General features: G+C 41.8%; 1 protein-coding gene and 2 long non-coding RNA genes across 4 annotated transcripts; 2 read left to right on the forward strand and 1 right to left on the reverse strand.

The window, feature by feature from the left end:
- Positions 1 to 1,897: 1,897 nt before the first annotated feature.
- Positions 1,898 to 67,163, reverse strand: Cpeb4 (cytoplasmic polyadenylation element binding protein 4). Of its 2 annotated transcripts, XM_027425169.2 has the most exons (9): positions 64,629 to 65,753; positions 45,352 to 45,433; positions 30,167 to 30,217; positions 17,119 to 17,292; positions 12,573 to 12,662; positions 11,892 to 12,010; positions 9,737 to 9,851; positions 7,437 to 7,618; positions 1,898 to 6,228 (listed from the first exon to the last, which is right to left on the reverse strand). In XM_027425169.2, the coding sequence occupies exons 1-9, from the start codon at positions 65,751 to 65,753 to the stop codon at positions 6,001 to 6,003; spliced, it is 2,166 nt and encodes a 721-aa protein (XP_027280970.1). In that variant the 3' UTR covers positions 1,898 to 6,000. The 2 variants fall into 2 exon arrangements, with proteins under 2 accessions (XP_027280970.1, XP_027280971.1); XM_027425170.2 differs by lacking the exon at positions 30,167 to 30,217 and having other exon boundaries at positions 64,629 to 67,163.
- A 200-nt stretch (positions 67,164 to 67,363) lies between these two features.
- Positions 67,364 to 94,682, forward strand: LOC113836651. Its single transcript, XR_003487050.2, has 3 exons — positions 67,364 to 67,611; positions 73,616 to 73,682; positions 93,111 to 94,682. It is a non-coding gene; the product is annotated as an uncharacterized LOC113836651 (long non-coding RNA).
- A 29,218-nt stretch (positions 94,683 to 123,900) lies between these two features.
- LOC113836652 lies at positions 123,901 to 127,965 on the forward strand. The gene is made up of 2 exons (XR_003487051.1): positions 123,901 to 125,577; positions 127,544 to 127,965. It is a non-coding gene; the product is annotated as an uncharacterized LOC113836652 (long non-coding RNA).
- The last annotated feature ends 16,214 nt before the right edge of the window (positions 127,966 to 144,179 follow it).

Raw genomic sequence — 144,179 nt, forward strand, 5'->3', positions numbered from 1 at the left:
GTTCTACCTAAAATCATGAAAATCATGTATGCCGCTTTACATACTTAAATGACTGGTCTTCCCCACCCCACACTTCCTGGCTACTTTTATAGGTAACTTGTTTCAGAACAAGTTCACATTCCTTGTTGCCTTTGGTGGATTCTGGGGAACCATTTCTAGGTTTTCCTGGTTCTTTTTTTCTTCTCTGTTTGGTGTCACAAAGGTGTGGGAGAAGAGCTGAAAATAATCTCTTTTAAAATGGTGACATTTGCTTGATCATACAGATATCTGTATGGCATCAAAGCTCTACTTCCTGAAATAGAAGGCAAAGGCTAAAGCAAGCTCGAGCTTAGATTCCAGCATCTGTGTTCCCCAATTCACCACCCTTGGGCTCCAATGCCTCCAGCCATTTCCTACTGACACCTAATTAGAGGCTGTGCACACAAAACATGGATGTTTTGCCTTGGCTGCATCCTGGACTTGATGCTGATGCTCATTTTTAACTTTGTTTAGACAATTTGTACTTTTCCAATTCTGTCACTGTGTGCAACCACAGTAAGACATGTTCTCAGATGGCCAGTGGTGACACCCAATTGGACTAGAGAAAGATTAGAACTTAAAAAATAACCAGAGAAGACTCCAGGCATGTCAAAACAGAATGTTCTCTAGTAAGAGAGACCAGAATGGCAAGATAAATGCTCAATTCTTGGTTTTTCAAATCCAGTGGTTTCTATCCTCAGAATATGAGGGAGGGGGGACTACTGAGGGAAATTCTCAAATAATAATTTTTAAGGAGGCAATATGATCCGAAAGACAGACAGCATATCCAGGATGGCCGCATCAAAGCTGGTGCCTTATGTGGAGATATGTTTGTGTCTGTGGCAACTGTGGTAAATGCTGGTCCAAGTCAATGGAAGCATAATCCAAACAGCTACAGAGTAGTTTCTCACTTCTAGTCCTCTAGAGTAGGGACTGAGGGTGGGATTAAGGAGACTGACAGGGCATGGGGCGGGGCTTGAAGCAAACCTGGAACCCTGTAAAGTACTGATGGACAATGGAAACAGCTGTGTGACTAACAAGGAGTATGAGCTTCCGAGGGGAGCTTCAACATACTGTGCAGGTAAGTCTTGGAAACTGCCAGTTAAGAGAAAGCAGAACCCATGTCGCCGAAGCTCCTGGAATCTAGAACTCCTGGGCATAGTATACTGTTTGGCCCACCTCCCCACGATTTCCAGAGGCTGAAAGAGTTCCATGTTGGGAAAGATAATTAAGAAGTAAAATATTTCACAGTGCATTTGCCTCCAGTAATACCTGCCTTCCTACTCTTGAGAACAGGATCAAAGTACAGATACCTTACTGCATAAACAGGGCATCCTTGGGTATATTTTGTTGTAATATATATTATTGAAAGTTTAAATGTATCTTAAAATACAAATTTGACACATTACAATACTTGGTAGTCTACAGGAGACCTCGACCAAATAAAAGACAGCACATACAGTTCCAGAGGCCATAACCTGCTACCAGTCTCCAAAAGAACTGAGAGTTCAAAGAAAAAGGAGACTAATTTTGAGACTAGAGATGATGCTCAGTAGTGGAGCATGTGCTTAGCACACAGGAGGGAGAGAAAAGGGAGAGAAAGAACACTTAGACTGTAGGCTGATGCCCCCACCCCCAGACACACACACACCCTACAGGGCAGCACAAGAACTAACAGCAAAGCCAAAGACACTGCAGCTGCAAGCTCTTACAGCTTACATAAGCCAGGAACACCACCCGAGTGCTCAGATGACTAAACACTGTCTCATACTGGTTTGTTTGGCTGGGGCCCAACAGGACATTCCTAGTATTTTTCAAATGTTATATCCCAACCAGGGAACCTACTTATGTTAAAAAGAAATCAGTAGAGTAAAAGAAATCTGAGTTAAAAGTTTTATTCATTCAACATCTCACATTACAAATATTTAAAAATTATATGCATACTGGTATAAATAGTCATTTGCAAACTATTTAATAACATTAATTTTCCACTAGCACTTCAACAAATGAACTCTTTTAAAAAAGGAACTGTGTTATATAACTTAAGAGTAGAACATACAAAAATAGGAACTTAACGTGAAAATGACTTTAATAAAAAAATGAATTACCCTTATTTAAAATGCTAGAATAAATACTACAACCTCCCCATACACAGTAAAAACTATATGGAAATTCAGCCAAGTAGTACAATTAACTGACGCACTTAAATAACGCTTCCTTCTGATAATATGAGCAATCACTGGGAAATCAGGGATTAGTAAAAACTAGACACCCACTTGCTAAAAGTTTCACTTCCAAAAAAATATAACAAAAATCTGATGAAATTATAAAAACTAATTATACTTTAAATTTTAAAAATATAAAAAATAAAACAGTTGAATACAATATTGTCCCAATTCTTACAATGCTATCAATCACAGTAGCTTTAAAATAAGATAATAAAATAAAGCAAATGACCAAAACCTCTTTTATTCCATTTTTAAAAATAATCTCAAATTTACATTAGTAGAAAGATTGATTTCTGATTCTTTTCTTTAGAAACACCAGCAAGAAAGAGGATTACTCTTAACAGTAGAAAATGACATTTTTAAATGTCTGCAATTAAAAACAAAGAATTACACTGCAAAGATCTTCCAAAGTGTGAGATAAGTATTGCACATAACTGGAGTGAGCTTGCCACAATTCATCACATTCAAGTTTTAAATCACCTTTTAACAGAAGATTCAACTCTTCAAAACAAAAGGGGTGAATTATCAAGTCTTTCCAACAGCACTCTCATAAAATGCTAAGTTCATTCACTGCAAGTTTTATTTTGCATTCTGCAGAGGTCTGTGTATGGAGAAGTATATATATTATACCAAAGCCAAGGGACGGGGGGTGGGGGTGGGGGGGGGAGGGCAGGGAGGGGTTCCTTTACATAGAAAATAATCAGAAACACTTTATTTTACATTGCAAAAATAACCATGTAATTACTCTGTAACTACATTGTAAATACATGGCTGGTGCCATGCTAGTGCGCTAGAACTACATGCTTGGTAAATTGAAGTGATACCCTAAAACCTGTAAACTAATTACATGTTAATTATGTTTGAGTTACATGGTAACTCCCAACTACAATCCCATGTAATCTGAAGGACATGTAATCATAAAGTTCAGAGTAATAGATAATCATTGTTTATGCCCTGGAAAGAAGTGGAACCAAATCATCTGTAAACACGCTTGTCACACAATCACAAGTAAATATTAGCAGAATAACAATTTCTTACATTAGTCATGCATACTAACATTACAAACCTGTCCTGTGGCAGGAGATTTTGTTTTATTATATAGAATTTAAAAGAGCAGACATCTCTGAATCAAACACATAACATCAATTAATTAAGATTAAAAATGGTTAAACATTCACCCAAAATGTCTGCATTTTATGAATAATTTTAAAAACTTAGTAAGAAGCTGTAGACAATTTTGTTATTTTAAATTTCTACCCTATGCTTATGCATTTAATTTTTTTTTTAGGAACTACAGTGTTATCTTGTCATTTTCATGCGAATTTTTTTCATTAATTTGTGACTTTACATAGACTATTTCTTAAATTATAGGTACACCAATAGCTGGTGCTGGGGAAGGCTGTTTAAGCAACATGCTTTCTCTTCTCTGCAGACTCTAAAATAGCATTGCCAGTGCACAACATTCATAATTTAAAATGTATGCAGAGCACTGAAATGTATAAAAAGCAGAATATAAGAAAATAAAATTTATTAAAATTATTTATATTAAAAAATGAAGTATATGAAGATCTCTCAGTAATAAAAGTACAAAAAGCTACTCTTTGCAATATGAAAAATTGAGGTATTGCATAAAGAGATATCCCGTCAGTGAAAAGTGTGCCTAAAAATGTTCACTGTTGGAAAAACAAGATATACAAAAGTAGTGCATAACAAATATACATCATGTGCATGACAAAATAAGTTAGCTACAAAACACTGTACCGAAATTCAGCAGGTCATGTACAAAGGGAAAATTATTCAAAGCTAGTTCTCAAGCAGTGTTATTTCTTAACTCATCACGCCTGTTTACTGGGTAGGAACAGCACAACAGCACACCCCAAGCCACCTACAAGCAGTAAAGAAAGAGAAAGAGGCAAATGAACATTCCAATTAGAATCATGTAGTTCAGGAGAAAAGAAAATCCGTCCCTGACCAGCTACACGAGAGCACCCTCCATTTGCACAACTGCTTTGCTGTTTTGTTAGCAGGGGAGTCTTGGACAGCGGCTCCCTCTTCCTGTTGGACTCTAGACAGCAAGTGCCTCCATTTTGACCTTTGGAACTTAACAGGTGTAGTTCATTAAAGCCTGTGTTAAAAATAAAGGGCTGCTTTTCCTACAGACATCAGAGGGGTCACCAGCCAGGCGGTGACCCAGCACTGCGGGGCAAGTCTTTGGTTCTGAAGGATCCAAGATGGTACTGTTAGGCAGCACAGCTAGCAAGCCCGCACTGAGGCTGCTGCTGTTAATGCTTTGCACACTGATAGTAATCCTTTGAACTACGGTAGGGCATTTAATAAGAGAAAGTCAATTAAATGAAAAGTTACTTCCATGACCAGGGCTTCAAGAGACTAGTTTAAATTTACCTCTGAAGCATACTGTTCAAAACATAAGAACACCTTTCAAAGCTAGGGTGTATTTATAATAAAGCATGCATTACTTGATGAAGTTGGCACTTCAAACACTATGTCCCATGCTAAGTTCGGAAAGTGTATGTTATTGTACTTTATAGGAAGAGTAAGATAAACATACGGACTTTTGCACAGATTTACACAATTACTTAGTTCAACAGTGCAAAACACTTTGCAACTACTTGACTTTTTTTTTAAACCTTCCCCCCCACCCACATTTTCTATGTTACAACTAAATTACAGGATTCCAAAGTAACTTCAAATGGAAAACAAAGCCAATGGGCAGCCAATTTGTATGCTTTTTTTTTCTTCCAGTTTTGACTACAAGTGTAGTGTAACACAAAGTCAAAAACAATATCCTTGAGGTATGTCTAGATATGTTGTTTTTCAATGTCAAAATGGAGAGCAAAGGCTGACAGCTGATGACTTAGTAAATTAGGATATACAGTTTCTATATAACAACAAAAATAAAATTTATGCATTTGTTCTTCTGTTTCCCACCAGATATCATTAATTCTAGCTTTGGTAGGTTTCCTGGGGCTGTGACTGGGAAGTCAGTTAAGTAAATAAATGCACTCCCCTCAGTAGTAAAGCCACCCAATTCTTACATTCGGAATTTTAAGAATTATTCCAAAGAAAACAAACTCAGCTCTGCCTGCTTATTTATTTCTGATGTATGGTGCATTTGAGGCATGATCAAACCACACTCAGCCTCAAAGCCCTTCTGGTTACTCTGCTCACTCTTGCTCATCATTTGCTCGTTCTGACATACTCTTTCCTGTTAGTAACTGTTAGCTTCCTCCATTGCTGTTAAAGAATGAAAAGGGACAGAAAAGATAAGGAATCAAAGAAAAGAAAGGAAACGGCAAGAGCACTTCCCTGGGGGAGACTGTGTCAGAACAGACAATAGTGTTACTGTTGGTGGTTATTTCAATAGAGTATCTTATATGTTATATCATTACCAGAAATTAAAAACCCAAAATATTATCTCATTTCTCTGTTAATATTTCTCTCCTTTAAGAAAATGCTACAGCAAGTTTGGATCCTCTTGGCCTCCAGCAAAACAAGAGAATTAAAACTTACATGCAACATGATGGCGATATGAAAAAGGAGTTTAAACATACTGTTTGTAGTGACACGAGAGTCTACAAAATACCTATGTTGTAGGTTGTTCTTTTCATTCTACTACTGTTAGTTACACACTGCTACACAGGACATGCCAGCGTGAAGAGGCTGAGGAAGGGTTGGAATTAACAGAAGAGGGCACTTCTGAGGCCTGCAAATGAGCTCCGGAGTCATTCGTCCTTCAGTTCCAGCGGAATGAAATATGCCGAGGGCGGTCACCACCTTCCTTCACCAGGGGCTTGTGGAATTCCCTGCCAGCACGAGAGTGAATAGCAGCCCAGCAATATTCACAGTAATACTGCAGACAGGTAACATTAGCACAGAAAAATGGAGCAAATTTCCCCCCGCAACGGGCCCCCTGACATTCATCACACAGCTGGTCATCCAGGACATATGGCTTAACCTCCACCTGCAATGGAGAGATAAAAAGGGAGTTGTCACATTTCAGAACCATGTGCAAGTGTGCTTTTATCCTGTGCCTCAACCTACTTGTGCCAAGGTGTCACAAGGGAAGGGGCAGTGATGCACTTACTGAAATGAAGATCATCCATTTTATCATAAGATGTTTATATCTATCTTCTTACATACTTGTCATATTAAAATAAACTTTCAAACACAAAATCAAAAGAAGAATTTTATCAGAAATCATAAAGTAAAACCAACTGTATAGAGTATTATGAGATTAAACTCTCAGGAGGTTTTCCTCAGAAACCCTTGTTTTAATTAGTGGATCTAGTTTTGTTTTTGTTTTTTTTAATCACTACTGGAATTACAATTTAAACAAAACCATCTAAGCATACTGTAAGGGTTAGTGGGCAAGAAGATGGCTGTTTTCTGCTTCATGAACTTCTGAGAGGTAGCTAAGCCTGGCTGGTGGTTTAAGTGTCCATAGCTGGTACTCTGGTAAAACATGATGTGGCTGTGTTCCTCACAGCCTGAAGCCTCACTTTGTTCTTTGTCAGTGAGAGTGGTTTACCTGAATCTAAAAGTGAGAGGTGACTTTATAGAACTGGGCTGTTCTAACATGCAGTAGGCCCACCATCATCTGGGCCTCTCAAGCATTAGAATAACCTGTTGTTAAATAACCAGCTACAACAAGATTGGTTATGGCAATAACCAATGGCAGACTCTTGGATAAAACTCCCTAGCAGCACTTGTAGAAGATGGGGAAGGGCATCTTTAAGCCCCAGACTCGAGAGGGACTGAACACTGACCCAGGGATTTCACTACAGAGGACCAAACCTAAGCATCTGTAATGATACACCCCAACTCTGAAACCCACATTGACAGGAAGTGTGAATGAAGAGCAAGCAGGCATGTGACATGTGACAGCAAATCCTACCCCTGTCCTGTAGCGACAGCCCAAGCTTTCTCTTTATTTATACTAGTGAACGACCACTGACATAGAATATACATGGTCTAAAACAGTAAGCACAACCCACCACTGACTTGCTTTTATAGATCATAATAAGAATAGCACAATAAAATAACCAATGAAGACTTCAAATTATAACATCACAGAGTGCTGGATTCTAGTGTCAGCCCCAAGGGAAGTGTCTGTGTATCAAACACAGGTGCACCACTTGTAGAACTTTCCAAACACAGTCCAGGACTTACCCGTTTATCTATCTCTCCATGCTGTAGCTGAACAAAGCGGGCACTGATAGCAGCTATGTAACTCTGTTGATTAGAAAATGCGACCCGTCCAGCTCCTTTTGGGTATTTGAGCTCAGGGTCAGTATCGATCCCAGCATAGCAGACGCCTCCATACAGCCGATCCATTATCATCGCAAGCTCCACTAAAAAGAAAGGAGCAGAGACACTTATAATCAGAAAGACTTATCTGGCTCACACCTCAACAAAACAAAGTTCATGTGACCTCTGAGTTTGCATCATCATTAATATCAAAATTATAACAATAACTTTTTTGCTTGAAAAGGGTGAGTGTTTATTCAGCCAGCAGGCTGGTTGGTTTACAATGCTTCCTCTTAATTTTCACAACCTATGAAATAGGTGTAATTTTCTGAAAAACTGAGGCCCAAGATGATTGGTGTGTCACAGGTGACAGGCCCAGGCCTGGCACCCACATTTGTCTGCTCTGGGCTGCACTGCTGTCATATCTATACTGGTATTAGTTACTATTAATTGAACATTAGAAAAGTAACTGGTGGATTCTTTGGGAGCCCTTCTGACCCCCCTTACCATCTGGTACCTTTGCTTATATCTAATTATTCACTAGCACATCTTGCATTGGCTGCTTTTTTCAGAGGACCCATGTTTGATTCCCAGCACCCACATGGCAACTCACAACCGTCCGTATAACTCAAGTTAAAGGGGATCCAATGCCCTCTTCTTGCCTCTGGGGGCATTGTACACACATGGTGCACAGACATACATATAGGCAAAACACCCATGCACAGTAAGATAAAAATAAATAAAATTAAAAAAAGAGTTTGAACATAGGGTGGACAATGCTTCTGCCAGAAGACAGTGACTAGGGAATGAAAATCTCAGTGCAGGCTTGTCAAACCTCCTGTGTGTTACTGATCAGTGACATCCAGAGGTCCACTAAACAACACAGACTGTTGTCACTGCTCTAGGGTTGCCCACCATAACTAGATTGTGGAATAGACAACATACTGGCTAGTTTTTATAGTGCCAGAAGGTGCTATGAAGGCCAATGGGAGAAAAAGCCATCAATAGTATCACACAGCAATGAGCTCTAGATGCTACTATACTGTAACCTGACAGGTACTATGTGCTCACTGGTGCTCAGTAGTAGCACAAGGGTAAGGGGGTAACAAACTGATTTTTGATTGGATTTGAGGCCTTTTCCACAGGAGGGAATTCATGCCTGGTAGTGTAAACCTGGGGAAAAGACACTGTTGTCTTGCTAAGTGTTGTCAAATGTCTCTCAAAGTTTACTTATACACATGGATTAGTGTGGCCCTCAACCAGAGAAACCTGGCTCTTAGGTGGGCAGCAGTCAATGCAGAGACTTGTAACTGATCAAAGTGAGGAGAATAAGTGACTGTTGAGTGCTCAGTCCTAAACGAGACATCTAACCAACTGTCCCCACAAGGCTCAGAGAACATCACTGAAGAGGAGGTAGAAAGAATATAACAACAGGAGGAGGGGAAGATCACTATGCAGTGCTATCTCCTGACAGGACATGGCCACTGCACTTGTGAACTCATTGCAGTTGTGGTCACCTTCACAAGATCACCCCAAGAGCAGCCAGCCCCAAGTAGACTCTGGGTTACAAAATAAACGAGAGAGAGAGAGACAGAGAGAGAGAGAGAGAGAGAGAGAGAGAGAGAGAGAGAGAGAGGAAAGGACATGGAGGGAGGAGGGGAATTCAGTGGAGGTGCCTGGGGAAAGCTGGGGTAAATATGATCAAGATACATTGTTCACATATGTGAAACTGTAGAGAATAAATAAAAGATATTCTATTTAAAAAATCTGAGATAGTGATAGTCTAAAAACATGCTGGACTGAAGTTGTATTTAGGAGCTCAGTAAACAGCTGCTGAGAAACTGAGGACATGGGAAATAAACACTGTACATCTCAACATACAAAGGGCTTTAGATTTCAAAATAAATGACAAACAATGATTAGCATCTTACAGTACTACACCTAAGCACTATGCGTCAGTTATTTCACTTAGTCCTCAACTCTATAAAGTATATGCACTTTTGATTTCATTTTATAGATGGGAAAATTGATTAGGAAATTTACATAATTTGTCCAAGGTTGTTCATCTATTAGTAGGAAACAGAACACATTCATTCTAACCCAAAAACTTGGATTCTAGTACTCTCTCTTGCACATTAACTCAAACCTCATGGAATATTTCAGCTGAAGATCTTTATATTTCATATGCTAATGATACAGGGATTTTGTCTGTTTAACTATACCAGCTCGTAATGGTCGAGGAACACCACCAACAAATATTGTTTTTCGTGGGTCAAGCGGCTGTGAACCATCCATCACAAAGTCACTGTCACTGAGATTCCAGGGTCGAATTTGCACCTAAGGAATGTGTAAACCAAAATGCTCATATCAAAAAAGTTCAAAATTATTACAGAGTATTTTACAATAACCCATTTCATCACAAATCAATAAAGCTGTAAAACTAAAAGGCTTAAAAACTGCCTTCTCTACCCTGCATTTCAGAGTAAGAGCATTCCATGAATTTTTTATTTACTATAAGCCAAATCCCTTAATACACCCATACATCCTTAATTACCCACAAGTTAACTATCTGCTTTTCAGTTTACTGGGACCTCTGTTTTGCCCATCCTTATAAGATCTACATAATTTGAATTTAAATAAAATAGGACTGAGCATATTTCCAGTAAATGCAAGCTTACCATTGATACTAATGAATCTGTTATATTGTTTCAAAAATTATTTCAAAGTAAAAATATTGCTAATATTTGCAATTTTTTTTAAAAAGATGTATTTATTTTTATTTATTTGGGTGCTGGGAACTGAACCCAGGTCCTCTGCAAAGCTAGCAAGTGCTTTTAAACACTGACTAGTTTGATAAACACTTTAGTGCCCATTAGCCCAATCAAGAATAATGTACCTAAGCCAGGCCTGTTTGTGCAGTCTTGTACATCCTATGTACCAGTTTGATTTCTCCATGTCATGTGAGTGTGTGACATCTTTAGCCATTAAGGTTTTACCATCAAGTTTTTGTGGTAGCCAAGAGCAATGGCAGTAGTCTAGGATATATCCTAAACCTGGCATTGAGCTTTTTGTCTGATGACCCAAGGCTTTAGGTGGTATCACTTTCCCTCTGTATAATGTAACTCTAATTCCCTCCTTCTCAATGTCTCTCTATGTATGTATGTATGTATGTATGTATATATGTATGTATGTATTTATATGTATACATACACACACAACACACTCAAGCTTACAAAACAGTAGGATTCCATGTGGTTTTTCATATACCTGCAATGTCAGTTAGCCCTCCCCAACTCCTCCTCTGCCCTACTCTCTAATCCTCTTCCTTACTTAAACCTTCCCATTTACAGCCTAAAAGGTGCTTTGTAGGCTGCTGGGGAAGAAAAGTCATCAATAGCTGTGAACTCTGTGTGGCGAATTTGCCCATTGGTGTAATAGCGGCATGAATGTTATGGGAGTAACCAACAGCTTTCTATTGGACATAATTATGACCTACTTCAGAAGATACAATTCATGTATGATACCATTAGCTGGGCAAGAAACTGTGGTTGGGTAGGTCATTGGTTCTAGAGGGGAACCTACTATTACTTTGCTAAAGGGACATAGTATCAAACTGCCTTCTAAATTTTTATCCTTCTACCCATAGACTAAGCATATTTCACTGCTCATCAGAGAGTTTCTTCATGCAGTGGATGACGGTTAATACAGAGATTCACAACTGGTCAAAGTACAGAGAACATGTGACTGTGGAATGTTCACTTAAATGGGATATCTATCTCATACTCCCTTATCCAAAAGGCTCAGGAACATTGAGGAAGAGGGAATGGAAAGATTGTAAGAGCTGAGGTTGGGGAGGATGCTGAAAAATAGTGTCTTCATAAACTCACAGCACCTGTGGTTACCTGCACAAGATCAAGCCAGTCACAACTCCAATATTGGTAGGGATCCCATAGGGTCCCAATGCTTTTGGCAAGTGGTGGCTGCTAGGGGAGGGACAGTCAGTTTTCTTCAGTACTTTGACCCATAGTTGGTTGACCATGCTCTAGAGGATGGCCCTACACCCATGCACCTATATATATGGAGAGCACTAGTTGGACTCAGTAAGTTATTAGAAGGAGGATGAAGGGGGGATGGAGGGAAGAGGAGGAAGAGATGTAGTCAGAAGAAGGATGTAGTGGAGGGATGTTTTCTAAAAGCTAGAGGGGGGATGGTAGGGGATCTAAGTACATTGTATTCATTTATGAAATTACCAAAGAATACACAATAAAACCTGTTATATTCTGTTTTCAAACATATAAATTTAAGTAGAAAACATTTAATTTAAGCAGGTGAGTGGAAACATAAACCAAAGGAAATTTTATGCTAAACTAAACTTACTGGTTTATCCTTGATGGTTGGACTTGATACACACAGGTAGAGTTTTCCATCTTCTTCAATGCATGCATCTATGAGAGCCTGGACAGAACTTTCATCTTGAAACAGCAGGAATGCATAGCCTATGGCAGGAGGAACAACAGAAAGTAAGACTTACAGGCTTTCCTGTCGTTGTCATACATGAGATACAAAAGCTTAGAAGTAAAATTAAGGGAAAATAATAGAAAAAATGAAAAATTAAAACAATATTCCTACTAAAAGTTTGAGTTCATTTTAGAAGTATCTTCTTTAACTCTCTCTCTCTCTCTCTCTCTCTCTCTCTCTCTCTCTCTCTCTCTGTGTGTGTGTGTGTGTGTAGATCATGCATGAAGGTCAAAGGTCAACTTGCAGGTGCTGGTTTTCCTAATTCATCTGTCCAGAGGAACAGAACTCTGGTTGTCAAGTGTGGCATAAGTACTGAGACTTCTCACCAGCTCCATTTGGTAGTGTCTAGAAACATCTTTGCAATGTGTAATTAAAAATTGAATTAAAAGTATATTAGGTAGAAAATTTTAAAACACATTTAGAAAAATATAAATTTAACAATAAAAACTTTTGCAGTGAAAGTAAATATTTATGAAAATGCTCAATATTAGACAATCTGAGAATAAAATGTACTTTAATGATTAGAACCTCAAGAATTACCTTTTGGTGGAAAATAAGATTTGCTCTCTGCCTTATGAGGCCAATCCACAATCAAAGGGCCAAAGCGACGGAAACTAGCTGTGATCTCATCTAATGAAAAATGACAAAAGTAGATTTAAATGTATCAGTTTTAGTAGTTTTTTAAAAATTACTTTATTGCAATGAAGTCACAAGTAAAACCTCTCCAAAGCCACTCAAACAAATAAGTGCCCACTTCTAAAGTCTACATATCTCAGTGAACTTCTAAACAGTCAGAATACACACATTGAAGCTGTGAAGCTTCACTCGGGGTTTCAAATTTTCACTATCTGGCTGGAGATATGGCTCGGCTGTTAAAGAATAGGCTCACAATCAAAATTTCAGTATCAATTATATTTTTATGTACTTAGCCAGCACATAAGGAAAAAAAAGAAAAAAGGAAGAAAATATGACAGGTAAAACTAGAAAACAATTAGCTATCTTCTTTCAAGACTCATGTGTCCTTTACCTACATCCTATGTTTCCTCATCTCCTGATATCACCCTTTCTTACTCTCCCTTTAAATAAAAATCTATCTCCAACAACAGTGTGAAGAGCTCCTGTGTGACTTCATGTACTCAGCACATTCAGGACTCAGCACATCTGCCTCGAATTTCTTCTTTTCCTCTTTCTCTCTCTAGTTAGATACATATATGAATCAATTTATCTATCTATCATCTTTTACTGACATTATGCTTTATGATTCCAAAACATTATCATTGGTCTCAGCTCAAAGCAAGGTTGCTTTCTTTTATATCTCTACCTGTAGCTTCCACAGTCAGAAAATCAATACTGATACAATTACTCTCCAATGCTCAGAATCCATTCAATAACCCAACAAGGTCTTTTCCTTTATTTTTGATCAAGAATCCCATCCAGAGCACATGCTCGTTAATTGTCACATCCCTAAAGCATTAGACTTTTTCAGTTCTTCACAGTCTTTCTACATCAGTGGTTCTCAACCTGTGGGTCAAGACCCCTGGGTCAGATAACCCTTTCACAGGTGTCACTTAAGACCATCTGCAGATCAAATGTTTACATTATTATTCATAGCAGTAGCAAACTACAGTTGGGAAGTAGCAACAAAAATAATTTTATGGTTGGGGTCACCACAATATGAGAAACTGTATTAAGGGATTGCAGAATTAAGGTTGAGAACCACTGTTCTATAGTATGCTAATATGGAAATAAATGTTTGTGCATTCCATCTTGCAAATCTCTATGCTGAAATAAAATCCCCAGTGTGAAAAGAACTTAGAGGAGGAACCTTAGGTAGGTGACTGGGTTATGGGGTAGAAGCCTCAACAATAGTATCAGTTTAATACTTTCATTCATGTAAGAGGGCTCAGAGAGGTCCTTTGTCACCTCTATCATGTGGGCTAACAATGATGGTTATTATCAGAAGGCTTATTGGGAAGCAGGCACTTGCACAGGCAAGGAACCTCCTATTGCTTTGACCTTGAGCTTTCTAACCTCCAGAATGATGAGAAGTTCCTCGTGTTGATGAGCAACGTGGTCTATGGTATTTCAGTCTAGCATTGACTGTGTTTGGGTTTGTATTCTGCTTCCTCGTGACTAGTTTCATGCTGTATATCCCAGACACAACTACCACCAAATGATACTGTGTCACTTCATCTTTTAATTAGACACAATTGATCTTGGTCACTTGGTTTTTCTATCAAGGAGAAGCCATTTTCCTCTCTTTGCAAGGAATACTGTGTTATCTATTAGCATTCTGCTGCATTTGTTGTGCTTTCTATAAGAAGGCACCCACTGGTACATATGTAACCACCATGGTAGCTGCCAAATGTTGGTGATCTGTTTCCACTGTTCCATCTACATTTGCTCATCAGTGTTACACAGTATGGAAGAGCTCTGCTTTTTCTTCTAGTTATTTATTATATCCACACACACCTACTTCACTCAACAGGTTGTAATATTCTAGTTCTCTATTTTGATTATCTATCTATCTATCTATCTATCTATCTATCTATCTATCTATCTATCTACCCACCCACCTACCTTCTCTCCTTCCTTCCTTTCCCTGAGAGGGCCAGTGGGAGCCCCCAGGACCTTCTGACCTTTCCCTGTCATTTTAAAATCACTTCCAGGCTCAGGAAGATATTCTATCATATCTTTTTTCCCTGCCTTATCTCTATATCATGTCAACATATGAAATGCTTTTTTATAAAGCAGTCTTGGTTCCTTTTAGTAGCAAAAAGAAAACCCCATATGCTCATAGAGATATTCATTATTTCCAAGTCTTTTTCAGTAGACAAAGGTAGGAAATAAATACACATGTAAACAAACATGTTTATAACTTTTTATGTATTACAAAAACCAACACACAAATTTTTATATTTTCAATGCAACTCCAACATCTCTTGAGTTATCCTATCCTTGTTCCTTCCCTTGTCTTAAGCTTCCTCCAGCTGTACAACAGTACAGTCTGTTCTGCTATGCCTGTTTCTGTACTATTTAGCTCAATGAGACTGATTTACAGGAGACTGCTGCTAGGCTAACTTGTAAGTTGTATGGTTCATAAGATTTTTTCCTGAGCAAGGTAAGCTAGATGGTAAGAACAGAACTAACCCTAACCCTCACTGTGAAAGGAAAAGCCTTGGCTTGAGTGATGCAAAGTGGGAACCCTCTCAGCTCCAGCTTAAGAAAATCAAATCCAAATGTAACAAGCAAGGATCTCTTGCCAGAGAGGAGGACCCCAGCCTCGAGGGTTCCTGGCACCCTCTCAACTGCTCAGTGGTCCATCTTTATTTACCACATTTCCATGACTACAAGCTAGCATTTCAACTTTGTTGTTTTAGGGGCATTGCCACAGGACAGTGGGACTGTCCAAGTTATGTCCCAGTATTAATTCTGATTTTGTTTCTGTTTCAGGTACAAAGCTTATTCAATTTCAAATGATATGCCTCTCATTCCATGTCCCATAGAAACTCTGTAATTTTTACTGCACAATTCTCCAGCTCTGTATTCTGAGGGTGATAGGGAGAATGGGTGTGAATGGAATTGAAATTTCAGCAGTTTTATCAAGAGACTTATCAAGTGTGTTTGTTATAATCTTCAACCTTTTAGAAGCTTGATAAACTTGATCTCAGTCTAAATGACAAATGAATAAATATTAGATCGTACAGACTTTTACAGAAATCTATTATATTCTCTAGAATATGAATTAGTCTATTTCAACTTCCATTCAGAAAAATCAAGACAAAAGAAACAAAGTATCCAAGGCTGTATGATTGCTGGATGGTCTGCCACTATGATTTTTATTAGAGTCACTGAAATAAGGAAATGAACTCAATTATTACTGGGTAACTAATCCCTAAAGGTCCTTCTATGGCTCAACACTGATTCAAGTCTTAGCTCAAATATTGCTTCCTTAAAATGGGTTTCCTTAGCTACCCAATCTAAAAAGACTGTTTGCATGCTAGACCCCATAACACTGTTTGCATTCTAACACTGCTCACTGATACTTCCTCTTATGCTTACATAATTTTCATGCACCTTCCCCCATTAAAATGTAGATTCTGTTTGAAATTTGCAGGAAAATGGATGGAACTAGAAGAAACCATTCTGATCGAGGTAACCCAATCACAAAAAGACAAACCTGATACGTAGTCACTCATATGTGGATTTTAGACATAGAGTAAAGGATTACCAGCCTACAATCGATACTGCCAGAGAAGCTAGTAAACAAGGAGAACTCTAAGAGAGACATACATGGTCCCCTGGAGATGGGGAAAGGGTCAAGATCTCCTGAGCAAATTGAGAGCACGGGAAGGGGGGGGGTAGCTACGAGAATGAGAAGGGAAGAAGAGGAAGGATGCAGAGGTCATGAGGGAGCAGAGAGGTTGAGTCAGGGAAAGAATAAAAAAAAAGGATACGTGATAGGTAGGTTTTTAGTTGGGGGGTGGTGGTAGGAGAGGACAGGAGGGAGAAGGGAACTGGGATTGTCATGTAAAACAATCTTGTTTCTAATTCAAATAAAAAATGATTAAAAAAAAGAATGTAGATTCTGTAAATGGACCTTCTGTAAACAAGCCCAAGAACAGTACAGCTGTTTAGAGGACATTTAAATGCTTGCTGAATGAAAAAAAAATATGTCTTATAGTACAAGTATAGACTATATTTTTTAAAAGTTCATGCTTAATCTAAAATTTGAGAACAATGAAAGGTAGCAAAGGGAAAAAAAACCCAAACTCAATAAAACTGGACAAAACGGAATAGGGCACTTAAGTCTAGGCTGTCCACAATAGACTCCTTGGGAAATCTGCTCTGGGGTCTTCCCTTGTTCCACTGAATTTGGTCATTGCTTCAGCTTATCCCACAATCCTGCTTCTCTTCCTTTCACAACTAATCTTATGGTATGATAGGATGACAGGACAAGAGAACAAGGTGAACAAGACTGGAGTCAGAGCCAGGTAAGACAGGGATTATAATAGCAAACACTCAGTACAACTTCCCCTTGACCACCATGTGGCATGCTGCTTCAAACAGTACTTCCTGAATATACCTTCATCAATGTCAGGAGGCAATCCACCCACGAACACCTTGCGGGAATATCGTTCCACTCTCTCCCCATTCTGGTGAGTAAAGCAGTGAGGTGAACCCAGGCCACTATGAAGAGGTTGATCCCCACGGCCATCATCCAGGAATCCATCTTCCATCGGAAACAGTGAAGACTGACCTGAAACAGAAAGCAGAATAGAAAGCTAATAGAAAGGGCTCCTTGTCACCAATTACCATACACACCAAGGAAAAACATGAGTTGATAAAACTGCTGCTTTTATTTGCTCACTACAGGATGACTTATGCTCTGGAACTGTTACCACCTTAAAGTCTACTGAATCAGAGAGACTGTATTTGGTTAATAGAGGGCTACTCAAGTATCCCACAGAAATCCAGAAGCTCCAGCACGTGAAATGGAAGCACAATAGAGGGGAACACTCTTTTTGAAAGCTGTTGGCAACAGACTGCACTGCCTTGGCAGTGCCCCATGGCAACCTACACAAGGACAGAGATCATTAAATTTGGCTATAAAATGCTGGTCACATAAATTTCTTTAATAGACCAAATTGTATAGCCTCTGCATACTTTTCTAAAAATGTACTTAAAATGAGCAAGTCAATTTTAAGTGTGTACTCATTACTTATTACATTAACTAATATGATATATCAAAGCTGACTTAATGTTGGTACCCAATTCAGTTTCTAGTCTTACAGCATTTAAAGATCTGGAGAAATGCTAAAGACATATTAGCTGAGTGATTATCAGCTTACCAAGTATGTCATCTGTTTTAGAAAACTTCTAAAAACTCAAACTCCTGTCCTCTGGAATACATAGGAAAGGAGAAAAGACTAGAAATACCAATGTGCATAAGTCTTCCCATACTTACCTGGCAGGGAAACACAAACATCTAGAATATAAGCAAAGCATAGAGGTGCAGAGAACTGCAGTTTCTCAGGCTTTCCCCTGCTCAGGCTGCTATTTGCTTCTAGGTGCATTCTGAGTAACTGTCAATTGTACTCTAGAAATGATCTCTTCTCTTCCTTTATTGGAACTCTCAATGCCCTTTGGTTGCCACAGTTACTGTAACTCTCACTCTTGAGCATAGACAACAGTGTCTTTGTCACAAATTCATTCTATATGCTATTAGTAAATTATGATCCAAAATGATTCTACAATTAGAGATTATTTTCTGAAAGATATTTTATCACATTTTAAATCTAAATGATTTGATGATTTTATTTTATTATAAAATAGCAAAGTGTTACTGATAAGAAAACTAAGTTTAGTTAGGAACTTCTAGAAAATGAGTCTCTAAAATTCCCTATTATTTCTAGAACACTTGTAGAATTACTCATTTATTCAGTTCAATATATTTTAAACTAAATAAATACATCATGTTTACTTAGTAAGAGAGGCTGATGTAAGTTCCTTGAGTATAAATGACTCTTCAGTTAATGAGTTTTTTTTTTTATACAAGTCTATCTTTAAGGAATCAAATTTTTAAAAAAATTCTTAAATTCTTCTAAGGAGTTAAAAAAAAAAGATAAAGTCAGCTAAATAATACAGATAATTCAAGTCCCACCATTCTGGTAATTTGTCCAGCTCTTTTAGTCTACTCCAACTACAACACAGAGTTCAGAAAGGTCAAACCCATCCACTACCCTTCACTCCTTCCCCAAAGAGATTATAAACTAGGTAAACCCGAGTCCTCTCCATATAGAACTGATACATTCAAAAGTGAGAAACATTGATGTTACCTCTCCTTCGCCCATAAGTCCTTGCTGCATGTCAAATGAGAAGAAAAAACAAAAAAACAAACAAAAACAACCTTTCAAACATTGTCAAAGAATCCACTGAGATTTCATCTATGAGCTTTTGAAATGGAAAAAGAAGGCCACATTCCTCATTTCCTGGTCTATGCATCAAAAATCAAGGATATGGACAGTTGTGATCAGTTTCATGCATTTTAAAAAAGAACTTCAAAGATACCATAAATCTTTACTGAACTTCACTTGTTTTACAGGAAACCTTTGGCTGTAGTTATCATCCAAGGGCCAAGACATTATGAAGCTAAGGCTGTGTGCAACATGATCTACACCAATTACCACTGTGTTAATTATATTTCCAAGCTAACAATTTAATAAACATATCAATATTGAATTCATGACTTTTCATCATTACAGAATACTTATTTTATAGTAATTTTCTGTTCATTTAAAATAGAAGATAATCATAACAAATGAAAATTTTAGGCAATTTATTTATTGGCTCTAGTCAACAGTTTTGTATTCTCAAACAAACAACAATCTACCACCAACAAAAAAACCCTTCTACCCAGTTCCAAATATTCAAAACTGAAGGTTTAACATTTTGTTACCAAATCATTTTAACATTTCCTGACCGCACAGTCTTGTTAAGCATAGTGGATAAAACAACCTGAGGCTTTGACCTCGGGGAACCTGTGTTCATATAGGCCACAGGGTCACATAGCTATTTGTAATGATAATGAGCCATGCCTATGGCTATAGTGACCTCTCTTTACCTCTGTTTCCATGATTTCAGTTACCAATGGTACATTTCAATTTGAAAATATCAAATGGAAAATTCCAGAAATACAATTTGTAACTTCTGAGTAGCATTATAGAACCTGGTACCTCCCTTTTCTATCATGTCCAAGATGCGGATCATCTCTCTGTCCAATGTGTTCATGTTGCATATGCTAACTGCCTATAGTCACTTCTGAGCTATTTTGAGAAAGACTATATTCATATAACTTTTATTACAGTTTAATTTAATTTGATTAAAATCAACAAAATTAAATTATTGTTGTCAATTTCTTACATACCTTATGTATAATTAAACTATTATAGGTATGTATGTATAGGAGAAAACATATAACACCATCATCAGTCTTGGGTGTCTTTGGGGAACACAGTTTTTGTGGTTATATAGCACATGCAACAGGGACAGAGGGGAATACCCTGTATGTAAGGGGGTGGTGAGAATGAAATATAGGTAAGATCTTAAAGGAAAAACAGGAGGAGTATTAGGATTGCCATGTCACAGAGGGCTGCAATGTTCAGGCAAAGAATGTAGCACAAGTAGGGTTTGGCTAGGGACTGGGTTTAAACAGGACATTAAGGTAGGCTCTTGCGTTAGATACCACTCTAAACACTGCCATGACTTTCACTCTCGTCTTCTAGACACAGCACAAATCAGTTTAACTCAGAACTAACAGGTGAGTATTTTGCAAAATAAAATTAGTTTTCATACCAAAATACATTTCTACCATTACTACATAGCTTTGGATTCCACTGAACTGCTGGAGTAAACGGACTAAAACAGTGCTAAGACTTTCCTTGAGGAAAGCCTGGTAGGTCTTCATTCCAGTGAGTTCAGTGTTAGCAGGTAAAGAGCTACTTTCCAACTTACCAGACAGAGGTTAGAAAGACAAATGACATCACAAAAGTGGGTGTCTGCTTTTATAAATAGAACATTCTATTTAGACAACCACTTCAAAGACAAAGGAGTTTGGGGAAAAGAAGGACTTTGAGGGGGCTGGAGAGATGGCTCAGTGGTTAAGAATACTAGTTGGACTTCCAGAGGTCCTGAGTTCAATTCCCAACAACCACATGGTAGTTCACTACCATCTGTAATGAGATCTTATGCCCTCTTCTGGCTCGCAGGGATAAATGCAAATAGAACACTGTATACATAATAAATAAATAAATCTAAAAAAAAAATTAAAAAGAATGACTTGGAGATCTAAGTTCTATCTTAATAAGTAGATTGATGCTACTTCAACTTCTGAGAAAGGAGATATTTGAAAGAGTAGCTTTTAAAAGCTACAAAGCCAAATGAAAACTCTCACATGGCTTCCATTAAAAAATAAATTAACAAAGCCCCAAAGCCTTCCAGAACAGCAAGAGCTATAGATAGATAGCTAAAATAAAGTATCTGCAAAAACTTCAAATGTGAATTTTCAGTTTTTATTTGTGCACCACAAAATTAATGTACAGATATTTATGGTTAAATTCCAGGATTAATGTCTGCAAACTAATCAGATACCTTTTCCCATATTAAGGGAAAATTGGCTGCAGTTGCATAGTGCTTACAACTATTAAAAACTTTAAGAATCAAACAGAAAAATCGGTGTAAACTAGTACTGAAAAATAATGGTTTGTGGAACTTAAAAATGACAATGTATTTTTTATTTTCACTTAATATTTTGTACATGTGTGTATGTGAATTTTGACATGTGACATATATGGAAAAGTAAAACTGTAGCTTTGATGAACATGCAAATACAAACAGAATCTATGTAGTAATTAAATGCTAAATGCTGCCTCCCTATATTATATAAAGATATACTAATACCCTTTCCCCACTGACTCCAAGTTATATTTGGAATACACATTGTGATGAAATACTTGCAACACAGACTTTCCAGGGGAAAATGTCACACAGATTTCTAATTTCTTGAGTAGAAAGTATAGTTTGTCATTTTGTGTTTTGGGAACACTAAGGGAGTGACAAGGGGCAAAATTCACATAGACATACATGTTTTGGAAAAGTTCTAGTTAAGTCAGCTGAAGTACACTATGTTAAGAATTCCCCAAAGTGACTAAAGTGTCTGCTGTTATGATTTATTAGATACATGCTTGTTTTGTTAAGTTAAAGCCTCCCCAGTCTCCATTAGAGTTAAAATGAATACTATTTGTATGGCCCTACCTTTATTTTTATTGCTCACTTGGGCTTACAGAGTCTCCAATGATTTAATGTTCAGAACTACTAACAAGAGTCAAGAATAGTAAAAGTATGCTTGAAACATTGTGGTCACAGATGTCTATAACTTCTGGATCCATGTTATCAGTTCTATTAATAAGTGCTTCATTTCTAAAACACCTCTACAGGACTGCCTACAAATGTTTTTCTTATCAGCCTTATATTCACAGTCAAATTCCCGCTAGTAAAATATCTCATTAGTTTGTGGGCTAGAATGCCAAAGAAGGTACAGAAAAATTGTTCTCTCTCTCTTTGAACATATTTCATTATAAAGGTGAGTTTCTATTTGTTTCTTAAAAAGCATCCTTTTTTTTCATTTCAAAATATCCACATCAGGATATATTCATAAAGAGAAAACAACTATTATATGGCCCTTTTTAATGTGTGCAAATATTATTATATTATGTAGCAGCATACAGAGAGAGAGAGAGAGAGAGAGAGAGAGAGAGAGAGAGAGAGAGAGATGAGAGAGAGAGGTAAAATTCAAAGACCTAAAGCTTAGAGTTGTTAATCTTTGAACAAGAGTGTGCATCCCAAAGCTGACAGGATGCCTACATCCTAGATCAAGCCATACAGTCCAACAAAGATGCAAATAATAATTATAGGTAATTTTATAATCAACCTCTAATAAATTCACTGTGAAAATTAATTTACACACACAGACTGGTAATTAAAATTTCCTATGTCGCATCAGTTTTCTGGTACAGCAGAATTCAAAGAAAGTGACTATAGCCAATATTTTTCATAGGTAAATTACACTCTCCTTTTTGACAGATTTCTGTGCACATCCAAGCAAACAATATCCCTCCTTCATTCTAAAACCTGTAATTAAGAGACAGTGTCTTTGATAGCCTTTAAAAGATAGGTCTCAACCACTCCTTCTCTGGAACAAGAAAACACTTGATGCTTTTAAATGAACAGACATCATCAGAAGAAAAGAGCTACATGAATGGGTCCAAACACTAACATTCTGTTATTGTTCTAGGATCTTTCTAGTGCCCAAAGCTTATCTTTGAAACAGTTAATTCTAAGGGCTAAAATAGTAGAGAATGGAGAATAAAAAATAAAAATTAAAGAAAAAATAATAGAAAAAGTACAGACATCTCTTTTTAATAGAGATGGTAGTGACTGTTGGATTCCTTAGCTAAAATTAAGCATCAACATAGGGATAAATACAATTAATTAATCTTCTTGTCAACACCTAACTTAGCGCTTAACTCAGTCACACCAGAAAAAAACTTAAAAGGTAAGTCTAGCTTGTATTTAGCACTTTTACTTAACTAAGAAACTAAGTTTCAAGCTTATATTTCAGAACCATAAAACATACATGCTTATTACATAAAATTTACTAGTAAAAGACATTCATTATGGGTTGATTTTCCCCCACAACCCAAAATTTATATGCTGAAGTTTTACCTTTAAGGGCTTCAGAATATGATGGCTTTTAGAGATATAGTCTATAAAGAGGTAAAGTTAAATGAGGAACTTTGGTGGATCCTAATCCCACAGGACCTGTCTTTCTAAGAAGAAGTTAGGATGTAGATGTATAAAGAGGGAAGACTAAGTAAGGAGAAGCCATCTTTGTAACAAAAAGAAGCCTCAGAGCAATCACCCCTGGGCATGCCTTGATCTTGGACTTCTAGGCTCACAGTGAATTCTAGGCCCTACAAAGAACTTGTAGCCTTCACAAAGTAACTACTAGGCCCCACAGAGTGATTCTAGGCCTCACAAAGTGACTTCTAGCCTCACAATGTGACTTCCAGGCCCCACAAAGGGACTTCTACCCTTCACAAAGTGACTTCAAGGCCTCACAAAGTGACTTCCAGGCCTCACAAAGGGACTTCTAGGCCCCACAAAGTGACTTCCGGGCCCCACAAAGTGACTTCTAGACATTCACAAAGTGACGTCTAAGCACCACAAAGTAACTTCCCGGCACCACGAAGTGACTTCTAGCCTTCACAAAGTGACATCTAGCCATCACAAAGTGACTTCTGGACCCCACAAAGTGATTTCAAGGCCCCACAAAGTGACTTCTAGGCCCCACAAAGTGACTTCTAGGCCTCACAAAGTGACTTCTAGCCTTCACAAAGTGACATCTAGCCATCACAAAGTGACTTCTGGACCCCACAAAGTTATTTCAAGGCCCCACATAGTGACTTCTAGGCCCCACAAAGTGACCTCTATGCCTCACAAAGTGACTTCTATGCCTCACAAAGGGACTCACTCCTAGGCCTTCAGAAAGTGACTTCCAGGCCTCCTAATGTGACTTGTAGTCTCCACAAAATGACTTCTAGGCATCACAAAGTGACTTCTAGGCCTCACTAAGGGACTGCTAGGCCCCACAAAGTGACTTCTAGGCCTCACAAGTGACTTCTAGGATTAACAAAGTGACTTCCAAGCCTCAGAAAGTTACTCCTACACCTTCACAAAGTGACTTCCAGGCCTCACTATGTGATTGCTAGTCTCCAAAGTGACTTCCAGGCTTCAAAAAGGGACTTCTAGGCCTCTCAAAGTGACTTCTAGGCCTCACAAAGTGACTTCTAGGCCTCACAAAGGGACTGCTGCGCCCCATAAAGTGACTTCTAGGCCTCTCAAAGTGACATCTAAGCTTCACAAAGTGACTTCTAGGCCCCACAAAGTGACTTCTAGGCCACACAAAGTGACTTCTAGGCCCCACAAAGTGACTTCTAGGCCCCCCAAAGTGACTTCTAGGCCTCACAAAGTGACTTCTAGGCCCCACAAAGTGACTTCTAGGCCTCTCAAAGTGACTTCTAGGACTCTCAAAGTGACTTCTAGGCCTCACAAAGGGACTGCTGGGCCCCATAAAGTGACTTCTAGGCCCCCCAAAGTGAATTCTAGGCCCCACAAAGTGACTTCTAGGCCCCACCCAGGGACTTCTAGGGCTTACAAAGTAACTTCTAGGCCTCACAAAGGGACTTCTAGGACTCACATAAGGACTTCTAGGCCTTCAAAAAGTGACTTCTAGGCCCCAGAAAGGGACTTCTAGGCCCCCAAAGTGACTTCTAGGCCCCACAAAGTGATTTCTAGGCCTCACAAAGGGACTTCCAGGCCTCACAAAGTGACTTCTTGTCTCCACAAAGTGACTTCCAGGCCTCACAAAGTGACTCCTAGGCCTTCACATAGTGACTTCCAGGCCTCACAATGAGACAAGTATTCTCCACAAAGTGACTTCTAGGCCTCACAATGTGACTTCTAGTCTCCACAAAGTGACTTCTAGGCCTCACAAAGGGACTTCCAGGCCCTACAAAGTGACTTCCAGACCCCACATAGTGACTTCTAGCTTTCACAAAGTGACTTCTAGTCTCCACAAAGTGACATCTAGGCCTCACAAAGTGACTTCTAGGCCCCACAAAGCGAATTCTAGGCCCTACTAAGTGACTTATAGCCTTCACAAAGTGACTTCTAGTCTCCACTAAGTGACTTCCAGTCCTCACAATGTGACTTGCAGTCTCCCCAAAGTGACTTCCAGGCCTCACAGTGTGACTTCTAGTCTCCACAAAGTGACATCAGGCCTCACAAAGTGACTTCTAGGCCCCACAAAGCGAATTCTAGGCCTCACAAAGTGACTTCTAGTCTCCACTAAGTGACTTCCAGGCCTCACAATGTGACTTCTAGTCTCCACAAAGTGACTTCTAGGCCTCACATGGGCCTCCTAGGCCTTCACAAAGTGACTTCCAGTCCTCACAATGTGACTTCTAGGCCCCACAAAGTGACCTCCAGGCCTCACAAAGGGACTTCTAGGCCCCACACAGGGACTTCTAGGCCTCACAAAGTAACTTTAGGCCTCACAAAGGGACTTCTAGGCCCCACATAGGGAATTCTAGGCCTCTCAAAGTGACTTCTAGGCCTCACAAAGTGACTTCTAGGCCCTACAATGTGACTTCTAGGCCTCACAAAGGGCCTTCTAGAGCTCACATAGGGACTTCTAGGCCTCACAAAATGACTTCCAGGCCTTCTCAAAGTGACTTCTAGGCCTCACAAGGTGACTTCTAGAGCTCACATAGGGCCTTCTAGGCCTCACAACATGACTCCTAGGCTTTCACAAAGTGACTTCCAGTCCTCACAAAGTGACTTCTAGGCCCCACACAGTGACTTCTAGGCCCCACAAAGGGACTTCTAGGCCTCACATAGGGACTTCCAGTCTTTATAGAGGGACTTATAGGACCCACAAAATGACTGCTAGCCCCACAAAGTGATTTCTAGGTCTCCACGACTGTGTTGGAATAACCTATTTAAGTCATAGTCTGTGCGCTTACTAGTGCTCCCTCAGCAAACTAATACATTAATATGGCATCCAATAAGTAGCCAGAAAGTTTAGAGTTTTAAATACATTTAAGCCCAAGAATCCTTTCCAAAAAAAAAATAAAAACAAAACCTCTATAACTAACACAGATGAGGTGTGTTATTCCCTAGAAGGAACACTACAGCAGTACTGCAAAGATTTGAAAAGTCACTCGTCCATGAAGGTTACTGGATAGTACGAAAGTGCTTGACTAAAACATGGCAAAACAAGAAGTCATTTGATCTGTGGACGAGTAAGCATTTATATCATTGTGCAAGTAAATTCCAATCTTATTCCAATATAAACTACCCCAAACTGGGAAAGGATTCTGCCCCTTTTTATTAGTTAGGATTTAAACCCAATTTCCTCACCCAAAGTTCTGAGATTGCTTAAAATCTCAAAACAAGTTACATAATAAAAACCATCAAAATTCAAATTTTTGCATTAAAATGTTCAAAAGGAGGGGTAAGTAGCTCTTATTTTTAATCCAAAGTGGGAGGGAAAGGTTCTGACTGTTAACACTAGTGAGGTAAAGCTCTAGAAGATATAGAAACACACTGCTTCATAGGCAGAATCACTTCCCATGGCTTTATAAATCTGAATAAATCATGATGACCAGGAAGAACAGCTCCCTGCAGCCCTTCCAGTCTTGGTGGAAAAGTGACATGGTATCAAGCTTTTATTATCCATTTTCTAAAACAGCGAAAAGTTGAGGGAGCTACACTTAAAAGTGGTGATTTGGGTTACTTAATCTCAGCAACAAAGAAAAAACTTGTTTACCCCAGACAACTTTTAGATTCATATTAATAATCCCTTGTTGTTATTGCTCCTTTTTGTAAATCCTTGGTGTGCATATTCTTAACAACAACAACAAAATGGTTTTAGTTTGACTTACTATGTGTTTGTGTGATGATAAATGATTTAGCTATATTTAATCTTCAACTCTGCAAGATGGGAGGTTTCAGTAATTCTTGAGCTTGTCTTCACTAAGCACATTTACCTCTGTATATTAGACTTCCATGATAAATACATGCAAAATCTGATCTAACAAAAGAGCAAAGCTACTAAGAATTAGTGAAATAAGGTCAATTTATTATAGAAGTGGTCCATTTGTAAGGATGTTTTATCCAAATGGCTGAAGGAATAGCCAACACTCAAGCCTAAATCAAGATGCTGAAGGTCTCACTGTACTCCTTTCCTAACCAACTCTGATTTCATGACTTTTAAGAAATTTTTAAAAATTATTTTACTTCATATTTTAATTATGTGTGTTGGTTCTGTGCACATGAGTGCATGTGCCTGAGGATGCCAAAGGTGTCAGATCTCCCTGGAGATGAAATAACAAGTAGTTCAGAGCCTTGGGACATCTGTAAGGGCAATCTGCTCTTAACCACTAAACCATCTCTCCTGCTCCCACTTAAACAATCTTCTAGTGTATTTGCCTTTAATACTGGAGAATAAATGAGTCAGTTCTGGCATCTGGTCTACCCATAAGTTTCATTCTTCGGTACAAATAAATAAATTGGCATCTGGTTCTACTGGTTTCCTACTAAAAACTAACACTAGGTCACATCTGAGAAAAACCTAGTTTGGGCCCTGTGAAACTGAATATTAAACCTGAGACCATGGCAATCATGACTTCACAGTCTTGGGTCTGCCTTAAGAAGTCAGAGTTTCTCCTTTTTAAATATCTTTTTAGTTTTCTTTATCATCACATTTTTCAGTTTGAGATGTATTAATTCCAGTCATTATATTTTCATAATAAATAAAACTTCTATATAAGCAGCAGTAGAAATGAAGCATTTGGTTTCCCTCTATAGTTTATGGACCAACTAAACTTCAAAACATAAATACTTGGGAAGAAAGGTCATCTTTATTATTTTTCCTTTGCCAAATACTAGTCACTGAAAATAAACAATGAATAAAAATAAATATTAATGGCAGAAAAATGAAAGACATAACAAAAGAATCTTAAAAATTTAAATGTGTTGATATTTAAGGAAAGTTTTTCTCACTTCACAAAGATGAGTCTCACAGGCAATTGATCCAACTGAATAACTTCATGAGGAAATTAACACAGATAAAGTCAACCACTTTGCCTGGGATCATTCAGTCACATCCCAAATCTTGGCTCACTGTAATTTCCAGTCCCTGCACCTGAGCCTGGATCTAGTTTACAGAAAAAAGTAAACCTTGCTCCATGGAAGGGATGTCCTCCTTACCCTAATGCCATCATCATCAGGTGGTAGGTTTTAGCTTGGATACTTTTGTGCTACTATATTTTATTATGAGCATATTATAATGGTTTCTTCTAGAATAGTATAGTGGCATTATTTTACAGATGTTGTTTTATGATTATTATTTCTGGCACTGCAGCATGAAGAGACCAGAGTGTGATCAAAGAGTGAGGTTTTGGTGTACTATAAAGCTTCCGGAAGAGCTGGGGGTCTAGCACCTCTCATACATCTACTCTCTTGTTGCCTTTGGGGGAGGGGGACTAACAAACCTATATTCCATAGGACACTATTTTCAAGTACTAACTAAACGCCCCCCCACACACACACACAATGGGCATGGTCACAGGTGTGGACTTGACCGGTTAAAAGGATTGAATTGTGCCTCGAAACCCCTTCGGGTCTCGGAGAGCATCCAGGTGGCAGGGTCTGCATGCTTGGAGTGGGAGCCCATAACCATTATTCGTTTCCTGTGTAAGTTATTTTCTCCTAATAAATTCCACTTCATCATACTGGTCAAGCATCCTGATTTCCACGTCTAATAACCATTTTCAATTCCTCATTTACTATTTGCCACAGGCAAGACAGTTCTGTTTGTTTTTGTTGCCTAAGGAATGATGAGAATGAAGCAGAATAATTCTTGAAAAATAGAAGATCTTAAGAGAAATTTGAAATTAACAGAAATCTGGAAAAAAAATATCAGGAACTGGAGAGATGGCTTAGCCCCTAAGGGCAGTTCCTGCTCTTCCAGAGGACCCAAGTTCAGTTCCCAGTACCCACATAGCAGCTCACAGCCTGTAACTTCAGCTCCAGGGGCTCCAATGCCCTTTTCTGGCCTCCACAGGAACTGGCACACATGTGACATATTCACACAGACACATACACATAAAATAAGATAAAAATAAATCACACACATACACCAGCAAATAAAAAGAAAAAAATACTTTTTATTCCACCTATTTATTTTAAACTGTGATTTTATATATATATATATATATATATATATATATATATACTATTTTAAACTGTGATTATATATATATAAACTGTGATTATATGATTATATGTATTATATTATATAATATATATAATATGATTATATATAATATATATATTTTATATATATAATATATATATATATTAAAGCTCTTTAATTCTGTGAGTAGATGCCTTTGCCTTTCCTGTGACCTTTGACTTACTTCTGGCATGCACACATAAAAGGAGGATTTGTGGGCACAATAGTGCTTGGGCCAGGTAAGGAGGCTCTATGAAAGGAACTGTAAAGGCCAATATATCTTCATTCTTCATGCTCTCATTGATGGTAAATAATGAATAACGTTCTCTTTGGAATGTAAAGCACTTCAGTCTCGGACTGCCTCTTCCTGGTTCTAAGTCTCTGGTTATCCTCTTTTTGACCTACAGAAACTAACTAGCATTTGTTGAAGGTGGTCTGTGTCATTATGGGATTCACATTCACTCTCCTCATTAATTTCAGAATGGAAAATCAAGTGGTCTAAGTGTTTTTTAGAGAAAAGGTTCTGTCACAATTTTGAGGGACAAGAATTATTGTTAAGAATTATTGTTAAGTGATTAATAGCAATCTACAACTGTCATTGTAGAACAAATAAGTGTTAACTTCTGTACTTGTTGAAGCACAAATACTCTATTTTCTCACCTAACACTAACTTCAGTTTTGTGCACTTCACTAGGGTAAATCAATTATCACTTACCATTAATAAGCAGAGAACTATCGGATCCTGGATATGAATAGTTTAGACGACCTGAAGGTAAAAGAAGGCCGTTACTAATTTTTTTTTTCATAGAGGGTTTAAACTTATTCAATAACAGAGCTGAGTTGATGGCTTCTAATATGCAAAATATGCATTTTTTTGGGACACAGGTTTGTTGTTCTAAGGAACATAATGAATCAGAGGATGTATTAGGCATTGATGCACCAAAGAGGAAAGTCTGAAGGTGACAGTCTCCCTCTTATTTAACTATTCATAACATATTAACTATTTAACTATTAAGTCATTCTCATTTCCAAGTCACCACCCAACATACTTTTCTTTATATCACTGTGTTCTGACAATCTATAATAACAATCTTGAAATCTTTTGTCCCACAAATATGAAATATTTTTATTTGTGTTGGTTGTTGCTTTTTGAAAGGATGCAATTAATCTCAGTATTTTCTTCTTTTTGTTTTTCTAGACAAGGTTTCTCTGTGTAGTTTTGGCTGAGACGAACTTGCTTTGTAGACAAGGTTGGCCTCAAACTCACAGAGATCTGCCTGCCTCTGCCTCTTGTGAGTGCTGGGATTAAAGGCGTGCACCACCACTGCCCAGCCACAGTATTTTCTCAATGTGATTTTTTTTCTAAGAAAAAAAGCCAGACTTTTGAAGAACAAGGCATGATGGCAGGCTTTGGGTGGTGCACAGTGAAGGTAGAGAAGCAAGCCTGTTTGGCTTTTACGTTCTAGAAAGAGCTCAAAGCCCTGACACAGACACAAGCACACCAAGCCTCAATAAATGCACGTCACTTGGCTTCCAAGTTTGAAATGGATCATAAATTTTGAAGCTAGCCACACAGATATAGTAAGGCTTATGTAATCATTTCAGCTACTGTATAATTCTCTTATCTTTTTATATAATAAATGCCCTTTGGAACTAAAACTTTTTAATTTAAGCCTATGTAAGTTTTCTGTTTAGACATCAGAAAACACTCAATAAATTTATTCTACTGAACTTAAAAACACCAGTACTTCACAAATAAATGAAGGATAAATAGAAATAATTGAGATATGTATATATATATATATGTATATATATATATATATATATATATATGCATGTGGGTTTTTTGGGTTGGTTTTTTGATAATTCATCTATAAACATATTTTGGTACATTTATAATTTAGTTCCTAAAAGAAAAAGGATGGCATTAGGATTTCAGGAAAGTGAACCTATTTGATGGCTAAAATTCAATCCTTGAAGGCTTTTGCTATTGACTGTATTATAAATATAAAAAACACTACCTGATCAGCAATCCTAAGGGATACCATCACCAGAAATTCTATGTGCCTCTGGAGGCAGCTATGGCATTTGGAGCCAGAGCCTAGCCCATATAATACAGAAGGTAGAGGCTATATTTGTAGACACTATTCAACCTAGCCAAATATAGGCAACCAATAAAGTGTGACTCTAGGGAACCACACTGCCAAATTATACAGCTAGAAAAGGTCCATGTACCAGCTTGACAGGTCCATGTGGGACCTCTATGAGTTGGACAGAACCACTAGTTAGCAAACAATGGAGTTAGAGTTAATAAAGAGATTGTTCTAATGAACAGTGTGTACTACCATGCTTTTTTAGGACTAAACAAGCTTGTCAAGGAGATAAAAATGCAATGCTCTATTAGTAATAAATGTACAGGTTACTTTCATAATTAGAACTTATTTTCCAAGGAAAAACCCAAATATTATTGCTACAGATAATTCAGCAGGAAATGATACAATAAAAGCACCTACTTCAAACACAAGCAATGAATGAAATGCTCTACAGTAATGTTGGATATCATGCTATGACCTTCTCCAGAGTCAAGCTAGCATCATTTGTAACATGGTACAAGCAAAGTCACATAAGAAATAATGGCTTTGCTGTCTAGATCATAGCCAATGTGGTCCTATAAAATTCCAAATAGCATAAAATTCTAAGTTATTATTTTAAGCTAGTTCAAGCTAGAATAACATAGATACTCCAAAAGAAAAGTTTTCAGTGACCCTCATTAAATATTCTAACTTATATACATATATACATATGCATATACATTTGTATATGAACACATACATATAGCTGTTGCTTGATTAAGAACACTCCTCATAACTTTTAGAGTGATAATTTTACTTAGTTCATGTCTAACTCAAAGCTATTCTGTCAAAATACTTATTAAAGGTAACACCTGGATGGCCTTTACATACTTTTTGTTTTTAATCAATACTGCCAGATACTTGTAGCAAGATGTTGCTGTGGACACCAGCAAAGGCTAAAGGCCCATTACAAATTCTGATTATGATACCAACTTTGTATTTACATAAATGTAGAACCAATGTCAGTATGACCTAATGTAATGTACTCACTATGCTCTGTGCTTTATGATAAAATGACTGTTTAACAATTAAAGTCCATAACCTTACTTGGTCTCCTGATCCATCTGCCCTGTAACCAACTGTTCATTTTCTATGTAAAATCACAAAGGAAGAACTGGCACTGACGCCAGCTGCAGACTCTTGCTCTTTTCTGAAGACCCATTTAAAACCCATTATATACACACAGAGTCCAGGCTCTATGGGATGAATGTGGCTGTCAGAGTGAAAGCCAGAAAAAAATCCTTACACTTGTGCTCTTTCCTATCTGTTCACAAAGCCATTTCACTACTCTTACTAGATCCACCAGGCATTCAGACCTGCTAACTCATAACCTCTACTTCTGGGTTACCTTCTCTGTGGAATGCCCACTGCCCCCCAGCCCCTAATTTCTCACCACTCAAGTTTTACTTTCATTCCCTCTACCTTCCCTGCCCTGCTATAAGCAGTTCCCTACTGGCCCTATTTCCTATGGAAGTCTTCCCACTTTCATGCCACCCATACTCTGGTTCAGATAACCCTGTGCAGTCCATAGCACCTCTCATACCATGTTACTGAGTTTCATTTCCTGATGCTGTGATAAACTTCAGACATGGACTCAGGGAAGAAAGGTTTTTATCTTAACTTTAATTCTAGGTTACAATCCATCATTGTGGAGAAATCAAGGTAGCAGGAAGTTGAAGTACATCCACAGTCAAGAGCAGCCAGAAAATGAAAGCACACATACTTCCCAGTGCTCAGCTAGCTCTCTCCTAGTCACTCAGTCTAAGGCCCAGCCCATTAAAATGGTATCACCCACATTCTTCCCACTTCTGTTAACTCAAGTTAACACATTCCCTCACAGGCCAAACTGGGTAATTCCTCTCTGGGCCTCCCTTCATAGGTGATTCTGGATGTGTCAAGCTGACAATTAAAATTAATCATCACACTCCCTTTCAGGCTATCTCTTCCTGTATGGAAGCAAACTCTTGGAAAACAGACTTTGAGTCTTGTATTCAAGAGCCTGAGCAAAGAAAAGTCCTCAATAATTAACTGCTGGATGAATGAAAGAAACAAAGCCAGCAAGTGGTGATATCTCTGCCTTGGAGGATACATGAAAAAGGGTAAAATCACAGTCTCACATTGAAATTTGCTTCATATTGCTTCATATTAGGGACACAGAAGTCCTTATTTCCATATATAGGCATTACAGGCTAGTCCTAAAATAACCTTTGTAGAGTGCTAAGACCCCTCTGCCCCTAAGGTGTAATAGTAGTTAAGCAATTAACAGCAATTCCTTTCCCCTCTCCAATAATGGCCAAAGATAAGCAGCCATTTCCACCTGTAAAATAAAGGGAGCAGGGCAGTTTCTGCTGGCTAACAAGTACTAAACTGGAATTTTGGAGAAGGCAGTAGTAATTCAGGGAATTTTTTGGCTTCAAAGAAATGGAAGTTTGCTATATCTTTGGCTATAAACAAAGAAGTAATATTTTCTGAGAGAAGACAAAACTGAAATGCCTGACTTTAATTATAATCAGTACAGTAGCAGAAGGATTCTAGGAGAGGGAAACATCAAAATGTGCCTTAAGTTCCCAGTATTAATGAAAACAAGGGACACTTTTTTTTGTACCAAAACCTCAAATTTGAAATTCTGATAGGAGGATGGAAAACAGATTGTAAAAGCTAAAGGAATACATTTCTACAGAATGAAAGATTACCTGACTGTAATTCAAGGCAGCTGTAAAGTTGCAAGGTCTAAAAGCAACAAGAGTTCCAGGCAGAAGGGAATGTCTGCAGAGAAGCTACCAAGGAGTGACCTAATTAAGGAATTCAAAAGATTTCCGACTGCCAGGAAAGCTAACAACAAACCAGCAAGCAGGAAGGCTATTTTTACACTCACCAGAAGCCTTTTGCTCTGGCTGCTGCAATGAGAGGACATAGCAACAGGATAACTTGCCTTAAGAGGATGTTATGATATCAGTGATTAATGACAAAAATTTAAGTAAAAAGGGGGGGCATGGTTTTTATACAAATTAAACCAACTGGTTAAAAAGGAGGGGAAGGGGTAATCTAATGGGCTGAAAAGTAGAAAAACAGACCAACAAGTGGGTGGGAAGGGAAAGCAATGGGCCTGAGTCACCTGGGGAACAGGCTGCATAAGCCCCAGGACAACCTGAGCAATCAGTCATGGGTCAGCAGACAGAACACCAGTCTCCATTCTGTAACAGGAAGTCATATAGTGGGAGGACAACATGCCTTCTATAGAAATTTATCATGAATCATGATAAAATACAAATTTTAAATTGAATTCCTAAACTGAAGCTAAGAAATGTTAATGTCTACCCCATGAATGCAAAGCCACAACTGCTTACTTCTTATGTTTTCTTCCTTCTTTGTGGCTACACAACAAATTCCTGATCCACTGAATACGAGGCAAGAGGCTTCCATGTTTCCTATGTTGACCCTCTCTCCCTTACTGGGAAGTGGAGTAACTTTACAGAAGTTGTTTAATTTCCCTGGGCTTTACCTATTTTTGACTATAAAATAGAGATCACAAAATTCAAAGAAAAAGTTACTGTAAGGATTTAGGTTGGAGCCAATTTTCCAAAGAGCAGAGAATGAAAAAGAACTGCCAGTAGTGACTTTTCGCTTGGATGTGCACGTCAACACTGCTGTCCACAGAGATGTCCAGCTTACTTCAAAGAAGAAACATGCAGTGAAAGGGACCTTACAGAATATGAGCATGCACAATCTTTGGGGAGCTAGAATAGAGACAGGAGCCAAATGCAAAGTACCTCCCAAACCATAATGCAATGTCTCATCATGCCAGGGTGTCCCTATTCTCCCAGTCCTGTCTCAAATGACAAATAGCTTCAAGTATAGAAATCAAGCTCCAAAATACTATTTGCTGGAGATGACAATATAAGGTCAGTGCCCTATACTTTTCCATTCCCCATAGCTCTTCCTCTAGTAATTCTTCTTTTATGGAACTATGGAACTATGTTCTTTTGGATACTGGGGAACATCCTAACAGCAGGAGCATAGAGAACAATTAGAGAAGTTCTCTAGAACTATCTCATATCCTATTTCTAGTAGCTTCACTACATGATAACAGACTCCTAGCTCTACTTCAACCCAGAAAATACAAACAAAATAACAACTAAAACCTTAGTAACAGTAAGAACTCAGCAACACCTTTAAATGTAATTTAAATGCATTACATCAGCATTCACATACATTTGGAAAACAATCATGCATATGCAAGTGTGGTGTCTTGAATGAGAACATCCACATTGGAATGTTTGGTTTCAAGTTGGTACAGCTGTTTAGGGAGGCTGAGAAGGTGTGTCAGTCACTGGGAATGGGCTTCAGCATTTAACAGCCTTGTGCCATTCCCAGTGTGCTTCCTGTTTCCTGCTTGTGGGTTTGAGATTTAAGATCGTGGCTGTTCCTGCTACCATCATGGACTCTAACCCTCTGGAAGCAAAAGTCCAAATTAAGCCTTCCTTCTAGCTCAGTGGTTCTCAACCTTCCTAATGCTACAAGCCTTTAATAGTTCCTCATGTTGTGGTGATTTTCGTTGCTGCTTCCTAGCTGTAATTTTGCTACTGAGAGGTGTCCCAGTTTCTAAGACCATCAAAACATATGTTCTTTGATGGTTATGATCTGCAGATTGAGAACCACTGTCCTACCAGTTGCTTGGGTCATGGTGTTTTATTACAACTATATTTATCATCTAACTAGTATTCTTGGTTGCTAATGAATTCAGACTCCATCAAATGGCTGAAGAGATCCAAAGTATGTAAGTGCCAAACAGAAACCTTTCATGAGATCACATTTAAACAAATGCTAAAGATAAAACCTTCACATAATTGATTTAACCTTGACTAGTTTCTGATTATATTCTTCCTGCAAGCTACTCAATATTAAACACTGTAAAATCTTCTAACTTAATGTGTAAAACTGCTGATAACAATTTAAACATTGTTAAGTTCCACCCTTTCACTTAAAGGTGAGGAGATTATAGTCTAAAGGAAAGCTACCAACCAACCCAAGGTCATACGACTAGTAATCAGAGAGCCATGTCTGAACACAATCTCAAATATGTTTATCATTTTCTTAATATTTCAGGAAGTCTATTGTAGGCTAACAGCTTCGGATCGTTGGGGTGGGTTCAGTTGACTTAAACACTTACTCAATCATGCCAGATATTTATTATTTGGAATTCTACAGTCAGTAGAAACTGTTAGATTTGTTTCAAGTTAAACTTCTATTAGTCATGACTGTTCTTCAGAACAAAGATTTGCACTATGCTGATAGTTTCTCAGGTACCAAATAGGGGTCTTCTAATGGGCTGACTCCTCCTCTTTTCTGATGGATAGCAACTGGCATCCACTCATCTGGGCTCTAGGAGATTCCCTTCAGAGTCTGACTAATGTTCTTAATGGGCTATAACTCAGGTATAACTCAGAATAAAACAAGTCCTGCTTTTAGAATCGGGCACACTACTGTGGGACTGAATCCAGAACCAGCCAATTAGAATAATGACGCTCAAGAGGCAGCATTGCTATCCCAATGTATTTTACTTTTTCAGAGTAGTAACCAATTTAAAACTAGTTAAGTTTATTCAAATTGTACTGCTGAAAAACAACAAATTCACTGGTTTTTGTTGTTGTTTGTTTGCTTTCCTTCTAAATTTTGATACTGCGTACATGGGCACCATGAAATAAAAAGGAAACATAAACCAGGCATAGACAGCTGATAAATAATTAGCTGTAAACAATCAGGTAAATACTCCATGCAGATCAGGAATTTTTAAAAAATTTCATGCATGCATATGAGTGCATCGTGTGCATGTCAGTGTGGTATGATTGCAGGTGGTGCTTACGTACAAGCCAGAGGAAGACATCAGGTGTCCTGTTCACTCATTCTCTTTCCTTATTCCTCTGAGACAAGTGTCTTGCTGAACCTAAAGCTAAATGGATGGCCAAGCAGACCCAGAAATCCCTATCTCCACACTCTGAAATGCTTGGGTTAACAGGTGGGCATGGGGAGGGGGAGGGAGAAGGGATTGACATGTGAAGCAAGCTTGTTCCAAATTTGAACTAAAAAGAAAAAATAGGTGGCCATGTGACCACTTTTGGCTTTTTACAGGGGTACAGATATGAATCCAGGAAGCCATTTCTTCACATACTGGACTGTTCTTTCCTTGCTGTGACTAAGTTAACTGCAGAAGGAATCTGGATTTTTTTATGACAGGTATGAACCAGGCAACCTTGTTCCCTTTGACAAAGTCCTCCAATAACATAGGCCAGGACTACATAATATGATCAAGGCCTGAGGGCCGTTAAAGATGACAAAGCATTTATTAAATAAGTAAGTTGTAAATATATGCTTCTCTTATTGGTTGATGACTAAATGTGTATTTGCCAGTAGCCAGGCAGGAAGTATAAGTGGGGCTACCAGACTAGGAGAATTCTAGGAAGAGGAAAGGCAGAGAGCAGTTGCCAGAGAGAGATGCCATGTAGCTGTCTAAGAAGTAACATGCGGAGCATTACACGTAAGCCACGGCCTCATGGCAATACATAGTTTAATACGAATGGGTTAGCAATTAAGAAAGAGATAGCCAGCCGGGTGTTGGTGGCGCACACCTTTAATCTCAGCACTCGGGAGGCAGAAGCAGGTGGATCTCTGTGAGTTTGAGGTCAGCCTTGTTTCCAGAGTGAGTGCCAGGACAGGCTCCAAAGCTACACAGAGAAACCCTGTCTCAAAAAAAAAAAAAAAAAAAAGAAAGAAAGAAAGAAAGAAAGAAAGGAAGGAATAAAGAAAGGAAGAAAGAAAGAAAGAGATAGCCAATGAGAAGCCTGAGCCATCAGTAAAACAGTTTATAATTAATATAAGCCTCTGTGTGTGTCGGTTCATTTGGGACTGAAGCTGTGGGACCAGACTGGAAAGAAACTCTTTCTTCATGTGATTATTTTAGAAGCTGTCAGGAAATGAGCTAGCAAGAATACCTCTATGATGGGGGAAGTCCTTCTGTGTATGTTTATCTTATTGGTTATTAAATAAAACACTGTTGGCCAATAGGGAAACAAGATAGGTGGGACTAGGAGTCAAGGAGGATTCTGGGAAATGTAGTAAAGAGAAGTCTTGTGCTCCAGGCAGGAAGTAACATAGTAGGCAGAATCAGAATATAAGCAGGGACAAGCAAGAAATCACTCTCTTCCTCCTCCTCTCTTCCCTGAGAAGTCACCATGTAATCCCAGGAAGAGGACAAATTCTGCTGGCTTCCACGATAAGTCTTTATAAAATATACAGATTAATAGTTATGGCTGATAATTAAGGCTGAGCTAGCATATAAGAAATCCTAGTCATTAGTCAGCAGCATTGTAAATAATATAAGACTATGTTACTTGGGGTCCTAGAGTGGCAGTGGGGCTCGGGCAGCTGGAGAAAGAGTTATCATTACACTTCTATATGAAAGTTTCATAGAAACGTCTGAGAAGGAAAAAATAGAAAATAAGTGATGCATCAAACGATGTACAACATACATATTAACATAGATAGGAAGTGATAGCAGCATGGAGCTCTGTAATTCTGGACTCTCTTTCTCTTTTACACTGACAAACTGCTGGCAATATCTGAAAATTTCAAAATGTCACTCAGCTTTCACTTATAAATGGAGAATATTACTAATTTTGACAACCAACTGGTATAATCCATGCTTATTTAAGCTGTACTTAAGGTGACAGTGTAAAACAATAAAGGAAATTATTTGCCAGTGTTACCTTACTAGTGCTTGTTATCCTGAAAGTATTTGGCAAATTTGGTTTATGCCTTTAGCAATCCTTCTCTCTCCACTGCCCCACTGTATGTCTAACAAAATTAAGTCACAGCAGCCACAGGATATATGGGAGCCCTCATGAAACTGAAAAGAATAATATTATGAGGTAAAGGAATCTTTTTGAAAATGCTTAGGATCATTAACCTTCTAATAACATAAAAGGGTTAGTATTACTTCCCTGCCCCAAGACCTCTTTAACCTCACCTGCCACCCTGGCAGAATCAGAGTTGTGGCAATATTTTAAGGTGATTGTGACCACTCACTTTTCACAGACTCAAAATAGGATTCTCTGTGCTCAATGTTCAACAAGAAAATAATGGGACTCCTCAAGCAATTATGCCTTCACATATGGGACATACGATAAATTCTTGCTTTGTGACATCTGCTTATCTAATTTTCAGAATAAAAATAAGTGTCAAAATATTCTATCACAGATGTATGGGGCAGAGGAGAGATCACTGCTCTCGGTCTATGTATGTAACCAGGCCACAAGTGGATCTGAGGGGTGAACAGAATGTGTGTGCTCTGTGCAACTGTGGTTCAGTTCAGAGGCACAGTGGCCATGATGTCAATCCAATTCTAACAGAAAAATCAACTTTCAACATCACATTTTCCTCTCCCCTAGGCAATTTCCGATTCTCTCCTCCCCTTACTTTTTTTCTTAAAGACAGAAACAACAGTAGCAACCCCCAAATCTGAAAAATTGTATCAGCATGTTCAAAGTCTACCTCTGCTGACACAGGGCTTGAGGTATCCAATAAATCCTGATCAGAAGTAACCCTGAAAACAAGCAGCTGCTCAGAGTTCAGCAGGACTTCCCCAGCAGTGATCCAAGGAAACCCACCCACCTCCTCTTCCTCATGGTGATGTTGCCCCTGACACAGCTGAAGCCCTGTCCTTAGGCACCACAAGCCAAGGAGAAGGCTATTCAGGATGTTCCACGTCCCCAGTTAGGAAAGGGAGAGTGCAGGAGAGGAAACACCCTTCATTTCAAAACAGCCACACACAAAGTTAATTGTAGTCCAGTTGAAATTATACTCTTTACTATGTCTCTCACTCCATTACTCAAGAGACTTTTAAAAGTCAGGCAACTTTCTACTTTGGAAACCTCAACCACTCCCCTGCTCAGCTGCTTTGAGTTACTTGGTATCTCAAAGAGGACAAGTAGAAACCAGTGTTCTCAGGAAGGCTGGCTCCCATAAACAGGGAAGCTGCTTGGCTGAGTCTGAATTCTAAATCTATGCTCTATTTAAGATTCCCCCAATTTTCCAGAAGACACTTGATAGCATACATAGTAATTTAATTGGGAGGAGAAATCTTGTTATGAATCCAAGATAAATTAGTTTTAGTTGTGTTTTGTACTGTTCTTTTTGGTTCTTCATGCTTGTATCTTGTCTGTTATATGCTCCTTAAGGCAAGTATCTAACCCTTTAAATGGCTGGTAGGGTACAGCAACACATCTTCATATAGACAGAGACCAACATATTTAAATAGAAAATACCACGCACCCACGCACGCACGCGCACACACACACATTTCTAACTGGAAATTAAGCATTAAAATGTTACAGCCACAGCCTGTTTTCAAGGAAACTTGAATTTTTGAAACTTTTGTTTATGGCCAAATTATTTCAGGTCATTAACATATCACACAAATAAATGACCAACTGTAGTCATCATTCAATAGCTCTCAGGTAGTCTACAGTTCTCAAGGCTGCAGAGTCAGTATCTACATGAAATCAAGTCTAAGGCTTCAGCATATCAGTATAGCATCTGTTCTCTAAAACAGAGGACTAAGTGGCTACAATTTGGATTATAAGAATATTAAGAGAACTGTATATAAAATGATTTGCCAGCCATTATTTAATCTTTCCCCAAATAGCGCTAAATTAATTTTCTCCCAATGACAAAGAATTTGCACAATTCTCCTAACCATCACTTTCATAAAGACATTAAAAAACTCATGAAGTTAAAGAAACAAGCTTTGTGCACTAAATTCCAAATGAATTTCATGATTGTCTCTCAAAGAGCTTATTATAAATTCTTTTGCTCAGCAACAAAGAGGCACGGATGGAATCACCACTTGCCCACACATTTAAGTTTTTTTTTTTGTTTTTTTTTTTTTTTTTTTTTTTTTTTTTTTTTTTTTTTTTAGGTGCAGTGATGAAAACAGTAGGGGAAAGACCCTGAAATTTAATATATAAAGGAGAAAAACATCAAGCACGTTTAAAGTAGAAGGTCACAGCACCTTTGGCAATCAGGAATTAAATGTAGATGATTCTTGTATTAAATCTACAGTTCTTAAGATAAATCCTTATGAGATGAATGTATGAATCAAGTGAGGCAGAAATATGCTTACCAGTGTATGAGACCATCACATACATATCCAACAGGCTCCTTATTCATGAAGGGATATGTAAACAGGCACTACAAATAATGATTACTGCTTACATGAGGATTTAGCATTTCATGCCTGATACACACAGGAATTGTTGCTGATAAGTATGTCGAGTACCATTCCTTCCAAAAATTGAAAGCAAGATTATTCTAAAACAATGCAAATAACTCCATTACATTTAAAGGAAAAATATGATATTGACTCATAGTTTAGTTACTATTTGAAGAACACCTGCAGTGTTGCAATGACTTAGGGACTGCATTTGTTCTTGTAGTAACCTTGCTGTCTAATTTGAATTTGTAGTGAAATGAAGCATATTGGATATTAAATTGCTTTTATATGTCAGTTTTAAAATATTCAACCACTAACATGAAGTGGAATTGTCTTACACATTTTAAGTACTAATTTTGTATCTTTAGCCAACACATTTGACTTCATTCCATAAACTACTTTCTACTTTATTCCTTGCACATGCTGAGGGGGGGGGAAGCTCCATGATTGTCAGAGGTCTTTCCTACTATATACATCTGAGAAGACATTTCATGACTACTTCATGTGTCCAACTATGCTTCAGAAGGCTGAAAACATCTGTGCTCAGATTTGGCTTCAATCTGCTGTTCCATTTTTAAATAATAAGTGCCAATGTCACAGGTAAGAAAAAAAAAAAAAAAAAGGACGTGAACATCAGTATTCCCCAAACAATCACCTGAACATCTAAATAGGTGAGCATTGCTCAGTTCTGATAATCTAACAGCATTACAGCCATGTGCAAGGTGCCACGTGGGGAGAGCAAAACTCAGATGCAGGCTCTTGGCATGTGAGTCTGGGCGTGGAGCAAAGAAAACAAAGTTGGCCTCTGGGGACAAGCTTCTGTGGATTGTCACAGGCACTGGTTATGGAGAAGGCAATACACAGTTTCAGGATAAAAATAACATCAGGACTTGCCAGCTGACCTTAGTGATGACACAAAGATAAAGCACAGGGAGGACCCTTTTTTTCCTCCCAACAGCTGAGCCTCTGCCATGGAGCAAGTGACAGTAACTTAAAAATTCTTTTAAAACAGTATTTAAAAAATTATTTTGAAAACCACAAAAGCCCTGATACTCATAATCAAATGAAAGCTAAGTCCTTCTCCTGAACATCTATTAAAAGTTTTGAAGAAACTAGCTAGAATCAACAATACATTCATAAGAAAATTCAAAAACTATCTTTGAAGGCCCCTAGACATATCAAGTATCTTATTTGTTGATGGCAAAATAAAAAGTTTAAGCCCCTGTATGGAGGAAATATTTTTCCAAATGGAAAATGCAAATTCTCTTTTATAACTTTTTTTCTCACTTAAACTAATATATGCTTCAATAACGACTCACGTTGTTGTTCCTGAGTTAATTTTAGGCTTTATGATTTAAACACAGACATATCTATGATAAACTACAGGTAAAAGATAAATGATGTCATTCATGTTTTATGAAATTATTTCAATACAAAATTATCCCAAATACAAAAATTTGTCTTTGTATGATTAAATCTTTAGTACTAATCTCAAGTTAAAATTTACATTTTCTAAGGGGTCTGATGCTCTCACAGAACAAATGGTGATTTTCTGCTCTGTTTCTGAAGAAGGAGCACTAGGACAATCACTTACTGTACATGTGGGCAGGACTTAATGTCTGATTTAGAGGACAGTGAATTGTTTTCAAGGTATTAAAAGGTAATGATCACTTGTAAACAATATCTGAAGATAGACTCACTATTCAAATCAAGAACAGCAGTGTGAAACTCTCTGGCTCAGAGAAAGTTCATAGGAAATGAAGTATTGCCCTGAACAGAGCTGCCATTCTGCCAGTGAAGACGACACTGACACTATGTTCAGGACTTTTTAAAGCCAAGAAGAATTATAAACTGGTGTTTTGGGGCCATGTCTTCATCTATGGATTCCTCCTTGCTTTTTTGAAGAAAAAAATGTGAAATTCATTTAATACTGTAAACTTAAACTGAACCAAGCTTCCTCACATGATGAGCACAATGAAAGACTTAGTAGATTCCAGTAAATCCACATCAATTCTTGAGTGTCTTCTAGAGCCAGGCAATATGTTGACTTTGACAGACACATGCAGTCATTTAAACCTCACAACCATCAGTACAGCTGTAAGGACAGTTTGAATCTAGAGTAGCTTTTTCCATTCTGCCATGCTGTCTCTTATAAATCACAATTCTATGAACTCCTTATGCTCCCAGTTTAGACCATCAACACATAATTATTTCTGTCAGAACCATATCTGTGAGAATAAATTTTATATGGAACACCGAATAAAAGTGGAGTAAGCAATAATAACTTACCAAGCTAAAAAGAAAAATTAACCTTAAATATCTTGGCTAAAACTGATAAAACAAAAAAAAATCATCCAGTTAATTATACAATGTGTGGAAGACTCTTTATATTTAAGTACCAGTTAGAGTCTTGCTTCTTAGAAATGTAACATGACAAATTGTATCTATTGCTATTCTCCCTGCCTTCCCAGCATCTAGCACAGAGGTTCTAATGTACCCTCCGAATGCTACCACCCCTTAATACAGTCCCTCATGTTGTGGTGACCCCCAACCATAAAATTATTTTCATTGCTACTTCATAACTATAACTTTGCTATTGTTAGAGTCGTAATGTAAAAATCTGTGTTTTCCAATGTTTTGAGGTGATCCCTATGAAAGGGTTGTTGGACTCCCAAAGGGGTCATGACCCACATGTTGAAAACCACTGATCAAGTACAAAAAAACTGCTGTAAGAATCTAGTAAACAATTAGAAAATGTCCTTTATAAATTTTTCTTATAGTTAACTTGTGCAACAATTGTAGACTCACAAGCAAGTTACAAAAGGTAGCATAGAGAAAACCTCATGTACCCTTTATTCCATGTCCCCAAACTGATAATCTCCATATTCTATGTATGGGGTGGGGCATTCATGCATCTGTATTTAACTTTTAAGGTTCAAGTGTCTGTGAATCTCTTACTGAGGTAAAGAAAGAGGACTGGTGAAACTGGGTGACTTGTTCAAGATTTTAACACTGTTAGTCACTAACAGACTTGAGGCCAGAAGACAAGCAGGAATAGCATGTTTTTTAAAATCATCAGATATAGAAAAAATAACTATAAAACATTTTAATCAGAAACTATGAACCATTTTTTAAATTGTAAAACTAGGCCAAAAGTTGCCAACATGCCAACAACATGGTTGTAGATACTTTCACATTTAAGAACCTCAGGGTTCTTAGATGTTTTTTTGTCTGTGACCCCCAGAGAAGTGTATGGTCTTTGAGTTAACTGCCCATTCTTAGCAATGAGGACTTTTTCAATACTCTTAGTTTGTATCATGATGGGTTCTAATGCAGAAGTCCATCAATAAATTTGACTTTTTAACAGAAAAGTTTATGTGTAGAATTGATACAACTTACTAGACACAATGACTTCATAATAATGATATTGTTCACCAGAATAAGTAGACAATACACTAGTAACTATTTACTAAAACAGAATAGTTCCATTTTTCAACTTACCTTTAATGGAATCATTTTCGGCTCTCATTATGTCAATGAGTGAGCTCTCCAATGAGTGCATGTCAAATGTCCTGGGGCGATCCTGTAAACACAAACAGCCACAGACCACTTTTAAAATAGCATTTTAAGGTTTGGAGATAACACAGTAGCAGAGCACTAGCATGTGTAAAGCTCAGTTCCCAATAACTGTCCCTCCCCACAGCATTTACCTACACTGAGGAAAATAAGTAGCATTTAGTAGGACACAAGTCAAAAAGCACATTTACTCTAGCACTTCCAAAACATCAAGACCCACCAAAGTACACAGAGTTCATTAAAGACTGCTTTTATTTCTGACAAGAACTCAACAAAAACATCAGTTTTATTAATAAAGCATAAACCATTAAAACAAGCCTTCACATTAAGAACAGTAATGAATGTAAAAGAAAGCTAATCTTCTCCATCACTTAAGACTAGACTTTCCATACTATTCCAATAGCTATCAGCTTGGAAGATCCATGAAGTTCAATGCCAGCCAACTGAATCAGTAAGTCTCATATAGAGCCAGTTGAATCAATAAGCCTCATATTCAGCGATAGACCCTATCTCAAAAAAAAAAAAAACAAAGTTGGAGGGAGATGGAGGAAATAAATCTCTCTCTCTCTCTCTCTCTCTCTCTCTCTCTCTCTCTCTCTCACACACACACACACACACACACACACACACACCTACAATAGCCAGGACGTACACTATACCACAAATATATGCACATACCCCCTCCACCAAAAATAGTAATTTTGATATTATCTGCTCTCTCCAAGAATAATGACACTAGACACTTTTTCTCACTCTTACAGAGCTTGCTTGTTCCCCTACTCTCTCCAAAATAACAAGACATTAGCTCCTTAAAGACCCTAGCCTTATACTTTCCATGGAGAACAAAGGACAATGAACAGAGTGGGTACCTGGACAAGAAAATCCAAATCCCCCTTTAATAGTTGTTTACTTGCCAAAGGCTTGACTTTGTTGCCATTAAGGTTTAACAGAAAAAGAGCATGGGGCCCCTGGCTTAATCAAGTCCACTTCCAGAGTGAGTGAGAAATAAGAAAAGTTACAATTTACAGGCATTGGTGACCCACGCCTTTAATGCCAGCACTCGGGAGGCAGAGGCAGGTGGATCTCTGTGAGTTCGAGGCCAGCCTGGTCTCCAGAGCGAGTGCAAGGACAGGCTCCAAAGTTACAAAGAGAAACCCTGTCTCGGGGAAAAAAGAAAGAAAGAAAGAAAGAAAGAGAGAGAGAGAGAGAGAGAGAGAGAAGAGAGAGAGAGAGAGAGAAAGAAAGAAAGAAAGAAGAGAAAGAAGAAAGAAAGAGAGAAAGGAAGAAAGAAAGAAAGAAAGAAAGAAAGAGAGAGAGAGAGAGAGAGAGAAAGAAAGAAAGAAAGAAAGAAAGAAAGAAAGAAAGAAAGAAAGAAAGAAAAGTTACAACTTCTCAACTGCTCTGGCATTCCTCAGATGAAGGGAATTATCTAGCAACAACTAAAATTGAAGCTTAGATTGAGAAGCTAAAAGTACCATGGAAACATTTTAAACTCAGAAAGGAAGTGATGATACATGTATCTGAGCCCTCATCCTCACCCAAAGACTACTGTCACAGCATTCCAGAGAATTTCCACAGGAACCTAACAAGCAGGGTCCTGTAACCTTCTCTACAGGTACTAACATTTAGTTTCTGCTGTTTTGGTTGTTTTGTTCTTAGTAGTAAACTCAGGTCCTATGAATGCTAAGAATCCACATAGCTCCTAATTACTTTTAACTCAGAATTTCAGCTTGTTTAAAACAAACAAACAAACAAACAAACACACACACAAACAAAGCATCTCTTAACCAATGCCTTAGACTGCTCAGCCACACTTTTACTTTTATTTTTACTTGCTGGAATCTCACTCTATTTTGATATCTAACTTCTAGGCCAACAGGGCATATCTTCCACTCAAGATTCTTTTCTGATCAACCTGACATTTCTCCCCGTGCTTTTTCTGTATCATTTTGTACTATAGTTCCTGAAATAGGGCTACTCCTCTTTATCTTGCCTGCATCTAGACACTCTGCAGTGTTCACTGAACCCATGGTTTTAGGAGTCCAGGTGCAGTTTCATCTGGATATAATTCCACATTAGAAGAGAGAGTATATTACAGGTTTGCCTCTGGGGTGAGAGATTTGGGGTGAGAATAGGGATAAGGGTTGGGGTTGGTGGGTACTTTGACATTTGATTCTGTTCTAGAGGAGGGTCACTCACTCCAGACCTGATTTTATCTCCCTTTTCCCTCTTTTCTCATATGGGTCCCCACAGAAGCAGGACACACAGACAGAATTGGACTTTTCTAAGGTACAGAATGTGTAAAGGGGAGACTGCTCTGTTTTTAAGGCTTCAAGTAAAACATAACATCAAACCCTTACTGCAATTTCTCTTGGAATTGAAGTGGATTTGAGGCCAACTCAAGGTTTGGAAATCGACATCAAGTCACACTATCTCAATCCAGCGCAGCTGGATTTTCTTCTTTTCAGCAGACTATGAACTATACCTGTCCCTGGGTCATCTAACAAAGCCATAGTCAGTTCAAAGCATTTACTGGCTATGTCCTCTGACAATGTCCCATGGGCAGGACCTGTTTTACATCAAATGTCTCCAGTATGACATTGACCTCAAATAGGTAATGGCAAGCCAAGACAGTCCTACTACTTTGCCCCGCAGGACTACCCAGAAGGACCTGAGATGGCAAAAAGTTGGTGGTGAAATCTTTTTTTAAATATCATTTTCTTTGCATCCATGCTGTGAACTGGGTTAAGGAGTGCTACCTACCCTTCCATATTGTTATATGTCAAGCACATCTACAGATGGAGGTGCTCAAAATGCCGGTTAAACTAACATGTGAATGCCTTTGAGTGATTTTTTAAGCATGTGAAATATTTCTTCTCTACTTCCTTGTCTTAAGGTTTGTTTATATACTTCCCATTTCCCACTACAGCTGTTCGTTTTCATTTGCCAAAATAAACAAGAGGGATAGGAGAACAACTTACTCTATTATTCTTTTTTTTTCATAGAACTAAAGCAGTCCTAGTCTTGTAAATTTCCAGAATTTGCATTTTGCTACTCACAAAATGAAGAGAAAAGAGAAGCAGCGGATACAAAATATGACAGTGGTTCTGTGTGGCTTCTTTTATGAAAGCTACTTCTAGTAAGTCAAGAATGCTTCTGTTTGCTAATGGGACCCTGGAACTTAGTAAAAGACCCCCATGGCTATCTGGGCCCCAAGTATACTGCCTGGAACATAGACTGCTACTAAATTTAATAACCACTACTTTAACTAAAAAAGTATGTCAAACCAGAATCCTAAATGAAAAATGTAAACTTCAGTAATTTTTGGATTAAAATTCCTTCAATCTTTTTTATACCCATATGATTTTTCTTTTAAGCTTATTTAATTATAAGCTTACAAGTAAATGGCAATATATAAACTTGGATCAATTGGTACTGACACTCTGGTGAAGTATGTTGAGACAGATTCGCAGTTTCTATATGCTTTTAGAAGGAAAGAGCCTCAAGAGATCGATGATAATGAAATGCAAAGTCTGAGGGCTCAGTGGCATAAACACCATCTTCTTTTTAACCCCACTGAAATAGGTAATCTTGCCCACAACCCAAACATACTAGCAATTAGACTTACTATAAACTACATTCATAAAACATTTGTTTCCTCAATGATCTGCTAATTCAAGGAGTTCAAAAGTCACATATTTTTGTCAAGTTAGCGTCTTATCAATGGAGACTCAAAGTTTATCATTCTTAATTTTCTCCTTTGGTGTTCTTTTCTATTTTTAACATTTAATTTTTTAACAATATGGTCTTGTGCCAATAAGAAGTAGGTAGAAGGATAAAGATACAATAGTAAGGCCAGCATACAAGAACAGAATAAACTGCCAGTTTTCCTATTCAAAGACCAAAGAGTTGAGTTTAATAAGGAGGACTTGATTTCCATTTTTTTCCTCTTTCAACTATAAAATGGACCACATATAATTGCTGATTTGTTTCTGGGATTCATTTCCCAGAAAGTAAGTGTAAACTAGAACATTTGTCAAGTGATGGCTCTTCTTGATTATCCTTGAGCCAATGACCAAAACATGAACATCAGCCTAAGTCAGTACAATGAGTATTAGACACTAAGAAGCTTCAACTCTTCAAGGTACTGCTGTCCTCCAGAATGCTTTTCTGGTCCAGAATAGGAAGGAATTTCAATGTCTCTTTCCTAGCACAAAATGATTTTCATTTGTTTGTATTTGCAGAGCTGGCAATGGAATTGAGGACTTTTCATGTGCTAGGCAAGTGTTCTGGTAAGGAGCTATATCTACAGCCAATTTTCTTCTTTTGGTTTGCCAATATCCTAACTGTCTAGGCTCTTGTATATTTTATCAATTTTGACAACTATGTCAAAAACCAAAGATGTGGATTAAAATCACTACTTAAAGTTCATTTTTTAGTTTACAAAAAGGCAGAGGTCACTGATAGTAAGAAATTGAACATTTTTTCTTTTTTAGTGCTGGAAATTGAACCCAAGGTCTTCCATGTGTTAAGTAAATGTTTTATCACAGACCTATAGACCCAGCCCTCTTTACAGGGTTAACAGCCCATTATGCAAACATAAAGCAAAATAACAATTTTTTTTATTTACTGATACAATTTGCTAGGGAAAAGATTAAATAATGCCTTGCAAAAATTAAACACCCTCTCTCCAACCAACAACTGTATTTGTTTCAAACCATCTTTGTCAGTCTCCCTTGGGAGAAAGTATGGAGCACCAAATAAGTACCCACCATTAGTCTGTGTACTTTATTAGCACTGTCTCAGACTTCCTAAGTTAGAATGTGTTATTCCCATTTAATAATTAAAAAAATCTAAGACTAAGAAAAATTCATACAATTTACTGCACAGGCAGGTTCCTGCTGAGTTCAGCAACACAGCTGTGACTCAAGCCTCATTCCATTAGACAAGGTAATCACCACAAGATCACTACAACTGTATTTGCACAAAGTAGGGGAGGGGGACTTTGTTGAAAAGACTCTGAGGGCATAAGCATACAGCAAATGACTGGAAAACAGTATCACTTAACTATTACTCAACAAAAGAATGAACAAAATGTGTAAGGATCACAAGGATAGAAACAGAAATCTGAAAAACACAGGAGAAAACAAAGTCTTGGTCCTGTTTTCCCCATTGGGATGACACTTAGGTAAGGCACACACATCACACCTATGGCAAACATTGACAGACTATCAACTGCAAACCAAAGGAACAGAGCTGGTTCTAATAGTCATAATGCTGGCAGCTAATTTCAAATATTAAATTATATTCTCACTTATCCCTCACAAAAGCCTTATATAATCAGCATATTCAATTATCTTCTTTCACAGATGAGAAAAAACAAGCTTACAGTAACAGAATGACTTTATCCATGTCAGGTATGCAGTATAACAAAATTTGAACCTATGAACTTAATACCTATCCATAAATATAAAAGAACACCAATCATTTTCAAGGCTCCACAGCATCTTTATTGCAATGTTCTGACTTCACTTTATTTTATAATCGGATAGGTTTTGTTGAATATGTTTTGTTTTTTTAAAGATAGGCTCTCCCTGTGTAGCTTGGGCTGATCTCTAGCTATGTTTTGTTACGAGTACACTTTCCTTCTTTTTCTTTGTGTGCATGTTGGGGTAGGGTGAATGTGTGCCCTGATACACCAGTTGAGATCAGAGATGACATGCAGAACTTGGTTCTCTCCTTCAACTCAGGTGATCAGGCTTGGCAGAGGTGCTCTTGCCTACTGAGTGGTCTTGCCTGACCATGGCCTCCAACTTTTGATCTTTCTGCCTCAGCTTATCAAGTGCTAGGATTTCATGCACAGCACCACTAGATCTTACTAGTTACATTTAACATGAAGTTGCATGTAAGCCACTGGTTGGTGTCAAGAGTCTTAAACTCACCATCCTCCTGCCTCAGCCTATCATGTAGCTAGAATTATAAGTTACATTTTTTAAACATTCAGATGATGATCTAAGCCAAAATGTTGTTTGTTTTTTGAGACAGGGTCTCACTATGTAGCTTGGCTGGCCTAGAGCACTCTATGTAGACCAGGCTGGTCTCTATGTAAAACTCACAGAGATCCACATGTCTCTGTTTCCTGAGTGCTAGGATTAAAGGTGCATGCCACTATGTCTAGCTGCCCATGTTCTTTATACTTCAGGATGCCTCAGAATTATTTGAGGTGTGTGGGGGTCTTGAGTACAGATCACTAAGTCACCCCAGATTCAGTATGTCTAGGAAGAGCCTAAGAATTCACATTTCTGACAAGTCTCAATATGAGGCCAGGGACTACACATAAAAACTACTAAGGTAAACAATCCTGATCATGTTAGTTTCATTAGCTATTTGGGGGTGTTGTTTGCATCTTATTATCCTGATTAACTGGGTACAGCCCATCTCTTAAGTAAGTTACGATAAACAGTTTAAGTTTCCTTATAAAGAGAGGGGCTTTGTTCTCTAGACTGAAAATTTCCAAATTCTACAGTATAAACCTTAAGAAAACAATACAAATCAAGTTCAATTTCAACAAATGGGGAGCTGCTCTTGAAGAAAGCAAGTGGTTAAAAGCAAACAAAATACAAATCTGACACCTAGACTATCACTATTATCTCTGGCATCTATAATCTGTTATTTTAGGCATATCATTCTTTTTTTTTTCATCCAACAATATAGAATACCTGCCTTCAGATATTTACCAATAATGTGTCTCCTCTAAAAACTGTTGATCAAATGCCCTATAATGCATCTCTATTTAAAAAGACAGGTGAAGCGCATAGTCATTCCTTTGATTCTTAGATTCCTCCTAAGTTAAGAATCAAGTTTTATCATTAAAGAGCTATATAGCATATCCTGGTCTACATTAGTTTACCTGTATAAAAAGTGTAATAGTATGTTCTCAGATTTATACTTGAATCTTGGTGTAAAATATCAGTACCTATCATTTATTAAACATTCTGAATTTTCTTAAAAATCATTTATAGAGGGAAATTAATACCTCTATCAATTCCCTAGGACAGGAGACTCTCAAGACAAAATTTTCTCTTGTTTCACTCTTATTTAAGGGGATATCCACAGTCACCAGATAAGAACAACAGAAACCATCAGGTTATACAGTTTGTACTGGATATTGTTTTGTGCTCAGAGATTCTGTCTTCAGACTAACTTTTCTCACTTAAATAGATTCCATGCTAACCACTACTAGCACCACTCTTTATTGGCTTTTTTAATAAACCTGTGTCCCGTGTTTGGGTGCTACCAGACTCGTATGATACACACAATGTAATTAATTGAATATAATCAGATCATTAAGAGTTCAAGGCAAAATTCAGCTCCCTACTTTCTTCATTCCCTTTCTGTGACCACTTTCAGCCTGCTCTTAATCCATATCAAGCTGTTGAAGTTTCTCTTTCTGGCTTAAATTTTCCCTGGTGAAGAAGGGAAAGGAAAATATTTTGGCTCAAAAGGAAAGTCAATGCCAGTGTCTTGGCTGCCAAAACAAATAGGAAGCTTGAAATTTCTGGGACAACTCATATTTAATCAAAGCTAACTATGGGAGTTTTAATCCAACATTTTCCAAAATATAAACATTCTTCTTGGATGAAATGCTATTTATGTCCACAAATCACAAAGAGGTGACTGTACAGTTAACCTTCAGGACTCTACTTCCCAAAGGCCTAACACTCCAGCACAGAGTAAGCTTCTTTGCCTTGAGTCCCCTTGGCACTCCCAAGCTGTACCAGACAGACAGGCTATGATAATCTCCCTGGACAGGTACAGCACACTGTAAATCTACCTCCACCAGTAAACAAGAGACTGCCTCCTTCTTCCTGGCTCTGAGCTCCATTTCTCACACAAATTAATCTGCATTAGTTTCTTACAAGTACCAGGTCACTAACTGTTGTTATCCCATTTTAGGAAAATGAAGCTTAAAAATCTATTTAAGTAAGTCATGTCATAACCTAAAATGTTCATTACTGACATGTGCAAGGTATAAAGTTTTTTGTTGTGTCTACATGGCCTGGATGCAGGTATCAGGGGGTGACATCAAAGAGGTAATTATGTGAATGTGAAGAAGGGACAAGGTAAATACATTTAATAGCACTCATATTTCTTCACCATTTCTCTTCTGAGTCAGTACTTCCCCATCATAACACCTTCAATGAAGGTAAAAGAGTTCTTACTTAGGCTACTAAATATTCATAACAGAGTTCTAAACTACAGCTGAATCACTCTCATCAGTTCATAGCCCCGTTTGGTTCTCACACGAACTGATAAATCAGAAGATCTTTTCAGAAAGCCTTTGAGGAAATTGTCTTTTATTTCTCCTTCACTAAATGCCATGTGTACTTATGCATTTTAAGTATTATAAAATCTTTAAAGTGGTTTTTTAAAAAAAGAAAACTTGTTGCCACTTATTTGAATTAAAAAAAACAAACTGGCAATTTAGACTCCATTAGTTCAACGGACTCTTTTCTTGGCTATTTAGTCATTCTAACCTTGTTTGGAAGAAATAGTAAAATCCATTTAAGATTTGATTCCAAATCTCTACTTACTGGATAAGTGATTGTGGCACTGCAATGTCACTGAATCTTGATTTCATACACACACACACACACACACACACACACACACACACACACACACAAAATTATATCTCTGTAAAATTGTGATAAGGGGCCAAGAAGATGCCTCTGAAGTGAGAGAGTTTGCTCTGCAAGCATGGGAACCCAAGTTCTAGGCATACTTCTCTTAGGACTCTTCCTTCTGTTGGGTTGCCTGTTCCAGCTTGGTATGATGGTTTTTTACTTTATCTTATTATATTTTATTTTGTCATGTTTGGTTGTTATCTCTTAGAAGCCTGTTCTTTTCTAATAAGAGACAGAAAGGGAGTGGATTCAAAGGGGAGGGGAAGTGGGGAGGAACTGAGAGAAGTAGAGGGAAGACTATATCAGGATATATTTTACTAGAAAAGACTATTTTCAATAAAAGGAAAAAATGTAAAAAATAAAATCTAGTATCCATAAAAAATAAATGAAGAAAATAAAAAATCTGGGCACAACTTCATGTGCCTGTAACTTCAGCATTGTGAGGTGGAGACAGTCAGATACCAGGAATTAGCTGGCCAGGAAGCCTGGCCAAAATGGTGAGGCTTCCTGCACTGTGGGAAATCCTGTCTTGAAGATACCCAGTGTCCTCCTCTGGCCTCTGCATGTGCAAACAAGGGCAACTGCACCTGCACACTCATATGCATGCACATACCCAAATGGAAAACTTACGAGAATGAGACATGGTATGTGACAGTGCGACACAATGGCTGACAGCTAGAAGATACATTCAGTGAACATCCCTGCCTGCCTTCCCTCTGCGGCATATGAAAAAGGAGCATGAAAATCACATTTTAATAACAGGCTATCGGTATATTGAATAATCTGGCTGTTCTGTGCTTTACTATGGTAATCATAAGTCCAAACTCCTGGATCCAAAAATATCCAGGAGATGTTCTCCTATCTAACAAGCTATTCAACACAAGGGGTCATTGGTTTAAGGAAAGTAAACAAAACTAAAATGCTGCCCTGAGAGACTGAGACAGGTCATAGATACAATGAAGACCCTAAATAGTTGCCAGAGTTCCTCTTCTCTATGTCTGCCTGGACAGCTCAGGGCCCAGTTTATAGAGGAACTGAAAACCCAAAATACACTTTTTATGCCTAAGCTGAGACTTATGTTTTGTAATTCTTAACATCTCTTCTTTGTGACCCTTGACAATGATGACAAAAAGCAGTCAGTGCTCAGTCTCTATCTAATAAGGCCACCACCATCTCTATCGCTGTACAGTCTCCTAGGCAGAAAACATTCCTCAATTCTCAAGTAGAAAATAGGAAGTTACCAGACTATCCTTCATGAGAAAGCCCTCTCTTGCCATAGTCAAATATTTCTAGCCTACAATCCATCAAAAACAGAAAATACCTATATATTGAAAGAGATAAATGAATAAGGTTTGAAACATTCCACATGTTTTCAAAAACCCCAATCTCTGAATTCCTTTTAAAAACAAAATATGAAGAGAAAAATAATCCCCAAAGCTCAGCCCTGTCCTGTTCTTTTTAATTCTTTCCAGAGATCATACCCACAATCCCACAGTAGCCCAGAATTAGAAGCAAGCCAAGATTAAAAATTATACTCTGCTAGTAGATTTTCTAGTCACCAGCAGCTGATTTGGTGCTTTAGCTGGGCTTATTTGCTTTTTTTGATGGCCTAGAAAGAGATGAGGCCACCAGGCTGAGTAGGGAAAACAGGCTGAGCAGGAGCCACAGAAATGTGAGCCATCAGTATCTTCAAAAGACACTTGGAAGACTTTCTGCAGACCTTTAAAGACTCTGTGCCTTTGAGAAGTGCACACTTTTACAATTAAACCCTACCACATCTAGGAACTACTTCAAGATAGACATACGACAGCAAAGACTTCTGGAATGTAGGTGAGAGGACTGTCCAGGAGTCAGTGACTGCTGAAGCCACGTGACTATTTTGTCTCGACAATGTTTAAAAATTTTCCATAATAAAAAATTAAAAACACATGGGGGTAAAAGCCTTATTTAAAAAGGAGGGAATCACCATCAGATACTGTATTTTTGTTGTTCAGGAAAATAAAGATTATTATGTTGCCTGAATCCCACTATTGTTTATGTGCAACAATTTTACTTTTAGAATTGCACTTCATTTATAAAAATATTTTTAAAAATTAAGTTCAATTATCATATACCAGCCATACAGTAGTTTCCACATTTAAATGACATTTATTTTAGTGTGTGTGTGTGTGTGTGTGTGTGTGTGTGTGTGTGTGTGTATGTGTGTGTGTGCGCACAAATGAAGACCAGAGGATAACTTGCAGGCGTTTTCAGGAGTTGAACTCATATCATCAGGCTTGGTGACATGTGATCTCACCTACTAAGCCAACTTGCCAGCCCTGACTAATATCGATATTGAAAATCTTGTTTCCTTTTAATAGTAGAATCTTCTGGAAGACAAATATTAGGCATAATCTCATTTTATTCTCAAAAAGGCCAGAGAAAAGAAACAGAAGGAAAAAAGAGGAAGAATCAGGAAAGCAGCGTGCTTGCCCTGGGTTTTATGACTACTAAACAGCAAAGACATATTTAGAGTACAGATCTGGCTTGTCATAATTAAGATTGGTTTAGGGGTAAAAATGTTCTTGAGGTCACATGAATAATAAAGTGACAAGCAGATGTTTTACTAGCTAGCACCTCTAGGCTTCCTGAAAGAATTATTATTTAAAATGTTACATCACGTTTTAAATACAAGTATGGCTTTGAAATATATAATACCAATGGATTAACTATTTTAAAGTAAGGTATTAATTTAAGTATACAAAAATGTTTGGTGTATATCAAAAAATACTCTGCAAATTCAAATGTCCAGGCCCAATACAGTACAATATGGGAAGTATTTGCATAACTTGAGGCTGAAGTTTAATAATTCAGCCCATAAACATGAGGACCAGAATTCTGCTATGCAAAGGTTTAAAGTTTGCCTTTGGTGATACCATTTTGTCACAGAGTGTAAACAAGTAATGTATACAGGTGTACAAAGCAGTTTATGTAAGAATTTATTTACAAATTTCTAATTTGGAAATTTATGTTTTATCAATGGCCTCACTTCTGTTATACTTACAGCTGAATCTGCTAGTCTGCCTTAAAATTTAATCAATTAGATCCTGAATTAAAATGGAGTTAAATTATTAGGTTAGTTTATGATTTGTTTATAGTGTTAAGAAAAATGTGGGGAGGAGGAGAGAGAGAGAGAAAACTGGGATTGACATGTAAAACAAGCTTGTTTCTAATTTAAAAAAATAGAAAAAACACAAAAAAGAAAAAATGCATGCTTAATACCATTCAGATATTAGCAAAGGTTAGAAAGAGATTATAAAATACATTATCAAATCATTTTTGTGAGAGTCCCATACCTATTTCATAACATAATTGTTCAATAAATTTACATTAAAAATTAAAATACAAAAATAAAGGAAATTATAATAAACTATAAACTATAAAATTCATATTAATTTATCATTTATATTAATATAATATTAAAAAGTCACACAATATCCAATTTGTTTTAAAAAAATAATTTAATTACTTTTATTTTATGTGCATTGATGTTTTGCCTACATCTATGTCTATGTGAGGGTATCAGACCTTGGAGTTACAGACAGTTGTGAGCTGCCATGTGGGTGCTGGGATGTGAACCCAGGTCCTCTAGAACAGCATGCAGTGCTCTTAATTGCTGAGCCATCTCTCCAGCCCACAATATCCAATTTAAACCTATGGTACTATTTCCAACTTCTTATAAAAAGTCAAATTTTTGTCAAAATGTTTTTCTTTTAATATATAAACTTACTACATATATATATATATACATATATATATATATATATACCCTTTAATACATACATTATAGTGTATAAAGTAAGACATGTTCAAAAGTTCTTTTTTCCCTTATTTAAATAGGGTATCACTCTATATAGTTCAAGGTAACCTGGGACTTGCTATGAGCTCAGGCTGGCCTTGAATCTGTGATCTCCTGCCTCAATCTTCCAAAAGCCTAGGTAGAGCACATTATTGGAAATAAGGTGACACTTCAGGGCTTTAAAGAATTTCACTCTATCAAGACAGAAAATTCATAAGAAAAATGAATTTAGACTGTAAAACTAAAACATAAGCCTAGGTTAATTTTAAGTTCTTTCACTGTTTCTTTCTCAGGAGCCCCTGGATTACAAACATATACCACTGTACCTGATGCCTAAAGCTTCAACCCTATGCAAAAATCTTTCAAAATACTGAAAGATACAGACTACTAAGTGCTAATCAAAGTTTAAACACATATTCTTATAAAACTTTCTGATTTTCCCAGAAAATCTGTAATTCTGTTAAATAATTTCTCTCTCAAAGGTTGCATCTATAACTGATTGCAAAGGTGTATGTACTCTGAGAAACAGCACAAACAATAAGATACACAAGGCTAAGATTGTTCAGGATTGTGCGGAGGAACCCTAGGTACATTTGTAAGTATCTTCACAATTTTACTCAACAGTTGAAAGCCACATTTTCAATTTCAGTATGGCCACATATTTAAGGTGCCTTACAATAATCCTTCATTATTATCTTGATAAGAGATTATCTTCCAAAATGTGAGGGACTTATTCCAGGCCATTCAGTTGGGTTCAGAATCAAATTGAAGTATGTCTTCAGAATTATTTAAATTTCACATTCAAAGCTGACTTAAATAAAAAGATATGCAACTTATCTTTCTACCTACCAATTATTTTCTGAAACTTGAAAATGTAACTCAATCTCTTTTCAATATGTGCTGAAAAACTACACTAAAATAAAATTTAAAAAAATATGTATGTTGTCCTAAATAGATAAGGGCAAAAACTTACTTTTAATTTCTGCAAGACACCTTTGAATAATTCAAATGAAATAAAATGAGTATTTGTCACAAAAGTTAAAAGAGAATAGTCATATTGTGGGCTTGTGCCCTTAAAGCAAAGACATACTATCTTATCTGTGATGGAACCAAAAACCTAGGTCTAACACATTTTTGGAAACATCATACTGTAGGGCTTTCAAGATTATTTTCACTCTATCAACACAGAAGAGTCCTAAGAATAATGAATTTAGACTGTAAAATTCAAACATAGGCACAAGTTAATTTTAACAATACTTTCACTATGTCTTTCTCAGGGGTACCACCAAGATTATTCTCTCAAGTTTACCCTGGTGAACTAAATATCACCTTCCTAGTTTCAATTAGCAATAACCATGTTCACTAGGCTTCTAATAAGTAAGCTTTTCCTGATAGGTTTTAGAACAATTTGTAATTATTTTTCAAGGTTTCCCTGAAAACAACACAAAATATGGTTAAAAATTGTACCCAGAGGGCTCTTAAGAGAGAACCTGGGCTTAGTTCCCAGCACCTATATGGCAGCTCACAACCAACTGTAACTCCAGTTCCAGGGAATCCAGTGCCTTCTTCAGGTCTGCAGGCACTAGGTCTCATGAAGTGTATAGACATGCATACAGGCAGATCACCCAAACACATAAAATAGAAGTTAATAAACATTTTTTTAAATGAGGGAAACATTGGAAAAGGGTTTTTTTTTTTTTTAAAAAAGAAGTCTACCTCTGAAGATGGAGTTTGTGTCCCTTGGTCCCGCAGATGTTGGGTCCCACATAAACACACAGAGGCTTAAATTATAAACTGGTTGGCATTTAGCTTAGGCTTCTTATTGGCTAGTTCCCTCTAAATTATTAACCCATTTCTATTAATCTATGTATCTCCATGTGGTCTTGGCTTACCAGAGAATGCCCAGGCATCCTACCTTCTAGGTGGCTACATGGCAATTCATTAGACAAGAGAGCAATTTCCTGTTTCTTCCTGCTTATATCCTGTTCCTGCCAAGCTACCTCACTTCCTATCTATCTGTAAAGACCTCCAGATGTCTATGATTAGTTAGTGGCAAACTCCATTCTCTCACCCTCAGACAGGCTTTATTTGTACATGTAAGATATCACAACATACATCAGTTGGTTTCACTCTATCAGGAAATAACAGACTTAGTTAGAAGTCCTCTACAAAGAGGAAGAAGTTGTACCTCTTTCCAAGCATGTTTTCCAGTTATTTCAATTCTGACAGATCTAGAGCCATCCAGCACATATTTCACAATTACAAAACTGGTTTCTCTCTATGTCAAACAAAATATTTCCTATGCAAAAATTTCACTTGGAATCAAATTAAGAAAAGATAAAATGGAATGAGGTTACATGTTACTTGTCACCTGAAGCACTATAGTGACTTTCTGTTTATAAGCACACTGTGTGATGTATAATTTTAAGGACACAAATTGACACCACCAAGTAAGTTATTATGGTGACAAGAATTACTTGTGTAATTAAGACAACTTAACAAACCTGTGATGTTGTGTCTAAGGTAAGAGCAAATGGATCCCTAAGTAAAGTCCTGAATTACAACTTTGTGGCCAATTTCCTGGTTCTTAGCTAATGGAGATGGGAACATAAATGGAACTTTAGATAACAGTATATAGACTAAGGAATTCTGTTTTATTTTACTTTTCCTGTAAGACCAAATCTAGGCATCACTCCAATAAGGTATTATATTCAAATATAATTATTGGCAGGTATCCCAATCTATTATTTGGTTTGGAAAATGGAGCTCTAGGATGTGTTTGGCAGAACAGACAGGACTTATTTTCTCTTAAATGTAAGGGTCAAATCATACTTCAGTCACATGAGTATGAGCCTTGTCTCTTTATTTTGAAGTCAGGACAATAAAACCAAAAGTCACTGGGTTGAGAAATTCTATTATAGGAAGTAATAGAGCCTATCCAAAAGTGCCTCACCCATTCCCACCATATAGTAACTACTTAAAAATAAAAACAAAGGATCTGGGGCCAGTGAGATTGGGTAAAGGCACTTGCTGCTAACCTTGATGACCTGAGTTCAATCCCTGGGCCCCACACAGTGGAGAGAAACAACTTCTGCTTCTGCAAGTTGTCCTCTGACCTCCATTCATGTACAGTGGTGTTGGCAAGCATAGAGATACAATAAACAGGGTATTGGCATGCACATTAATAAACAAATGCAATAAAATTTAATTATTGACCTTAACATCATGAAGTTTAACGTTTAGAATTGATAAACAATTATGGGATATTACTTTTAAAACTCCATGAGCCAACTTTTGTTTTTTAATGGATAGCCTCATTATGTTGCTCAGGCTGGCCATGACTCCTAAACTCGCCAACCTGCCTCAGTCTCTAGAGTAGCAGGATATATATTGAGCTTACAATCAGCTTTTGGTCATTACATATAGTTAACTTTTTTCCTTTCATTTTACATGCTTCTGGGAGAAGTTCCTCCTACCCCCAACTTAAATCTGACTTTATATTTTGATTTTGCAAAGAGGTATGTACCATAATATAATGGTTAAGAGCCAAATCTTGCATGTGAATAATAATTTCTACCTCATAGGGTTACTGAATGAATTAATACATACAAAACACAACATGAAATGCAATTTATATATTATTAAATGCATATTAATGTGTCTGAAAAAGGATTCAAGTTACGCCTTCTCAAGTCATACCATGAAGCTTTAGACTAGGTAAAAACTCAAAATATAGCTCCTTGGTGGATCAGTTAGGGGGCTTTTGGGATGTATAATCAGGCTTCATAAATGTGGACAAAACAGAATGTTGAAAATGAACAAAAAATAATTGGGGAGGAATTCAGGCAAAATGGCATACTGGGTAAAAGCTACTACCTGAGGTTGATTCCTGAATCCACTTTGTGGAAGGACAAAATTGGCCCCTGTAAGTTATCTTCTGACCCCCACATGTACACGTGTACACACATACAAAACAAATAAAAATGAAAAAATTTAATTTTAAAGATTATTAATTTTAAAACCCTAGATATAGCCAGAACAAACACAAACCTGCAGTAAATAAATGTAAAAAAAAAAAGTTTGGTTCATTTAAAACTAAATAAATATTGCCCAATATTAAGGAAGTTTCAGATAATTTCTTTTTAATATAACAATACCATGCTATCCTGAGAGTATATGAATATTATAACCTCACACTAAATCCACTATCCAAAATGATGGAGATAGGGAGCAGAAAATAATCCACTTTCTAATCTCTCCAAATTTGAAAAAAAATTTTTTTGAGACAAGGTCTCACTATGTAACCCTGGCTAGTCTTGAACCCACAGAGATCCACTTGCCTCCCAAATGCTAGGATCAAAGGTGTGAACCACCATGCCCAGCCTTTTTGTATTTGAACTGGATTTACTGACCACCCTTTTCCTATCCTCAGCATAACAGACAAGAAAAAAAAAAAAAAAAAAAAAAAAAAAGAAGAAAGTTAAAAAAAAAAAAAAATTCAGTGCTGGAGATCAAATCCAAAGCTTCATGCAGGCCAGACAAGTGCTCTATTACTTACGTTCCCAGCCCTCTGAAAGTGTTAGTTTCTAATAACAGCTTTTAGTGTCAATCTTAGTCTGTTATTTAGTAAGTCAGTTTAATCATTAAAGAAACTGATCCAAAGGATTCCACATGTTCAACACATCCTATCAGCCCCATAGGGAGAAAACCTGACCCACGTATATAAATATTTTATTTCCTGAACTTCTCGTTTTTCCCAAACAATTCTTTATCATTAGTTAGTAAGCTCAGAATGAGAAAATAACCATGCAATTACATAAATTTACTTTTAGCGTAAGGAGTAGTAGAAAAGTGTATTCAATTTCCACACTAATCATAATCTATTTTAAAGGTATGTTTATTTTAAACTATCTAACTTTATGTCCATTGATGTTTTGCCATGGGTGTCAGGTCCCCTGGAACTGGAGTTACAGACAGGTTGAGTTGCCATGTGGGTGCTGGGAATTGAACCCAGGTCCTCTGGAAGAACAGTCAGTGCTCTTAACTGCTGAGCCATCTCTCCAGCCCAAGGTATTGGTTTTTTAAATTAGAAATACACAAATAGTTCATAAGTCACTTTTGCATTAGATTGTCTTAAAATTCATGTTCTAAGGAATATTAAAAACAAAGTTTTAAAGCCATTGTTGATGTCTTTAACAGCTATTTATCTGTTGCTACATGACAACTGCAAAAAATAATGTTTTTTAAAAGCAAAATGCCAATAACTTTTTGACAGGAAAAAAACCTTAAAAGTAAAAAAAAAAATCTAACACTAAATTTAACCAAATATTTTAAGACACCTTGCACCTGTATCCTTAAGGAATGAAGAGATATTTACTTAATTCATTGGACTGACACGGAGTTCTCTTAGCAAACTTTCATTCCCTTTAACAGGAACACTACAACTATTTTATAATATGCTTTAGTCACTGCACAACGGTGTCTAAAATAATCCTTTTGCTGTAACACATCCATGTGACACAGTCATGTATAAATAATTTTAATCCCATGTTTAGTTTCCTTATCTGTAAATGGGATAATGATTGAACTTACCTTGTGGGGTTGTTGTGAGGACAGATCCAGTGCACCTTAGTACTTTACATAAATTTTCCAAGGACACAGAAATGATCATACTCTATAGTATATAAACTGAGTATGGCAAGTGAGGTTCAGCTAATTTGAAATTCCCTTTACATTGCTTCTTTGATATAAACTGGCTGTTCATTAGTTCAAAAACACCAAACAATGTGACTCCTGCCAGAGAAGGATATACTAGCAGCAACAAAGATAAGTGATCTTTGCCTGGATCTATTTTTAGGAATGGTTTAATTATCTACACCCCTAGTGTTAACACTGGAAAATAAACAAGTGGGTGAAGGGCACCACATTAAAAAAAAAAAAAAAAAAAAAAAAAGGCATGGCACTCTGAAATCAACACCTTTATGGTTTTCAAAAAGAAATGGTTAACATTTAGAAGGCCATGGGTTCTACACCCAGCACCATAAATAATAATACTAATTTTAAACATGACCAAAAAAAAAAAAAAAAGTCACCTACCCGTTTCTCCCAAAGTAGCAGTCCTTACTGACACAAGAAAGGTCAGAATTTGCAGAGAGATTTAAGAGGAATTGCTGAATCGATCAGTTCAGACTGCTCAGACTACAAGGTCCATGCTAAATATAACCAGGAGGAAAACTGCAACCTAGTAGTTAAATGGCTTCAGTGAATCCCTACCTTACAATGTCAGAAAAGGTCATTTTTAGTTAGTTTCTTTAGATAGGCAGAAAACATTAATTAGTTTCCACAACAAAACACATTATCTGCTACATGATTACTGTTCTTCTTCAAGCAAGTGAAGAAAATTCTTGTTAGACAAAAAAAGGTATAATAATTAATTAGGGTATCACTACTAACTACCTGCTATCTGTGATTATAAATGGAAAAATTAAGGCCCAAGAAACAAGTGACTATTTTGCTCCAATTACACTCATTTGCCAAAATAAAAAAATGACAATCAATTAATTTTCTAAGATCTCTAATGTGAACACACATACACAATTCCAATTCTTTCATTCCACAGATACACCACCACACAACTTTCTTATTCATTTTAATCTATTAATGGAATAACATCTTACCGGAAAAGGAAAAATGGTGTCAGCCCTGTTCAAGCTATCTTCCATCCAGGATTTGGGAGCAAAGGCTGAGCTAGGGCGGGCATACTTCTGGAGCTGAATATGATTGCTTGCAAAATTTTTCTTCAAAGGTGAGATGGAGTTCAGGGGTGTTATTCCACCATTCAGCCCTCTGCGGTGATCTCGGCCTTGAGAAGCTCCCCAGCCACCATAGCCACCACCTCCTGGGCTCCAGGAAGAAGAGGGGGTTGGAGAGGGACTCTGGTAGCTGCTCCATGGAGAAGGAGGTTTGTTAAGATTATTCGCCAAATGAGGCAGCTGGTTAAAAGCAGCATTTCTATGTGTGAAGGGTGGGGGGTGGGGACTGGCAGGAGACCTCCTTTGCTGCTGATGCTGGCTGTGATGATGCTGGAAATGGGGGTGATGAGGATGGTGCTGGGAGAGAGGCCCGATCTGAGGGGAGAAGCTACCACCGAAGCCAGGGCTGACATGATGGGGGAAATTTTGAAACAACAGAGCACCATTATTAGCTGAAGCGCCAGGGACCCCACCCTGGTGAAAGAAACTTGCATCTTCATTGATTATCGTGGAGGAAGAAGGTGCTATCGCTGCTGACCAGTTACTGAAACCAGTAAGGGACGATGCACTAGATGTCAAGGGTTGGGTGGAAGTACCGAGGCCCGTGGCTTCTTGATAATCAAACCCTGTCAACACTGGTGATTCAATGCGTATTTTTTCTTTTCCATTGCTGTTTTCTGAAGAATTGTCCCCTGGATTTTCTTCAGCTTTTGCCTTTTCAGTTTCAGGCAGTATTCCAGCTTCTTGACCTGGACTTGGGGAGAGTTGTTGCTTTTCTAAAGGGTCTTGTTGCTCCTGCTGTTGACTTTTTCCTTTTTCTGACCCCAAGATCTCATCCTGAATGTTATGGGTAGCTGGAGCAGGAAAGAGCCAAGCTGACCCAGCACTGCTGCCATTGGCAGCTGTGTTATTATTTATAAAAGCAGCAGGGTTGGGGGTGGCATTTTGGTGATGGTGTGGAGGCTGCAGATGCGGATGGAATCGGACTGGAAAAGCAGATTTATTCCCAGTATTGCTTTGCACTAGCACTCCAAACCCGTAATCCCCCATTTATTATTTTTAGGATCAGAATCTCACAATAAAAAAAGACAATCTAATGTCTTGAGTCTTTTCCCCCCTGTATCTCAAATTTGTTTGTTTGCTTGAAGTATCTTATTTATAGCTAACTCAAAGATCACAGCTTATCACCTTAAGTATCTCTGATTGAATTCTGGTCTCTCTGGAAGGAAAAAAACAACTAAAAAAAATCTCTTAAAATATTGATATCAATCCAATTGGGCTTATTTCTAGGTGAGAATAAAAAAGGAAAAAGGTAAAAATCAAGTCTTTGGTTAGTAAAATAGGCGCTTTCTTTTTCCAAAGGAAAATGTACATGAATGACAAAAACACAGCTTCTCAAGCATCTATGGATATAGAAGAATAAGCATTGTGCAGAGTAAAAATATATATATATAAAATTTAACAATCACATATGGTCTTCCTCAGCAGTTTAGATTCACATAAAAATTAGAATAGGATTAAGGGGAGAATACGTTCTTTTCTTGGCAGCTTGGTTAAAAAAATCAGGAATAATTTAAGAACATTATATATTATATATTTATATATAGATAGATTATATTAGGTTTTCTGGGGCGGGAGGTGAATTTCTGGTTGCCAAAGAGGAAATCAGCCTTGACTAAAGGACAGATGATTGCAGGGAGGTTTCTGCTGTTCCTGGTCCTGTTTCTGTTCTTTTGTAGGGTGCAGTGTGGGCCTCTGGGGCTGTTCCTGGGGCTCCGGGTGCAGATCTTGCTGCGTTTGCTGTTCTTGGGCTCCCCTCGGCCTCCTTTCCCCCATGAAAGGGGTTGGAAACACCCGTTTCTCCCTCTGGGGGGTGTCGCGATCAGGAGGGATTAGCGAGACTGGACAAGGGCGAACTGGCGGCCCGGGGGTGCGGGGAGCAAGGGGGCGACCTGGAAGGTCCTGCGGTTTCTGCCTCTTCCCCTCTCTGCGGCTCCGGGATTTTTTTCCCTCATGGGACCCAGGGGCGGTTTGTTCAGTTCTCTCAGTTCGATTCTCCGTCGGGGGGGAGGGGGTGGTGAGGGGGAAGGGGGGGATGGACAAAAAGGAAAACCCCGCTACCGTAGTTGCTCTAAAGGAGAAAGGCCTCCCCCCGGGGCTCGCGCTCTCTTTCCCCCTAGACTGCTTGGAAACTATAATTTAGAAGGCTTTTGTTTCTCCTCACGGTTGCTGGGCCGCCGCCGCCGCCTCCGCTTTCCCCCGGTCCCACTGTCCCAGCTGTCGTCGTTGTGGACTCCGCCTGGCTCTTCTTTTTCTTTGCTTCTTCCTCCTCGTCTTCCTCTGCTGTCGCCGCTGCTGCCGCCGCCTCCGCCTCCGCCTCCGCCGCCGCCGCCGCCGCCGCCACTGCCTCCGGTGCCGGGGTCCCGCAGCCGCGGCTGAGTCCTTCTCCTCAGGACCGAGCCGAGTGAAATGACAACCAGCTGGAAAGACCGAGAGACACTTCCGGTTCTACGAGGGAGGGGCAGGGTGTTGCGGAGGCCCCGCCCAGCATTCGGAAGACCAATCCGACGCTACGATTCCGATTGGGCCACGCCTCCCATGCTCAGAGCCCCTCCCAGGAAGGTCTCCGGTCATCTCAGAGCCGCCCCTTCCGCCTGCGCCTCGCCCAGCCAGGCCGGCGCCGGAGCTGGGTCAGCGCAGTCAGTGAAAGCAGTGTACCGCCATCTTTTTTGTGGGCAAAGAGTCCTTCGAGGTTTATGTTTCCAAAGTAGGCTTCTCAGGAAGCCCATAGAGAGACGTTCGAAAGAGAATGGGCTCCTTGCACACTGAAATACTGAGCCGAATGGTTGGGGGTCGAAGTGGCAACCCATGAAACCGAGAATAAACGAGAGGCCTGCCCTGAGTAAAGGTGGGTGCCCCAGGAATCACGTGCTCTGTCCCGAGCTCCTCCCCAGAGGGATGGAAAGGGAGGCGGGTTTTCCAGGCAGCTGTGCTGTGCCTGGAGCTGCGTAGTCCTTATCCAGAATGTGCATCTCCGAAGGGATTCCCTTCAGTCTCCATTCCTCCACCCCCCCACGGTCTACTCTCCCATCCTTCCTTTGAGATGCAGATGCTGCAGGCGTCTTTGGTTGAGCCACCACCTCTTGGCTTTCTATCCCACCTTCCAAGAGTAAAGGAAGGTTATTTCTAAAAATGAAGATCCAGTCATAGTCCTGCTATGCTTATATCTTTTTAAATGGCTGTCCGTTATCTAGGGATTAAAGACTAAACTTCGTAGTTCAAGCCTTCTCTCGTCTTGTGGGCAGTAATCTCTGTCTTCTTCCATGCCCTTATGGTCTCCACTTGGCAAACTCTTTATTTCTTCAGAGGAGTCAGTCCCCAAACTACCTACTCTGCCTTCTGAATTCTTTTTTTACAGACCATGCACCTGTACATGGATACAGCTTTTGCTTGTATAATACATTGTTAGCTTATGTCTCTAAACTGGTGCTTGATCTAAAGCAGTGGTTCTTAATCTGTGGGTCGCGACCTCTTTGGGGGTTTCGAATGACCCTTTCACAGGGGTCGCCTAAGATTTATCAGAAAACACAGATATTTACATTTCATAACAGTAGTAAAATTACAGTTTTGAAGTAGCAACGAAAATAATTTGATGGTGGGGTGTCACCACAACATGAAGAACTGTTTTAAAGGGTTGCAACATCTGGAAGGTTGAGAACCACTGCTCTAAAGAGTTGACATTGAAGATGGGAAGCACCAGGGAATGAATCTTGAATGGAAACATACATGGATAAACCAGCAATAATGAAATCTTTCCTGACAGCTCCTACTTTCAAATCTGAATCAATAATTTAGTTCCTTATGCCATTTGGTTTGGAGCACACTTCTCAATGTTTTACCATATTGGTTGGTTGCTGCCTAGTCAAGGACCTTGTGTCATTGTCTTTGCATAGTCCTACTATTGTGCACTTCCCTGGGGCCTGAAGTAATATGTTGTCCTCAGCATAAGCTTTAGATGTTCATTGAGTAAATAGTTTTCTTTCATTGGGAAATGAAAACTGAAGAAAGAATGAAACTAGAGTAGAACCCTAGATAATTCTAACAAAAATAAAAAATTAAAATAGTATTGATCCAGTGTGGTGGCACATGCTTTTAATCCCATCACCTGGGAGGCAATGGCAGTGGATTTGTGTGAGTTCTAGGCCAGCCAGGATTATAGAGTGAGACCCTATCTCAATCATCATCTTTTAGTCCACTTTAGCCGCTCATCCTGACCTACCTTCTACAACCATTCTCTCAGTTCTCCCAACCCTTTTTTTGTTTGTTTGTTTGTTTTCAAGACAGGGTTTCTCTGTGTAGCTTTGGAGCCTGTGCTGGAACTCACTCTGTAGACTAGGCTAGCCTTGAACTCACAGAGATTCACCTGCCACTGCCTCCTAAGTGCTGCGTTTAAAGGCATATGCCACTACTGCCTGGCTGTCCAACACTTTTATATGGCTTACCTATGTGGACCCTCATTCGGGGGTTTTATTTTCCTTCCCTGTATATGTATCATAGTTATCTCTGTAGTTCTGGGAGTTCTTTGAGCATAGGTATTGCTGGATCTTACTCTGTTGTTACCCACTTCTGCCCCCTGTCACACACACACCCTGAGACTGACTCAGCTAGGTACTGTTTCTTCCAGAATGATTTCCATAACGTCACCTCACTAAAGTCTTTTAGATTCCTCTTTTAAAATTTCTACTAGCTATCAGTAGGTTAGTTTCTTATGGGCAGAGACCGTGTGAGATTTGTCTTTATATGTTGCCAGTGACCAGTAGAGGATCTGGCTCAGAACAGACTCAGGACATGTTTACTTAATGAATAGATGCATGTTCTATGTCCAGGAGGTGGTTATGGGTCTCTTGGAGCTATCAGTTCTTCTCAGTATCTAAAATGGGAATTGTGGCTTAGAGTAAACTTGTCTGCCCTTAGAACCTGAGTTTGAATCTCAGCTCTGCTACTTACTCCTTGTGCAGCCTTAGGCATCACCACTACAAGTTCTTCCTTCCCCATAGATAAAATGTGGACAGCATTCTCCAACCTCTTGCTAGGTTAATGAGTTACATGAAGTCTGGGGTCTGTATAAGTGCTGTGCCCATATTCAGTGCTCAAGATGTTGGTTACTTATTAGCATATTGAGTTCAGGGAGTTACTTAAGCTGAATATTTTATGTAGAAGAAGTTGCATGAACCAAGTGCCTAGGAACCTCTCTTGGTTTGCAGGTGGAGTCAGGCCAAGATCCACAGTCAGTGTTTCTACACCTAGATCAGTCTGATCATTTAAGGTTTGGTCTGGGCTGATTAGGATGATCACTGGGGACATCTGAGTCATCAAGGGTCAGTTTGTGGTTAGGCACTGTGAGGAAGCAAGATGGAAGAAGAAACCATTCTCTTAAATCTGTTGCATACTCAGAAACCCAGGTTATTCAACCCAGGACTACCCTTCTTGAAAACATTGTGGCCTCAGAAACTGTCCTCTGGTAACCATGGCAACAATTCAGCAGCTCCATTTGGGATCTTTAAAGGGATCTACAGTTGCAAATAAGAGCTGGCTGGAACACTCTGCTGGAGGTAGGAGTCCCTTCCATGGACTGTGCTCACCAGGAAGCTTGCAGGTTTCAGGGAAAGCATACTTTGCCCATACATTAAGGTGCTACCAGGTTCAAAAATAAATTTTACAAAGCTCTCTTCCTGTCTAGAATACAGACACACCCTCACAGAAGCTGTAGGCTAGAGAATGCCTATATCCTCCTAGCTGCTGCCCAGCCCTCTCTAGGAGGGCTTTCCAGGAAGCAGTGTTAATGTCTGCTTCACTAGCCTCTTCTGAATCTTGGCAGATGACATAAATCTCACCACATAATCACACAGGGTGAACACTGGCCCACTAGAGCTCTAATGTCCTCACCAGTGCTTTGAAACATACATTGCCAGCCATTTCCAAATAGCCCACACCCAAGCTATCTAGAAGCCTGTCTAATGACTTTAGCAATCACAGCCTACACCTAAGGCTGTTTATATTGTACTATGTAATCCATAAGGTACCATAGACTAGTATGAGACCCACAAGGGTTGTACAGTATATAGGCTTTGCTACCTTTCCTTTCTATAAAACACTAGGACATATTATAAAATAAGGCACTCCTACAGAAAAAGCCACCATCAATGACATAAGCTTATATTCACACATTCGGAAATATTTAAAGCAGTTGATCTTTTAGAGTCCGCAGGCCAGGAGATTTCTAATTGAATCGAAGGACTCGGTGTCCTTATTGGTTTTAGTAAGAAGGTAAGTCTAGACAGGTATATTGTCGGACCACACAGGAAATTAATACTCAACAGCTACTTGGCTAGCAACATTAATGAGCTTTCTAATAAAATGCCAAAATTACTTTTTAATGAATGCAAAAATTACAAAGTTAAAGGCAACTTCTGTGAAAGCAGAGAGAAAGGAGGGTGGGGTAACTCTTGAAATAGCCTCATTTCTAGGAGTGCCTGCAACTTGCTACCATAAGGTGAGCTGGAAAGAGATAGAACCAATCCCCAGAACAGATCTTTCTCAAATTCCACTTCTGCTCTTCACTAAGACCCAATGTTGGAAAATGGTGTATGTTTACTTAGAACACACTATTTTTAATGACTAATTGCTCAGTTGTCTTTTTCTTCTCTTGCTTGGTGTTCAGCAATGTGTGCAAGTCTCTGAATTTTCCTCCCATCTTCCCATAGCATGCTAGCACAGAGTGCTAGTTAACAAACTGTTTGGGAGGGAACAACCAGCTCCTCCAATGCATCCTTCCTAAAAAACTGGTTTGGAAAGATGAGTCCTAGCATGTGGACATGTTTCTCTTGAAATACCTCATCCTGCAAAGACATAGGTGAGCAAGAGTAGGGCTTGCCCTTTTCAAACTGACATGCATCACACAGGATAATTTGGTGTCTTTGGGTTTTTATTGCTGTGAAGACACACCATGACAATGGCAACTCTTATAAATGAAAACATTTAATTGGGGTGGCTTGCTTACAGTTTCAGAGGTTCAGTCTATTGTCGTCATGGCAGGGAGCATGGCAGTATGCAGGCAGATGTGGTGCTGGGGTAGTAGCTAAGAGTCCTACATCTTGCAGGCAACAAGAAGTTGACTGAGACACTGGACAGTATTCTGAGCCTAGGAAACCTCAAAGCCTACCCCCCACAGTGACACACTTCCTTCAACAAGACCATGCCCACTCCAACAAAGCCATCAAAGAGCTATTTCCTATGAGACTATGGGGGCCAATTCCATTCAAACTACCGCCCTTGAATTCTCTCAGAGCTCCAGCTCCCTATGTGGATAGGCTGCAGAGATATCTAGATCACCTCTTACCGCTTGAGTAGATACACTTTGCTTCTTGCATCAAAATCACGGCTGTCCTGCCAAGTAGCTGCTGTCTCACACCCTGTGGCTGGACTGTAGAATTTTACCTGCACTGCCAGGAAAAATAAGAGCTTTGCAGAGCATGCTGGCAAGCTGGCTCTGTCCAGAGGACAGAGAGCTGGGAGTCAGGGATTACAAATACTGGTAAAACTGGTATAATGATTTCCTCATGAACAGAATTTATTTTACAAAGAGAATGTCAATTCTGAGTTTTATTCTTTTTTTTTTTAAGTGCTATCTATGGGAAAGTGTGACTAAAATAATTCTTTTCTTTCATGTCCAAATTTCTTGCTCTCTTGTTCTTTGAACATGTTACTAACAAACATTAGCCCATGGGAGCTCATCAAATACAGATTCCAAGGCTGGACCCCAAGATACAGGGATTCTTGCTTTTTATGTTTGTTTTTGAGTCAGGGTTTCTCTGTATAGCCCCACTGCTATACAGAACTCACTCTGTAGACCAGTCTGGCCTCAGACTCACAGAGATCTGCCTGTCTCTGCCTCCTGAGTGTTGGGCTTAAAGACTGGCTTATCTTGCATTTTCTTCATACCATCTTTTTATAACATTGCAAAGTAGAAGAGATTTCTTTGTGATGATGTAAGAACACAGAGAAATCAAACTAAGAATTGCTAAAATAATACTTCCCCTTTCTTACATAAAACAGTTTGGGGACTAAAACAGAGCTGGCGCAGGGAGTGGTTTTCAGAACTCATCAGGAACCCAGGTTTCCCCATTCATTGCTCTTCTCGTCTCAAAGTGTGCCTTCCTCCTTAAGGCCAAGATGTGTGATCTGTATTACAGACTTGAGGACAGAGAAAGGGATGAAGAGAGACCCAAGCCTTCTCTTTGAGGAGACTTTTCAGAAGACATAGGCATCAAGTCCATTCTCCCATTGACCACAATAGGCCACATGGCCACACCTTCTATAAAAGGAGCCAGAAAACATGGACTTTGTTGGTGTTCCTGGGTACTCTGTTAAAAGTCAGGCTCTGAGGTTTGGGGAGATGGCTCAGTGGTTATGAGCTCTCACTGCTCTTCTGAAGGTTCTGAGTTCAATTCTCAACACCCACAAGGCAACCAACTGCCTTATGCCCTCTTCTAGTGTGTGGATGTATGTGTTGACAAAGTACCCATGTATATAAAATTCAAGCAAGGTGGGTAATTAAGGGTTGGGCTTTCAGAAGCAGCAAGGTTTAGTAACTTGCTAGAAGTCCTATAGCCACTCATTTCATAGTTGAGGAAACTGAGACCCAACAAAAGGCCTTTTATAAAATAATACAGTTGGTTTTTCACAATTATTGTGACTACATAGTCTCTCCTGGGCCCTGTGACCCTCAGGTTTTATCATGTATTGGAACTACCTAGAGAACTGCTAGACTAGACATTGATTCAGTATGTGTTGTTAGTTTCCCATTAATGTAACAAATACATGCCAAATCATGTGTTTATTTGGGCTTGCAGTTGCAAAAGTTTCAGTCCATGGACACTTGCTGCTGGAAGACATGGGAGAGAGAGTCAAGCTACAGCAGTAAGTTTCCAGGTGATGTTAACAATTCTGATTTGATGAATACACTTTGAGAACTGTAGTCTCAGAGATGTTCTTTTCTGGGCTTACCACGGGCCATGTAGACTCATGTAGCCAATTACACCCATCACCCTCCTTCACTTCTACCCCAGCTCACTTATGATTCATTCTTTAGTCACCTAAGCCAACCTTAGAAGTCATCTCAAGCTCTGTGTTCTTTGTTCTTGAGTTTTTCTCCTTTTTCTTTCCTTGCCATTCATTTTCTTCTCTCCTCCTTTGGTTCAAGTCTGACCATGCCTCACCTTGTTTGTTTGTTTGTTTGTTTGTTTATTTAGCCAAAGCAATCTTCAGGTTTAATGCCTAGCTTTGCTCACAAAATCTTTATGGGGAGTCTAATTATATTACTCCCTGACTGAAATGTTTTCAGCAAGTATCTTATGTGCTCGACTCTGATCAAACCTTGGTGGTTTTCATTCTGGAATCACCATTTACCTTACTTGATATTTTTTTGTTTCTTGATTTATTTTTAAAAAACTTAAGTATATGTTCAAAGAAACAAAGATATAAACACTTAGTATCACTCATTATAGCCAAAGGATGAATCTCAGAAGTATAACAATGGAAACAAAAGAATAGTATTGACTTTCTCCTAGATCCTGTATGTATGTCAAAGGCTATGGGTTTGAGATCATCTGTTTGAAGCAAGAATTAATAAGGTGGGGAAGGGTCTAGAAGACTTTCTAGTCTAAACTGTGAAAAATACTCTTTCTGAAATGGGAAGTACTGGAAAACAATGTCGAAGAACTAAGTTTCTCATTGTGTGATTCAGTGCCTTGCCTTGTCCTACCATAGTCACCTCACCATTGTTTGAAAGCAATGACAAACTCTTAGGACATGGCAAAAGGGCCCATCAACTTGGTGCTTGCCAACCCTCTCCTGCCCAGCACCCTGAAAAACTTGTATCCACATACTGAACTCTCAGCCATAAGTGCCATTTGCTTCAAGGGACAAAATACATGGATAATAGCACTCAACACCATTTGAAGAGATTTCTGTCACACCTGAAGGCTATGTGAGTGTTTGCTGATTCTGGCCAGCCAGTGATATCAGGGGTTCCAGTTGGCATCTCTGGATGTTCTTGGCTTTCTTTGAGGTCTCAAAATGTCGATCCCTGTTCCCAGGCCTAGGTGTCATGCAGTGCCTTTCAGAAATAAGAAATAGGGCTACAAAGAGTCTAATTTCTCCTCACACTGGAGGGTCTTTTTCAATGATCCACCATACCCTTAACAACCTACTGTTAGGCTTTTTTGTGGGAGCTGAGTCAATTACCTGGATCTGGACCTACTTTCCCTTCAATGAGAGGATCCAGCCTCAAGCTGAAACAGTAAGCTTCTGCAGACAGAGGAATAGGAGAAGCCCTGAGAGAACAGGTGTGTCCCGTGCCCACTGCCATCACTGTACAGCTTTGCATCTGTGCCCATTTACCAAGAGCACCTGCTTTGTTTGTCCGGGGCCTTCTCATAAAGGGTCCTTTCCTAGATGCCCTTTTTTGGTCACTAGCAGATGTGGTACCTCCTCTGAGGTCAGCATCCACATTCAGCATGTAGTCTACTGTTGTGTAATCAGCTGTTTAACTCCCACCAGCAATGGCTGCCTCTAAAGCTCAGGGACTCTCTTTGTACCAACCCATGGCAGGCCTTCAATGAGTATTTTTGGAATTAAGGTGTTTTTTTTTCCCCCTTTCTTTTATACAAATCACAAGTAAATCCAAATATTAGGTTGAATTTAGAAAAAAGGAAAACGGAAAAAACTTGAAGCATTTTACAAACAGTACTCCTCACTTTATTGTTCAGTGGGTTTTGCAGGGAGGGGGACACGGCAGTGCCCTAGTAGCATATGTGAAGTTCCTGCTAACATAAAACTTCTGCTCTGCTGTGGATTTCATAGCAGGTCAGTCATTATAAATCCCAGAGAGTTACTTTATAAACAGTAAGCCATCTCAACCTTGTGTAAAACGCATTATACATAATAATTGCTTCACTTGGCCAAATTACTTTAGGCGCAATGCTGCAGCTGCATTAAGCTCTATTGACACGCCCTCCATGTTAAACTGCTCCGTGATGAAGTGGGTTGCTTAGAAGCCACCAGCCAGTGCATGCCCACTCACATGCCTACGTGCACATAATGTGATCACCATCTCAGAACAAGTGCAGAGACAGAAATTGTCTAATGTTAATGAGCACTATCACCTATAAGAGGATGTTCCAGTCTCTAATGTAGTTAAGTCTCAGTAATGGGCGTCTTCAAATGACCCAGCCCCCACTGAAGCACCTTCACATTCAGCAGCCGGTGTAAAGTCTAATAACTCCATAAATATTTTAGCGAGGGAAATAGGTAGCATTATGGTCACACTCTGTGCTGCTGGCAGCCTGGTAGTTAGAAACCACTATGTCCAGAGGTGTAGTAATTCACCATTTGCTGAGAGTTAAAATGAGCAGAGGAGAGCTCAGAGACTCTAGCTCATTTTTTATTTAAAGGTAATTTTTAATCTATTCAGCTTCTTAAGTTCCAAAATTAGAAAGAAAAAAGGAAGAAACATGCTTCAAATGCAGAAATTTAGATACTATATGGAATCTTATTTGACAATAGCTGAGATACAGTTAAAATCTTAGGTGATGTTCTATAACCTATAAGTGCATGGTGACAATTTAAAATTTAGTTTCCTGGTTTTCATGCATGAGTGTGTGTGTGCATGTTTGTATGTATGTGTGTATGTAAATGCATGTGTGTGTGTGTGTGTGTGTGTGTGTGTGTGTGTGTTTATTTTATTAGTTCAAATTAGGAACAAGCTTGCTTCACATGTCAATCCCTTCTCCTTCTCCTTGTCCCTCTCCTCCCTCCCAACATCCCACCTGCCCCTAGCCTTCCCCCTCCATTCCCCAGGCAGGGTAAAGCCCTCAAAAGGGGCTCCCCAAAGTCTACCACATCATTCTGGGCCAGGCCTAGGCCCTTCCCCATGTGTCCAGGCCAAGAGAGCATCACATGGGATGGGCTCTCAAAATCCCTTCTTTTTTTTTTTAAGACCTTACATATTTAATACAGTGTGTTACCCCTGTACAAATGGAAAAAAATTAAGTTCAACATTTCTAGACCAATATGGCTGTTAATTTTTGTACAATGCCAACTCAACACGGTAAACTGGGATACTTTTTTCCAAAGTTGACAGCACAGCTAAAGTTTCCAAAAATTCAAATTATATATGTATATATATAAAAAGACCAATAATGGCAGTATGTTATGCATCAATAGCAGCAACAGCTTTTCCAGGTTCTGCTGTGTGTGTTTCTTTTAAATCCATATGTGGTTGTTTTGAGGAAGTTTATTTATTTTATTATTTATTTATACACCTTTAAAAATTATACACATAATTTACATTGTATCATTCTACTGCCTCTTATCCAACATTATTTTCAAATGGAAATAAGTTTTAGAACTTAAGTAAATAAGCTAGAGAATATTTTTTTTCGAGACAGGGTTTCTCTGTGGCTTTGGAGGCTGTCCTGGAACTAGCTCTTGTAGACCAGACTGGTCTCGAACTCACAGAGATCCACCTACCTCTGCCTCCTGAGTGCTGGGATTAAAGGCGTGAGCCACCACCACCCGGCCTTAAGCTAGAGAATTTTATGTCACTGATACTAATTTTAAAAGATCAGGATGCCATGCAATGCCATATATATTATGCTGTCATTAACTTATTTCTAATACATGCTGAATTAAATGCATATTGAGTCCAACAGATGTTGTAATCAAAGCAAGAAACTGTCCCTCATGAACTGTCTAACTGGGGCATTTTAGGAGGCACTAGGTTACTGGGTAAGAAAACAGATGTTTTAATTGGGAAATAGTTCAAGTCCCATCTTTGTCACCAGCTGAGTGACTTCTGTGACTGTCTTTTTGTCTCTCTGATCCCAGTTTCTGCACCTGGAAACCGATGACATGAATGCCTAGGAAGTTTTCTAGAGGGTTAAAATGAGGTGAGCCATGCCAAGCTCTTAGGGTAGCTTGTAGGCTGGAACAGTGTACCAACTATGATTATTATTAGTTTTTTGATTGGGGACATATGTGTCATTACAGAATGCCAAACACCAATGAATATGCCTGGAGACAAACAAAATCTATCGGGTGTCTACATCTGACAGGCTCTTTAGTAGGTCCTGGAGACATGCTGATAATTCTTGAAGCGGCAGCTGTGTGCTAGAGATAATGACAACAGAGTATGTGTAATGCAATGAGAACTTTGTGCCTAGGTTAATATGGCAGGTCAGGGAAGGAGGAAGGCGAACGTGGTCGAACCTAGCAGCAGAGAAGACAGTATGCAGATCCATACGTCAGGCCTCTCCTTGCTGGCTCCTGGGGACACATCAAATTCCAAGTACATGGAATCCCTATGGTCAGCAAAGGTTGCATGAAGTTTGAGCATATGTTCAGACATAGAAGCCTGCTATCATTTACTTACAGGCTCACATACTATTAAAGAGTTGAAGAATACCATTTTCAAAATTGGACAGTGGTCAAGCAGCATATGAATAAAAATACATAATTTCCTTCTACAGAGATCTCCCACTTGATACATGGAAGCTGGCTGCCTTCCTTATCTGTGGGTTCAATCAGTGCTGGTGAAAAATATTTGGAAAAAGCTGAAACTTCACTGAACAAGGGTAGATTTTCATGTAGTACTGTCTGGATTATATTTTGTCAGACTACTTACACAAAATTTATATTATGTTAATACTTTAGAGGTGATAAAACACATCATAGATGATTGTGTAGTTTGTATGCAAATACCATGCCATTTTACATAAAGAACTTGAACACCCATGGATTTTAATGTTTGGAGTCTTCTTGGAAGCAGTATTTTCGCATATTGGGGTAACTGTTTGAACATGTGAGAGAGGGGCTTCCATTAGCATCTTTTCCCAAATGTTCAGATGTTAGCAGCTAGTGAGTTGCCCTGTTGGGGGGTTTCCCTCCTTTCCCATTGCTCTCCACCTGTCTGGTATTTGAACTGCTAGCTCTTACTGCACTGGAAGCTTGTGAAAGTAGGAGTTGTACCTGGTGTGTTTACCAACATACCCTCTGCCCCATACTGAATGAGTGACTATCTAATCTGAGAGAGGGACTTGGGGAGTAAGATATTTAGGAACTATTTTCTTTTGTTACATACATGTAACAGTATCTAATTTTTTCTTCTTAGAAACTTGATGTCTGAAAAATGTTTTGGCCATTTCTATTTTTCTGATTTAAAAGTATGCACATGGCAGAATAAACTGGGATGCTTAGAAATGTAAATATACGCAGGTCACACACCACCCCAGCTCCACAGCAGCAACTTTTGTTGATGTTTGCTCTATTTATTCCTAGATCCTTCTCCTCATCCATTTCTTTTCAGGGTTGACACCCTCGCTAGAAATTTAAGACAGTTAATTCTCCATATTCCAACTACTTAGACAGATTTCTGTCTCATTCTTTGTGGTGTATTTTAAAAGATAAATCATATTAAAATCTTATAGAGTTCCTGAAGAAATAGTGAACTAAGAATGTTATAAATGCTTTCCAAAGGGATGAATGTTGTTCAACTTTTGTGTGCAATTTGGAGATCCTGACTTACTGATTTATTCATTATTTTTATGATCACCATTGAGAGTCAACTATTGGCTATTTCATTTTTGTAGTCCTTTTGTGTTGTCTATCAAGACAGCAGTATGTGCTTGGTTCCTTCCTTTCAACACACACACACAAACACACACACACACCGTTTTCAGCCATCTACATTTTTAAGGTAACTCTCAAATTGTGATGCACCATTAAAGCCCAAACTATCTGGATAACTATTAAGATAGAGTTAACCACATTCCAATTGCAGTAAGAAGAGCCCAGGAATAGGGGTGCCATGGGGATATTGGAGCTTAGCTGTCTTTCTAAGCCTCATCTCCAAGGAAGGCTTCCAATAATGGACATTTGAGTGCTGTCTGGAAAGATGAGCAGGGGTTTGGCAGATGCTGAAAGGATTCAGGTGTCCAGTGGGGCCCTGAGAGGATGGAGAGCACCTAACCCATATTCATTCACTGCACACTGCAGGTCAGGGACCACAGTGGGACTGCACAGACAGGGATGGAGAGCTGATGAATAAAATGTGACCTTTCGGTGGCAACCTAAAGGACAGGACACTTCGATTACAGCCTTGATAATTGTACCTAAATGGTCAATAAAAGTAGTTTTAAACACCCTGTACAATTCGACAGAATCTATTGAAATTGAAAGTGTGCACATCCCATGAATGACTCAAAAACTAGGCTAGGATGCTTCAGATCTATACAGGTAGGGAATAGCTAAGGAGATTGGTGTCTATCCTGTGGAAAAGTATGGAAAGGTAGGAGCGAGTGATATCTGTATCACTGCAAACACCCCCAAGGCCCAGAGCTAAAGGTGTGAACCAAGATACATGTGCCTTCTCCGTTTGTAGAGGCCGCCGGTGTGAAGGCTGCCCTTGTGGAGGCTGTCCCTATATAGAAGTGCTGAATGTCTGTAGTTACAGAGGCAATTGTTTGATTAGTTCACAGACACACAGTTTGTAAGAGATGCAGATAATGGAACCAGTACATCACTGGAGGCCTTTTATAACTACAAACTGTTAAGCTCTACAGGCTTCAGACATTGGAAGAGGCCATTAAAAGATATTTAAGTCTTTTAAAATATTTTTGCAAAAAGATTGTGTTTCACTTGCGTAATTAAAGATTAGTTAAAATAATGAAAATACCCAAATTTCCATGGTAGCTCAGTGCCATCTCTTTGGAAACAAATATAACAGTATGAAACATGATATTCAGAAAATGTTCCTATGGCCCAGTAATTTTCCTTTTAGGAATCATTCCAAACAAGATAGCCCTATTTATTTACTGTGATATTCACAAGAAGATGTTCAATGCAGTATTATTTACAATGACAGACGGGGACAGAATCATCTAAATTGTCTAATAATGGATGAGAGTTTAAATGGTAAGTTGATATGGTGGAATGCTGGGTAGCCATTAAACTCTTGCTTTAGAAGAATTTTTACCAACTTGTGAGTTGGTCCACAAAATAAAATTAAAACATAAAAAAACATGAAGATAGTGTGCTCTTAGATATGAGATAAATGCAACAGTTCATATACAGGGCTGGAGTGGGGGGGGGTGAGGGGGTGCCAGCAGAACCATTTGACCAGGCCTTGTATTTATTTAGACTTTGACATGGTCTCTTAAGTGCATCTATACAATGCACTTAAGGGGTAGTCTGGATTCTATCACAGTCGCAGACATAGTCTTGCAGTTTATCTCGTGACTCTGACTGTGATACATATACACCTAAATCCCTCTTAGCCTCAGAGATGGAGGAAGTCCAGGCTTCCCCTCCTGCTGAGCAGACCTGTTCTGCCACTGCACAGGGGACAGGAAGCAGCTACTTTGAAGGTGAGTGTTCATGTGTTCCTGGTAGTGGAATTACAGACTTTTTTTTTTTTTTCTTTTTTGAGACAGGTTCTCTCTACATAGCTCTGACTGTCCTAAAACTCACTATGTAGACCAGGCTGGCCTTGGACTCAGAGAGATCTGTCTGCCTCTGCCTCCCCAGTGCTGGAATTAAGGGTGTGCACAACCATGCCCAGCCTTGTTTATTCCCCAGACTTTAAGAAGATAGTTTTCTGTCCTTTCTGAATCTCTCCAATGAGCATGCATTCCATAATTCAAAAAGAGCTTCTCAGTGAAAAATTTTAAAAGAGATGTCCTCTTTTAAAACACAAAAGCAAGGCCTCTCTAGAATGTACCACATCAGGATGTCCCCAGGGTGGAGACCTCAGCAGTCTAGCTCCAGGGCTGGACAGAAAGTGACTGGGCCTGGCTCCAGTGTGTCACAGAAAGGCCACCAAGGATGCCTACTGGCCACCACACCCTATAATGCACTTCTAGGTGAGGCCAAAGCAGTTCTCCTGACTTGGCTAGGGAGCCACACAGACTCCAGTTCTAAACTAGACATTGTGTATAGAGGGTCTAGAGAGATGATCCTGGCTTTTTAGACTGGATTACCCTGAGTTCTGGCTTGGTCTTCAATCAGACTGTGTGAGAGAATACATATGTGAAAGAAATCCTATAGGAGGACTTTAGAATAGGGAAATTATTTGCATAGCAGATGGACTGTGGTGATGACCAGGCACAACAGGGTATGAATAATTAGTAGATTAATGTAAAATCCCTTATTAATGTAATTGAAATACATATACATATACATATACATACACATATGTATATATATATATATATATATATATATATATATATATATATATTTGTTTTTTTCAAGACAAGGTTTCTCTATGTAGCCCTGGCTGTCCTTGAACTCAGATCTACCTGCCTTTGTCTCCCAAAAGTTGGAATTAAAGCCTTGGGCTACCATGTCCTGCTCAAGATTTATTTTTAATTTTGTGTGTGTGTGTGTGTGTGTGTGTGTGTAGGTATGTACATGTGAATGCAGATGCCCATGAAGGCAGAGGTGTCATATATCCCTGTGGCTGGAGCTTCAGATGAAAGTGGGCCACCAGATGTGGGTGTTGGAAATGGAACTCATATCCTCTCTTAAATAAGTTCTTCAGCCAGCCCCTTTCTTGTTTTTGGTGCTAGGAACAGCAGGCATGCTAAGTATGTGCTCTGCCATTGAGCTACATTCCCTCGGACTTTGTTCTTGCCAGTATCTGGAGGTAAGGGATGGGAAGGAGAGAGGGGAGGGAAATGAGCAGGTAGGAGAGGAAAGGAGACCTTTTCTCACTTCCATCTCTCCCTACACCTCACACCACCAGAGCAGGGGTAACTGTTCTATATGTAGAACTAACAGGGGCTTTAGCTTTTGAGGGAATGCATGTGTACTGAAAGGTCAGGGTGCAAACTAAGTGTGCTGAGCTGCTGGGACTGGAAGCCAGTGCCCTCACTAGCAGCCACTGCTCTTTCCAGCTGCCGCTACTTAGCAAAAGCAGGCCATTATATATACAGTACAATTTTTTCATATTAACCAAATTAAAATAATAATATGTTCTCTCCTCTCATGTACTATACTGATAAATCCTGATTTATGAATGAGGCATGCTGATTAGTTAGTTAAAAAATAATTAGAATGAGAATATGCTTCCAAGTTAGAGGCGTAATGAATGCACACAAATCTGGTTTTTTACAAGTCCGCAGCAGATCAGCCATTTGAAGGAAAAGATCAATCAAATGTCTTTGAGAGGAACACATGAAGTAGCTAGCAACCCAGTTTGCTTTCCTTTTTTGTTCTCTGTTCAAGGTCATATTTGAATGTTATTTTGGTGCCATGTGGGGCTGGTGCACTTCGTAGAGACGCACCAGCAGTGGCTGTTTTGTTTGGCTGAGCTGTGAGGTACAGATTGTCAGGGTGAAGGTCCCACCCTCAGAACTCCTAGGCTGTTGTAGATCCTTCATTTATGGGGTCTGAAGGTTAATTACAGAAATACCAGGATAGCGGAGAACCTGTTAGGGGCATCTACAAAACTAGGGCACAGTTTATTAAGTTTTCCTATGTTCTCAGGGCTGGAAATAAAAATACTAGAGTTTAGATAAAATTTGGATGTTTTTGGCCACTAAGAATCATAAGACCCCAGGGCACCAGTGCTCCAAGATTGCTGCCAAGACCCTTTGACCCACAGACCAACTGGCTACACACAACAGGATTGCACCTTACTGGGTTTGTGACCATCCATAGATACCTTAGACTGCTTTGTGTATTATCAAAGTTGTGGAATATTTGTTTACACTGTGTGAAGATGTGTTGCTGTGACTGGTGTAATAAACAGCTGAATGGTGAGTAGCTAGTCAGGAGAGAATAGGTGGGACTTCCAGGCAGAGAGAAGACTCTGGGCCGAAGAAAGGCAGATTCATCAGTGAGACATGGGAAGCAGATATGCAGTACGGAGATGAGGTAACAAGCCACATGGCAGAATGTAGATTTAAAAATATAGGTTAATTAAGTTATAAGAGCTAGTTGGAAACAAGCCCAAGCCAAAGCTTTCATGATTAATAATAAGTCCCCATGTCATTATTTGTGGGCTGGTGGCCCAAGAAAGTCTGACAACAAAGCTTGCTACACCTCTCAAAGGGTCCTATCTTTTGTATTAGGTTTGCATAGTATAGTAAGGCTTGATTGATTCCCACAGCTGACCCAAATTCATTATTGTTTCTTTAAACCCCAAATGAAGTAGTAGATTTGCATCTAGGATGCTACATTGCAAATTATACACACATAAACCAAAATACTCTCTTATAGCTTTCTTTCTGTGCCCAATTCACCTACTGCACTCTGGGAATATGGGCTAAGAGAAGATATTTAGGGTCACACAGGCCTGGCTGTACAAGCTGATTATTTTTTTCTCTGGGTGAGACAAATTCCTACGGAAGAATGTGTGGCAGAGATTATTCTAGGCATTCCTGTAGCTTCATCTCTCTGATCTTGGCCATTGTTCTTGCCATGGCAAGCAGGATGGAACAACAGCCTGTGGAAGTTCTTGGCACACTATACACTGCAGTTGACTGAAGCTATGCTATTACTTTAGTGTTGCTGTTCAGCCTGAGAACAGTCTCTATCACACTTCCTCCACTTCTTTCATTAACTTGTTTTATATTCTTTTGTAAATTCAACTGACATCTCCTGGCTGCATTCAGCTGTAAGAGATTAAAAACAAAGAGGTTCTGAGCATTCCCCTAGTAGATATCCTCTCCTTCGCTGCCTTTGCAGGTTCCCTAGCAAGGGCAGCTCCCGTTCAGCATGTCTGCCAAATGAGTACTTTGGTCATGACTGAACAAAAGCATCAGTCTTCCATGAAACTGCTTCTATCAGCACTGAGCTGGAATCCATTTAGATGGGCAGGCAGTCTTTAGCCTGATCAATCAGTACCAGTCAAGAAACATCTGGAAGATCACCTCAGAGCTCATCTGGCTCCTCCCAGCTCTGTCCCCACAGCAGAGATGCAAATATTCTGGGAACTGTGTCTGTAAGTCTAGGTCAAGTTCTTGGTGTGGTCTCTTGATGCCTTGAGACAAATACGAAGCATGTGGGGTTGCTGCTGGGAAGCAGCCCACTTTTATAGCAAAGACTTGTTTTATAAGCATCAGAACACACCCTACAACAATGACAAGTGAATAGTACAGTAAATACATAAACCAGTATGCAACCAAGAATTATGGACTGTCCATAACTAAATGCACTGCTCACTGGTATTCCCGAAAGTGAGGCTGTTTATACCCACAGCACCACAGGCACACACACTATGTCTGCTGCATTTGACCCATGATATCACTAGACACCAAGAATCCTTTCAAGCACTCTATCATCCTTACGAGATCACTGTGGTTCATTGGATGACTGTGTGGCTCTAGACCATATTGGTCCTTGCTCTATTATCCTGGATTTGCATGTTTGCTTTTCTCACTGGAATTGGAGCCTCTGGAAAGTGGGGGGAGGTTGATTATCTCATGGTGCTGTAGTTAGCTAGCCTAGGAATGCATACTGGAAGGTATTGGTGACATGACAGGGAGGAAAAAGGAGGGGCTGCTGTCTTTTCACCCACTGTGGAAGTGGTCATAGGCTACCAAGCTATCTTTATACATACCTTCCCTTTCCATCTGCTCCACAAATTTTGGCCCAAGACTGTCAGTCTTCCCTATGAAAATGCTAAAACACATGAACATTGTGTGTAAGTAGTCTGAATTATGTGGGGTTAGGGTTCAGAAAAAAGGGTGCACACTCTTGCTCTTTGCCCATGTTAGTTTTATTATTGAGCCTTTGCAGCCCTGGTTTACAAGTGTGTGCCAGGGTGGGTGGCTGAGAAGGGATGTGTGGCAAAGGAAGAACTGCTTTCCCTTGCCAGTTGTCTGGATCCAGTTCCAGTCTGGAGCAAACTGCCTTCACTTCACTGACATCTTCCTCTGCATCTCACTTGCTGTTGCCTTTCCAGGAAGACCTCCTGGGACACCGTCTGACTCAATAGTGCCCCTGGACCCATAGGAGGTCTGGGGTCACATGCCAGACCCCACAAAGTAAGGCTATGGGGGCCTGTCTGTCCTCATTTCAGGACCATATGTAGCAATGGAAAGTAGCCAGGAGACGTGGGGGCAAATGTGACCCAAGTTCACAGCTGTATGTTTACAGATGAGCTGGACCACAAAGTCTCTCCCCCTTATCTCAGCAGAGTGGCTGTGAGGTTTTACTCTGTTGCCCAGGTCAGCCTTTAACATTATTATAAGGTAATCTTCCTGCCTCAGCTTCTCCAGCTTAGCTGTGCATGCTGATATTTTTCTTATTTTTAATGCTGGGGATTGAACCTGGGGCATCACACCTGCCACACATTTTTTAAAAAATGAATGTAACAGGAGTTTTCAATCAAAGCTTCCACAGAGGCACCAGATTCTAATAGTTGCTGCACTCCACAGGCCAGATGAGGAAGGCCAGTCAAGTACAGAATTTTCAAAACTGTAGTATAAAAACCAGCAACCCACTTCTCAAAGCTTGTTCTCGTTTGAGTGTAAGAACTGGAGTATTGATGATTAGGGATGAGTATGTGAAGACTACTGTGGGAAAGTGCATTATTTTGTTCTCAGTCCTGGTCCATGAAGGTCTCAGATAGTTTTGTGGCCTGAAGCTGGGGCGTAAGGTAGGGTTGAGTTTTTTTCCTGCTTATAGAAGCCACAGTGGCTGGTGGCACCATAGAAGTAGGGGCATGACCCACATTGTTAGGCCAGAGGCCAGGAAAGCAAAGATGGGACAGAACATCATATTTAGAGCAGCAATATAAATGCCAGCCTTGGATCTTGGAGGAAGGTACCTTGTCTAGGAGGGAGTGCCTAAATGGAGAGGCCATGCTGGGGAATGAAAAGAGCTGGTCAAATAAGAAGCTTGCCTGCATTAACAGAGCTGGTGTCATGGGTGGCCAGGGAAGGTTGCCTCCAGGAACCCTGTAGATCACCCAGCCAGGAGAATGTCAGCTGAAAGCACCTGCCAGCCTCTGAAAGGACAAAGCTAACCTTTGACAGTACCAACCAATTAAGAGCTTTCCCACCCACTTAACTTCCTTCCTTACCCCCACATGATTCCTGGAGGGACCAGAAACTAAGTCCCCAAGCTAGTAGAAGAGCAGAAATGCTAGATCCACAGGTTCTTGCTGGCAACAACCCAAGCAGGAAGAAGAAAGAATTACACAACGAACTGAGGCAGTGTCTCTGACTTAAAGTGACCACAGACCTTTTATTATTGTTATTACCTGAGATGGATCAGTCTGTATTCTCAATCAGGAGCAAGAGATATAAGGTACACCATGAATACCTTCAAAGTGGGAGCCAAAATAAGTCCTTCTCATCCAGTGTCTTCGCATTACCCAGTATTGACTTATACAAAGTGCTTTATATTTTCAGAATCATTCATGGAGGTGGAGGGTGCAGCTACAGCCTGTCTTGATTAGGAAGGAGGAGTTAACCATCAGCTGCCTCTCGCCGCTGGGTGACTGGGATGGACCAGGATTGGAAGCAGACTGTCAGGCTCTGGAGCAGGCAGTGTGCTACCCTGCCTGCCTCTGGTGGCAGGTCAGACAAGGTATCTGGGGAAACACTAAAGTTGTCCCCAGGGCCTCCAAGTACACTCAGCTAAAAATACTTCAAGTGTTCATAGGATTCTCTTTAGTCCTTTTGAGGAAGGATTTCAGGAAAACATTGCTATTGTTATTGCAATGACTTGGTTTTAAATATGGAGGCCCATGCATTCTAGCTTAAGGAGGTTTGGAAGCTTGTCATGTCCTCCATCCCTCTCCTTACTCATGCTCCTCCTCTGTCCCTCTGCTGGGTGTTCCAGCTCCTGGGTTAAAGGAAATTCGGCTCTCTCTAGGGAGACAAATTGACTATATTGGGGCAAAACAAACACTGAGCACCTGCTAGTGTCAAGCTTTATTTTGAGCCCTTGGGCTATAGTAGTATACAAAGCATGTGTAAAATTTTAAAGAAAAAAAAAGAAAAAACAGGGAGAAATTCTGGTTGTTTTGAGCTGTAACTTCCAGTGAGATTATGGTTGGTCTATCTTGAGTTGGTTGATCTCTTTTCCTGATCCCATCATCATGTGGGGAGTGGGACAGTCACATGACCCTAGCTAAAGGCCAGCTCCTAGGGATGAGCCAGATGTGGGATCCAGACTGCATGTCCTGGAAGTCCCCTAGACCAGAAGGTTTCAATGCATAGTTGAGCTGGTTCTAGCAAAGCTTTAGCCCCTCCATCATGATAGCTGTTTGCCTCAAGGTCCAATTGGTGTTCTGTCCTGGGAAGGTCCCTACTTTATTAGCCTCATCTCAGTATCTTCTATACTAGGTTTGACCCACCATTGTTCCTTATTGTAACCAATTAAGTCACATCATATGTTTCCCCATTACTTTTCACCCCCTCCATCTGAGTGCCCTACTTAGCATTAAATGTCAACTTGACACAGCCTAGAATCACTTGAGAAAGGACTTTCAGTCAAGCAGTTTTCTTTATCAAGTTGGTCTTTGGGCATGTCTGTAAGAGATTGTCTTAATAGGCAGTGGTTGTCAATGAATCCAGGTCACTGTGGAAGGTGCCATTTCCTGGGCAAGTGACCCTTGACTGTCTTAGAAGTCTAACTAGCTAAGCATAAGCTGGTAAGTGAGCCAGCAAGCAGTATTCCTCCATGTTTTCTGCCTTGACTTCCTCCAATGATTGATGGACTATGACCTGGAAGTGTCGTAAGTCCATCCTTTTGAGTTGCTTCTTGTTAGAATGGCTTATCACAGCCTCAGAAAGAAAACTAGAATAGTGAGCAAACCTTCTTGTAGGGGAAATGGGGACTCTCCCAGTTCTTCTGCATGCTACAAGCTCAGACAGAGGCAGGATGAACAGAACTGCTAGAAAAGGGTGACTACGCTACAGCTGTTGTCTCCTAGATGGGCTCCTTTGAGACAGGGACACTGCCTTGTACAGCTGGGCTGACTGGGACCTTTTTAGAGTGCCCTTTCTTGCTCTGCAGGCCAGGATCATAGTAGCCTGGAGCATTAGGGTCTTCTTAGGCTTCCCATTTGGTGGCTGCTGTGATCAGCTTTGGTGATGTTAAGTGCCACCTTTCAGCTGGCAAAGCTCTAGGCACCCCCATCTTCCTGCTATTTCTCTGTCTTTGTTTAATGTGAGCCATTGCACATTCCATAATGGAGTAGATTACATCAGATGCTGTATTTGTCAGCCTCAGCACTAAGCTTTCCTTCTCGCTGCTGGCGCAGAAAGCCAGTCTGGTTTATGGTAGGATACTGTTTACACTGCAGACAGGGTTTCAGGGGATCCCTGGTGGAGAACCTGATGGCGTCTGTCTTTTCCTGGTGGTCAATAACATGGAAGCATGAGTTAGGAGACTAGCCTTCAATCCCACTGGAGGTCGGTTCTTTCCTTTTCTCCCTTCCTTCCTTCCTTCCTTCCTTCCTTCCTTCCTTCCTTCCTTCCTTCCTTCCTTCTTTCTTTCTTTCTTTCTTCCTTTCTTCCTTTCCTTTTTGAGACAAGGACTCTCTGTAGCTTTAGAGCCTGTCCTGGAACTCATTCTGTAGACCAGGCTGGCCTTGAATTCACAGAGATCCATTTGCCTCTGCTTCCCAAGTGCTGGGATTAAAGGCATGTGCCACCACTGTCCGGCTTTGGCGGCCCTTTCTATGCAAGGTCTTATGCATGTAACTTAAGCCTTGGGTTCTCAGGTTCTCATGGAAAATAGGGTTGAAAATAGGCTGTAGTATCATTTTGACCTGAAGTCAGGATACCACATATGACATGCTTATCATGGTTCCTGGTGCATAGAAATGATCCAATGCACAGCAGCCATTGCTAATGTATTTATTACACTCTGATGCTTGAATTCTGTCACATAACATATCCTCATGGCCATAGCAACAGACCAAGCCTCACAGTCAGAAAGACTTGCAAAGTTGTGGCAATCTCACAGGCTTCTAGGACGGTGGTAAGGATTGACTAGGACAGTGGGTATAATTATAATGCATTCGCATAGGAGTTTCACTGCTTTACTCATTGATTCCTCTTGGCAAACTTAAGGGCAGATAATATATGCATTTTACACACTAGGAAACTGAGGCGTTAACCATTAAGAAACTGGTTCAAACTTTAAGTTAGTAAGTGGCTAGTCAGATGCTTACTGTGCCAATGGCTGCTTTCTTCTCCATGGTCTGAGGTACTTGGCACTATTGAGAGATTAAAATTGTGAATTACATGTCTACACATTGCAGATGTAGAAACAAGGTGGCTACAGAGCAGAGCAGGCATGTAGAGCAATATCTATGGAGTCTCTGAGAACTGAAGTCAAGCCAATCATGGAACCAGAAAGGGCCCAAACTCCTTCCTGTGTCCTTGGTGTTCCACTGGGAGCTTTGGCACACAGGATTCTATGGAGAACTGAGAGACACCACGTGTATAGTGTCTATGGTCTGTGTGAATTCTGTCCCCATACATACCTCTGAGAGACTTGTTCCCAGAATATACCGGGGAGATCTTTTCCTAAGAATTGGGAAGAAAAACAACTCCCATGGTCAGCCCCAGCTGAACTGCAAGTGGGATGTGTGAAGAAGATTTGAAAACACAATCTTGTTATGGCCAAATGTCCAGCCTTGTTTTCCACTGGTCCAGAAAAGCATGCACAAAGCACAGCAGCCTCCAGGCTAGGTACCCAGAGGTGTCAGTCAGTGGCCCAGAGGAAACAGATGGCATCGTTCAAATTAAGTGAGATGTGAGGAAAGTTTAATAAAGGAGCTATTTACAAAGGTGAGGGGGACCCATGAGACAGAGTACAATTCCCTGGGGCTGGTCACAGCCCTGTGTTGTCACCTCCCCTGGGCCTTTGGATATACAGATAGAGAGCACCCTGGAGGCAGCCACCTGGCAAGAAGTATGGCTTTTGGCAGAGGGTCTCACACAACACAGTGTGGCCTTCTAAGAGAGAAGATGGGGTGTAAATGCCTCAGCCACCATCCCTATCTCCTCAGACTTCCCAATCCTGTTTCCTCATCAGGAGCTATGTGAGAAGGAACAGCCTCCTGAGGCATAGAGCAGGAAGACAGAGTTGAAACTGTAAGGGTCTGAACAAGCAAAGGGAGGTCTCGGGAATTGTGGTATTCAGGAAAGCTATTGTTACTTTGAGACTGAAAACTTTTCAGGCAAACCCTAAGTTTGGAAACCCAGTGATAATTGTCTGATTTTGGATTATGTAGAAAGGTAGCCAAGGTATGCCTATATTATTTTCTGGCAAACTTGGATGTCTGACATTGCCTTCTGTGCCTCTCCATATTAACCCACTCAAGCTGAATTGTGTCTTGAATTTAAGCTGTCTCTATGGCTATTCTGTTCAATGCCTAAAATAGCCTAAGAGGATTGCCAACTCCTTTATGTCCTCACAACTGGCTTATCTTCACTGACTTGTTTGTTTTCATTTCATATGCACAAATAAACATGTGGCATTCTTTAGTATCTTTGGGAGAGTTGATGGCATGTACTGAGCACCACCATACCAAGATCTATTATACATTTTGTAGCCCCTTACATAAAGTGATGCAGTACCTACATATAACCTCATATATTTTCCCGTATATGTCTAGATATATGGGAAAATTAAGTCACTTCTAAATTACCAACAGTACATAATGTAGTATAAATATTGCATACATAGTGATTGCACTGTATTATTTAGGAAGTAAAAATAAGAAAGTGTCTATACATGTTTGGTAATGATTTTGTTCTTGGCATTGGATTGAATTCATAGATTCAGGAATCATAGATAGAGACGGATGAGTGTGTCCAATTAAACTATGGAACCCCCCCACACACATAATGACATGTTTTATTTGTCTCCATATGCCCAGAATCTGACACAAGGCTGACATATTGTAGAACACCAAAAAGGATTTGTTAAATTTGTGGCATTTATTAAGCCCTTACTACTTTTCAAGCATTGTCTCAGGCCATTCTTTTCGATATTGTAATTTAACATTTCCAACCACTCTAGTTATATTACCCTCACTTTTACAAATAAAGGAACCAAGCTTCAAAGAGACGAAAGAGGCAGAATGTGGGTTTTAATAAGGTTTCTGGTCGCTTCCCTGATCCAATGTTCGGTCCTTTTCTGCTCAGAAGCTGCCTCTGGATTGGTCACTGAACAGTTACTTCATGCATATGCATGGGCTGACAGCATGAATGAGCCCCCCAGCGCCTCTGTGCATGTATGCTTTGTGCATCTCTGAGCCTATCCTCTAGTGTGCTGGCCTGCTGGCAGTTGTAGTCCTACTTTCTAAAGACCAGTTAAAATAATTTTAGTTGACATAGTTGCACTTGATTGTGGGTTGTGGCATGATATTTCAATACATGTATACAATGTAGACTGATGAAATCAAGGAGTTTCTGTTTCCCTTTCCATCATTATTTTGTTTGGAGCCTTTGAGCTCCTCTCCACTAGTTATTCATAAAATAGATAATGGATCATTGTGAGGCGCAGCCATCCCCTGTGCTACACAACACTAGCACTTATTCCTTCTGTCTCAATGTCTTTGGTGCCCAAACTTCTCATCTCCTCTGATGTGTACTGCCCACAAGCATTCATAGTGTCTGCCTAACTGGAACCCATTATGCACCATGAGCTTGAGATCAAGTAAGGTGGATGCTGGCTGTACATTAGATGCAAGGAGGTTGGCTCTATCATAGCTGGCTTTCCCCCATTTATTTAGAACACACACGTTGCTGGCAGTTTTTTTCTGTGGAATGGTTGAAATATAATTGTCAAGTGCTTCCCGTTTCAGTGTTCTGAAATGGAGCAGCCAAAATAGCTTGTCTTAGAAGAATCACACACACACACACACACACACACACACACACACACACACACACACACACACACACACCCCTATGGAGGGGGAAGGAGAGGAACAAGGTAGGTAAAATGGTTGAGCAGGTAAAAGTGTTTGTTGTGTAAGCCTGATTATTTTAATTGGATCCTTAGTGGAAGAACCAAGTCCAACAATTGTTCTTTGACTTCCACACAGGAGCTGTGGCGTGCACATACCTACACTGCCTCTACTCACTAATAATAAATCTAAAATTTTAAAAGAGAGAATAAATATTAAAAGCTGGTCCTTATTATATACAATCCACATGTCCTTTATTTGCATAGTTTTTTCAACCTTCATAAAAGCTTTGAAGGTAGGAAGTATTGTTAGTTGTGTTTGGGAGACAAAGGGCCAGAGGCTTTGGGGCGTTATAGCAGTGATCCACAGGGCGTACCTGCATGTCTGTTTCTTGTCCTCAGGTGGGACCAAACCTACATTCATCATCTTCTGCCCTGTTTTACAAAGGATTTGGGGAACGTTTGGATCTGATCTAGAAAAATACTTTTCTGACCTCTGGTAGGTGATGTGGGATTGGGAATAGGAGGCAGGGAGGGGAGAAGCTACTTCTAGTCCTGTCTATATAACTTAAGGCATTCCCATGGCAAGGGTTTCTTCTTCCTATCAGTCCTCAGGACACTCTCCCTGCCCTTTTGTGTGACCCTTGTCCCAGGCTACCCCTTATCTTCTTTTCTAGGCAGGAGGCTAGTTAATCGCAGGTCTATAAGATCCCTCTTTGTCCCCTTCCAGGCCCAAATTTTCAAAGTCCACCACACATTTACTGAGCTAGCTAGGGAGGAATTAGTGTATCACATATGTTCAGAGCTGTGGCTACTTCCTCTCTGGGACAATTTAGATGGTGTAGACCATAGGTGAGAGGAGAGGGGTGAAAGAGCTTGTCTCAGGCCACAGAGATAGCAAAGGGGGCTGGCTTGAGCATGGGCCTCCCTCTCTTCTCTAATGGTCTTTCTGCAGGTTCACATAGGTCAGCAAGTGCCAGCCGAAGTCAGTAGACAGAAAGGGGAAGCCATGCAGAGAAGAAAGGATTGAGAAGTGTGGAATCCAGCAAATAGAAGCAAGCAAGCATTTCCAAGCAACAAACTGGTAGAAGGTTAGAGGAATGGATCTAGGATCTCATTTCCTCTCTTCTGAGGTTACAAGAAGAAAGTCACTCACCAAGGTCAAAGGATGAGATGCTTAGTCACAGAGTGATTCTTCTGCTGGGTGTTGTGAGGGGTGGAAGCAGTGTGAGTTCTTCACTGAGACACTAATATTCTGTGCACTGAACTTGAACATTTTATACACAATATACAGACATGAGTATGTGCAGTGGAGTTGGGAAGTGTCTGCTCTTGGGTTATATTTATTTGTGTCCACATCTCAGCACTGATGCCTCTTAGCTGCCGGATTCATTACTCAGAGGAATGGAGCAAACAGGCAAACACTTAATATTGATGCCTGACAGTCTTAGTCTTTCCCCATATTATTTCATCTCACTATTTCACACTTATGTGGTTTTGGAATAGAACCTGGGCCTTATACTTGCTATGTTAAGTCTCTTCCACTGAGTAACACCCCAGCTCTAACTAATTCATTTTAACTTGGGAAGGACAAGAATGCCTTCAGCTCCTGACCCATCTTCTGACTTGAGCTGTGTAGCACCTGGGGCTATTCAGCAGCATGGGGTACTGCAAACTGGAGCCAGATGGATAGAGCTTAAACCTGGCCCTTTCCATTGCATCTTGGGTAACCTGGAGCAACTTGCCTAACCTCCCTGTGCCTCAGTATTCGCCCCTGTGAGGTGGGGAGAACTTGGACCTTTGTCTTAGAGTTCTTAGGAGGACTGTGGTCCCTTGGAAGGATGTGTCTGATGTGGAACAAGTGTTCAGCAAATGTGAGTTGTTCAATGCCATGTTCCTCTGTAATGTTTTCTTCTGGCTATATGTCATGGTTGCATGTCCCTTCCCCAGCCTCCCCCACACTCCAGCTGTTGAGCCAAAGAACCCAGATCTGCAGGGCAGCAAGGAAAAGCCTCTTCATCTTGTCATGATGTCAGGAGGGCTCCTTATCAATAATGGAGCAGTTTTTCCAGGAACCCAATCTAGAGAGTGCAGTGTCCTGGCTGCTGCAGGGCCTGGCTGACTGGTGTTCCAGGAAGACACTGGACAGAGAGGGGTGTTATCTGAGTGTGTCTTGCCTACTATGTGGGTAGAGGCGGGGTATGCCGCCTTGAAAGAGGGCTCTTCCGTGCTCCCACATCCTGTTACAACAGCTGCAGATAGACAGCCCTGTACCTAACCTGTTGTGCTCAAGGCATGAGCCTGGAGTCGCTGGTGTGGCTGTATTCTGAGTGCCTCCCTTGCTGCTTATTCTCAAGTCTTCAAATCCAGATGACTTTGTTTTTCATTGGATCCCACACCTTCCCCCATCTCAGTACAACAGATCTCATCCAGGCGTGCCTTGGTGGCTAAAGCAGTATCACTTTGCTTCCCTGATCTTCATGTAGCCTTCTCCCATATTCTACTTCAACATACACAGCACATACACCCACACAGATTCACATATGCACATGCATGCAGACATATACATACTGGCATCAAAGAATTAAAAGGCAAAGTTGATTTGTCACCTCCACGCCAGAACCCTTTGATGTCTGTCCTGTTCTCAAATGTTCAGTCTCACTACTCTATCTTCAAGGATTATGGTCAACCTCTGTTCACCATTATTCTAAGCTCTTCTGGTAGTCATTCATGACCTTCTGGCCATGCTGCTCCTGTTTCTACCTCTGTCCCAGGGTGAGCTAATTCTAACCTTTGGGCTTTGCCCTTGTTTTCTTTGCCACGGCTGACTCCTATTTATCACACCGTTTTCAGGTAATATCATCACCTCAGAGCAACCCCCCTCACCCCACCCCCATTACGGTCACTCCATGTTTTCATCTCCTCTGCCTGGTGGAGACCTGGGTATTTTTACCCCAAGACTCAAAGTGAATCCCTTGGTGCACAGGTCTAACCCTCTTACAGCCATATTCCAATATCTCCACTAATTCCTGGTATGTGGCAGGAACCAGCAGGCTGTATGGTAGAGTAGGGTGTGTGCTGGGCTTCAATCCTGCTCTGAGATCTCTGGAGGAGATCTCAACCCCACTGCTTCCTGCTGTGAGTTTGGGAAGGCTCTCACCTTTACCTGGGCTGTTAAATGGAGATAGGAGTCATCATATTCCATAAGATAAAGTCCACGAATAGGTGGATCTGGCACCCTTGTGGGGAGGGACCTCCAAATACATTGGTTTTTCACACTGAGGCTGACAGACCCCTTCTGTACCCATGAGAGTTAAAAGTTCACCACCAAATCAAAAGTGTGGTCAGTCAGCACCCTGCTTTGCACTAACATGGAACCAATGCCCAGAGGGTTTGCTGACTTCAGAGTTTTCCTTTGGGTAGTCAGTGGCTGCCAGGTTGCTCAGAGAGACCATTGCCACTTAACTATAAGCCTTTCTTCTGCATTCCGATGCCCATTATACAAATGCTATACAATTGGCTTTACAGGACCCCCTCCCTATCACCAAACCACAAGAGCAACAGATTGAAAGATTTTGCCACTGTGAACATGTGTTTTGTTGGAAAGATGACAAGAGGAAAAGAGGATGCATAGCATGCTTCTCCAGTGTCAGAGCTGCTGGTGATAAGGATGGTGCAATGTGATGTAACCCTGGAAGAGCTGGGAGAATTTGGATTTTATGGCCGTGAAAGCCCAGCTATAAAAACACTTTCAGTGTTGGCATTCCTACAGGAAAAATCATTTTCATTATTGTAACTTTAAAGCACTCTCATTTACTCTCCGACCAGTTTTCCCAAGTCCCATTGAAACAATTTATTTTATAGCTGTGAACTTGAAGTCAGGGTTGCTCTGCCTATAAAGCCAGCGAGAGCCATCAGAGCTTAGTAGATATGCTTCTGTCTGGTTGCCAGAATGCTATGTGGTGTTTTGTCCTTGACAAATGTGATGTGGATGAATCACTTAACACAGTACCCAACCCACAGTTGTAAGCATTAACTCTTATTCTGGCTCTTTTTTCATATAACACACTTAGTATGATCTGATGCTCAGTGGTATGGATTTGGTTCCTGTGCAGATGACCTTGAACACAGTCATCTTCCACCTCCCAGGCCATGCCTGGCTGACCCCCTAACACAGGGCTCGGTAAGAAGCCCCTGGTTACAAGGAAGGAGGGAACACACATAATAAACATTTGTGCCTGCCATGTGCTTCCCAACACCTTATAGCAGTTAAGTCTCAGGGTGTTCTTGGAAGGTGGGTTGGGTTCTCCCCAACTCACAGACTGAGAAACTGAGTTTTGGCATACTGTAGTAATTCATTATAGGAGTTAAAAAATGGCCAGGCTGGACTGGAGCCCAGATCTGACTCAGGACTGAACTTTCCTATGATCTGGAGTAGATTCACAAGTCTTGGCCCCTCTATTAGGGGTCTGTAGAACATATGAGCCCCCCAACTCTGCATCTCTTTCAGTAACCTTAAGCTGATGCTTGCTTCTTTGTGTACATTCCCTGGTTGTGGTCAACCCAGCACTAGGCCTTAGTTGGTCAGACCTCACATCTGTAACCTAACTCTCAACCCTAACAGAATCCAGTTAAAGGAAGCTATCTACTGTCAAGACTGCTTAATATTTCATGGTGTCCTGGATTGCTCTTCTCTGGGGGCAGGCAAGGCTGCTAATGGATCAGCCACAGGCACCAGATGTCCTGGAGCTGGGACAGATAGATGGCCCAGTGGAGAAGCAAATGGACAATGGGTGTTTCACACAAGGCATCTTGTGAAGGGCATGTCTGTGTATTTACAGTGATCAAATTACAAAATTTCCAATTTAGGTGGATCTTTGAACCTAGATGTCAAGGAAAAGCTACTTAGGTACTTTTATTACCCTTACATCAACTTCCTCCACACAGTCTTCTAAGGAGTGTGAACCTGTATAAAGACAGGCGCACACACACACACACACACACACACACACACACACACACACCCTCTATTGGCTGAGCACCCCAATCTGCTAATGGGAAAACTGAAACAACAGAATTAACCTGATGAACTCTGGATCACCCCCAGAGGTAATGAAAACTTTCAAATTTGGCCTAGCATTGTTCTCTGTCCCTACCTCATAGGATACTGGAAAGAGTTTGGAATATGGAGACAAAGGAAACTCAGTTTCTCTTCCATCATCCACTTACTGCCTATAGCAAGGTTGCTTCTCCATCTGAGCCTCAGTTTCCATTTTCTGGGTAATTCTTGGGCACTATGATGGTCAGTTTACTCCTGTAGGATCAGATTGGGTTGGGACTTTGTGTGGGAGGGTAGATGGCCAATAGAGAAGAAAAGGCCCTTCAAGGTCTGTGTCCAAGATCTTGGCCTAGATAACGTAGTCACCAATCCTGAGCCAAGAAATGAGAGGCAGCTTCAGAAGTACTGCTTGCCTATTTCTTAAGAGTTCATCTGCAAAGAAAGCTCGTTGATGGATGGAGGCACATGCCAGGAAAGCTGTATCCATGAGCTACAAAAATAGGAGCCAGGGAACCTGAATCTCAACAGAGACAGACAAAGAGATTGAAGACACATCTAAATTGGATTAGAACCCCAGCTGTCTCCCTATGGTTTGGAAGTGACTTATGTAGTACCTGCTATATACTAGGTACTGAGATAAGTCCTTGAGATGTGAAGTGAAGAAGACAGACATGCCCCTGCCCCCAGGCCCGTGCTCTAGTAAGGGAAAGAGTTGATGTTTCCAAATAAGAAACAGAAATGAGACCCAGGGGCTCTGCAGGAAGCAGATAAGATGGGATTGAGGGAGGGGCATGTTGATAGGGAGGAGTGAATTTTGAGTTGGACTTGAAGGATGCCAGGGGATTGGTAGGAGTCACACAGGGAAAGCGTGAGGCAGTTCTGAAGTGGAGTAGCAGCTGGGACATCCCCACAGAAAGGAGCAGAAATGCCAAACTCAAGATGGCTTCCATAAGAAGGTCACCTTCATCTTACTGAGCTGGGAGTGCTCCTGTAGAAAGGTGAACAGCTGGAGGACATAGCTCAGCTCAGCCCTGTCATCAAGGCTCTAGGATCCTCTTGTGCCACTGTCCTTCAGACTCCAGCACCACCACAAGCCTGAATCCCCTCATGGTACCTCTGGTGTCAGGCACGTGGAGACCTGTGTCAAAGGGAAAGGAGAAAGTCTCTGGTGCCTTTTCTGAAAGAGTGGATTTCTGCAGTGCTCCTCACCTTCACCAGCCCAGGCCCCAACCCCCCACAAAGGTGTTTGTCTTTGTACTGGTATGACAACACCATTTCTTTAAGGCTTATCAAGACCAAGCCTTGCCAGCCTGGCAAGTGTGTTTGACCCATATGGTGGGGTGCTGAAAACAGTCTAAGTTTGAATTTCTTCCGCCTTCTGTTCAAGAAAGCATGCAAAACTCCTGTAATCTGTTTCCTCTCCTACCTCTGTTGCTTGCTGAGGATGCAATACAGTGGATCGCGGGGACCTCCGACCCCACCATGGCAGGTGTGCCATCATTCCATCCTTTCGCTCTTGCAGATAGAGGAAAACTGAGACTCAGCTCCCCAGAGATGCTAAAAGGCAGTCTTGTCCCAACCCTCCTTCAGAACCCAGCTCCATCTTTCTGCCTCTGCATTAACAGTCCATAGATAACAGACATCACTTTGGACAGTTACATGGGCTGAGAGCTTCCCACCCCCATCACATGCCGCCAGATGAACCTGCTATTTTAGTTGCAGGCACTAATGCCTCCATTCAAACCTCCTGAGGCCACAAGGTACAGAATGTTTTCAATCAATTGCTTCTATTTTCCTTCCTGTACATGGGCCTCAGTGCCTGTTTAGGATAAGATTGACTCGAATCCTTCCTGAATTCTGGCAGCCCTGATTTGGCTTGGAGTTAATTATCTCTAATATGCTATACAATTCCCTCTGTGCCTTTTATGACATGGAGCAGAGGCATAATTTATCCAAGTCTATCATTGGAGACATTAAGAGAAAACAAAATAACGTGCGGCCTTATGAAAGCCGACTCAGTCAGTCGATTGTTTATTTGCTCATTGTTTGTAAGAAGTCACCTCTGGGTGTTACAACTCATCACCAAGCTAGTCCCTCCCTCCCCCTAGCCTGTCTCAGGTTGCTATTCTCATCATCCATTAGCAGAGAAAGGATGAGAATGCTAAGCTGAGAATGAAGAATTCCTGGCTGCCTGGAAATTCTCCATTTGGTCCCCGGATCCTCTCCCCACCCTTTGCCCTCTCTTCGTTCCAGGCTACTGTGTCCTCTGGGCTCCCTGCCAGTTCAGCCAATGGGAGGCCCTGGCACGAGAAGACAGAGGTTGAAGGTTGTCCTCCCTCCTGCCTGGTTGGTGTCACATGTGTGCCCCTCTCTGTGTCCCTCAATGGATCAGTGTCTCATAGACTCACTGCCAACTCACCATCCTTGGTTTGCCCCTCACCCTCCCTGTACTCCTGATGTGTTTTCTTTCTCTAAACCATCTGCAGTAGGACTTCTTCCTCTGGAGTCTTGTGAGAGGCCATGGGACTGATCATGTGGTGGGCCTGGGCCACATGACCTATCTGCCCACAGCCCATTCATTCTGCCCTCCCATCCTGTCACCCTGAGACTCCACTAGTACTGGTTTAGTTTTAGATAAGAAAAAGACAACTTAGAAGAAATCAGAACTTTTCTAGAATCTACTGAGAGTGTGTATTTATTTGTTTCTAATACACTGTTCAGACTCTCCCAGTTGAAATCAATTATTTGCTTTATTTGGTTCCCTTTGAAAACCTTTTGCACCCTGTAGATCCAAAGGTGGAGCTGTATCAGGTAGCTGTGACAAAGGACCACAAACCGGTGCCTGAAAACAACAGAAACATTCCCTCTCATTTTTGGAAGCCAGAAGTTTCCAGCCAAGGTGTCATCTGGACCATGCTCCCCCCAAACCTCAGTCAAGTATCTCCTTGCCTCTTGCTGGCTTCTTGTGGTAGCTGACAATCTTTGTGATTTCTGGGCCTGCAACTCCACCTGTCCACTGCTTCTGTAGTTATAGAGTACTCTCCCCTTGTGTCCACTATCTAGGGCTCTTCTTGACTTATAACACACTAATCATATTGGATTAAGGGCCCTCCTATTCCAGTGTGATGTCCTCTTAACAAATTATGTTCCATGACCAAATAAGTCATACTTGGAGGTGCTGAAGGCCGGGACTTCAACAGATGTTTCTGGGAAACACATTTTAACCTATAAAAGAGTGACTGCTAAAAACTGATAATCATCTTTGTCAGGGGAATCTGACTTCCCTGAACATTATTTAAGAAAAAGGGATCTAGAGCTGTAATAAACATTTCAGGCAGGCTCCTCTTTTTTTAAATTTATTTTTAAGACCGCAAAAAAATTGTTTTCAGAGCGAAGCAATGCCTGTGAAGATTGACCCTGTCAGGAGTGATGGGAATGGTGGTGATGGAGACTTAGAGAAATGGATGCCTGGATACATCACCATTCTCATAGGACTAACAGAGCCTGTGGGTGCACAGGGAAACTTTTAAGTCCCATCCATTCTTGTCTTGCTTAGTGACATTTATTGATCGGCACCAGCCTGTACACTGTACACGAGTAGGAGGTACCTGGGTAGGAGAAACAGAGAAGATCGTGGTACAAGCAGAGAAAGACTCTAAAGAAAGGCTTTGAAGGTATTCTACAGAGCTACAAGCACCAACATGTCTTCCTTTCCCTGTCTTCCTCCCTCCATCCTTCCACCCACTCTTCCCCCCAGCTTTTCCTCCTCTCCTCGGCTGTCTCCTGGTACATACCATGTCATGATATCATATAATATTTCTAAAGAGAGAATAGGTTTTAGGTATTAATTGAATGGAAACAGAAGTGGGACCACTGAGGTATGTGACCCGGAGACTGTGAAAATGCAAGGAACTTCTGTGTCCAACTATGACATGATGTAGGCACCTAATAAACAAATGCCAATGCACCCCTCAGATCCAGGGGAGCACAGTACGAAAGAAGCTGAGTTCCTTGTGCCTTTTCAAAACCTCAAAAGCTGGACCTAGAGACACGTGCCTGGAATCCCAGTGCTGGAGGGACTGAGGCAGGAATATAGTGGGGTTGAGATAAGCCTAGGCAATATCTACTAAGCCTACAAGAAGTGTCTTTGAGGAGGGTCAAGGTGATGGGAACTTTCAGAGATTATATCAGTTAGCTTCCCATCAGTATAATGAAATACCTGTGAGAATCAACTTTGAAAGAGAAAAGGCTCACTTTGGCTCATGGTTTTGAAGGGTTTAGTCCACAATCAGATGGGCCCACTGCTATGAGACTCTGCTGGAATACACCTGGCATTGGCTGTTTACTGCATGGGCAGAAAACAAGATGGGAAGAAGCCAGTGTCCATAATCCCATTCAAGGTCACAGTGCCCTACCCCCACATAACCAAAGGACCTTTCACTCCTAACACTCCCACTTCTAGTAATGTTGCCACCACCCAAGGAACCAAGATGAGATGGAGGTGTAGACGCTGCTGGATTCCACTGTTATCACAGAGCAGGCTGGTGAGAAGCAGGTGATAAAGTCCATGAACTGGGCCTGTGTGAGACTGTGGATAATAGCAGGGCTTGAGAAAATTAGAAAGCCCATCCACACAAAAGGAAACAGCTACCCTCAGCACCCTCAGACTCTGGTTCAGGATGGCCAGGTACTCTTACTTTTCCCCAAATGGACTTAGAAGTTGGAATTTTAGGCAAATCTTCTGTTATTAAATATTGAACATGAATATTTTAAAAGGCTTTTAAAATCTCTTGCCAAACAAAACAGAGGAAAGTGACCCCCACAGAGAGATCGCTAACTGATATCCTGCATTTCAAGTTTTAGTGCATACTAAATATTTACTACTGCTTAGATCCACAAAATCAAGTGTCTGCTTTCCTACATCTTAATGTCTGGTATGTCTATAGGTGGAATGAGGCAGTGCCTGCTGGTAGGGAGGGGTGTGGACCACGAGGCTGGATACTCTCGGGTGTTTTAACCTATATAAGGCCCATCTTATCCCAGAACAGAGACCAAGGTGTGGGCAGAGGCTAGGCTTAGGTCTGTGGATCAGATCTGTGTCACATGCTAAGACACAAAATTCTGGAGCATGCTACACACCTAAATTTTTTTTAATTTTTGGTTCATTCAAGTCTAAGTCTGGGGAATATGTGTGGGAATGGATTTTAAGGTTGTGGGACAATGGTGGAAGGAACATAAAATTGAATCAGTCTAAGCTTGTTGATATGGCCCATTGATCAGAGATTCCAGGTTTGATATTGTAGCTTGTACAGTTAAAAATGGTGCCAAGCATTTGATTGGTTGGCTGAAGCATTTGTCCAAAGATGGTCCACTGAAAAGCTAGAGATGCTAGATGTTCCTTGACTTAGTGTTGATGAAGGGATTTTAAGGCTTAGGGAAATTGCAGTGCTGGAGTGGATACACTATGTAGAACCTAATCCTCCACAATGGGTGTCCCCAGAAGGCATGCCCTTCACTAATAAGACACAGAATGGTAGGAGGAGAGCACCTGTACATTTGAAGAGCTTTGTGGCTGTTCTTCTCATGTCAGATCTTAGGATAGGTGATGAGGCTTTTTAATTAATAGGACCCTAATTGGAAGAGATGAGGTTTTTTGTTGTTGTATTGGCTTTTTCAAGACAGGTTTTCTCTGTGTAGCCCTGGCTGTCCTGACTCACTCTGTAAACCAGGCTGGCCTAGAACTCACAGAGAGCCACCTGCCTCTGCCTCCCAAGTGCTGGGATTAAAGGTGAACATCTCTGCTACCTTTAATCCCATGGCCAGCTGTTCCTGACTGAACTTGGAGTCTAGTTTAGGACTTGGCTAAGGCTCCAACAGAGTCCCTACTCTTTCCTGTTGACATGCTCTCTCTCACTGGCCAGTGTGTCCCCTTCAAAGATAAATGTGTCTCTTCTTTCAGAAGGGGGTTTTGGAAACACTAGAAAGTTAGCTGGAATCTATATTAAGGCCAGGTATAAATATGATCCTGAAAGAAAGGGTACAGGCTTGGGATGAATGAGCAGGGGAGGAAACAGGCCATCTTGCCAACTCCTTGACCTTCCAGTTGAGGCCTTCGGTGTGGAAATACATCTGCATCCATGACAAGCTTCTGGAACCAGAGTTCAGGTGACGGAGTAGGAAATCTTGCTCCTTTTCCCAACCTCATTGTCCACACCTCTCCCCAGACCTTATCCCACTCCAGAAGGAGCCAAGCAGGCACCCTCCTCCAGAGCAGTGTCTTGTGCATACTCATCAGCAAGACCCTTCAGACCACCTTACCTTCAGACCTGCCTACCACCTCTCTATCCTGACTCATTTTTTCCCCAGCATGATGCCTCTGTACAACACTTGGCACAATCTGAAGTCACCTCATCTATCTCTGTGTTCACCTGTTTCTTTGCTTCCTGTCCCTATAGAATATGAGTCTGAAGTCATGGGGCCCTGTGTCAGCCTCGTCACTGCTGTGTCTCCAGAGCCTCCAGTGTGTCTGACACCTGTTAGCTCTCAGAAACAGTTGTTGAGAACAAATGGACAGAGGAGGGGTCCTCAGCTCTGCTCTGTATGGTGTCACTGCCTTGTTCCCCATCCCTGGAGTTGGTTCTTTTTCCATACTGAGGGGTGGTACCAACTTAGGTAGTCCCCAGGTGTACTCTGGGAGAACCCTGGAGTCATATGCGGGTGCTTACACTGTAAACAAAAAGAAAACTACCATAAAAGACCCGACTCTGGAGTCCAGGGAGTGGTCTGGAGGCTTGACAGATGCACAAGCCCGAGAGAAATGAGTCATCCAGACTTATCAGAAGACAGCAGATAAACTTACACACTCTCAGTGACAGAGCCCCAGGTGTTAAGGTTGCAGCAGCTTCCTCTCTGTCTGTGTCCCTGTCTCTCTCTGACACTGATCCCCTTCCACTCTGCTGTCATCTGCACTAGATTAGACAGGATACTTTTTAAAGTTTCAATATTTTGGTCAGTCATCTTGTAGTATATAATCAACTTATATCCATGTGTCACTTACAATAATAATAATAGATACAAAATTGCACTCTCAGAGCAATATACAGAACCATACTATAATGAGCTAGAGAATTGCAGAGAACAAAGTAGGTTAGGAAAAGACAGATTGAATATGCTAAGGCCAGGAGGATAGTTAGGACATAAACAAGCCATCTGGTGAATCCAGCGCTTATCAAAACCATACATATGGTTTCTGAGCCTCCTAGTAGCCAGAACATGATAGTGCTTGAGATGTAAAAAGAGTACGATGCTGTAACATATGTGTATGTATATTATTTATACATATCACATAAGGAAACACATACTAATTTCTCAGGAGAAATTGAAACAAAAGATGAAAAAAAGTGTCCCACATATTTAACATGAAATAATACTGTTTATTTTCAGGAAACAAATATACATGTACATAAATTTTGAAGGACTAGAGGGGCTGAGGCAGGAGGGTATGGGGACTTTGAGGTCAGCCTGGGCTATTCAATGAGACTGTTTTGAAAAAAAAATTTTTAATGGAAATAAACCCGATCTTTGATCATAATTCTCTATAGGGCAAAATGGCAACATTAGTGACTTGAGCTCCAAATGCTCACCTATGTTCTCCAGAGTGGATGGATGTAAAATTTATATTCAGAGAACAATTGTGATTAGAAAAATCCAGTGGGTTGTTTCTAAAAATATTTTATTATAATAAAGTATTTGTACAAATATGATATAATTTATCACTTTCATGATTCTGAAGAGACATAAATCATTCTGAAATACAGGATGAAGGCCCAGCATTGGGCACTGAATGTATTTACATACAGAAATGATATTAAAGGGCTGTAAGAATTTTGTCAGCAAAGCAGGAAAGGATAAGAAGCTTGTTATTAGCAATCTAACCCTGGGAAACAGGGACCGAAGAGGCAAGAGTTAGTATTGCCGTTCACTTCCTCCTCAGTCAGAGCAGAAGACCAAATGTAAATCATCTGGGTTTTTTGACAGATTCCTCTAGGCAGCTCCAGCTTAAATCCTGCTGCCTCAGCCTCCCAGGGACTGGGATGAGAGACTTTTCCTTTTTTGAAATCATTGATATTTTTCAGTGTTTTAAGCTGTGTATTTTTCTTAATTGTCAGGAGATTTTCTTGGATCCCTATTATATGCTAGTATGTTGACACTTTTTTACATTGAAGGTTTTTTTTCCAATTTATTTTCATTTGCTGAAATCCAAATTGATTTAAGTAATTTGAAAATTCAAAGTCAGTATTGTTCAATATGTATTTCAAGTGACATTAAATACATTTGTAACGTGCTGAAACATCACCACCACCAATCTTCATGACTCATTTTGTGTAACACGCTGAAGCTATGCACCCTGAACTGTAGCTTCCATCACCATAGCCTTCAGGCACTACATACCTGCCTTCGTGATTCTGATTACTTCTAAGTACTTGTTTTGGGCTTTTATGATGTCATATAAAACACCACACCATGTGTGTGTTCAAGTTTTTAAAGAAACCAGAAATCAGTCAATTGGCAATCATTTTATTAGAATAACACTGCTCAGTTGATAAAGGGAGCATGTGGAGGAAGGCAGGGGAACAAAGAGGGACAGAAGGCCAAAGAGCAAAGAAGGCCAAAGAAGCTCTGAGGCTTCATTGAGGGTATCGTTTTCAGAGCCCAACAGTTCCATCAGGGTGGGTTTATCCAGTCATATACCTTGTAGAGATTGTGCAGCTCTTACCATTGACCCTTGTGACCCAGATTCCAGGGTACAACAGACTTTTCCTCACTCAGGACAGACCATCACATGAGTGAGTGATGATGAAACCCTTCGTGATTCACCGTGAACACAAAGGAGCAAAGCTCGGTTTCACACTATGATGAATGCGCACCAATGAAGAGTCCACATCAGTTTCAGTGGGGAAAACTGACCAATTCGTCAAGATGTATAACATGGCAGTCATCTGTGGAGGAGAGTGAGAAAGAGACAGAGGGAGGGAGAGGGAAGGGAGGGGACAAGAGAGAAGAGAGAGGAGAGAAAACAAAGAGACGAGAAGAGAAGGATGTGGGCATAGGGGCAGGCAAGCTGTCCTGAGGGCCTCCCCAAGTTCTAGATGGCCATCTGCCTAGCAGTTTCCTCCTTTCCCTGGTTGGCCTCTGTTGTCATAATGCCAACTTCACTGGAAGATACATACTGAAAACTGAAAGTCTCCTTGAAGAAAACACTCACAGAATACGTATGTTTGTTCTCACACTTAAGGCTCAATTTGGAGTCCTGGAGTCAGGTTAGGACAGTGACCTTATCAAATTCCTTCGATAAGTTATTTAGCCTCTCTAGCAATAAGAATAAGAGTGCTGACCCCACTAGGCCATTGGGAGAGTTAACTGAAATGCTAAATGTTATGTGTCTGGCACACAGTAAGTGTTTAATGGATGGAGTTATAATTATCCCCCAGCTTAGCTTACAGCCCATCCCTGAACCAGTCTCACTGGTCAGGTGATGTCATAGTCTGGCCAACCAGGCCTGGGTCATAGAGTTACATTCTGAACTGATTGCAGTAGGACTAGACATTGCAGAAGGGCCAGGATGTGAATGGGAAGGCAGAGATTCGAAGCCCATGTAGGCATCCAAGCCATCGGCATCCTTACAAGAAAGTGGTGATTGTGGTTTCAGGTTTGAGAATCCTGCATTGGGCTTCAGATGAGCTGCAGGGAGCAGAAAGTTCTCCATTCTAATTGCTCCTTCTCCATGAGATGAGGAAGGAATATCATAGGTCAAGCAGCATCTACCAGCAGGATCCCTTTCCTACACCAGGTCAGAGAGCTACATGCTGTCATCGTTGCCATGCATATAGGACAATGTAACCCCATAGAGGGAGGGCATACTGCTATTTGATTAACAAATTCAAGCATCCCCTGCCAGGCATGCTTACTGCATGTCACAGACAGTCAGTCCTTAGGGCACACTGGAAACTGTCTTGCCAACCTCTGCCACCCATCCTGGATTGCAAATAAGTCCTTGGGTTTCAAAACAGGAAGTACCAACTGGGGTTGCTGTTCTTCCTGGTAGCCTCCCTTCCCTGCTGCCCCTCCTTCACACAAAGATAAGTCAGCTGTTCTACAAAGAGCTCTAGGACAGGAGACATGTTGGGCAGGCACACTAGGCAGGGGCTGAAGGCACACGACAGCATGGCACAACTGCAGTATGGCTTGCCACCTTTGCACAAGGCACATGGGGCTTGAGAAATAAAGCATCAGACAAGAGGGGAAGGAATGTGACAGGCATTGTAAACTGGCCATGAAGACACTGGAGAAAGAAGCCTTGGAGATTACCCTCAGTGACTCTGAGAAATGGGCATTTTGTTTCCCATTTGATATAATCTAAGTTACTACAAAAGCCCAGACTTTCTTGGTCAGTCTCCCAGCTAGCTACTCCTTTACTATGAATCCAGCTGATTGCATTCCTCTCCACTGAGTGGGACGAACCAGTGGGAAAGCAATCTGAGACCACCAGCATCCACTGGCAAGAGATAAGAATAGCCTCTAACTGTGTATACACAGGCACATACGCATGCACTTTGCATATCCTAGCTGGTAATGGAAATGTCAGGGCTTATCACCGTGAGCAGGCTGCCATTCATCACACCGATTCCCCTCTTAAATTAGGACAGTCTAATTTCCTTGAAGTCAGGAGGCACCTCTATCAGTTTCATCTTGCTCACCCAAAGCGTGCTAAGACATCACTATCTCACACATGGCAGGTGCTCCTGCAAGGTGCTTTAAATGGAAATGAGTGGGATTGTATGTTTTTATCTGTGCTCCTCAGTTCTTTGAAATGTTAAGGATGGCCTCATCAATGTTAAAGAGCTGCAAAGTGGAGGGTTTCCTTGAAACTCCAAAGGAACAGCAACATTAGTTTGAAAGAGTATAAGGCCATAATATTCATGCTCAGACACAAGGCATGCCTATGTCCATCCACACTTGTAAGCTTACAAACACACACACACACACACACACACACACACACACACACACACACACACACACACACACTTTCCCATTTTGACTTTGATGAGAGCCTGATCAATACCCAAAGGTCTCTTCAGCCTAAAGAAGCTTCTCTCGCCAGAAAATCTAAGTTCCCATCCATTAATCATTGTCTAGTCCCTACCAGGCCCAAAATAAACCATTTGCCTGTAAAGATGTCTCAGGAAGCTGCCAGGGGCTTCTGGGAATAGCTAGTGTGAGCGGGAAAGACATAAATTATCATGAGATGGAGCAGAAGAGGCATAGAAAATGGGAAGCCACTGTCAATGCCTTTATCAAAACAGTGTGATAGTGTGTGTGTGTGTGTGTGTGTGTGTGTGTGTGTGTGTGTGTGTAGTAGAAGTCATAGGGAGGACAATGCCACTTCCTAGCTCACCCCAAGTTGGAATTCAAACAGTGGCTCCCTGTTTTCGTTGTCTCCTGGAGGCAGGATGTCATCACAAGTGAAGCGTGCTGACCAACCCAAAGAAAGTCATTTGCTTTCAGTTTGCTGGCCAGTCAGGAATTCTCTGGATCCCTGCTTTTGTTTTGAGTTATTCCTTTGAGAACTTGGCACCAATCCTTCTGCAAGCATTCAAGCAGAGTGAACCAGAAAAATGCCAGGAAGGACACAGGGACATATCATAGAGTTTAATTAGTTTAGTGAGAGAGCTGGAAAGATAGTTCAGCCATTAAAGGCTAGGCTCATAACCAAAAATAAATTAATAAATATTAATAAAAAATTAGTTTAGTGAGAGTATTGTTCCCCCCCCAATGACTCAAGCAATTTTTTATGGTCCCATTAAAATAATTTCATGTTTGCTGCTTTGTTCTCATGCTAACTGATCAGAACTTTGTGGGTTATTAAAGAGAGTAGTTAGCCTGGCAAAGGTGAGTGTTTTCCCTTTACTTTAAAGAGGGGGATTTATTCACCTACTTGTGCAGTGACATATTAAAGGACCAAATCCTGAAAGTCAGCATGAGGCAGAGACTCCTATTAATAACAGTCTCTAGGTAGGAAATTCTTCTGCTGACTTTAATCAGGAATTTTCCATAGTAACACAGGCTGCCCACGGGTAGTCGGGGAGTAGAGCTTTTAATTCTATCACACACACATTTGTGTTCAGCAAGGCACAGGGAACATTAGTGACTAGGACACGTGAGCTGATCTGTGCTCTCTAGAAGTAGAAATCTTGTCATTCCTCCTCCTTGGGACAATTCTCCCCAAAGACCAGTAAACATCCTCCTGCAAGGAAGAGGAGTGGCCAGTTTCATCAGAGGGTGTGCCATGTTTAACTCCAGGCCCCCAAGTTGACCTCTGGTCCCTCTGTCTTGTAATATAAATCTTGTCACAAATAGGAGGGCAGTTGTGGCAACCATCATGCCCATGTGGGACCCAGGCTGTGTCTGCACTGAGGCATCCCACCCCCAGTAAAGAGGCCTCCATGTCTCTCGTAACCCATGGAGAAACCTGGATGTTTTAGTCTGATGTTCAAACCTGTTCCCACTCTAGCCACAAACCATTTCTAGCCTCCTTTCCCTTTCTTTATTCCACCCTAGCTAGGCCCCAGGTCCCCAGAGTGGCTTTTGGTGGCTTCCTTAACAAAAGCCTATCCCTTTGCATTAGAACACCATTCTCTGTGTCTATTAAGCAAAATTCTTTCCATCTTTTAGAGCAAAGCTCAGATGGCATCTACCACAAAGAGTCTCCCTTAAAGACTGAGGAGGGACATTGAGGCCACTTCAGTAGAACTTATGTAGCGGCCCTTGGCTGAAGCATTTATACTGTTGATGTGTCAGTTACAACTGCTTTTTTAAAACATTCCAGATAAGATTGTGATGCCCTAGAGGTTTGCAAGACTGAGCGCCACTCGGGGGTGAGCACACAGTCAACATTCTGTATTTCCAGTTTTGCTGACTCAACCAACCTGAACACATTGAAATTGTTCAGGGAAAAAAAAAATGTGTTTATCCTGAGCATGTGCAGACTTTGTGGTTTTTGTCATTATCCTCTAAACACTGCAGTATAACATCCATTTTATGACATGTATGCTGTCTTGGGTGTTGTAAGTAATCTAGAGATGATGAAGAGTGCACAGAGGATGTACATGTTATATGCCTACAAGATGCTGTTTGTCAAAAGTGACTGGAGCATCTGCAGATCTGGGAATCTGTGAGTCTCCTGGAGCCAGTCTCCTGGGGATATCATAGATGACTTTATTAAACATCTAGCCTACTGCTAGACTTACCCCAGATCCACTGAATCAACCTGCACTCTGACCGATCCCCAGGTGAGCCCTTTCTCTGTGATTTAAGCACTTTCTGACTTGGCCCCAACATCGTGAAGACTATCTTCAATTATTCCATGCCATATTCAGCAAAATTAGCACTGAACACTTTTGATATCACAGGGGTGCCAGGGCCTGATGAGATCCAGTTAGAACAGGGTAGGCCCAGAGCAATGTGTGTCTTCAAAGATGACAGGTGATTTAACAGGCATAGCAGTGAGAACAACTGTTGGCCAAACTGTGTTGGTCTTAGACTTGAGCTCTGTATTAGGCTGTCCCTGACTTGTTCAGACCTACTGCTGGTCCAACCCCTGAAGTTAAGCTGCAGTGGGGCTGTGAATTTGCATTCTGTCAAGTTTCCCTGTGATGTTTGTGCTGTTGGTAGGAATCCCTCTGGGAGAAACCAGCTGACACAGGAACTTCTTAGTGGGTATACAATAGAAGAGGAGATTAGAAAATTGTGGATACATGAAATGTTTGCTGGCTTGTTTCTCAGTGTCTGGGAAGAAGCCATTCTATATTTTAGGCCTTAGGACTCTAAAATAACAACCCCTATGTATGTTTGACTTCTCACTGTTGGGTAGGCTGCCTAGCTCAGAGGGATGGTTGTCACTCCACTTGGTGGAACTGACAGTACTCATGTAAATGTCTTATCCTGAAACTAACTGGAGCTACAGTGACCAAGATGGCCTCTCGCCTTCAAGGTCCTTCCCCAAAGCTGCCTTTCAAGTGGGAGAAAGCAGGGGCTGTCCATATTTTTAAATCTGTCACTTTGACACATTCTGTTGGTCAAAACCAAGTCTCAGGGAGGCAGTATTTGCTACCCACTGGTAAGAGGAGGAAATAGTTTATTGCCCACATGTTTAGTGTGTTACAGAGGTCAAATCAAGGGGAACGATGGAAAATATGTCAACTTGGCCAGGTTGTAATCTCTACTGAAGCCATCTGTCACTTCCTGTGCAGGACCATCATGGCTGAGGATTTAGTGGTAGGCACTGACTCTGCTCAGCATCCCTGTCTGCTTGTAATGTCCTTTTGCAGGTGACCCAAGCTTCTCTCTGAGATCATCTATTTGCCATAGAAGGAAGGGGCTTGGGAGAATCACTCTGTGGGCATAAAATATCTGGAGGAGTTTTTCTATGAGGCTCCAGCTTTAAGATAATAAGGGTTTCTAATAGGGCAAGACAAATTGTGGTGTCCCTCCCCACCTCACAATTTTTCTCCTTAGAGAAATGTTTTTTTAAAAAGTCAAGGAAATGAATGAAAAGCAGGATGACAGTAACACAGAACTCCATCAATGCTCCATCCCACTGGAAGCCATTTCTAGCCATTTTGTGTTATGCTAGCAGCTTTGGTGCATGCAGAGAGCCCTTTCCCAAGGCATTATCATGTCTGGTCCTTTGCAGCCGTTCGCTGGCAGCACTATTATCCTCACCCTGCAGATGAGGAAACCAAGTCTCTGAGAGTAGAAGTTCACTGCAATCATGATAATGAGGTATCTGCTAAGATTCAGACACAGACCTTCAGCCACAAATCTTTTACATGATTATGTTTCAGGAAATTCTTCAAGGAAAGAGTTGTACTGAATATCCTAATAAGTCAGGAGGAGCCATAGTATAATTTAGATAAACGTGACTTAAACCCTGGGAGCTTTCTTGTTTTGTTTTGTTTAGAAATGTTAAGTTTCAGCCTCAGTCCAAACCTGAATCAGCGGGTGCATTTTAAGAAGGCCTCTTTCACTCAGGGTAGTTGGAAAGCACCAGAAAGCACAGTGTGGGAGTCAAAGGGGTAGGGATCACATCTTGCCTTTGCTGCCTGCAAGTTGTTATTCTCTGAGCTGAAGTCCCTTTTTCTGTCAAATAGGGATTTTTAAAAGGCATCCGTTGCCCAGGATGACTGCCAACATAGAGTCAGTGCCCATAGAGCACACCTGGCTTTCCACTAGTGCTCAGTAGTGTGAGCCCCAGCGTATTGTTGGAGATAATAACATTCCTGATTGGACAGCCAGATAGTTCACAGTTCTCCATATGAAGAATAATAATACACACACACACACACACACACACACACACACACACACACTGGAAGAAAGGATAGAATTTTGGCCCTTGAGAAGTTCAGACAAGACTAACAAAGGGAAAACAGAAGAAATGGACAGCAGCTCCTCCCATGGAGCCTCCTCATGAAACCCATGCTCTGGCCAGTTACATACTGTGTGAGGAGGTGTCACAAGGAAGGGTGACAGTCTTGCATCATAACTAACCCATGAGTCAGGGGCTCCAGCAGCTGAAGCCTGAAGGTGAAAATATACAGGCTCAGTCTGGCCAAGATGCACTCCCTCTCCCATCTCTACCTCTGCCTAAGAAAGCTGCTTAAGTGCCCTGGGTCTACAGGGTACTACTGGGAAGTGTGGAAATTGGAGCTGCTTCCACCTGGGTCAATAGAGACCTTGGGACTGCAAGGATGACCAAGTCAGGACTTACAGGAGACTGAATGCTGGGTCCAAGCTCCAGGGGCAAGCATGTAGTTTCTAAGTGGGAGGCTGGTGAGGATGGTGGTGTAGATGCTACCAGTTACCAGTAAAATGGCTGGTAATGTCTCTGAGCTAAGGGTCTTACAGACATCTTGTGCTAGACTGGCATCAGAGTGCTGTTCTGAGTCCTGAATTATAATAATAGCATTTATCAAATGCTTGGTTATGTCTTAGTCCATTTTCCTTGCTATAATAAAATACCAGAGGCCAGATACTTTATAAATGATTTTAAAAAAAATAGGTCACAGTTTTATGGTCTAGGAGTTCAGTGAAGTGGCCCCGTTTGTTCTGTCTCTGGAGAGGATGCCTTTAGTAACATCATGGCTCATGGGTTCATGGTGGATGACACCACGCTGGGAGGGAGAACTAACAAGAGTCCCATGAGAACTACACTGATTCCTTCAAGGACAATAACTTCCCATCAGGCCTCACTTTCCAAATTTACCATTCTCAGGATCTGTTCCAACATATGAATCCTTAAATTACATCCACCAGCCAAACTCTTCAAATTGCAGCAGTCTGGAAGTGCTGCCTCCCCCTCCTCTTCTTTTTTGTTTTAGTTTTAGAACAGAGTCTCTCTGTACCAGGGTGACCTAAAATTTACCATCCTCCTGCCTCAGCCTCCTGGGTGCTGGGATTTCTTTTGAGCTACTTCACTCAGCATCAGGCGGCACCTCCACCCATTGCCTTACTTCATCCTCGAAGTATGTGAAATTGGTACTCTCCCCCAAGTGAAAAACTAAAATAATGGAGATGTTAAGAATATTTGCCCAGCATTGCCCAGCCAGCAGAGCTAGATAATGTGGTTCTGGTATCTAGTGCTCAGAACTATTCAGTTAGACTGATGATCAGCTTGTCATCAGTGCTCTTTATAGAGGGGAACTGATATGTGACTGGACCTGTTTTTCTTAAAACATCTGAATGAGAAAACAATGCTATAACTTGGGCCTTGGGGTATGGCTTGGTAGGTAACGTGCTTGCTGCACAAACATGAGGACTCAAGCTCGTATCGCCAAAGCCCTGTAAAGCTGGACGTGGTAGCATGCATCTGAAGTCCCAGCACTCCTACAGTGAGAGGGGAGGCAGAGCTATAGAAGACTATCAGGAAGCTCACAGGCCAGCTAGCCTGGCCTAAGCAGCAAAGAACAAGACACTCTCCAGCTAAGAAGGTAAAGACCAATCCAGGTAATCATCTGACCTTACCAGCTATGCTGTGGCAAAAACATCAGTTCACAGTGCAGCATACATGCATATACTTGCAGATGCATACATCATACACACAGAGAGACTTTTGAAATTCAGACTGAAGAGTGGGTAGATCTCTGACCCTTTCTTTTAAAAAGGTGTCTACTCCAGAGATGAGCTCACCCTAATTTTATTTTCCCTCAAGTTTCAGTTGATGTGGGCCAGACATTGACCATGGACCTGTTCTGTGTCACACTGTGAGCAACTTTCTGGAGGATATAGTTGACAAGGACTGAGTTTAGGGTCTCAGAGTTACCTGTGAGATTAAGGTGGTTGAGAGGTGCACACCACCAAGGGACAGGAGAGGAGGCCACCTTCTATGACTCTGAAATTGGCTTGGTGAGGGGTTGACCCCACCCTGCCTGTCTCTGTTTTCTTGTGTGGCCCAGGTCCTTGGGAACCCTTCCCCTGAGCGCAGTTCAGCCCTATGATGCTTCACTTGGCCCCGTTTCTCCACATGCCTCCTCAGATCTAGTTTGTGAGGATCAGAGAGTTGGTCTCAAACAACCAGGAAAGAGCTTTATGCAAATCTTCATTTCTCTAGCATGTGTTTAGAAGTGATCCCCCAGCTAATTAGGTAAAAGGTTCATTTCAGCTCATGCGTTTAGAGCTTTCAGGCCATGGCCAGTTATCCCACTATTTGGGGATATAGTGAAGCCACACATCATGGCAGGAAAACATGGCAGAGAAAATTGATCCTCTGAGGGGCTTGAAGAAAATAAAAGCAGACGATACTCAGGTCAGTCCCACAATCCCATTTGACATGCGTACCTCAGTGTCCGAAAGATCTCCTACCAGGTCCCACTGCTTAAAGATTCTCCCATCTTCCAATAGCACTAAATTGTGACTCGATCCAAATAAAGCCATGAGGGAAGTTCTGTTGAAGATGCCCGAGGCCCTGCACACTAGTGGAGAGAGACTGGGTTTGGCTTGGAATATCCTTGTGCAGATGTAGCTCACCCACGAGCAGTGAGATCCTGGATTGTGACTTACCCTCTTTATTGTGATAATGCACACCCATTGCTCTCTCTCATCCCCCTCCTCCTCGGCCAGACCCCTTGTTCCTGTGTGTGCATGTGCGTGTGTGTGTGTGTGTGTGTGTGTGTGTGTGTGTGTGCATGCGTGTGTGTGAGTTCATGTGCACAGGGCCATAACCATTGTGAGTTCACAATTGCAGCCGCCATGTTGAATCTAACAGACAGCATTTCATAGCGCTCCTCCACTTCCAGCTCTGATAGTCTTCACCTTTCCGTGGTGTCCCAGGGCCTTGGAAGGATCAGGATGCTTTCCCTATTACCTCAGTCTGTTTTCAGTGTCCCTCCCAAGGAGAATATCACTTCTGGCTTCTGGACTGTTTCACACACCAGGTCCTCTGCAGGTCTCTTTCCCTTCTTCATCTGGTAAACCCTGTTTGGCTTCTGTCCCTCAGCTCCCTGTCACATTTGCTCCCACGTGTCCAGTAGATGCAACTCCCCTCAATAGACTGAAAGGATCTGCTACTTCCATGAGATAATATATGAAAATAATGCACATTATTTTAATGATAATTGACAAGAATCATTTTAACTACCATTTATTGTGTACTTTCTACATGTCAGCCACTGTTCTAAACATCTTACATACCTTATATTGAACTCTAGAAAACAAAATAAAATTTTATGAATAAGCCAATTACTTAGCAAAACCTGTTTTCATAACGTAACAGTGATCGAATCTCAGGGATCTAAACATGCTCAATTCACGATTCCTGTGTGATCTGAAGGGATTTCTAGTCACTGTAAACCGAGCTGACCATCTGGTGGTTCCTAGTATGCAAGGCCTGTGCTATGTTGGTTAGCTTTCCATTACTATAACAAAGTCCCTGTGCTAAACAATTTACAAAGAGAGAAGGTTTATTTTGTCTCACAGTTTTGGAGGATTCAATGTTAGCATCCAGGCACACCTGTGATGATTATTGTGTGCGTTCAAAGATGATCCGTAGTCCGTAAGGCTAAGATTTCTTTATTCAGATAAACACCAGCCCAAACGCAAGCCAGAGCGTGCCCACAGGTCGCAAGCTAGCGTGGCCAGAGAGAGAGGAAGGGGTCCCCATGTGCAGCCTTTCCCCTCACCCCGCCCTTAGGGGCGTGTCCCGGCACACCTGCCCGGGTTGCCTGGGGCGGGGCTAGGGTGTCTCCCTACACACCTGGCCCCTTCCCTTGGGGACCTGGCACAGTGCATCACTCCTGAGAGCTTAGCAGGCAATAGTCTGGCTCTTATGCAGGCACAAGAGGCCCCTTTAAGAGACAAGCTCTTCCCACTCCCACTCTCTGTTTCCCACTGCTTCTCTGAAGAGTCTCTCTCAGACAGTTCTTTGCCCATCTCTCTCTTTTTCTCTTTCTCTCTCCCCTCTCTCCCTTTCCCTCTCCCACTCCTTTCCCGTACCCCAATAAAATTTCTCATGTAAGCCCTGACTGCATGGTGTGTTTGTCCCTCATCCACCGTGGTTTGGGTCCATCTCATGCTGTATCAACATTCTGGACAGTTGCTTTGAGGCTGTAGCCAGGCAGTGCATCATGGTGGGAGTGGTGTCAGAGGAAGCCCGTCCACCCTCTGGCTGGGAATGAAGGGAGAGACCGGGCTTCACAACAGCCTTTGACCACACTCCCAGTGACCTAAGGACTCCTATCAGGCTTCCCATAGTTCCCAATATTGCCAACCTGGGGGCAAAGGCTTGACGCATGGGCCTTTGGGGACACTTGAGTCTAAACTTAGATGGTGGGCCCTGATTTGTTGATCTTTACCTGAGAGTTCTTTGCCCTTGACCTCAAGGTCACCTGAAGCTTGGAAAATTGTGAAATGAACTAATGTACAGACATCAGGGAGCAACCTACACAGGTTCTGTCTGGAAGTGAAGCACACCATTCCCTGTACAGTTCCTAGAGGAAGGCAAGCACAGAGCCACACCCATCCAAGTTCAAAGGTCAAAAAATGATGGCTAAGTAATTGAAACTTTGTGAAGTAGGGCAGAGGCCATTGACCTCTGTCTGTAAAGGGTCTGGGAGTGAATAGTTTAGAGTTTGAACCTGAAACTACTTATTACAGGAAAACAGCCTTGGACAATGTGAGATGAGCAGGTGGCCTGGCTGTGCTGTAGTAAAATTTTATTTACAAAAATATGGGTGGGCCAGATTTGTATGGTGGGCCCTGATTTGTTGATCTTTACCTGAGAGTTCTTTGCCCTTGATCTCAAGGTCACCTGAAGCTTGGAAAATTGTGAAATGAGCTAATGTGCACGTGCTGTAACCCTTTCCTGTTAAATACCTCCCATATTAGCCCCCCTGCTGGTCAGGGTTAAAGGATTGCATAGACTCAGATAGGTCACTTCACTGGAGCAACCAAGGTCAAGGGTAACCGGCCTCTTACGGGGGCCTGGCTAATTATTACTGTTCAGGTTAAAAGACAGTGGTAGACCAATAATTTTCTTCCTAAAAATGACAACAGGAGGCCAAAGGACTAAGCAAGCTGTTAACCCCCCACCAGCTATATGGTGTCTAGTGATACAGCCACCAAGGGGGCAATGACCCCAGCTGGCCTGTGTACCCAGCTGCTGAAGTCAGTGGGAACCTCTGGGCCACCTAACCGTACCTTGTTTTTCCAGCTGACACTGCCTGTGTCAGCTAATTCCTGCTGGGAAATGCATTCCAGGGCAGCTGGGTCTCTAAAGTCACTCTGCTTGCTCACTGAGTTATTCAAGCCCAGATGGCTTTGCGCTTTCCTAATGTGACCAGGGGATTACCGGCCTGGCTTAGAAATTGCTGGAATGCCATAGAATTTGGATTTCCACCGGGGAAGGCAAGTCCTGGAGTGTTTTTTGTTTGTTTGTTTGTTTGTTTTGTTTTTTGTGGCCTTGTTGTTCCTAAGTGACTCCAGTTCTGCAGTGGCATGGCTGTGAGTAGGGGTCAGTAGAGGAGAAAATGGAGGCCACTGACTGCCACACATCTGAGAGGTGGCTTTCGTTATCACCCGACTCTCCTAGCTGGACATGCCTCATCCAACCTCAGTTTCTACATGTGGAAAACTAAACCTGTGTCACATGGTGTTGCCTGGTTGCCAGAGGGTAGTAATGTGTGGGTGCCTGGAAGACCCCCCCCCAACACACACACACACACACACACACACACACACACACACACACTGCAGCCATTGTGAAAGCAGGAAGGCCTAAGAATTAATGGAGCTGAAAGTAGCTAGAAATTGCCTCTAGAGAACTGGCAGAATCCAACCTAAATTGGGCTTCCCAGTGCTAACTGGGAATTAATCAGGAGAAACAATAAGCAACCAGAAAGGTGTGGAGAGGCAGCCAAGGGAGCCTGCCTACCTGAGCCTTGCTAGGGCACTGGTCTCCCCAGCAGCCTTCAGGGAGTGGGGCCAGTGAAGCACCTGATTGCACTAGACAGGGTAGCAGGGGTACACATCAGAGGCCCGGAGAGACCCATGAGGGGGAAGCAGGGCAAGGCAGTGGGGTGTCGGGAAGGGGCACACATGGTGCTGGTCCCTGGGTCCTCGGCAACTGGAAGTTTACACCCAATAGTAGTTTCAGGAGCATGGGTGGGCTCTAAGAGCTAACTGGGGCTTTCCACCCTCTTGTCAGATTAGAAAACTAATCTAGCCCAGCTACAGTGGATAGTGATGGCCATTGTCATCTAGCCACCATTTCAAAAAACAGGACTGGACACCCCACTTAGAGTCTGGCAACTGAATGTGGGGTCATAATAAAGTCTGGCAATGGTGAAAGATTTCTAAGCACACAAGGACCAGAATTAAAGCAAGTGAGTAATGAGTCTGTGCTGCTTGTGGCATGGTGACCTCACTGCCCACTTTGTTCGGAGCACTTTGTACTTCGCGTGTTTTCACTCTACACAATGCCACTGGCCGGTGCCTGAAACACCTTGGCTCAGATCTGAGACTGCCCTGTATTCTGAACTGCAATGTTCCTACTGTACAAACAAAGCTTTCTTCTCTTGCAGAAACAGAATGCTTTAATTACATAAAACAAAGGCTATGGAGATTTTCCACCTGTCACATCTCAGCATGTATATAGCCAATCGTACAACTTTGGCCTATGATGTGTCAGAAAGTGTGATTATAAAATTTGCTGATTGAGTTACTGACTTGAGTCTCATAATAAGAAATAAATAATAAAAAAATCATTTAATGAATTTTGGGATTAGGACAGAATTCCCAGCAGACTCTGGAATGGCCCTAACATTCTGCGGCCATGTTTTACTACCTACTTGAGTGGACTGATATCCTCAGCATTGATGATTATAAAATCAAAATATTGGCCAGCTCTGAAAAATACCAAAGCTGCTTCATTTTAAACCTAATTTATATAGCTAAGGTTATATACAAATTTCTCAAGTACAGGGGCTAAAGAGATAGCTCAATGGTTAAGATCATTGGCTGCTCTTTCAGAGGATCCATGTTCAATTCCCAGCATCCACATGATGACTCAAAGCCATTCAAAGCTCTAGTTAAGTCAGATCTGTCACCTTCTTCTGGCTTCTGAGGGCACCAGGCATATACATAGTACACACAAATACACGTGTACTGAACACTCTACACATAAAACAAATACATATTCTTTTTAATTTCTCAAGTACAAAGAAGTCACAAGTGGAAAAGACTTAAAAAGCTGGGATCTAGACAGCAGGATGGTGGCAAGTCAGAAACTGAACTCTGTCTACCTGCTGTCTGCTCACTGACATCTCCTCCAGCAGGGCTGGGCATGGAGCTCAATAGTGAGTGTATGCTCAAGAAGTATGAGGTCCTGGACTGGTCCCAGTAGCCCCTAAAAGAGGGAAGTAGATACTGTAATTGGGAGGGCTGTGGCTACACTCAAACAGAGGGCAGAGGCAATATTCTGAGCTACCACCAAGGTGGAAATTGGGATCTTCCCATTCAACCATAAGCCAAGCAGCTCTACCCAAGGGGTTATCTCCTGGGCTGGAACCAAGTATAACCACTGTTCTTGCCCAACACATCTATAGAAAAAAAAAATGTCAGCTTCTGGCCCAGACATCTTCTGGCTATGTGTCCTTGGGAAAGTCATTGCCCTCTCTGAGCTCTGACTGTCAACTCTCCTCTCCCAAAACTGAGACCAGGGTAGAACTGGGAATGTTTTTGGAGACTGCAAAATGTTAGATGGGTATAAGGTTTTAAGCAGAAAGATACTGTTTATTTGTTAAGCAATTAGGGCAGAGAGCTCCTGGTTGATAATAGGTATGCCTCTGTTATTATTTAAAGGACAGAGGGAATCTACTATCAGATGCCATGGAGACCTGGAAGCTCCTAGGCTGTTCCATAGTCTCACTGTAAGCAGTTGGCTTGGTCAGGTGGGGTCTCAAAGTCTCTGGTGAAATGTGCAGTCAGTTGTGTTCCAGGCTAACTCACCAATCATTAGCCACAGACTCCTGTTTATTCTGCCCCAGCCTGGAATTTGGCCTGTTACAAAACCCCAGCTTCAGGAGATCAGGTTGGGCCAAAGTATGTGAAGGTGGCCTCCCAGGAAGATGCTGCATGCTTGCTCAGCGGACTCTAAGCCACGCCCAGCAAGGGAGCCACGCCCAGCACAGGGAGCCAGCTAACTTCTGTAGATGCCTCTCTGAGGGCTTGGCTGACCCCCAGAAGCTAGCCCTAACCCCCAGAGCGCCCCTTCCAAAGCTGGGTGGATGCACAAGCTTTGGTAGAAGGCAGGGCAACTACGGCAACCACAGCGGTTCTTTGGCTAAGTCACCTGTAATTGAGTAATCTTGAAATTTCTCTCATGTCAACAATCTGTGGCTCTGACCACAGAGCTGTGAAAATGGAGCTGCTGTATCCATCCACCTGTCATTCCGGGCTTCACCCATTGGCCCTTTGGCCCCTTCCTTAGGAGAACAAAGGCGACACAACCAACAAAGGTCGGGGTTTTTGCATAGATTTTGAAGGACACATGCACTGCTGGGGGCATAAATGAATTCATGGATGAAAAATGCTCAAAACTGTCTCCCTGGCCACCCAGGGTCACTTGGTCTGCTTTGTTCTTACTAAGGGTGCAGCCTCGCTGCTGAGTTAGCCTGGCTCTTGAGCCTGGTTGATAGAAACAGCCCCCTGTGTTTCTACGTACAAGGTTTGGGCAAACTGGTATTTTCATACTTAGGGGCTATTTCCATCTGTCTGGCCTCTTTTCTAACTACAGTGTTGGGTAATGTGCCTTTAGAACAGAGCTATCTGTCATTGCCTGCTAGGAATGAATGTTCTCAGGCCCCACCCCAGGCTGACTGAGTCAAACACTTGGGGGAGGGCTGCAGTGTATGACAAGCCTTAGTGGAGGGGAGAATGCTGTAGTATCCAGACACAAAGGCAGGACTACCGCAACCCCCGTTCCCCGTGCTGTATGTGAAGCAGCCCCCGTACTGACAGCGGGTCCTGTGAAAGCAGCACAGCTAACCCCACACTGGAAGAGAAACCCATGTGGGACCAGCCACAAAGCCGGGGAACTGTCTCAAAAACACCCAAGGCCATCATATGATTCGTAACCCAGGTGGCAACTGCTCGCTCATGCAGTCTGGTCTCATCTTCAGCTCTTCCGCAGGTTGATAGTTCTGTTTTTAAAGCCCACAGATCCACTCTTCCAGGAGGATTCCTGCATCCTTACCCATTCCAGATTGGGTTCCTAACCCATGCCAGCCCCTAGCTGGGCACTGGGGCTAAAAAGATACCTAAGAATTGACTGTTATTCTCAGGAAGGTCACAAAATAGTCAGCTTGGCCTCAGGGAATGGTGCAGCAAGACAGGAACAGACTAGATTGGTAAGCGGGGGCCTTTGGAATCCTGGGGAACTAGGTGAGTGTGAATGGCCACGAGAGTGTTGAGATTTCCCAGGGTGGCAGCAATTGTGGTTCAACTGCCCCCTTTCCTCCATTGCTATTCCTTCATTGTTGGTTTCTCTGAAAGCTGCATTTTCACTTTTTTGAATACTACCATGACCTCTTTGTTTTTTCATTCTGTTATGAGCTGAGCTCTGATAGGCACAGTAGGGTGATTCCCAGAGTCGTCTCTTAGGGATGAGGATGTTAGGAAGCTTGGGGAAACAGAAACGGATGACATAGGAATTTGTGGGATCTGCTCTCATGGAGCCTGCATGTCTACTTGGTCTTCTTGCTTCTGGAGCAGCTCAGTGTTGGACCTGTTACAGTGTCTTTGGCTGTAGGTAACTGAAGCATAAACCCAGCAGCTTAGTCTCCTCATTTATAGCAAGAGCCCAGAGCAGGCAGCTGGTAAGCTAGGTCCAGAGACTTCCAAATGCCAGGCCAGTGACTCAGACTCCCTTGGCCTCTTTCCTCATGTTTATGTCTCAGAGTCACATGATGCCAACCAGGGCTGCCTGGTGGCACAGCTCTGTAACCATTGCTACTCAGGAGGGTGAGGCTGGAGAATAGCATGCTCAAGGTCAACCTGGGCTATAGAGGGCAAGACTAGCCTGAGCAGTTTAGTAAGACCCTGTCTCCAAATAAAAAGTAAGAAGTGCTGGGCTGGGCATGACACTCTGAGGTAAAGTACTTGCCTGGGTTTGTAAGGTCGTGACAAACAAGGAATCCTTTAGTGCTCTCATAGTGCCTGTTCCAGGCAGGGTGACGGGGTGGTAGGTATTACCAGAGCAGAGCCAGGTATTTTTTTTTTTAAATGGGGCAAACAAAAACTTTCCCAGAAACCATCATAGCACACCTTCTCTTCAAGTCCCATCAGTCAAAGCTGTATCACATCACCTTAAGGCAGTGTTTCTCAGCCTGTAGGTTGAGACCTCCTTGGGGGTGAATGACCCTCCTTTCACGGGGGTCTCCTAAGACCATCAGAAAACAAAGATATTTACATTAGGAATTATAATAGTAGCAAAATTACAGTTGTGAAGTAGCAACAAAAATAATTTTATGGTTTGGGGGTCACTACAATGTGAGGAACTGTATTAAAGGGTCACAGCATTAGCAAGTTTGAGAACCACTGCCTTAAGATATGCTGGAGGAAATGTCTGATGGCAACTCACAGACTCTGCTGTTGCTAGGGAACAGGAGCTGTGACAACAGCGGGAAGCTAGCCCTGGACATTACAATCACCAGCACTCCCTCCATTATTGTTGTAACAAGCTAGCCCACACCTGCACAGGACACTGCTATGGTAGTTCCTTGTCTATATGGCAGAATGGTCCTAGGTACTCAGTCCTCTAGCTATGTTATGCTGCTCAGACCATAGGAAGGAGGGTGTGATGTCAAATGACCTATAACACTAGCTCTAAAGTAGGGAAAGGGAGATATGGATAGAGGCTGTATATTGCTGAGGCCCTGCCACTCCAGCTTCAGGACACAGAGGGATGGGCATGTCCAGGGAAAAGTTACTGTGTTGCACAGCCCTTCTGTGGCTTCTACAGGGCTGTATCTTCAGGATTCCCAGCTGCAGTGTGGTTGCCCCCAGTCTACTCCACAGCCGTTCAGGACTCCATCTGAGCCTCATTTTCCACAAAACAAGTTCGTCACTGACTATGTGGGGGTGGGGATAGAGAGAGAAGAACCACTTCCCAGTATACACCCTTCCACCATCTCACTTCCTCTTAAGTCATCTCTTTCCAATCCCTGTTGCTCCCCCCTTCTTCCCAATTCCCCAGGGACCTCAGATTCTTTCCATTCTGGGGAGCAAACATTGCTATGGTTTGGGTGTGATCAGAATGTACCCCAAGGGTTCTTGTGTTAGAAGCCTGGCCTCCAGCATGAAGACATTAAGAGGCAGGTGCCAGGGGGCTGTCAGAATAGAGCAGGGTGGTTTTGTGGTATTTTTATAGCTCTTGTGAGAACAGCTTGTCCTTCCCTGTGTTGTCTTTCTGTCTGTCATGTGCATTTCATACTAGTCACAATGATATGACATAGCCAAGGAGGCTGTTGCCAGAGCCATGCCATTCAGACTTCCAACCTCTGGACTCTGAGCCAAATGAACCTCTTTTCTTTATAAACTACCCAGATTCAGGTATTTCCTCATTGTAATGGTAAGTAGACCTGGGTAGCATACAGTAGCAGCTGGTATTCATGATGGATGGAAGCTGAGGTCATGGTTTTGCTACATTTTTTCCTGTTTTGGACTGCCTGGTCTAGTCTGGTGCCTAAAATGGGTCTGCTCAAGGGTGGTTGGTCTCATCTGGCTTTGGTGCAGTGTAGCCACCTATCACTGAAATCCACAGTTCGTAAATCTGCCCACACTAGCCTTTCTAGGACACTTGGTGTCCTACCCTGGGCCCCAGGGAAACTGCAGATACCACTCACAATGTGTGCCACAGGCCTTATTTGCCTGCCTGCTTCTTTCTGTAAAGGCTGCACTGTGGACCCTGCACCATGATCTTGGGCAGCTGGGCACCAGCTTCCCTTTCTACCCTGCCAGAGCCATGCTCTCAGCCCCTCCCTGATGTTTCTGCCTGGCCCCCTTCCAGGGTCCCCACCCCCAGAGCTGGAAAAGCCAGATCCTGTGTGGCTGGTTGGTCTTGTCATCCTATTGCCATCATCTCTGCAGAACAGACATGAGGTGAGGGTTGGGGGCACACAAGAGGATCAGAGCCGCCTCCCTCACCTCCACTAGCTCTCTACTAGCTCAGGACTTCCTCCAGGTTGAGTCTTTCAGGTAAGCTCAGGTGCTGTGGTTTGAATGTGTGTTTTTTCACAAACTTGTTTGCTGGAAATGTGATGCCCAACACAGATGGTGTTTGAAGATGTCACCTGTGTGAGATAACTAGGATTAGGTGAGGTCATGAGGGTGGACCCATGATGGCAAAGTGCAGGAAGACACACCTGGGTTGGCACACCTGTCTGACTCACAATGCTACCTCATTAGGAGGGCTCCCCAGATGTTAAGAGGGTGCTGGTGCCAGGCTCCTTGACCTGTAACCCACAGAAGCATGAGCCAAACAAGTTTTTCTTCTTTATAAATGATCCAGTCTCATGTATTTCCTCACACCAATGAGAAATGTGCTAGTACAATAGATTATAGCCAAATAACAACAACAAACCAACAAACCCAACAGCCATTCTGAAATGGAAAACCAACAAATAGTATGGCATCAGTTGCCCTCTACAGTGCTTGGGGCAGAGTAAAGGATCCCTGCTTGACAGTTGCCATCCTCTTAAAAACAATCAAACATAACAGTCAGGGATGGAAACAACAGTGATTTCTCCCTGCACATATGGTAGGTGATGACTATCATGCTGATAACTTGCTGCCCAGCTAGCTATGGATGACAAACTCAACATCACGGCCACAATGAGTGTCAGCTTGTATGTCTGTTCCTGCTTCAGGCCACCCCCTAACCGTTTCTCAGGATGTAAGCTTCTTTCTCCCCAGCCTCCCACCCTCTCTTGCCTAGTGTCTGGGTGCTGTCCCCATCAAATAACACATTACAATAAATTGATGTTAAACAACAGTGAAGTTCAGCTTATACCTATTCTGACAAACTACATAAAGTATAACATCTGGTGTCAGAAACCACTGACAAAAACCTGCAGTGAGTTGCAAGAGTTTCAAAGAGTGACCATAGCCCTTGATCCAGGGTATACAATACGGGAGAATAATTCCCAAGAAGAACTGTCAGGTGCATGTTTATTGTAGCAATACCTGTAATAGCTCCACACTGACAACTGAGAAATCAAATGACAGAGAAGGGCAAAGGAGAATGCAACACCTGGAAGCTGGGTGATGTCATACAGTCATTAGAAGTGATGAGAAAATTAGGGTGTAGCAAGCATCAGGGATGTTTGGAATGTGATGCTCAGTTAAAAAGGCAAAGAGTACCAACTCATCTTTTTGCAAGTTCTTGAAAACCCTCTAGACTTCCATCAGCCAGATCCCATCTATCTGCTCCTCCCTCCCCATCTTTGTCGTCCAGGCCCATTCAGGCCTCACTGCTGCTGGTCCCATGAGATGGAGTCCATAGTACATAGAACTCAGTAGTGGACATGTCCACACCTGGCTCTGCCTGTTCCCTGCTGCCTGGCACTTAAAGACTTGCTAAATTCAAATGTCAATGGCAGGCATTCAGCTACTGTTCATTGAATGCCTACAAGACAGCTTTGGGTATGACCAGCATTATTTTGCATTATTTTATTCTGAAGTGATATATGCAATTGATACTATTGTTATTCTGCCCATAAACATGAAGCGCAGAGGATTTGTCAAAGGTCCAAGTCTATTTTAGTTCATGAACTTATTAAAGGGAAGTGAGGTGATGGGATCTGACTTGCTTTATTTCAAGCTCTTTGTCTTTCTCTCTGTTTGCCTGCCTGCCTGCCCCCACCACCACTGTGTGTGTGTGTGTGTGTGTGTGTGTGTGTGTGTGTGTGTGTGTGTGTGTGTGTGTGTTCGCCAGCACCTGTGACTGAGAAGGAGAAAATGTGGCAAAACAAAACTTGATACTTTTCTCTTGAGTGAATGGGGAAATTCCTCTCTTTTGTATTTCCCTTAAGTGTTAAAGTATGCTGCAAAGAGAGGTATCCTGCTAGGTTTCAAGACTTTCTGAGATTCCCAGTAGACCTACCTATCTTAAAGGGAGATAAGTCGTTTTGGTCATTTAATCCCCTTTCCATCTTCTTGTCAGGGCCAAGAGAGGACATACAGTTTCAAAGCTTGCCTGTGTTGCAGGAAGCAGCTGTTATAAGCAAGCATACTACAGACCAGGCCCTTTGCACACGGCAGTGACTTGCTCGTATCCAGGCACTGAATTCTTGCTGCCTGTGGGAAGCTGAGCTATTGTCGTCTGTCGAGCTGGCTCATCACTGGGTGTGTGTGCTGGCTGAGACAAGGCACATGAGCATAAATGGAGCATGTGCACGGCCACCATCACTATGGAAATCATGACTCTGAAGGCTGGTGCTGAGTCTAAATGAGTTGAAATTTGAAGAACACATCCATCACATAGGTTCACACTGGTTCAGGCTTGCATCTCATTACTGTACCACTCTGCCTATGTATTATGAATTAATATATCTAATAAATCCTGCAATTATCTTGTGAACAGTACACAATTATATTGCTTTGTGTTTTGTTTTCAGTATTAAAAGCAGGAATTTGGTCAATGTAAATGTTTAAAATTTACTTCAATTTTCCTAAACTTTGCTTAAGCATGCTTTTTTTAAAAAAATCTACTCTAAAAAATCCTTAAAGCTTATAGAGCCCCAGCCCTTTGTATCCTGAGGAATGGAGCCCAGGACACACATGAGCTCAAAGGTCTCACTCATTGTGAGGTACTCTGCAGTGCTTGAAGATGGATCCTACTCTTTATACAGAAAATAAAAGCAATGGGATCTGAAGATGTAAGAAACAGAGTCTTGTTCCAAAGGCAGTGGGGAACTTATATTTAAAAACCTGCTTCTTCACTGAACCATACTCCTAGAATCCAGTTGCAGAGAGGGAGGAGGGATGAGCAAAGGAACAAAGACAGTGCTGGAGAAACCAGCAGAAACAGTTGACCTGGCCTAGTGAGAGCATGGAGACCCTAGTCATAAAGCTGGGGAAACAGCATTGGACTGAACCAAGCCCTCTGAATGTGAGTGCCAGCTAAGAGGCCAAGACAGTCTATGGGACCTCTAACAGTGGAGCCAGTCTTTATCCCTAGAGCACAAATGGACTTTGGGAGCCCATTCCCTATAGAGGGTTACTATTGCAGCCCAGATACGGCAAGGAGGTCCTAGGCTCTCCTCCAAATGATATGATGGTCTTTGAAGGTCCCCCATGGAGGGCCTCACTATCCCTGGGGATAAGTTGGGGGATGGGTTGGGGGAGTTGGTGGGGAACATGGGAGGATGGGAGGATGAGGGAATGGGGGTATGGATGTGTAAATATGAGTGTCTCTAAAATAAAAAAATAATTAAATAAAAAATTAAAAAAAAAAACAAAAATGCTTGTCTTCCTCAAAACAAAACAAAACAAAAAACCCTGCTTCTTCCATAAACCCCACAGAAACGATCATGGGATAAAAAGGGGAATACATTTACAAAGACAAAGAGCATGGGAGTATATTTTCAGGTAACGTCTGTAAAAAGGGAAGTGGGTAGCTAAGTAGTAAAGAAGCATTAACCGAATGCAGCCAGAGCAGCCCAGAACATGGCAGGAGTTAGGAGCACCAGATAGCTCTGTGTCTGGATAAGCAGAAGACAGTAGGGAGGGAGGAAGGAGCAAGTGATACCAGCAGCAGCAACAGCACCTACAGCACCATCACAGTCACCTCTACAGCCATCAGCATTGCAGACCACCACTGCAGCCATCAGCACCGCTACCCACCACTGCAGCCATCAGCATTGCAGACCACCACTGCAGCCATCAGCACCACTGTCCACCACTGCAGCCATCAGCACCACTGTCCACCACTGCAGCCATCAGCACCACTGCCCACCACTGCAGCCATCAGCACCACTGCCCACCACTGCAGCCATCAGCACCACTGTCCACCACTGCAGCCATCAGCACCACTGCCCACCACTGCAGCCATCAGCACCACTGTCCACCGCTGCAGCCATCAGCACCACTGTCCACCACTGCAGCCATCAGCACCACTGCCCACTGCTGCAGCCATCAGCACCACTGTCCACCATTGCTGCCAGCTCAGCCACATAGCTGCAGGTTCTACCTCTAAGAGTACCATTAGCAATCAGCTCTACCACCACCACCATCACTGTTGCCAACATGCCATCACCACTGTCACCAAATCCATCATTGCTGCTGCCACCACAGTCACTGCCATCACATTTGCCACCTCCATGAGTATCAATACCATGCCAACATCACTTCTTCACTCTACCAGTAAATCTAAGCACATGTCCCACTTATCACAATAAAACCCTGGATGCTTGTCCTTGGAGAAGGTGAATTAGTGTCACTAGGAACTATGCTGATAGGGGTTGTAAAATACAAAGCTGTTTCTCAAACAAATATCGAGTGAAAGTGTCATGAAGTAGTGAGGTCCCCCCTGGCTGCTGGAGGAATAGATTCCAGGCAGGAAGCTGGAGAAGTCCTTTCTAGGGATGCTAACAAGAACAAACCTAGCTCTCTCCACTTTTAATCCAGAAGTGAGACTGGCCAGCCAACAAGCCCACTCAAGAGGCTCTAGATAGCTTCTCAACACTCAATTGGAAACCTCAGCCTAGGGCCGGGCATTGGTGGTGCATGCCTTTGATCCCAGCACTCAGCAGGCAGAGGCAGGAGGATCTCTGTGAGTTCAAGACCAGCAGCCTGGTCTACAGAGTGAGTGCCAGGATAGGCTCCAAAGTTACACAGAGAAACCCTGTCTCAAAAAAAAAGAAACCTCAGCCTAAGTCGGTAGATAATCACAGCCTCCACCAGCACCACCATAGGAATGAAGAACAGATGAGGAACCCAAAGGGAACAGAGAGGATTCTGGGAACAAAAGAAAAGTCCCAAGGAAATCACAGCTACCCACTCAGGAGTCACAGAAGGCTGGCTGGTCATTTTAAGTGCTTCAGGCTGATATGTAGCCCAGGGTTGCCAAAGATATGAAACATTAAAGGTTAAGTCTTTGCTGTGTGGAGTTCTCGGCATGCTGTATGTTCATGGCATCCCTGGATCTAAAAGGAAACAAATACCGTTTTTGTAGTAAGTGGCTGTTGGGGCCCTTTTTCAATTTATAGCAAAATGGTACATCAACTGTGAGTGTGCATGTGCATAAGTGACAAAATCACACCACTGCATCACTCCAGACCATAAAACAACAGCGTGTGTGTGGAGAGAGGCGAGTGGGCTGGGGAGAAATCTCCATGCTAGCTTAGTTGCTGGGCTGGCTTGGTGCGTAGGAAGAACTCTTTGCAGAAAGGCAGAATTCCTTCAGTTCTGAGCAACAGAACCGCTTAAAAAGCTGAGCAACAAAACAGCTTTAAAAAGAAGAAGAAGAAGAACCATTATGTCCTTGCAAAATGCTAGCTTGACTACTTTTCCCTTACTCAGTTGGGCAAAACCTTTAAGGGGATTACAAGGTTAGCTATAATTTTTTTAGTTATTCATCTTATAGACCAATGAATCCTCTTCACTTACATCCTTAAGAAGACTCTCATTTCCATAATTACAATTTCCATTCTGAGTAACGGAATGTGCAATGAAAGGGAAGGCCTACGTGCTCATGCCTACCCCGTGGGTACAGGCTTAGGGGAAGAAGGTAGGGTCCTTCTCTCCTCTCTTATTCTCTTGCTCCTTGTCCTCTTGTCCTCTGGGTATTATAGCTGTGGTACACATGCTAACCTAAATGAAAGGAGAGGCCATGTCGGTTCAGGTCAGATCAGAGATGCGATCTTACATTTTCAAAGGATCACATTGGTTGGTATTTATTTGTGGGATGACTGTTTATATGTGGATTTAAATCAAAAGCAGGGAAAATACTCATTGGGCACCAATAATAGCACAAGGTTGGCTGTCAGGAAACAATATGGTAGCAGTAGGACTGGATGAACAGATTCTAGATATGGTTTAAAGGCTGACCAGGTGGGATTTGCTGGTGTGTTGAATATAGGTCTTGAAGATAAAAATGGCACCAGGGTTTTTGTTTAAGCAATAGGGATTTCAGTTGCTGGGTATGGCCTATTTATTTTGCATATGTTAGGTTCATCCATTCGAATGTTGAGTTAGACATCTCTGTGATGGTGTTGAGTAGGAGGAAGACACTGAATCCAGATTGAGGAAATGGCCAGGGTGAAAACAGGATAATTCCGTATGCACATGTGGTAGGGATGTCTGGTTGAGGTCTCAAGAATGAGTGGAAATAGAGAAAAGATACCACTGCTTGGCACTGCACATGGTCGTACGGAGAGGGCAGGCAAGCAAGCAGGCAGGCAGGCAAAAGTCAACAGAGGATTCTGAGAGCTTGATACTTGGGAGGGGGAAAAAGAGAATCAAGTAAATGGTATCACTGGGGACAGGTAAAGGTGAAATCTCAGGAAGGAATGACCACTTGTGACAGCTAAGATGTGCTTGTTGGGTTCAGTAACAGGAAGGTCACTTCAGGGTTGGGAAGGGACTTGCCCTACATGGGACAAGACATGGCCTTCTTAGGAGTAGGAGTCTCTGGCTCTTTAAACCTCTGCCTTGCCGTGCTTAGTCCAACAGCTGTTTACTTAGCACTAGAGATAACAACAACAAAGATTTCCCCTTCCTCCTGTGCATACCACATGCAGGTGTGGGGTTCCCATGAGTACCACGGACAGCTGTGGGGTTCCCATGAGTACCATGTGCAGGTATGGGGTTCCCATGAGAACTACATACAGCTGTGGGGTTCCCACGAGTAACACAGACAGCTGTGGGGTTCCCATGAGTACCATGTACAGGTATGGGGTTCCCATGAGTACCATGTACAGGTATGGGGTTCCCATGAGTACCATGTACAGGTATGGGGTTCCCATGAGAACCATGTACAGCTGTGGGGTTCCCATGAGTACCACACAGGGAATTCAAAACCACCTCAAGAGACATAAGGATTCATTCACATTTCTCTCCGTGGAAGTCTGGGTCCTCTCTCCTTTCCTCTCTCTATCCCCCTTCTCTCTCTCTCACCCCCTTTGCTCTCTCCTTCTTATATAAATATGGTAAACAAAATAGCCTCATACAGCAATATGATGGGGGAAGTACTTCTGTGTATGTTTATCTTATTGATTGTTTAATAAAGTTCTGCTTGGTCAATGAAACGGCAAGTTAGACGGGACTAGGAGTCAAAGAGGATTCTGGGAAATGTAGTAGAGAAGTGGTGATCCAGGCAGGAAGTGACATAGCAAGGAGACTCATATTTAAAGAAGGAGAAGCAGAAAGCATCCCTCTTTTCCCCTCCGCTCCTGTTCCAGCGGCACAATATGATCCACCGGCAAGGAGGGGCACCAATAAGGTGTCTGATAAGATAAGTCTTATAAAATATATAGATTTATGATAATTGAGACTGAGCAAACAGATGAGGAATCCTAGTCATTGGCCAAGCAGCGTTGAACCTAATACAAGTTTCTGTGTATTCATTTGGGCCTAACTCGGGCTGGCAGCTGGCAGAAAGCTCACATGTGGTGGTGGGGCTCAGGCGGCATTTGGCAGAAAGATTTATCATAACACACATAGTTTGCCATGGTGACTGTTTCAACATACACTTCAGTGTGCTAGTGTATCCCCATGCTGCACCCCAGCCTGCAGAACCTCAGCTTGCCGCCATCAATCCCCAGGCAGCTCCTCCTCACTCCCTAGCCTCCCTAGTGCTTGGGTTAGAAGTATGTGCCACCATGACATCCTGTTATTTGTCTGTACATTGATTGGCTGATCTCAACATAACGTGTTCAAGTCTCAGGTGGCTGAGGCCAGAACACCCTTCCCTTACAAGGCTGAATAACAACTTATTGTATGTAGCAGTCATTCCACATCTTATGTTCACTGCTGATGGGCATTGGGTTGCTTCTAGCTTGGGGCTCTTGTAAATAGTGATGCTGTGACCTTCTTGTGGAAGAGTCCATCTGGACACTTTAAGCCATTTGTTGCTATACACCTTGTCTATTGTCACTTCAGCCATCTGAACTTACTTTGCTTTTTATTGTCTCCAATTCACTTTTTACCTCCATCCCATAGTTTTAAACTTTAAAAGATTTCATCTATTTATGTATTTGTTTATTTATTTATTAGTTTAGTTTTGTTTTGTTTCAAGACAGGGTTCCTCTGTGTAGTCCCCACTGTTCTGGAGCTGCTCTGTAGACCAGACTGGCCTGGAACTCAGAGATCTGCCTGCCTCTGCCTCCCAAGTACTAGGAGTAAAGGCGTGTATCATTATGCACAGCTACTTTTTTTTTCTTATTTATGTGTATGTGTGTGAACCTGTGTGAGTATATTTGCACCACATGTATGCAGTACCCTCTAAGACCAGAAGAGGGCATAGGCCAGAAGAGGTCCTGGGGGGTCAAAGCTAAAGGCCATCATGTGGATGCTAAAACTCAGGACCTTGACAGGAGCAGCAGGGCTCTTGACCACTGAACCTCCTCTCCAATCCCTGCCCTGTATTCTGGTTGAGTACAGGAACTATGCCTATTTGGTACATGACTATTCTCACAGCACTCTAACCGTGCACACTTCATGGTAGTTGCTCAATAAATATTTTTTCAAATGGATGGATGAATGCTGGTATGCACAGACCATCCTTCTGCCCCCAAGCCTAGCTATCACCCCTTATAAACTGAGGATATGTTTTAAACCGTAGAACACTTACAGGTGTTATTCACAGACATCACTTCAAATAGTTTTCTTTATCAAATTTACTACAACATTTACAGACCAACAGGTGCTCCATGGTCTGGAAATAAAAGGTAACTGTGTGGTCACAAAGCAGCAGGAACTAGAGAATGAGGCCAGATGTGGGGGAAACAGAAACAGACATACAGAAAAGCCTGTGTGCAGCTTGCCAGATCATGTGATGGTCTGAGTGCCTGAGATAAGATCTCAGTCCCAGAGTGAACAAACCTATGCTCTTTGCAGGGCCTGACCACTGGGACCACTGTGAGGAGAGGAAGCACCTCCCAGATCCAATGAAATGTCAGCATGCTCCTGGTCCACACTGCTGATCAGTGCAGTAGGTCAGCACCAGAGCTCAGGACACCGAGGTTCACACCCACTGCTTTACAGGATGGGGACAAGTGGGTGCTACTGACCTCTTTTCTGGTCATGCCTTCACCACCCCCAACTCCTGCCTCTTGCCTCCCCAACCCAGTCTCCTAGATACTCGTGTGTGTGTGTGTGTGTGTGTGTGTGTGTGTGTGTGTGTGTGTGTGTGTGTGTGTGTGTGTGTGTTCTAGTTTGCTTTTTCTTGCTGTGATTAAACTACCTACCCAAAATCAACTTGGGGGAAAGGGTTTATTTGGTGACATTTCCAGGTCATAGTACATCACAAACAAAGGAAGGCAAGAACTTAAGGCAGGGACTTAAAGCAGAAACTGGGATGGAATTATTCTTACTGGCTCTGATCTTTCTGACTCATGTTCAGTTTTCTTACACAGCCCAGACCCACCTGCTTAGGTGTGGTAATCCCCATGATATGTCTATATCAACTAACAAGCAAAAAAAAAAAAAAAAAAAAAAAAAAAAGTCTCACAGACATGGCTGCAGGCCAATCTGGTGAAGGCAATTCTTCAGTTTTGGTTGTAGCGTGCATAAGTGGAAAGCACCAAGCACCACACTCACGGGTAGAGGGCACTACATTGCTGGGCCCCAGGATTCACGATTGACTTCAAGTGGCAGCTGGCTGCTACCCCACCACTCCAGAAAGAATCCCAGAGCTCATCACTAGCCTAGGACAAAGGGGACATTCAAAGTCAAAGCACAATTTTTATGGAATGCCTATTATTTTGACTCCATTTTAACACTGAAAAAAATCATAGGCTATGATAAGGTGGACATGGCCAAGTAAATGAGAGAAAACTTGCCATTAGTAGATTTGGAGATGAAGCAGATTAATGCTTTTAAGTATTCCACATGATGCCTGGCAGATAATAAACGCCAGCAAATGTGGCCACCATTTGTATCCTTTATGTTATCACACATAGACCTCATAGTGAATCTAGTCATCCATTCCCTCTCTGGATAAATAATCTATGTTCTGCTTATTCAGCTGAGGGATCTATAAGGAAGAGATGGTGGATGGGAGAATGGCAAAGGTGGTTCTATTTAGTGAGCCCTAGGGATACTGTTTCTATTTCCTCTTAGTATTTTCTCAGTATTTTATACCTGTCTCCTCACTGGCTTCTCACTGGGGTCCCGTGAAGTTGGTTTTATGATGCCCAGCTTACAGATGAGAAGCCCAAGGCTCTGAGAATAACAGGCAACACACCAGGCACATAGCAGAACTCTCTTTTGACTCTGGGCCCTAGGACATTCAACTCCAGTCTCACATTGTAGAAAGCCTGAGATAGCTGAGGAGCCTTCCAGGAGGCTGAGCAAGATAGCCACCATGGAACAAAAGCCTCAAGAAGAGAGGGTGGCATGAAATTTGGAAGCACACGGCGGCACTGAAAAGGGGGGAGGTTATGGGTCAAAGCTGAAAAGACAATCAGGGAGCCAGTCATACAGGGTCTGAGCCAAACGGAGGAGCTGGGGTTCTAAACAGGAAAGTAAGATGGTCAGATCTGAGCCCAGGCAAGCCATTTTTGCACATTCAATAGACATGCGTCTAGAGCTACCAAGGAAGATTCCAGAAGAATTAAGTATGGTCTGGCCTGGGTAGCTCCTGAGAGGGTGTCCAAGGAAGCAGCATCTCTATTTTCGAGTGCTGATCAGGTTGATGCCAGTGAGGCTGGGATAAAGCACAAAGTAAGCAGTCAGCAGAGTGAATGGCTGTTATAACCTTGTCACCAGGGGCTAGCACTGCCTAATTGTTCTGGTCTCTTGGTTTAAATTCTTCAAAGGATTCATCTCATTGGTGGTGGAGTATGTTCTTCCAGGATCCAGAATCTCCCTGAATCACGTGGGTAGAGTAGGCTCTGGGGAATAAAGAGGACTACACAAGCTTACCATGGGGCCGCTGAGAGAGCAGAGGTTACTGCCAAGAGGTTGGGTAGACCTGTGCTTCGTCACATTGTCAGAACAATCAGGAAGAGAATTCTAGATCCCAGAACTAGAAACGCAGCAGCCAACCTCTGGCTGTGCAGTAGTCAGTTTTACAGTTAGAGAAACATGGTGTCCTCCACAGACCATCAGTGAGCTAGAAGTGGGGTCACTTTCTCCCCACCCCTATGTGCTACCCAGAGGGACAGGAGGCCTGCTGGGAGGGGAGGGCCCCCTTGGGACACTGGTCCTCCCACATTCCAGGCCTTTCCTCCAGACCTATGACACACCTCACTCTGTAAATGCTCTGGAATCCCAAGCTGCAGGAAGTCCTGGCCTCCTGGCCTTTCCCACCCAACTCTGCCACCTGTGCAAGCAGGCAGCACCTACTCCTTCCAGCCCAGCTGGTCTGCTGGCCACAAGAATTTCCCTCCTTACCTCTGCCTGTGGTTCTCTTGACCTGAGGCCTTTCACAGGAGACCTCCCCTTGCCAATGCCCCTCCCAACACCCCACAGTCTGAATCTTTCCTTCTTCAGGCCACTGGGGACTTAGGCACGATGAGACCGTGGGAACATGTAGAAGAGGCCCTAGGTGAAAGCAAGCTTGTAACTTCCCTCTCTGCAGAGCAAATGTCTGTGGCCCTTCGACCTCTCAGACTCCTCTGTAGACAGGCGAGATGAGGATCATGAAATGTGGTTTACAAGATGGCAGTCTGAGGGGCAGAGAGGCAGGTGACGGCCTAAGGTCACTCAGAGAGCAGTGGAAACAGTTCTTTCTGAACAGTCACTTCCTTCACTGTTGAGCTGGGGACATCAGAGTCAGCTCTGGACTCCCATCGCAACCACTTTGTACGACTGCCCAGCCTTTGTCAGCCAAACTACACCACCTCACACAAATGCTCTTTTGGGCCAGAGCTGTTTCTACTTAACCCCACACAGCTTGTGCCTTCTCTCAAATTTCCTCATCTCCCCATTTTCCTATATTCTGAACATATCACCCCAAGACTCTTTCTATATCACACTGTGATTGAATGCCTTTTACAGTAAGAAGGTAAGAACCTGCTACCGTGCCGACAACATTGGGTGCAGTGGGAAGTCTAAACGAGAGAGTGAGTAAGTGGATGGGTTGCTTTGCCTATCTTTTGATTAGGCTGACAGAATTCATCTGGCGAGGTAGCCCCAAGTGCTCACTGATACCAACAACCTGAAGCAATGCTACCCTCCATGCCCCACCTGCCAGCATAGCTGGGCTTTCTGATCAGGCCAAACGCCTGCACAAAGGCCCCAGTGGCCTGGTGCCAGGGGACTGCCCACTGGCCTCTAAAAAGAGCAAAGTCTGCCTCCAGCCTGCTCTGCCAGCTCAGCTGCATCTACACCACCCACCCAGACTCCCAAGCCTGCAGTGTGGGGAAGAAAAAGAGGAGGCAAATCAGGTCAAACCAGATGGCTAAGCAGTTCTCTTGGTCAGCACTGGGAGCTGGAGGCCTGGCAGCAGGAAGTGCTGCTGCCAAGCAGGGCAGAGTGGCTGCTAGGTGAGGCACAGCCCTGCCTTGGGGATTACAGTCCTGGCCTGTGTGTTGTGACTGGCCAACCAGGCTCCAAGGCGTGGATTCTCCACAAACCTTGGCAGTATATCAGCAAACAAAAACTAGTCCTACATCACTATGTACTTGTATTGTGGGTGGACCTGTTTGTGCTTTACATAGCATATATGTGTATATGGTTGGCCTTCATTCTACTGTGGATTCAACCAACCACAGATTGAAATGATGTGAAAACCAATAATAACACAAACTTTTCTCTTTTTCCTTAAGCAATCTCCTACAGCTATTTGTGTGGTATTTACCTTGCATCCCATGAGGAGTGATGTGGTCATAGCTGTCAGTGTACAGGACGATGGGCTTCACAAATTCTATGCAAACCCAAGGCCACTTTATAGAAAGGACTTGATCTTCTTCAGCTGCTGGTACCCAGTGAGGGCTATCCATTCCTAGTGGAGACAGTGGGATCTTGTAAATATTTGTCAATGAAATAAAAAATGAGTAGACTAGTTGCTTGTTTAACATCTTTCATTGGCATGACAAAAAGGGAGTGGTCCTGTGTCCATTTCCAAACTGGAGAATTGGAAGAGATGCAATGACACCTCATAGAGCTGAGAAAATGTGGGTAAAGCATGGACACCGTCAAGGCCCACTCTGGAGAGTCACTAAGTGGTTATGGCAACACTGTCCCTCCTCCCCTCCTCCTGTCCCTTCTCTCCTTCCCCCTCCCCTCCTCAGGACTGTCTGTCCTCCCCAGGGCTGTCTCTAAGCCCCGAAAGACTCATAGTGTTCCATCACGCTTCCCCTACGCTTAGTCAGGAATCCTCTGCCTTCTCAACTTCCCTAATTTACTTATTTTCTTTTAGGGTCCCAATGAGGGACTTGGTTGTACACAGGGCTGGCCTTCCCCGGCGGATGGGGAGTCTCCCTAGGCAGGCCTAGTCAAAGTTTGCTTGCTTCCATGATCACAGGTCACACATGGAAGAAATCTAAGGTAGGTGTGACTGTTCCCTTCTCAGTCACAGACATGTTGTCTAGAGAAGGCCAGATATTCAGTTCTGAGGATTGCCGTGACAGGGTGGCCTGGGAACCAAAGCTAGTGGCTGATACCCACTGGCCGGGACCAACTCAGCAGCTTGAGCCCAAGCTACAAGGTAGTCTCCCGATGTGAAGCCCATAGAGGCTTAGGCACTTACTTTAGAGTGTACCTGAAATAGTGAAACCAAGAACCTGCTTTACCCTGAGTCCCCGTTTGGCACCTTCTGTCTAGAGTCAGTGGGGTTTTGTTCCTGGGCCCTGCATCCCAGAAGGCCCTGCTCTGACTCGCCCAATGTCAGGAGCAAAGGGTCTCAAGGATGAAGGATGTGCTCAGTGTGTAGCACACACTTCCCTTCCTGGAACTCTAAGCTCTGGGACTCCAGGGTTCTTTTTCTAAAGCTAAGCCTCCTTCCTAGGCTTCCCAGTGTGGGCCACATGGCCAGGGGTGCCCTAGGCATGGGCATTGATCAAGGGCAATTGCCCTGTGGAATGTGCACAGAGCTGTAATGAGAGCTTGGTGTCCACCTCTTTCCTGGTGCCCCATGGTATGTTCTAGGAAATGAAGAAGTAGCTGTCCTGTGCTGTCGTGGCACCCAGAGAGCTGAGCAGCCCCACCCAGCCTCTGAGTCCTTAGGAGGCTAGGAGGAAGGGCATTGTCCATTCTACACTGGGTGCTGCCAGCGGCACTGTGGCTTATGCTGTCACTGTCTGCTGTCTTCGAGCCACACATGGCCCCAGCACAAGCAATGGAGAGCTTGTAGGCTCTGCAGAGTATCATTTGGGGTAATCATGCTAAATCTTGTAGCACAGCTGTGCTCATCCTAGAGCTGAGGCCACATAATTTTTATTAAAAGATGTATTTATTTTTAGTATGTCCCTGGTACCCACAGAGGCCAGAAGAGGGAATTAGAGATATAGGTGCTTGTGATCTTCCATTTGGGTGCTGGGAACTGAACCCAGGTCCTTTGCAAGAGCAGTAGTGCTCTTAACCACTAAGCCACCTCTCCAGCCCCAGGCTATGTCACTCTTGAAGCTGACAATGAAAACTCTGACAAAGGTCACCCGGCTGGGAATCTAAATGGCTTTCACTTTTCTCTAGAAAAGTTTGAAGTGTCAAATGGAGGAGGAAAAGAAAGATGTTTTGAATTTAGGGGTGGGAATGGCAGGGATCTTTGGTGCCTGCAGAGTTCCTCCCTAGCTACATTGCCACATAGTTTGGGTGTGCAGAGGCAATGCGTCTGTCCACCCGACTACTGATATAGTCCAAGCACCTACCATTGTCTGAACTTCTCAGAAGAGTCCTTGATGTAATGAGCATAGAAATATGTTCAAATTTTGATTCTTTTCTAGAAAGTCAGGCTCTCTACCTCTCCCAGGAGGCCAGAGTCCCCTCGGAGTCCATTTGCTAGGGAAGGGAGAGTCTCACTCAGTACAAGCTGTGCTTCTCCGTTTTAGAGACAGCTGGTAGAGAAGGCACTCTCAGACTGCAACACTTTCCTCTTTGACGCTTGTGAACAATGGTCCTGACGGCTTCCTCTCCCCACACCCCAGTCTCCACCTAGCCCTTTTGAGCAGCTGCTTCTGCCAACACTGCCCTTTTCCTCCTTTCTTCAGCTCTTCACATTGAGGCCGGCTCAGTCTTGGTTTGTCTGGTCTCTATGTTCACCCCCAGGATGTATCTAGCTTTCTCCTGCAATGGAATGTCTGTTCTGGGATGTTGGCTCCAGGTCTGATGACCTCCCACCAACTCTGTGCACAGATTGCACTGGGCTGAACTTTCCTCTGGTTCTTAAACCAGTGTGTGGTTCAGACCATGGGAGCACAGATGTACCCAAGGCCTGCTGAGTGCAGTCTCCTCTCCCAGCATAGTCTGCAATTGTGGGCCACCTTAGTTCTTTCCACATCCCAGCAGGCCTATCTCTGTGAGTGTTGAGACATGTTGAGCTTGGTCAAAGGGGATTCTGCTGACACTCTATAGACTGCTGATCTCTGGAACCTAGGGTCTTCGCCAAGCTGTCTTAGTCTTTCCCTGACTGGGTGGGGACACAGGGAGACAGCAACCCTGCTGGCTGAAAGGCTCCTTATAAACACAAGGTGACCTTTGACATTTTCTCAACAGTCACCAGACTTTGCCCCAGGCAGAGGACTATGGAAAGGAAGGGCTGCAGAGATACTAGAGATCCTCTCCAGGGGGCCTGGCAGAGATGGGGCAGCCAGTATTTCTAAGCAGAGGCTGGGCAGCCCCAGGGACACTGCTGAGCAGTGGGAAGCAAAGGGAAGTTTGTTGCAAAATCAAACACAATTCATGTGGCATAGGGAGCCACAGTTGAGGCTGCAGCTCAGAGTGCCTGCTTTCAATTGCTCTCATTTCCCAGCCTTCCACATCTGAGCCAGCTCGGTTGGCCCATCATTTGCAGGGCACACCTGGAGTTCCTATTTGCCCAGTATCCCACCCTCTGTTGCCCAGTATCCCACCACACCTGTGTTCCCTAGAGATTCTCTTCCTCACTCCCAGCCCATTTGTGCTTAGGGTAAGATGCGGGCTTGGGGGTGAGGTAGAGGGTGCCTTTCCTTCCCTCTGTCCTGGTACCCTGGTTGAGATGGTCACAAGGCCCAGGCTTAGCCAATCAGTTTCCTCGATGGCCTCTGCAACAGGAATATTCTGGAAATAGGTTTCCAGACCATCAAGAAAGCTGGCAAAGACACTGTTTGCATCCCTACAAGCAACCCACTATGCCTGGGTGACTGGGCCTAGGGTAGGTAAGTACAGTATGTGCAGTGGCTGTCTGAGAATGAGACTACCCATGGGTGGACAGGGTGACAGGGCCATGAGCCTCTGAACTCCCCAGCTGTGGGACTGATGCTTTCTCTGCTTAAACAAGTTTCAAGTGGGGTTTCTGTCATTTCCAAACATAAGATCTCTTCCTACACTGCCAGCATTCCCTCCTCTCTATTTTTTCCCTTTGTTTAAGGTTTACCACCGCCTAAATGACATCTGCCTTGCCTTATTGTACCAAACTGTGACTCTTAACAGCTTAGAACAAAGGTGGTGGTAGTGGACTAATTGCCACGTGCATGTGATCTGCAGCCTTTACAGTGGCCTTGCAAGTTGCTAATCACAGTTACTGAAGAAGAGGCTGAGGGTCAAGGGAATGGGGACTTTGGAAGAGACCGAGGGTCAAGGAGACAGGGACTTCAACTTGCTTAGTAAATAACAGAGCTGTTGTCCCGATCAGACCTTCTGGCTCTCTTTTCAGGCCTCTCTGAGGCTTGCTAGTGTTTGTCTCTCTTGTAGCTAGAGTGTCACATAACCTGGGCTTCATGGGGACGTTTTATGTCTGACTATCCTTTTGGTCTGCTGTTTTTCTTCACGCTTGTCTTTTCCCGTCCATGCTAACTGCTAACATGGCCACTGTGCTCCTGCTTCTCAAGCTCTGCCACCAGCTGTGGCTGGTCCTCTCTGGAGCAGGACAACCATCTGATCAGGTTGCCTTGGACCACTGGCCCAGTCCTATATCTTGGTTAGTCCCACTCAAACTAAATTGATGGACAGGGGCAAGGCAGCTCTGGCCCAGAGGGAACCACAGGAATGTTTCCAGGAGGGTATCCACTCCCCTTCGCTCTCACTGGGTCTCCAGCAGTCCAGACAACAGTCCTCTATGTGGCTCCTAGTGTAGTGCACCTTGGGCCCAGGGCTAGAAAGACACAGGTGAGACTGAGCACAGTCTTGTCCAGGTGGAGGTGAGAACTCCCAAAGGAAGTGGATCCTGGACTTCTAGAATGCATGGGACCCTGCATAGCTAGAGAAATAGGGAGCACCGTGGGAGCACTCCACTTTCCATTGAGGTTCAGGAAAGGACCAGGGGGACATGGTTATATTGAGGACAAAATATGGGAACTGGGCTCCCAAGAGTGTGTCAATTTCTATTAGTATGAGATGGAACCAGTGTCTCTGGTACAAAGGAGCAGTGCTGCTGGTGGGGGAGGGGTAATGGTTTAGTAACAATGCAAGGTGGGAATAATGGATGGGAACGGGGAGGAGGGGCTTAGAGGAGAAGGAAAAACAGAAACACAATCTTTATGAGCTCTCAGCTAAGCTTTTCTGGCTAGCCAGAAGACTTCTCGGTCCAAGAGTTTCCTTGGAAGCAGAAGGGTTAATTCCGAACAAGATGATGAAAAGGGCGTGGGGAGGGGACTTACTATGCAGGGAAGACAGGGTTGTCTAGGGTTGGAAAGGAGGGAGAGGCTAACTAAACTAAAGGGCTAACTAAAGGGCAGTTCAGTAACCGAACCAATAAAACCAAGTCTTGCCTCACACTGAAACTTCGAGTCCAGAGATCAAGCTGGCTGGGGAGGCACGCAGGAAAAAGAGGACAATAGAATGGGCAGGGGGCTATGGGCATGTTGGAAACTAACCCTAGCCCAGGGGCTGTAAGTTGCTTCCTGGAGGAGGTGGTCCTATAGCTAGGCGCTAAGGGATGGATAGGAGTTTGCTATGAGATGAGATGCTCTCAAAGCACAGTCCCTTCTCCCCCCAACAAAGCCTGAGCATACTGTAACAGCTTGTCTGGGGCTGTGTGTTCTGCTGGGGGCTCAGGGTCTCATGTGGCTTATTGGGTCATCTGCTGTATGTAAGAGCCATTAGGTCATCTGCGGTACCCAAGGCCCTGTCCCTACTTAACATTCTCTGTGAGCTCTGAAAGTACTGGGAAAAAATCTCAGAGACAAACAAGGGCTAAGTTTTAAATAGCCTGTGTTGCAGCACATTGTTATGATGATCCTGCTTTGTTAGTGGCTGTTGCTAATCTCTTATTAAATTAAAGTTCATTGCCAGTCTGTCAGGGGCAGCCTTGGTATCTCCTATGGGTTCACCCAGCAGGGGAAAGGAGGAATTGCTGTGCCTCAAGAGTGTCAGGCATAGAGGTTGCCCTCAGAATGCATTCGAGAGGCAGCCGTTGGCGGGGCTCAGTTGAGGGCACCATGGGCAGAAGCACTGACTGGGGTGCAGGTACAGGGCAGGCCCTAGGGATGGCCTTGATCGCCCTTCTGAGTGGTCTGGACTTTCTCTTCCAAAACTGATGAAACACATGGCCGTTTATT

The sequence above is a fragment of the Cricetulus griseus genome, chromosome 7 (genome assembly GCF_003668045.3).
Source record: "Cricetulus griseus strain 17A/GY chromosome 7, alternate assembly CriGri-PICRH-1.0, whole genome shotgun sequence".
Taxonomy (NCBI): Eukaryota; Metazoa; Chordata; class Mammalia; order Rodentia; family Cricetidae; genus Cricetulus; species Cricetulus griseus.

Bases quoted from the DNA above. Each gene is read 5' to 3' on its own strand.
- Cpeb4 (XM_027425169.2), bottom strand. From the start codon at position 65,753: ATGGGGGATTACGGGTTTGGAGTGCTAGTGCAAAGCAATACTGGGAAT. The intron at 45,434-64,628 runs GTAAGATGTTAT...TTGTGTTTACAG, and splicing joins ACACCATTTTTCCTTTTCCG to GATCGCCCCAGGACATTTGA. The intron at 30,218-45,351 runs GTAAGTTGAAAA...TTTTACCTTCAG, and splicing joins CGAAAATGATTCCATTAAAG to GTCGTCTAAACTATTCATAT.